The sequence below is a fragment of the Elgaria multicarinata genome, chromosome 3, assembly GCF_023053635.1.
Source record: "Elgaria multicarinata webbii isolate HBS135686 ecotype San Diego chromosome 3, rElgMul1.1.pri, whole genome shotgun sequence".
NCBI lineage: Eukaryota > Metazoa > Chordata > Lepidosauria > Squamata > Anguidae > Elgaria > Elgaria multicarinata.
Window position 1 is genome coordinate 80,898,462 of NC_086173.1, and position 121,905 is coordinate 81,020,366.

Sequence of the window (121,905 nt, forward strand, 5' to 3'; positions counted from 1 at the left end):
TGGAAATGACATAGTTGGATATGGGTTTTAAATCCTTTATTACTCCTCTGCAGAAAAGTATTTTGCTTCTTTAGTGATTGTTCTCTCAAAGCTACAAAATAAAACATTTCTTTAGTTGACTTGTTAAAAAAGAAAAGAGAATAAAATGGGAAATTGAGAAAATGGAACGGTAGGAAGAGGTTCAACAACATTTGGATTTTGTTAAATTTCAATGATATTTTTAAAGAAAGTTGTGGACAAATATATTTCAGGATATATGCATTCTAGCAGGAATAGTGTTCAGAACGTTTTAGCATGACTGTTGATTATTCTGGTTCATGTTTTATATATTCCTCTATTCTGTATTGCTGCTAAAAACCTGGTATTACTTTACATTTCCTTATGCTGTTGTCAAATATATATGGAGTATATTTCCAACTCTTGATAATTGTCAGGAAGACTTATTAGTATGATCCCAAAAACCCATTTAAATTGAAGTGCTTGGATTTAAGCCAATTTAGAACAATAGAATCTACTTTTAAATCCTAATACTTCACCTTAACTAAGCTTGTGAAACTAGGTTGAATGCGAGTATGGATTTGAAACATTAAGCTCTAATGCCTTTGTCCTGCGAACAACTATATGTAGAAAAACTAAACGGTTTTCTTTCAGTGTCATACTTCTAATAGAGCTGCTTACATTTTCATCAGTGACTTCCAAGATGATGTCTTAACCGTTAACATTTGACTTTATAGAGACTCAGTTCCTTCAACTGGTTTGAGGAAGTGGCCTTTGTGATCTGCATTTAAAACAAACAAACAAAAATGTGTTTAATGTGTAACTGCTTAACATATAAAAAAAATTGAAGGGTGGTGGGAACTAAAAACTGCTCAGGTTTTGTAATGAAAATGAGATCTGCGGCATTAATAAATGGAAAATGCAGGTAGAGATGCTTTGATTGCCTACTTTGGTTTAAAATGGGAGCTCATTTCCACCAATGTGTACCTGTCCTGCCTTGGCAACTGCCAGCCATCTCTGAGAACCAGAGGAAGACTAGATGGCCCAAAGCTAGTAACTGACTTTCACTTTTAATATAAAGGGAAAAGGTGGACATGAGGTCAAAATGGTGGGAAGTATCTCTCTGCCTGAGTTATATGTTTGATTCCAGCCTGAAATGCTAATAACTGCATCTACTTTCCCTCACTTATTTTCAGCTCTCATTTTGTAAGCTTCAGATCGTCAGCTTAATTCAGCTACTGTAGCAGTGGGGCTTGGATCCAGTATAAGCCTCCCATGGATGCAAGAGCTCCTTCTGTCTGTGGGAGGCTTCTGATCCGGTTGCTATTAAAGACACAGGGTTGGATCCAGCTATTGTTCCACCAGTGGGAACAGCCCCCCACCCCTTGTCCAGTGGAGTTCACTAAGTTCTTCTCCTTCCTGCTGGCAGAAGTGGAGGGAAGCCACCCTCCTTCTCTCTGCAGTCCCCTATGACCTCTTGAAAATCTGCTCTTGCAACTCGGGTGATCCTCTGGAATAGTGAGGGAGGTGCCGCTGGGGGTGGTGCATTGAGAGAGGAAGTCCGTGAGGATTGCTTCTCTAATGGGAGCATTTTGAGCACATTTAGAGGCTGATCCTACTAGCAGGATGAAAGCTAGATCCATCCCTGTGTCTTCAATAGCAGTTACGTTAACTCCAGGTGGGCAATCTTTTTCAGTACAAGGACCAAATTTCAATCTGGGAAAGGCCTTGGGGGCTGCACTCCCATCTATGCGCAGAATCAAAGGCAAAGTGGGAGGACTCAGGCTGTGTTTCCTATCAATTCTACACCTGCTGAGAAATAAGGAGAGTAAGTCTCTGCAAGTTTACTCAGAAGTAAGCAGGATTGAATCACTCAGCACCACTTTCAAATTGCACCCTAAATACCAAGCCTCTGCAAGTTTACTCAGAAGGGAGCATGAGCAGCATGTCTACTCAGAAGTAAGCAGGGCAAGCTCTGCCTGTTTACTCACAAGTAAACAGGACAAGCCTCAGAAGTAAGCAGGATCGACTCACTCAACAGCTTCTTCCCCTGGCCTTGCCTCCTCTCTTAGGCAAGGGAAGGTCCTTATTTCCAACCAACTGCTGGTGTACTGGATTGGGAACCATTTGCTGGGCATATTTCCCGTGCCTCCATTAACTGATTGTACAAAGTTTTTCCTGTTCAGTTCTGAACATCCACTGTTAAAGGCAGAAGACCAAGTGAAGCCATTTGGAGTCAGTTGGCAACCATAAGTAAACCTCCCCCTCCTTCAACAACTGAGGTTGGCTGACCTACTGCTTTCCTATCTTAACAGGGATTCCTGAACTTGGTGTGCAATAGTTAAAGATATGGATGTATGCATATATGTTTAGCCTGCCTTTCAACTAAAAAGTGCCACCTTGGCTTACAAGTCTTTTAAAAATAAAACAATGAGTACACTACAGCAATACAAAACAATCACAATTAAGAAGAGAGAGACTACAAGGTAAACACACCAACTAAGAAGCCAGGGATGTTAAAACTAACAGCTTGGCAATCCGATAGCTTGCTGAAAAAGAAAGTCTCTGCCAGGTGACAGAAGGTAAATCAGGGAATGGGAGAGAGCTGGGCCTCTCCTGGCAGAGAGTGTCAGAGTCTGGGCATAACTACAGCCAAGCCCCTCTCCTTGGTCCAGCCAAATGTTTGTAGGCTACAGATTAGAGCCCCTGTAAGCAGGTTTGTAGAAATGGAGATGGGATTCTTTTTTAATAACCAGCCAAAGTGCAAAGACTCATGACACCTTCTACTATGATGATTAATTTGACCACTACAGGAGAGAAATCAATTGTTGTGAATAAGTTAGTAATGACCCTGTTCTGACAACACACTAAACCATGGTGGTTAAGCATTTTGACTTAAACATTATGGCTTAGCGTGAACCATTCCTAACCATGGTGGGTACATAACCACAGTACATACCCACTAACCATTTGCTGCAGAAGGGTTAACAGCTTAACCATGGCTTAGCATGTTGTCTCAACAGGCCTAATGTTAGCCATTCATATCCAGAGAATTATTGTGATTAAAGAATAATTCATTTTTTTATCAAAATTCCCTGGGACATATACCCCATTGGCACTAATGTTCTTGTTACAGCAGCTTCTGTTACACAACTGAATTCAATAACAATTGCTATGAGTATGAACTATGGAAGTGTCATAAGTAGTCCCATTTATTTAACTGCTCTGTATCAGCTGTGTACAAGGCTCCTGGATGATTTGTAAACTTGAATCGGGATATGATTTCCACCTAAAATATGTGGTTGATGAGCAGAAGTGTGCTACTTGACACCAAAGACAGGGCCCTCTATGTACATTAATCCTGTGCTTCTTTGATTGTTATATTGCGCTATTGGCATATAATTGTGTTGAAAACTTGCTCAGGGGTAAAGTATCTTCATTCAATTGTTTTTTTGGAGTCAAGTTGTTAAAGCTCAATAAGTACTGGGAGAGGAATTCATTCTGCTTTTCCAAGGCTGAATTTACGAGCTATAATTCTTTTAAAAAGTAATAAAGAACATGGAGATGATCTTTCCTACTTTTGGGGTGCATTGCTTTTTAAGTACCCTTCAGTCACTGATATTATTGGAAAAGGAGGCTTAATACTCTGGGCAATTTCCTTGGTGTTGTTTTCCAAAACATCAAACAGGACAAGGTCACTGTATAATGAAGATTCGCCTCTGATGGAGGCCTTCAAACGCTGTTGACACAAACACAGCAACATACTTTGAATGACAACAAGCTTCTGATTCCAGCCAGGAACCATCTGCATGAGGTAGCTCTGCAGGGTGTCAGTTTAAACTTCACCTTACGTAAAATAAACCTGGCGGAAGGAAAAAAAATCTGTTCCTGATAAAAGCCCTTGCTTTCTGTTAACTGAAGGTGGGCCCCTTAGCTCTTACATGGATGTAAACTTGACTGGAAACAAATGCTTCCACAGACATATATTTGTGAGCATAGGATTGATTTGTCCAAGCCTATTCAGCACTTACCTCTTAAATTGTAACTTGCCTATATGAATGGGAACAACAGGGATTAAATACCACCAATAGAATTTACACCAGAAACCAGTGGTGCACAGAGCTGGACCGAAACCCAGGGGAGCTCGAAATGGCTATCCAGAGAGTGGCAAGCGATGAAGGCAACAGAAGCAAACTTAGTTTTATTCTTCGAGTCGTGATGGTGCTAAGGTTTAAACAAGTTTAAAATGAAAAAAATGCACATGCTCAGAGTGTATTTGTTGTTCTAACCTGTCAAGATGCAGAAGCTGTTTTAAAGCATGGACTAATGGTTGAAGGAGGGAAGAGAAATGGTAGTGGTGAGCTTCATGACTGAAACACTTGGCTATCTAAAGGGGCCCTTCATAAGACCAGTCCAGGGCCTCAAATTACCTAGCTGCACTACTGCCTGTAACACAAAACATTTCAATGGAGTCTTTTCACATTCAGCTGAGCTCCACTAAATCTTGACAGAACATGTCATGTGCAATGTTCATGTATGATGTGGTGGGTCCTGGACTTGGGGTTCAGTCCTGCCCAACCATTTGCCAGTATTTTACATATGTTTAAATCAATCTTGCAGAGTATGCAGTGCCTACTTTGTCTACATTGTACATTTTATTTAAAGATAGCTCTGTTCTGCCCTACATTTAACAACATGACCCTGTTCAGGCAACACACTAAGCCACAGTGGTTAAGCATTTGAGCTAAAATGTATGGCTTAGCATGTTGTGGGAACCATGATTTAGGGACAAGAATTTGAAATACAGTCAGGAGCAGGTACAGCCTTCCTTTGTTTTAGGTTCCTGCCTACTCACCCCCCTGCCATTCACAAAGTACTCCAAAACCAGAAATGAGACAAAAACAATGGGAGAGCAGCCATTACAACGTAAAAAGGACATATGGGTGAGGGTTCAGCAACCATCCGTGTTTAAGACCATGCCTCTCCCCACCTCACTTTTCCTTCCTAAAGGAATTCAGCACAACCCAGGTTGATGGTGCTACATCAGATCAGTTTGGTCCTTGGGACTAAGTTTTTTTGATCTCACAAAAACAGGAGTGGAAGAATCTGTGGCTCTTCAGATGTTATTGGACTTCCAACAAACCTGTCCATTTGCTATGCTGCCTTGGCTGATGGGAGCTGCAGTCCAACAACATCTAGAAGGCCAAGGACATTTCCAAGGAAACATGCTTGGGATCAGGCTGTCCATACCAGTGCATGAATCCTCATTAGTGGGACTATAAACAAAACACTGTCATTTGGAGCACTTCCTGTTTAGGATCCTAGCTGTGCTATTCCCCCCTCCCCAACAACCACTGGATGCAAGTCGTCATCATAGGACTGTTTCCTCTTAAAGCAGGTTTTTCCCCCTTAAAAAAAAGTACTTCTTCAAATGTTGGAGTTCGCCCAAGCTTGTTGATACCTACCTTTGGGGTGTTGATGGTGCTGTTTTGGCAAATTAAGCAATGGCTCTCAGCCTGAAAATCAGAAATAGAGGGAATTATGTTAGCTGACTCCAGGGTAGGACTCTTAAGCACTTCTTCTCATTCAATTTGTGGAGGAAGATAGTGGTTGCGCAGTTTTACTCATTTTGAGAATACAACAATACATCTTGTTCTAGTTTTTTTTAAAAAAATGTCATTGAATGAGGCATCTCCTGTTGTGCTTTCTACCCTGTTAAATTGTGCTTGAAATGGGAAATGGTTCCTCAGTATCAGACTCTTTGAAGGTTACAAGACACAATCTTAGGGTTGTACACAATATCCATCATAATAGCTTCTCTTTCCTGAAGTCAGTGGGAATGCTCCTTGAGAAACATGGGCCCAAAATAATCCTTTGAAGGATTTTAATGACTTCATCTCAGATGAGTCATGGGCCCTCTAATACGACTAGCTAGTGGAAAATGCGCAGTGGAGATTTATAGCCTGATCATGAACATAATAATGCAAACATTCTATGGCAGTATAAGTCAAGTGATTTAACGGGTCACACAGTTGTGCCTGCAGTTCATGGGTCAGTATTTGCAGAATCTAAGCTTCTCTATACATGGTATTTTACAAGTAGTTTAGAAGGAATGTGTACATGAGTGATTTCTTCTTCTGCTACTCAGCATCCCCAGGAAAAAGGAAAGGAAGAAATTATGCTCATTAATCAGAGTACTTTCGGGTTTGTGTAATAAATCTTTAACAGCATGTCAATGGACTTCTTTGTTGCTTCACAGTGATTGCTTGCTGAGGCTCAACTCAGTGGGGCAGAAGAAGAGAAGGGAACCTGATCTACACAGAAACCTACTGAAGTTTATGGATGGATCTCTGCTCAGCGATAAACCTCAGTGTGCTTTTACCCCAGTCCTTCATGGGCAACATGCACCACCATGCTCTAGTGTATTGAGATGCAATCCTATGCAAAGAAAGCCTACAACTCCCAGCACTCCCCATCCAGCCATTGCTAGCTGGGAAATGCTGGAAGTTGTGGGACTATTTCTCTGTCCAAACATGCATAGGATTGCACCCTTACAGAACTCAGTTGCACCAATACCTAAGGGACCTTTAGATCAAGAGGCACCTAGAGCACATGGCTAAATGATCAAGCCCTGCTGAAGACCACCCCCGTTAAGGCTCCTCCACCCTCAACCATCACCATCACCAGCCATTCCAGCGGGCTATAACAGAGGGAAATAAAAAGGGAATCACGAGGTGATTCCACTATCCCTACTAAATACTACTTCATTTTTTCCTTCCTCCCTTTTTCCTTGTGTCATTTTAGATTGTAAGCATACAGGCAGGGACCGTCTTACTTAACTGATTGATTGTAAGTTGCTTCTTGGCTGAGGAGTGAGATAAAACAACAACAACAGCAACCTTTAAATAAGGAATGCGTTGGAACCAAAACTATGCAGTGTGTCCCTCCCACGTGTATACTGAATGTGCAGAGGAGGGAGCAGGATTACAATCCGTACATGCAGAACCCATATGAAAGAAACCTATGCATATACATACATCTCATCCTTATGCTCAGGAACCCTGATTGTCCCAGGGTTCCTGATCACATGGGGCAGCCTTTTGCATATCTACACTGAACAAATGGATGTTGGTGACACAGCCAGCAAGCCTGGCTGTGTCACCATGTCCTGATTTGTTGGTCCCTGGCCAACGGCTGGTTGGCCACTGTGTGTACAGAGTGCTGGACTAGATGGGCCCTTGGTCTGATCCGGCAGGGCTCTTCTTATGTTCTTAAGCCTGTGGACCTCAGGGTGAGACCATTATTCTTGGCCTTGCTCCTCCCTTCATGTGTTCTGTGAATGCTGAGGGAGGATGTATGGAAACCCGGCAGTGTGTTTGGAGTCAACAACGTTTGGTTCATTTTTATGATCACGTTTAGGGCCTGTGAAGGAGGTTTTGTGTAGTAAGAAGACTCTGGGTGACTGTAGCAGCAGTTTTAATTGCTCCAACAGCTTCTTTCCAACCTCCTTTCAGCATTGTCCCTACTCACTCTCCCTTTGTCAATGCCTGGCTTCTTCAACCTTGAGCAACAAGGCTTCTTGCTGTTCTGCTGGCTGCCTCCAGGTTAAGAAGTGAGGCACAGAAGGCTGAACAAGTAGGACGGTTGGGTGGCACAGAAAGAGGTTGGAATGGGTCTCTGCAGGAGCAGCTTGAACTGTTAGCTTTTACAGTTATCCCAAGATTTCTCACTTGTGGAATTTTGTTCATGGATTCCTGTAAAATAGCATAGGAGATTCAGTCTGCTTATATAGAGGTAAGACCTACACGGCTGCTGTATAATAGTACTGAAGTGTACTGACAACTGTTGGGGCCCATTGACACAGACCATGTACCGTTTCCAACCGCTTTCAAAGTGTTATATCCTGCTTGGTGTAGATCTGGCCTATGTCAGTTGCCCTCAGGCCAGACATTAGCAAACATGCCAATGCTAAATGGAATTGGCGTACAGATAAAATCAGAACAATATAAAACAAATATACACAGCTAAAAACTTATTAAATTGTTAACAAATTAAAACCAGTAGAATTTTTTAAAAACAATAGAAACAAAAACAATTAAAACTATGTGCAACGATGGAGAATTTAGTCCTCAACGGCCTTGATAAAAAGCCATGTTTTAACTTGGTGCCAAAATGAAGTCAGTGTCAGTGCCAGTCAGGCCTCCAAAGGAAGGGTATTCCAAAACCAGGGGCCACAACAGAGAAAGACCTGTCCCTTGAAATCCTAGGCATGAAGGTTTTACCCTAACTGACAAGTCGCAGAGTTACTTATTCTCATTATCCAAAAATCTGAATTTGAGTAGGGAGAAAAACAAAGCAAAAACCCCAAAGGGAAAAATGGGCAATAATATATTTAATATTATTTTAAATCTGGTTGTAGTAAATACATTAGGGGAGGGTTTTTTTGTTGTTGTTGGGCTTTTTGTGTCCTATATTGTTCCTATTAGAACTGTGGGTCCGCAGCATTACCTTGTCTTAAAAATAGCCACTAGAACTTTAGGAATGGGGAATTTCAGGTGTTATTCATATACAAAATGCATGGAAAATTATTTATTTATTTTTTACATCATTTATATACCACTCAATTATCTAACACAGGTTCCAGAGTGGTGAACAGAAGTAAAAACAGTAAATTTAAAAATCAAATTAAAATTATTCAATTTAAAAACAAAGGAGCCAGAAAAACAGTGGCTAGTCCGTTGAGGAAGGCTTCTCGAAACAGATGTTTTCAGGAGGCGCCAGAAGCACCTAGTGTTGGTGCATGCCTGTCCTCCAGGGGCAGAGAGTTCCACAGGGAAGGGGCCACTGTGCTAAAGGCTCTTCTCCCAGTGGATTCCAGTCAGGCCATAGGTCCACATGGAACCACCAGGAACATGCACTCCGAGGACCTCAGTGATCAGGCAGGTTGGTAAGGGAGAAGGTGCTCTCTTAAGTTTCCTGGTCCCAAGTTATCTAGGGCTTTGTATACTGGTACCAAAACGTTAAACCTGGCCCAGTAGCCAGTGTAATTCCCTCAGCAAAATAGTTATGTGCTGAAAACAGGCAGCTCCTGACAGCAGCTGAGCTTCTGGAGCACTCTTAAGTACTCTCCTTTCCCGTTGAAGTCTTTGTGACTAATTTTGTGTGTGCTTAACATAGTAATCCTATGTAAGTCTACTCAGAAATAATCCCTACTGAGCTCAATGGCACTTACTCCCAAGTAAATCGGCTTTGATTCACAGCCTAAGGGGTTGAATGTGGTGAATGCGGGCCAACATTGGCGGAAGAAAGCCCCGGTCCAGCGCCTGCACTTTCCTCCGCACTCACCCTTCTCGCTCGCACCAAAACATCCCCAGCGCCGTTGCACAGCCAAGCCAAGCAGGGATCACTGTGTGCACCACGTGGGCTGGGCTTCTCAGCCAATCCTGCGCCGGGGAACCCGTGCGAAACCCCGCCCGCCCTTCTCCCTCCCTTCGCTTCGCTTCTGCCGTGGCTGCTCCAAGTGATTAATTTTTGTCATATGACTGTCACACACCGAATGGAGTCGAGATCGCGGAACTAGCTGGCCGTCCCAGCTGCGAGCAGAGCGCGCTGCCCTGGCTGGACGGAGCGGCACCCTCCCAAAATGCCCCCCACGCCCACCTTGTTGCAGAAGCTTTTCAACAAAAAGAGCGGCTTGATTTCGCCCTGCAAAGAGCTCAAGGAGGAGTGCGTCTTCAGGTAGGGGCGTGGGAAAGGCAGGGACGGGGGTGGGGGGGCGCGCTTGGATCGGAAAACACGGCTGGGTGGGGGCCCCGGAGCGCCTCCCCACGCACTTCGCTGTGGGGCCACGGCGGAGCCTTCCTTTCGCGCGGTGGGGTGCAGCTTGGCTTTCTCAGGGCTGCCTCTCCTCTGCCTGATCGTCTTCTAGCGCACCGTAATCATGTTGATCGTCGGTGATCGCCCTCCTCTCCTGATTCCCCATCTCGAAGTTGATGGAGACGGTTTTCCTCGCAACCTTCCCTTTCTCTGGAGGAGGCGGGCGGGCGGGCGGGGAGGTTCCTTGGCAGAGACTGCCTTGGCGGCTACACGGCCGATCTTCCTCCCAGGCGGAAATCACAGGATGTGTGTGTCTTCGCCATGCGCCAAAACTTCGTGCAACGTCGTTGCGTCCTTCTGCGGATCGATCTCTCCCACCCCCGCCATCTCCAAGTGTAAATTCGTGGATACTCTGAGGATCGGGGCCGTCACGTGCGTGCAGGGCTGCGCAGCGTCGAGTTTTTCATCACTTTCCCGAGTTGCAAAAAAGAAACGACCCCCCCCACACACACACTCCACCCCAGAGTGCCTCCCCCCTTCCTGGTCTCGGCCGCTCGTCGACCTCTTCTTTCAACCCGGCTGCTGAGGAGGCGGACACTCTTCCACTTTCCCCCCGTGATCAGTAGTAATTCCTGCCTTCTGTTCTGGGACGGTGCACTGAATCACGCACAATTAAACGTCTAACTTTTTTTTAAAATGCCTTTCCCCACTGGCTGCCGTGAAAGTGGTAGGAGAGGTTTACTGCCCGGCGAGAGTCGCCTTAAATGTTAAGGAGGGAGAGAAAAGGTGAGTTGCGTGGCTGCCAGTGACGTGTAGAGTTACCAGAGGAATCGGGCATGATTTTGCCACGGTGCAACCCTGCCCGGCCCAGCGAGGACACCCTCCAGACTAATAGCCGAGGATGTTTCTCCGGCAGACCTTTCTGCCTTTCATTTATCTTGCCTTTATAGCAGCAGCAATAATACACCTGGAGTTGATCTGTGTGATTATTAGAGAAAGTGTTACTGAACTCTCAAGATGATTCTGATCTTTTACCTGTTGATGGTCAGTTTTGTGCTGGGGTGACAAAAACGTGTGTCGCTGTTTAAGTGAAGCCCTGAGATCAGAAATTGACTGTTAAGCCTTCCCATGTTGTAGTAGCTTGTACAAATGCATCTGAATGTCAGCATACAACTCTGGATAGAAGTACTGCTAAGTTCAACTGGACTGACTTCTGGCACCTTGGCTGCAATCCTATGCACGCTTACTTGGGAGTGAAGCTGGATCAAACTCACTGGGACCTATTTCTGAGTGAAGAACCAGGGGACTGGGTTGCCCAAAGAGAGTTTAGGGGACTTCTGTAGAATTGCAGCTGAAGAATCATATACAGCTGAGTTCTCTCTATACCAACCAGACCCTGTTGCAGACTCTAGAACAGGAATCAGTTGCAAAGTTTGAATTTAGTTTAGAATACTGTTGTGAGTGGAACACACCTTCTCTGTGTTCAGTTGTGTATGTTACATAACAGATAGCATAGTCTCAAGGAGGCTGCTAGTTGTTTCTAGTAATTTGATTTTAACAAAGATTTTACTATCTCACACAATTTCTACTTGACATTCAGTTAAATTATATGTCCAAACATAAAATATATTGCCCTAAGGTGACTATGTGGGACGTTATTATTATTATTTTCTCTAAAGAGACCCAAGGTGTCTTACAGCAAGGGTTGAAACATGCTAAAACTGAAAACAATTGGAAACGGCTTAAAACGCTTTAAATGCCAAGACCCAATGCAAGAACTATAAGAAACCCCATCATATGCCAGGAAATGCCTGTAAAGGAAAGGTACCACAAAGATGAAAATGTTGGTGACAGGTGGGCCTCACTGTGGCCAGCAGTCCACAGCCAGCATTTGTCAGCTTTGCTTAATTTGACCACAACCATATTATTGCTTTTTTGGCACAGTGCATTGACATCATCTGGCTGGGGGATGCTGGGAGTTGTAGGACTTTTTTCCCCACCCAAGCATGCATAGGATTGCACCCTAAACCTACTATATTTTCTCAGTTGTACTATTTAAATGATTTTAAATTTTGGATGATTCAAAACCGATGTAAAAACATCTACCATCTCATCGTTTTCTTTAAATATTATGGGCCCCTTCTCATACGTGAGAATCCTAGCAATTAGTTTTCTTTCAAAAATATTTTAAATAAGTTTCTGTTCTTGGTAGCATGGCTTTAACATCTGTTTCCACCCCCAACCCCATTTGACAGTCACAGTTTCAGATTAACTCAAGAAACACCTTGAGTGTCATTGTTGTTGGAAAGCCAGGGTATAAACAATAAACAAACTAATAAATTTGTGGAATAAGCGCAACATAATCTGTCACCAAATGTAGTTTATCATCTAGCCTGTTTATGAAAATAATATGCAAATTTTGTGAATTAAAGGAATTGTACTGGCTGCCAATACATTTCCAGTAGGAATTCAAGGTGTTGGTAATGACATTTAAAGCCCTAAATGGCTTGGGAGCGCCTCTTCTTATATATGACTGCCCTAGACCTGAGATCTGTTGGAGGAGCCCTTCTCCGTGCCTCACCAATTAGGGTGACCATATGAAAAGGAGGACAGGGCTCCTGTATCTTTAACAGTTGCATAGAAAAGGGAATTTCAGCAGATGTGATTTATATATATGGAGAACCTGATGAAATTCTGTCTTCATCACAACAGTGAAAGCTGCAGGAGCTATACTAGAGTGACCAGATTTAAAAGAGGGCAGGGCACCTGCAGCTTTAACTGGTGTGATGAAGAGGAAATTTCACCAGTTCCCCCATATATACAAATGACACCTGCTGAAATTTCCTTTTCAATTCAACTATTAAAGATACAGGAGCCCTGTCCTCCTTTTCATACGGTCACCCTATCACCAATGCAAGATATACGCTATGGTGGGACATGGGAGAGGGCTTTTTCTGTTGTGGCACCCAGGCTGTGGAATGCCCTCCCCCTGGAGGCCTGACTGGTGCTGGTACTGCCTTTATTTTGGCGCCAGGTTAAGACATGGCTTTTTAACAAAGCCTTTGAGGGCTAAATCCACCAGTCTGCACACTGTCTTGTTTTAATTGGATTTTACTGTTTTAAAATTTCATATTGGTTTTAACATAGTAATAGTTTAATTTGTTTTAGAATTGTATATTTATTGTTCTATTTTATATGTATGGTTTTATCTGTATGCCGACCTGAGATCTTTGTGATATAGGGCAGGATACATATATTTCAATCAATAAATAAAATTATATGCACATAAAATAAACCCTTTTGCTCCTTGCACCTTTCCACGATTTGTCCTTGGTGCCTGTCCATTTCGCTATACCAGCCAGCCTTCAAGGACTCCTAAAAAGGCCCAAACCTCTAAGGTTACAATACTATACTCAGTTACCTGGGAGTAAGCCCCATTGAGTACTCCCGAGTAGACATTCATATGGTTGTGCTGTGTTTGGAATTAAACCTAATGCTTAACAATTAACTTTAAATATTCTAACTTGTTTTGTGTTACCACTTCTCTAATAAAGCTTTAACTAGAACTTGCTATGTAAGTCAATACTTGAAAGTCTATCCCCAGTGGGATAACACACAGGCAGTATGTCTGCTTTAAAGCAAGAAGATGACTAAGGGAAGAAGAAGTGCTTCTTTTTAGTGTGCCCCAATACAAAAACTTACAATGAAATGAAAACACTCATACTTATGATGCATCTTGCTGGCTATTTGTAGTATATAGTTGCGCCGTGTCTTGCTTTGTGGGTCCCTGGTCGACAGCTGGTTGGCCACAGTGTGAACAGTGTGCTGGACTAGATGGACCTTTGGTCTGATCCAGCAGGGCTCTTCTTATGTTCTTATTAGCATATCAATTTGCAATTGGGAATTGCTACCTGAATAAACTGTTCTGCAGAAGTCAAGGAAACTATTTTAGAGATTTACATATTAAAAGGAGTTAAGGGAGCAGTCCTATGGTTCCGGACAGCATCTGAGGAGTGATAGGATAGTTCCCCATTCAAGGACCCCTTCCTATTGAAGCCAGTGTGGAAAGAACCTCCGAGGACTAAACCTCCGTGAGGGGGAAAGTGACATTTGGTGGGCGGGAGGGGAGGAGATGGGAGAGGCCAGGATACAATCTATCCTGAGTCTCTGCCAGCCTCCTTCTCTCCTTGACTAAGGGCTCCATCACACTAGCGATTTAGTGCACTCTTGCCATGCTTGGTGGGTGGTTTTGCAGCACGGTACTCACATGATGCTGTGCCTGTCCTGCTTTGAATGGAGTTTTGCTGACGAAAGGGGAGGGGGCGGTTCTCCTCCTCCAGCACTCCATGTGGAATGTTCAAATGAATTGACTTTTTACTGCTCCAACCCCACCCTCCTTGCCCACAGCTCCCTCATTTTTAAAGATAAAGGGATGAAACTTCAGACCTTGAGAGCTCTTATGTAGAGCTTTTGGCATGCCTTGACTTTTAAGGATTTTTAAAATCCCCCCCTTAAACCATTTCCCTGTTAGTCTACCAATGCAAAATTCCACCTATTTGCATTTGTAGAGGATCTATTTTCCTTTACTTTCGTAATGCAAAGCTGTGCATCTCCAGTTCATAAAATAGAGACCTGCGGGTTCCCTTGCTCAAGAGTAAATCCCATTGATTTCAACTGCATTTACATCCAAGTCATACTAAAATCCTATGCATGCTTACCTTTGAGTAAACCCCATTGAACAGCGAGAGACTTACTTCTGAGTAAACACATATAGAACTGACTTTTAATAGTGTGGTCACTCAGAAGCTTTTTTTTTTTAAAAAAAGAAAAAGTCTAAAACAGCAAACTGGAAAGAAGTGCTCTGCAACTTCTGAGGTCTTCTGTTTACTCAGAAATAAGTCTTTCCACCCTTCTGATGGAACAACTTCAATCAGTGACCTGGGGCAGGGGACAACTCACTGCAGCACCCCACCTATGCACCTTCAAAATCTGTTCCAGATGATTAGGGGCCCCTCTCAAACAAATTTAGGGGTGGCACACAAGGCTGCAGGAGGGAGGAGAGGGGGAAAGTACCATTGCATGAATGGAAATTCACATGTGCAATATTAAGATTTTGCTGTATATATTCACACACACACACCACAGTTTTTTTAGTTAGGTATGTCATGGAGGATAGGTCTGTCATCAGCTATTTAACCATGACTGCTATGTTGCGGGCAAACTACAGTGCATCAGCTGCACTCCACAGTTTTCTGCCAGTATTCCCCAGCTGGCAGAACAGCTGGCTGGAGGTGCTGTGAATTGTCGAACACATTTGGAAGGCACCAGTTTTGGGAAGGCTGGAATAGATTATTTTTGGTCTGATCCGACGAAGCAGTTCTAGCGTCCATAGATTTCTGTGTTTCGTACAGTGTTTCGTAAACTCTTGATCCTGAGTAAACATTAAATTATTATTATTAATATTTATATAGCGCCATCAATTTTCATGGTGCTGTACAGAACAAAATAAAACAAAATACAAAACACCCTGCCATATGGCTTATATTCTAAAATCACAGTAACAAACAAACAAACAGGGAGGGGAAAGGCCAACCAGCATGGGGGATTATTGTTGTCTGATTCTTTCTACTCCATAAGAACCAGGATATTAAATAGTTCACAGAGCAGGTGAGCTCCCTGCCTTTCATTCTTCCAAAGCAAGGAGGAACAAGACGTCAGTTGTAGTAATTCCCCCTATGCATAGGTGGTTCCTTTATTTAGAAGGATCAGTTTCTTAAGAAAAACAGTTGTGCAGTGCCTGAGCTCAAGATAGTTCAGGCATCACGTTGTGGTTGGCATTTTGTCGTTGGCATTTGGACTTGGTGGGTGATTGCCAAAAGGTTGCGACTAACATTACGTCACCATCATTGGAGGCTTTTTCGTTGAACCAAAGACTGCAAGGTGTCCTGGATGTGCTCCGTTATTGAATCTGACCCCCATCAGAGCTGCTGTTTGTAGCATTGTGTGTAATAAACGGAGTGTTTTCTAAAACGTTCTGGCGCTGCCTGATGGATCCTAAGAAAATTGCTTCAAGCAAGCTCATGTTGAAGGTGATTCATTTCATGTGAAACGGCATTGGTTTTTAAGACTGTCCTGTGTTGCCATAGACGGAGGCTTCAGTTTAGACATAGTGCTGGTTTGCTAGTAACACTTCAGCCCTATTCAGGCAGTCTGTACCTGAATAGAGCAAACACACAACGAGAGGGAGCTCTCCAAGCCTATCCCTCTCTACCATTGCATTTGTCCCCTTCAACTCATATAGGGCAACTGACTGAAGAGGGGAGCCTCATGTATCTGTGGAAAATCACTCTCCGGCTTGCGTGGAGAGCCTCCATGGATACAGGAGGCTCTCCTCTTTAGATAGTCGCCCTCTATAAGCTCAGGGGACAAACGCAAGGATGGAAAGGAGTGGTGCTGGAGCGCTCCCTCTCAACACATTTGCTCTATTCAGGTACAGAATACTTGAATAGGGCTTTTCTCTCCTCATGCATTCCAGTTTCCTCCTTGAATTCCACTTTCATGGCAAACTGTAGTTTGCTGTTATATCCAAACTAAGCAAACTGTGATTTGCACAAAACGTAGTTTGCCCGTAAACCAGAATTGGAAACCATGTCCCAAGACTTCCTCTTGTTTGGTGTTAGGTACAAATCAGCTCTTTTCTTCCCATCTATCTTTCTCTCATCCTGGATGTGACATCACCAAGAAGATGGCCCTCTAGTTCTTGCTGTACTGTTACCCTGATGCAATACTCCTTTGGAAGGGAATGGGGAAAGCCCACATGAGCAATTGTTCTCGAGAGTGTTTTGTAATGCAAATATGGCTCTCGAATTGTGTTGAAATCATGAAAACAGGTTTGGAATTGTTAATTGATTGGGGGGCGGGGAATTGAATGCACAGAGGAAAACTGCCTTTCCCCTGTAAATTGGGGGCCAGTCCTGGTTGCCCTGGAGATCCCCATTTTTCCAGAGATCTCTGGGGTTTTCCAGGTCATCTGGTCACCCTAGCAAATTTGCATGGATGTGGGATAGCCAAAGGCATGTATCTAAGCTTCTCCATACACACCTGCTCACCATCCCACACTTACTGTACCTTGGCTCTGCTAAAAATATATATATGAATGATTTGCCCCCATTGTGTGGCAGCTGTGTGGCTATAGCAAATCCACTTTTCAACAGGAATGGAGTACAGTAAAATGTGAAAAAGAAACCACAGGAAGATTTGGTGTAGCTTCCTTTCTGTTTGCCATCTATACAAAACTAGTACATTGATGCTCAGCTAACTTCATAGCTGAAGTTAACAGCTATTATTAACAGTTCTTTAGTCATTTAAGCCTACAATCCTCTACCCACTTACCTGGGAGCAAGCATCACTGACTTAATGGCCTTACTTCTGAGTAGGCTGCTATAGAATTGCACTGTAACTGTATTTCCTTGGAGTAATTGCTAACCTAGATGTTATGTCTCTGTTCCGTTATCTGAAGAATTGCTTTGATTTCTCTTTAATTTTGCTCACCAGTTTTGTAGAAGTTCCTTTAAGGTGTCTTTCACTAATGGCCACCTCACCTTCTTATTTTTCTTTATTTGGCTGAATAACTTTTTATCGTTTGAATCCTCTCAGCTATTTCAAGTCAGGCTTCACCCTTGGGGGCACAAACATATAGTATATTAAGTCCAAATGTGTGTTCTGGCAGGTAGAAAAAAATGCTTACACTTCCTATGAAAATGGCAGCTGTTCTTCTTTATATAAGCTGTAACAGAAAGGAATTCTCAGTAGATCTGCCAGTACTTTCTGTTTTACCTATGATAAAAATTTGCAGTCAGTTTGCAGTCAGTTCAAACACACACACACACACACAAAATAATAGAAAACTTATTTTATTTTATTACTTTTTACAATATTCTGTGGATAGGTAGTATGCCCTGTCTATAGTAATCTTTAAATTATTTTACTAGGCTGAAAAAATGAAGTCAATTCATTGGCACAATTACTTGTAGTCATTCATCTTGGAATACTGCTGGATTTCATTGTCTCTTTTACACTTTGTAGTCTCCTTTTCCAGGAGCATTAACTACAGATCCTTCCAAACGTATGCCAAAGCTTTGTGCTAGTTCCACAAACTCTGAGTTTTGTGCCACAAACCATAATGGTGTGCTCACTTCTCGGTTGGGATTCCTAGTTAATATCCCCAAACCTAAGATTGTTGAATCCCTTCCAAACCTATGCCAAAGTTTTGTGCTGGTGTTGTTTTGTGCCACAAATCCTGCATTTTGTGTTGTCACCCCAACCTGATGTGGATGAGTAGACAATCTTCCTGGGCTAGTACTGAAGAATGAGTAGGTAGGCTAATGAGTAACGACTAGTATTTTCCCACCTTGCTTTAGACAGTCTCAAAAAAGTGTAGTGAAAAAAGAAGTAACTGGTGCTCTGACAGTGGGGATTCTTGGTTGAAGGACAGATATAAAAGTGAGGCATAAAAGGAGAGAAAGTAGCATCAAAACAAGAGGCTTTTCAACTTTTTTCTTCCAATCTGTTCCTTCACATGCTCAAACTCGTGTAAGCCTACTTCTACCCAGAATATGGAAATGGAGCAATGCACAGCCCCGTCTTCTGTCCCAGCATGCACCTTTCCTATACTTTCATCTTGGTCCATCTTGCTATTCAAAGCACTACAGTTTCCGTGAGCCAATCGCCATGCCCTTCCCATCCAGCCCTGGTGATCTTGTCCTCTGCTCCAGAGGGTTTTGGGCGCATGGGAGGTTCCTGTCCCTAAAGACTTGCAGAGCCAGAGAAGCAATTACTGAGGCAGAAGGTAACTTAAGGATCCTTTTAGGAGTTTACTTCAGCAGTATTAAGTTTTAAAAATGGACCCATCAATTAATATATCAATTAAGGCAGCACAATTAATTACGGTCGCTATTATCTGTGTACTTGGAAGTAAGTCCAATTGAACGGCGTATGGCTTGCTTGTGCAGCCCTGGGCAAGTGTATTCACCACTGCAAAGTGGTTTACAAAGTATGGTTAGTCTCTTGGTCTTGTCTCTGTAAGTCACTAAAGGCCTTAGGATTTTTCTCCCTCTCTGGGGGAATTCCTTGTCTTCCTTCCATTACTTCTGTCTCTCCCCCTCCCTTTTTTTGCATGTTTACAAAAGGAGAGAAATGACTCAATGCAGGCTTCTTATTGAGCTGCACCAGCCGTCTCCCCTTTTGGGGAATAATGTAACGCATTTCCTGCAGGAGTACAGCTCTGAGCAAGAGCAAAATAAATCACCCTTAATAAATGTTACGGCACAGCAAAGCCAAGAAAGCAGAACTGCTTCCAACATTTTTGAAAAAAGGAAAAAGAAGCTGAGTCCAAAACATGTGTTCTAACATATCGCCCTCCCTGCTCCCAGAAAAAGGGAATCCAGCTTCATGCTTTTAATCTTTATTGTGGCTGGATTCTCTGACTGGCAGTGTCAAGTATCAGGGCTAGAGTTCATCATCGTGATCATGAGTCTGTTCTTTCGTCAGAATGTGTCACTATTCCATGTCGTCTGTGTTATCACTTCTTTATCCTGCAAGCTAGCTGTGTGGTTTACTAAGATTGGACTGTGACATCTGACATATTTTGGCTCCACCCTCCCACCCACCCCAAGCATTCTGTCTCTGCCCTAAAGCTCTTTAAGTTTTCTCTCCTTCCTCTTTGGCATAAAGCACTTTCAAAAGAGACAGAGCTGAGAGAACAAATTCTTTTTTCTTCCTCTTTTGTACTCCTGGGACCTCTCAAATAGTTATAATGCGACTTGTGAGGCATCCATTTAACTGACACTGTTTCAGTATTTGGTTAACTGCTCTGCAGCTCCTCAATGCCTTCGCCTCGGAATCAGATACGTCTTCTGACCAATTGTCAACTTTTTGCACTTGTTTTCTTCAGCTTATGGCTTTGGGGGATTTTCCTTTCAGTTGTACAACTATACATTCCACTCCTCTGTTAGTTTCTGGTGAGGGAAGAAACCTAGCTTTTTCTTCAGCAGAAGTGGATTGTGGTTTCATGGTCAAAAAATAAAAAGGTGCACGATACATGCTAACATGACTCCTTTTCTTTTCTTTTCTTTTCAGAACCCATTTAGGGCTGACTGTGCACATAAGATAGAATTTTATTTTGAGACATTCTTACATACTGGAATACCAAGATCTTTCCTGGGGCAGTCTGAGGACATTGAAACCTTTTAGGTTGCAATCCTTTGTGCACTTTTTTGTGTGGAATTTGTTACTTAATTATTTATTTATTTGTATTTTATATGTATACACACACATATGTGTATAGGAAGAGGTTTCTACCTTTCAAGGCTTTCTTTGCGGTGGCACCCTGATTGTAAAATACTCTCCTTTGGAGGCCTGACTGGTGCTGATGCTGGCTTCATTTCGGCACCAAATTAAAACATGGCTTTTTATTAAAGCCTTTGAAGGCTAAAATTCTCCAAGGTTGCACATGGTTTTAATTCTTTTAATAGTTCTTATGGCTTTTAAACTTTTCTCCTGGTTTTAGTTTGTTAGTGATTTAATACATTTTTAGCTGTGTATATTTATTGTTTTACATTGTTCTGCTTTTATCTGTACACTGCCCTGAGATCCTAGTGATATAGGGCGGGATACAAATGTTTTAATAAATAAAGGTGAAGATCTGAAGCCATCCTGATCTAGGACCATCTTGGTCAGCTCCAGCCTCCTCTGAATAGCTTGTTTCCCCAGGGTCATCTGCTTCAGGGGTCTTCAGCTTGTCCTCTGAAGAGGATTCCTGTGTGTGTGTGTGTGTGTCAGAATGGCTCTGAGGCTCACATGTGGCCCAGGGACATTCATGGGAAATGAGACTGACACTTTGCTTTGAAGCGATCCCAGCTGCTGCTAAGAAAATTGCTTAATTAAAAGACATATGTAGGGGTGGTAGAGCATCTTGGTGGGGGCCAAGAAAGGTGCACCCCCACAGTAGTGCCTGTGGGCACTGCATTGCTTGCCCCGGACTAATCCCTTTCATGAAGTGATGCTCCTTGGTTTGCAAGGACTCTGCTTTTTATTAGTTCCAGTATGTAACTATAAGAGGGAACCAAGCACTCCTCAAGGACTGTGATACAGTTGCTTAAAAACACGATTATGCACAAAAATAGTATTCACACCTGAGGCTGAGAATTTCTGTGAATTCTCTTGGTCCTTGCCCTGAAAGGAAACTTGTACAATCCTTATAAAGAGATGTGTTTGGAAATCAAAATGAATAACCTTCCAAAATATCTAGGACAATTTCAAGAACCTTGAAATCCTTGCTACAGTAGGATGAGCCAGTGTACTAGGCTGCTGTAAACATTGTTAGCTACTATATCTACCTGGAGTTATTACTGTGAAATACTATTAATGTTTCTAAAATGCTGTAAACATGCTTCCTCTCTTTAGGATTGGCTGTTTTTCAGTTTTGCCTTATGCATAGTTACCTAGTCTGAAATGACTGCAAATGACCGAGAGATACTGGTGTTCTGGGTTGGAGTTCGAAGTGTGTGTGTGTGTGTGTGTGTGTGTGTGTGTGTGTCTCAGTTTGCTGGCCTGCCTCAGTAGTGGGAATGATTCAGTCCTTAGCAGAGGGAATGATCCAACTTTTGCTGTGTCTACCCTGCTTAACTGGAGCAGGGGCATATTTGCTCAATTTTGCAAGCCATTTTCCTCCTTGAATAGCTCACCCTGGATGACCTGGAGTCTTTATGCTTTTGTTTGGGTTGAGTTGTGTTTAAATAAATGCTGCTTCTGGATATAGGCAAATGAGGGGGAAATAAGCAGTAGGATGTTTCCTTCGTCACACAGGACCTTCTCCTGTTGCTTACATGGTAACAGTGTGCAGCCTCACATACTTGTGAGTAACTCAGGAAAGGCATTTTTGTTTGCTTACATCCACTAATTCAATTAGGATTACGCTGGATTCACACACTAATGTATTAGGGAAAAATACATCTTTGTTAAGTTGACCATGATCGATGTGAGTTAGGAAGGGTATATGCAGAGTTTTGTCAGTCAACAACAGGAAGCAACCTCTTTCATTTTGGGTGTGTTCCCAAGATCTCTTGATATGGATTAGTTGATCTTATCTCACATCAGTCTCTGTTTTGGCTGTTCATAGACACTAAAAGACTGGCATCGTTTTAATACATTTTAGGCTGCAATCCCGAACACCAGCCTCTCCCAGTCTGGTGCCCTCCAGATACTTTGGACTACAACCTCAATCCTCCCTGACCATTAGCCCTGCTGGCTGAGGATGGTGGGAGTTCTAATCTAAAACACCTGGAGGGCCCAAGATTGGGGGAAGGCCATTATGCCCAGTTCCCTGAGAGTAAGTTCCATGGAAGTCATAGGTAGATGCATGAATAGATGTGCCTAGGATGGCACTGTTAGTGAAGTGTGCTTCTGAACAGCGAGTGTGCCATCTTCTAAATTAGCCTTTAAAATGACTTCACTATATAGTATTAAAATGAATTCACTATATAGTCTTGATTAATTACATTTACTTACTTTTATGCCTAATAAATATGTCTCTGGAAATTTTCAAAAAGGGATCAGTGAAGCCAAAATGATCTGAGGAGCCCACACCATGGTTCCTTCTCCTGCAAGCATCAACCCTCAGGAAACTGGGTTAATACTAGCTTCAGTAGGAGCCCCCTGAAGTCCTGTCTCACATAGTTCTGGGCTTCTTTGGCGGCTGGGGAAGAAGTGGCTACTGTGGCTCCCATTCACTCCCATGCCACCAGAGCAGCTTGAACACTGAGTGACTGTTGAACTTTGGTTGGAGACTGTCCTAAATTTGCATGGGCACCCATGTGAAGTGCAACCATTCCATCTCCACTGGAACATAGATGTTCCATTCAGAAGGGACTTCCCCCTTATGAAGGCAGATCAGGGCTTTCTAAAAACAAGAGCAGATGACCAATTATTATTTGGCTTCTATGTTAACAGTCTTCATGAAGAACCCTGCATTTTTGTAGCTTACCATTTAGACTAAGGTTAGATCCAAACAGCTATATCCAAGGGACTGCAAATGTCCAGGATGATCCCCCCACACACAGCCCTCCCTTTTAATAGCCACTCCCACCCCCTGCTTCATCACATACATCTTTGAAAAGCCCCTGGAGTTTTCACAAGCGCTTTGCCATTAAATATGGAAGACTGCTTTTCAAGAAGCATAAACCTAAAGTCTAGCTGGGCATCTAGAAGTAGTCGCTAGGTGTTCTGGTCCTGGTCTGGGTTTCTGTATAGTTCTTAGTATGTCCAAATTATTTTAGTACCACTGTGTGTGTGTGTGTGTTTAACCATACAGCCAAACAATTTCACTACTGTAGAAGATAATGCTGTTAATCCACCTTAGCATGCCTTGTATAACTTTCTAAGTGATTATGACTCTTGGTTGCAGTAATACTTTATTATTGCTGCTACCATCATCATCAGTGTAGATCTCCTCATCTCTCATTCTCTCTTACTGTCAATGATATTACGCTTACTCCGGTCAAGGAAGCTCATAGTCTTGGCTTTATATTTGATTCCTCGCTCTCCTTTATTTCTCATATTGAGGCAGTAGCTAAATCCTGTCGTTTTTCCTGTATAATATTGCCAGGATTCGATCATTTTTGTCTGTCTCTTCTGCCAAAATGCTTGTTCATGCACTGGTTATTTCTCTGTTGGACTACTGCAACCTTCTTCTCTCTGGCCTTCCTTCCTTCTCACATCAGTCCGTTGGTTTCTGTCCACCACTCTGCCGCTAAGATCATCTTCTTGGCTCGCCGCTCTGACCATGTTACTCCACTTCTGAAATCTCTTCATTGGCTTCCAATTCACATCAGAATCCAATATAAACTTCTCCTGTTGACCTACAAAGCTTTTCACGGTCTAGCTCCTTCCTATCTCTCCTCTCTGACCTCACACTATTGCCCCGCTCGTGCTCTTCGCTCCTCTGATGCCATGCTTCTCGCCTGCCCAAGGGTCTCTACTTCCCTTGCTCGGCTTCGCCCATTTTCTTCTGCTGCCCCTTACGCCTGGAACGCTCTTCCAGAACATCTGAGATCCACAAGTTCAATCGCAGCTTTTAAAGCTCAGCTAAAAACTTTTCTTTTTCCTAAAGCTTTTACAACTTGATGCTGTTTGGACTTTATACTGTTAGACTGTTAGTTTTACCCTACCCAGTGCCTGTTTGCATTCTCTTCCCCTCCTTATCGCTCTACTATGATTTTAATAGAATGTAAGCCTATGCGGCAGGGTCTTGCTATTTACTGTTTTACGCTGTACAGCACCATGTACATAGATGGTGCTATATAAATAAATAATTATTATTATTAATAACAATAATAATAATAACAATAAAACATTCACTGCTTGACTAGAGCCTAAATACCTCCCCTCTCTGCTGGTCTGACCAACATTCATCATTCAGAGACCAATTCTTGCCTTCATCTGTCTTCCCCTCATGGTGCCGCCTGAGGTTGATTCACCCTGCTGAATGGCACGGCTGGCCCCGATCATCAGCATCACTTAAGGGTCATTGCATGCCAACAATGTGATGGAGGCATACGTAACAGAAGTTGTGGGAACACATGCATTAACAGAGGAGGTACTAATACTTCATGCAAGTGGCCATTTAACCTAAGGATTCGTGCACATTCAAGCTCAAAATAATTATACTTTCAGGAAGTGGATATCTTGGCCTGAACACACACACCAATCTTGCATTGGAATGGATTGTGGGGAGGTCATACTTTCTAAGCTTTTTCAGAAAATTCTTCCAAAGAGCTCAGAAGCAGAACATCTGTTTTGCATGCAGCCCCAGGTTCAATCCACGGCCCCTCTCATTGAAAGGACCAGGTAGCAGGTGATGGGTAAAGACTCCTGGTTGAGACCCTGGAGCTCTGCTGCCAGCCAAAATAAAGTGTACTAGTGGATGCAAAGCCTTACCAACTGGAGCTTCTCAGCGCAACCCTGGGCATGCTAGTTTACCAGGGCTTCCCAGTTAGTGAGTTGGCAATCCATTACATATTGCATTCATCTTTGATTTGTCTTTACATAATGGATAGGGCTGTGACAGAGGGCTCCTCCCTACTGCATCAAGCCTTGGCAGTGGGATAAGCAATGCCTCGTGATACTTCTATTTTATTTAGTGTTTTTTTTAAAAAAAAATTACACCACCTTTAAGGGTAGGGTACAAGATAAGAATCATACAAAGTGGGTACAATAAAAATATATATCAATAAGTATATATTCAGTACAAATTCATAAAAACAGAGAATTCTAGTTTTCAGAATTCTTATGTCTGATATTGAACGAGAAATACCATCTTGCTATCTGTTGCTCTGGAAAGTAATCCGCCATTTTCAAGTGGCTATTTTTAAGGAAAACACCTGCCACATTCTCCAAGTACTCTTCCCATGGCTAGAAGGCTGTGCTGCTGAATGTCTTCCTCGAACACTGCTTCCTAAGGAAGAGAGTATTTCAAAATTCGGCAAGTGGGCATTCCAGCCAGGGAGGGCAAATCGTCCATTGGAAAAATGCAGTGATCTCCAGTGCGTTGGGATCGTATAATTTATTCTGTGATTTCCTTATGGGTTTCCGTTGTATTTGCATGCAGCTCTTTGTGTTTTTGCCGTAACATGTCTTGTGTAGAGATATAGTGACGTGCAGCGAGCTACTTGCAGATCAGGACTGCCTCCTCCCATTTCCAAAGACAAGTTTGCAGCTAGAGAGTTCTTACAGGTGTTTAGCTCTGCCAGTTGTGAGATGTCATGACACTGCAATGTGCATTGTTGGTCTGAATTGCTGTGAGGAGCAGTCAGGACTTTAAAATGGCAGTTTTCAACTTGGAAGCTTCTAATAAGCAAGTCTAGAAAGGAAGTCCTTAGCTATCTGTTCCCTCATAGCAACTCGCTGTTTGCAGACTATGGCCAGAACTACACTAAGCAGGATATTGCACTATGAAAGCTGTATGAAAGCAGCATAGAAAAGGCAGGAGTCACACTACTGCTTTATAGCAGTATTGAAGTGCACTGACAACTGTCGCGGCCCATTGATACATACCATATACCGCTTTCATACCCTGCTTGGTGTGGCTCCTGCCTTTTATATACTGCTTTCATAGTGCTATATCCTGCTTGGTGTAGATCTGGCCTATGAGGTTTTTTCCTCTCTAAAAGGGTTAAGCAAATATATGGATGCCATCTATTATTATTAATATTATTATTATACTGTATTTGTATCCCACCTTTTGCCCAATATATATTTGATATAATCTATGTTCCTCTTATTCTAAACATGTCCACTCCAAATTTAAGAGCAGTCAACTCTTCGTAAAATAGGACCCAAGTAAACTGAAAAAGTAAGACCAGGTTCAAATGTGATGAAAAACTATGGTTTTCTACTATGATAACAAACTGTGGTGTGCCTCGGGCTCACATTCCCCCTTTTCCCCTTCATCCCTCCCTTTGAATCTCTGAATAAATGGATCTTCTGCTTCTGCTTTTAAACTAACCACAGTTCCCTGAGACATTCAGACCCTGAGAATGGTGGTTTGTTTAAACTATGATTTGAGGACAAGCCAGGATCTCAAACCTTAGTTTGATCTTGGCTTGTTCTCACTAAGGACAGTTCACCAGGTTCCACATCCAGGAAACAGTATTTAGTTAAATTAGAAGCAGAAGCTTCCAGTTCCTCCTTGTGGGTGCAAATGAAGAGTGCATGTTTCACCATGGCTTGTTCTCATATGGTGATTTTCTTCTATATCCTAACATAGCCAATGTATTTGAGTTTCCATTTACTTACCTTTAGTTTCTAATCTTTTCGTATATTTTACAAGATTATATGTGTATTTCCAATAACAGGAGGGCTAAAATGTTGGGATTCTGAGGATGGTAACAAGCCATATAAAGGGCCACAAACAGCTCATGGATTGTAAATAGCCTGTTGCTGCTTTAATGTCCTTTCTTTCATGGAAGGGGCCAACAAGCATATGAGTTTCTGTCAGCTCCATAGGCATTTAATGATGCCTTCATGCTTCATTATGAGACATTGAACCATCAACCTTCAATTTGATGCTGCCACAAGCACCCACACCTTTTGTTTTGCTCATCTGCAATTTAAACATTTGCTATGTAGCAGACAAGGGAGGGGAGCCACATGCCAGTGAGTGTCTACCTGTTTAAGTTGATCAATGAAGAAAGTGGGGCGGGTATAATAATACAAGGTTGGTTTTAGCCATAGCTTAACATTGTGGCCCTATGTCACTTTATGCCAGGGCTTCATTTGGCCATCTCCTGAGATCTTCCTGGATGAAATGGCTTCATTAAACTCTTCTTTTGAGTCAATGCCCAAAAGACAGCTTTAGAATTCTTTATTTTGCAATTCTTGTCTCTCTGGTTTTGTTAAAAATGGGTTGTATGGCTCCAGTGGGGGCATAAAAGAATGTCAAGATATTGGCCGATGAATATATTATCTCTTCTGGGTGCCAATGTTCTCACGCAGTGCTGAACTCCAGAGATTGAAGATCGTTACTTTGGGTCATGAATAGGTGTGATCTTTCAGTCTGGGATGTCAGAACTGGATGGAACTTAGTTCAAGTAGGACCACCTGGAATTACACTATGGTTAGTGTACATCAGCCTTCCCCAACCTGGTTCCCTTCAGATGTTTTGGACTACAACCCCCATAAACTTTGACCATTGGCCATGTTTGTTGGCTGGGAATGGTGGGAGGGCACCAGGTTAGGGAAGGCTGGTGTACATTATTGGATGAAAGGGCAATTTAAGAAGCACCCTGATACGATTTTATTTATTTATTTTATTACATTTATATACTGCCCCACAGCCGAAGCTCTCTGGGCGGTTTACAACAATTAAAAATGGTAAACATTAAAAGTATACAAAATTTAAAAACCATCAAAAACATAAAAAATAGTATAAAAACAATGGTATCCATTTAAAAACAACAATTCTGGGGTCCATTAAAAACAAACTTAACGTGTTGCTCATCTTGTTTTACATTGCTGTACTGCAATCTGGAGGACATGATTTGTGTGTAGAACGTGGCTACTGTGTGTGAATTGACTTCTGTCATACGAAGTCTGCACTGGGAATGGGCAAAGAGGCAAATCCAGAAACTATGAGAACCAGTATTGTGTAGAGTGATCTACTGAATGCCAGCATCATCTCAGCTATGTTCTGATAGTCATGCCCTAGAGGGATCCTGTGATTACTCATCCCTACATTGGTGGTGACAGGTGTTCTTGGGGAAGAAGGATCTAAATCTCTACAACGTTGAGCCAACTCCTGTGATCAGGATGGACTGAATGGTGTCTGATTAAGAAGTGGGTGAAGTCATATGTTGTTGGAGATTAAAACAATTGACTTTTATATGGCTGTCCAGGCAACCATATAAAACAGATGGAGGGCTGTGCCTGCACAAGAAATCTGGAGCCACCCTGCAGCCAAACGTACTTAACTCTCTGCAGACCTGAAGTCACAAAGGCCTGAAGAGGGGACACTGAGAGCAGGTCTGAAGAGGACATTGAGGGCAGGACTTTTGTGCATGCTCCCCCAAACACATTTAGCCCTCGTGTGTTAAGGATGATTGCTTTAAGTCAATCTAGGACTGTGCAAATTACATTATTATCGCATTCACCTTGGTACAGTCAACCTTCTTCCAGGTTCATCGATGTCTTTAAGAATCCACATCATGTCAAAAGTGAGCTGCAACTGCTACCAAATTGTTTCCATCTTATCTGAAACATAGACTCAGATGTAAATAAACAGAATGATTACTATAGCAGCCAAAGGGCAAACAGTAAGGTGTTCGCAAACTCATTGTCATCTGAACATACTGTGTATATTGTGTAAATGTACTGCTAGTTGGTATTTCTGTATAGAGCAACATAATACAACGTGCCTACATGTGGCACTTAAAGGAAATATGGCTCAAACATTAAATTTACAAACTAACTTTTGCCTTTGGAACCTGCCTCTGCAATAATAATTAAATAGACTCAATGTTTTGCTTAAGGCTGCAGTCCTACACACTTCCCTGGGAGTAGGCCCCACTGAACACAGTGGAACTTACTTCTGGGTAAACACACATGGGATTACCCTGTAAACTTTTTTTAATGAAACTGAGTTATTGGAAATGTCTTTACCAATGAATACAAGGAAGTTATGCCACTGAACAATCTGAAAACACTAGAATAAATATTGTGGGTCCTTAACCACCTAAATCTGTGGATTCTAAATCATTCATGACCTTTGAATATTTACTCTCCCAAAACAAAGTGCTCGAAACTGTTACTCAGGAGAGTTACCACTGGAATAGAAAGAAACTGCCAATGCTATGCATAATTAGTGTGAACTACACTATGTTTTATAGTCCTGAAACCACTAAAACTGGAGTGATTCCATTGCAGTTGATTTCAGTACTTAACTCTCACTGTGCAATTATGATGGATTTACTGAGTACTGTTCACACACAGGGTTTGATCCAGGTATGTGGGTGAAACTGGGCTGTCAGTTCCTCTCCACAGCAGCACCTCTAGTCCCCTAGAAAATACTACAGAGGGTCTGGAGACAATGCTCAATGGGGTGAGATGTGGCACGTGGGGGGAGAGAGGCTCCACCAAAATTGGGCAGAGGCACATTCCATAAGTGGAGCCTTTATTTAATGTATGTCCTGCCTTTATGCCAAAGAATGGTGTTCAAGGTGGCTCATAGTAAAATCCAGATTGAAATCAAAATTTGAATTAAAACATAACATAAAAACAAATACATTAAAAACACAACAGTAAAAGAACTAAGCAGCACCAACCAATATAAAAAACCTGCAATGACTGACTTATCAGCCAAAGTCCTCTCTCTCTATTTCACTGTCGGCAGAAGGACAGAGAAGTGGCCGACCGAACCCTTCCGTCCCAATCCAACCCAGCATTTAGTATCCTAGATGCAGGACACGGAAGCTCTTATGGCCAGATACACAGTCACAAGCAAATTGATCATTTGTCTTGAGTTTAAAGTAGGGATATCTGCATAGGGAGAGAACCACACATGCAGCCATAGCTTTGCTCTCTATTTCAACCACTGCAGTCTCACTGCTGAAGAGCCAAGACTTTTTAAAAAACGAAACAGTGGGTTGTCTCTGGCAGGGAATCTCCTGCATCAAAAATAGAAAGTCAAGGTCTGGCTGTATGTGAGGTTCTCTTCTATATGTTCATGCTCCGTCTTTGGATTCCTGCCAAAGCAACATGAGAACCAGATTAAAAGGAATAAGATGTGCATACAACACCGGCACACACACTGCTGAAGAGTTGCACAATCTGATACAGGCATGGTATGGGCAGGTATAATCTTAGACTTCCTTTCTCTTTGGCTCTATGCCAGTGAGGTATAGTCTTGGTTTATACAGTCACTTGGCTGTCAATTCCTTTCCCATGGCAGAAGAGCAGACAAACACCTTCTTCTCTACCCTGCGTCAAGATACAGGGGTTTTATTTATATAGCTAAATGTCTGACTCTCTCTTTCACTTAGAGCTGTGTGTGTGTGCAAAGCATTCATATCAAATGTTGTCTGAGGTGTGTGCTGATAGAGGTGTCTTCCTATCCACTTTCTCCGCATTTTGTACACCTGCATCATGGCTCTCCCTACTCTCCTTTCTCCTTACTTCTTTCTAAGCTAAACAGCCCCAGATGGTTTTAACCTTTGCTCATAGGGGAGTTGCTCCAGTCCCTTGATCATTTAGTTGCCATTTTTTGCACGTTTTCCAGGTGTCAGTACATGTACAGCTTCCGGGCGCTCTTATTTCCTTAAACCTCCTCTTGTCATTCTCTCCCTTTGAAGTAGATTTTAAATTTTTTTCACGTGCTTTGTAAAGTAACATCTGTTTAACTATCTATTTAATTAATTAAAATATTCAGAAGGCAGACCCCCTTCCTCCTAATTATTTTGTCCCCATGCTTCCCTGTAGCCTAAGGAACCCTTCCTTGGCCTATTCCCTCCTTTATGTTGTGCTTGGCACCCATATGATCAAACCAGTCCATACTCCAGGAAATAAAGCCAGACTTCTCACTTGAGGGAATGGTATTAAAGGCAAAACTGAAGTACTTTGGCCACATAATGAGAAGACAGGACACCCTGGAGAAGAGGCTGATGCTAGGGAAAGTGGAAGGCAAAAGGAAGAGAGGCCGACCAAGGGCAAGATGGATGGATGATATTCTGGAGGTGACGGACTGGACCTTGGGGGAGCTAGGGGTGGCGACGGCCGACAGAAAGCTCTGGCGTGGGCTGGTCCATGAAGTCACGAAGAGTCGTAAATGACTGAACAAATAAACAACAATATATATAATATATATATTCTGTTTGTGCCACATACTCTAGCTTGCTAGCATCTTTATTGTGAAATAATACTAAGTGACAGACTGAAGAGGCATGGAGGTTTAAACAGACTGAAGAGGCATGGAGTGATTATGCAGGGAAATCTTTTTTAAAAAAGAAAAGAAAAAAATTAAGCCATCCAGGGATAGTTGACAAATTAAATCAATCCTACCTACCTCTCTCCCCTCCCCCTACACCGTTCCCTGCCTTCCAATAACGCAATCCTATAAACGACTCCTTGTAGTGCCTTTGGTTTGCTTTTGGTAGTACAGTCTTGCCAACAGTTTCCTTGGGGTTTCCTGTCTGGCCTCAAATGGCCAGGAAAGCCCTGCTAACATTTCTGAACTGTGGTGACAGGAAAGCTGAATATCCTGCCTCTTTCTCTGACTAGTGAGTTATTTTTATGTGAACACCTTAACATTTGCTGAGAGCTGCTCCCAGCTGCACTAGAAATTGTTTATTCTATTGCTCGGGGAAGGGAGAGTGCAAGGAGTTGTCATCACCATGCCAAGCTTCTGGTGAAGCCAACAATTTTGGCCTGAAATGGCATTGGTTTGAGCAGGCTGTTACTGCTGTTACTGTGGTGGCTATCTTTTATATATGAGAATACATTCTTAAATCCCCCAAAATGGTAATTGTTCTACAAAGAAATACATTGTGGGAAGTGTAACTCTCGAAGTGCCTTGGTAATTGTGCCCCATAACAATGATAATTGGTTAGAACTGGGTCATTGTTGAAGGCACTTAGAAAGCCCTGGGAGTGTGTTGAAAGTGATGGTTGATCCATCCTTTGGCACCTCAACCCACTTAGGATTGCTCTCTAAGACCTCTCAAGAGTCATAGATCATCAGGTGGATTACTAAACAGCCTTTGTTGACAATCTGATTTTCTTTTTAAGGTCTCTCTTCAGTTGAAACTCGAAGATCACAAGAAAGCCATTAGGCAGATACCCTCCTTCTGTAGTCAAAATCATTATGGATAATTACAGCTTTGTAATATAAAAGCTCTGCTGGATCGGGATTGTTGGAATGTGGCAGGATTGACTGCATTTTGTTCTTGGCTATGTGCTCGTCTGTGTGATGTCACTTGTTCTTGGCTTGTCCTTAAGTTATATAATAGTAAAGTTAAACTAAGTACTTTCTTGGTGTGTTTGTTCTATATTAATCTTAACCTGAAATAGTTTCAGGTCACTTAAGATACCTTAAATTGGAAAAAAAGTTTGATGTCCTCTTTGGATAACAGAGTGGTTAAGTGTGACATGTGACACTATATTACTGGAGCTCAGGAAAGTTCGTTATTTTGTCTTCTCTGCAAGCCCATCTGTGCATCTACCTTTCTAAATAAGGATGCATCGAGATAAGCAGTTGTGTTTTTTGCAAAATCCATTACTGACCTATACATTTGCAAGAGGTCCAATCTGTACCACAATATCTGTACCTATTTATTTATTTATTTATTACATTTTTATACCGCCCAATAGCCGAAGCCCTCTGGGCAGTTCACAAAAATTAAAACCATAATAAAACAACCAACAGGTTAAAAACACAAATACAAAATACAGTATAAAAAGCACAACCAGGATAAAACCATGCAGCAAAAATTGATATAAGATTAAAATACAGAGTTAGAACAGTAAAATTTAAATTTAAGTTAAAATTAAGTGTTAAAATACTGGGAGAATAAAAAGGTCTTCAGCTGGCGATGAAAAGAGTACAGTGTAAGCGCCAGGCGGACCTCTCTGGGGAGCTCATTCCACAGCCTGGGTGCCACAGCGGAGAAAGCCCTCCTCCTAGTAGCCACCTGCCTCACTTCCTTTGGCAGGGGCTCACGGAGAAGGGCCCATGTAGATGATCTTAAGGTCCGGACAGGTACATATGGGAGGAGGCGTTCCTTCAAATAACCTGGCCCCAAACTGTTTAGGGCTTTGAATGTCAATACCAGCACTTTGAATCGGGCCGGACCTGGACTGGCAGCCAATGAAGTTGTAAAATGTCTGGCGTAATGTGGTTTCGTCGGCCAGTCCCTGTTAGTAAACGGGCTGCCCTGTTTTGTACCAGCTGAAGCTTCCGGACCGTTTTCAAAGGCAGCCCCACGTATAACGCATTGCAGTAATCCAAACGAGAGGTTATCAGAGCATGGATAACTGTAGCTAGGCTATCTCTGTCCAGATAAGGGCGTAGTTGGTATATCAGCCTAAGCTGATAAAAGGTGCTCTTTGCCACTGAGTTCACCTGTGCCTCAGGTGACAGTTCTGGATCCAAGAGCACCCCCAAACTACGGACCCGATCCTTCAGGGAGAGTGCACATCATGGGAGGTGATTAGGTTTTGTTTGTTTGTTTTGTTGTTGTTGTTGTTGTTGCTGCTGCTGCCACTACTGCCAGTCTGCTTTGGTAACTGGACCCCCTGGTAATGATGTCAGTGCACCTTGACCCCTTCCCCCTATATATGTATGTTCAGAGGAATGTCAGAACATTTGCAGCTAAAGTGCAGAGGGACAATTGTGGAGACTCCGCACTTCTTAAGAACCGCCACCCCCCCCCCCCAAGGAACGTAAGCCTGCATGTTGAGGAGACAAGGATGATGGATGAGACACGTGTATATATAAGAAAGATATCGGATTAGTACTGGGACTGTGAGGAAGAAAAGTGGAATTAAATGTAACCACAGTGCATCTTTGGATGGATCCTAAGTTAGAAGAATCAGATGCTGTGATAAGAAGCCCAAAATACTATACCAAGTTCTAGTAGTATGGAGTCATTAACGAAAGGTGGAACTAGGCATTAACCAAACCTCAGGTTTGCTACTGAAAACAGCAGCCCTGTGTCTAGTTCTTCCTTCTTTCCCCCATGCTGTTTTTCTAACATTGTGCATATCCCTACTCCACATTGGTGGCTGCCGTGGAATTGGAAAAGGCAAGGAAATGCATGCCATGATATTCTCAAAACATAGATTTTGTTACTATTTGTTACAATGGAAAGGAGGGGGAAATAGAGATTTGGTACTGTTTTTAGTGGCAGTCCTCTGTTTTTGAGTTATATTGTAACAGGAATATTATTGGGAGAACAGTTGTATGTTTATAATTCTGTGCTAAAATATTCCTATGGAAAGGCTGTAGCACAGTGGTAGAGCACCTGCCTTGCATGCAGAAGGTCCCAGGTTCAATCCCTGGCATCTCCACGTAGGGTGAGGAAAGAATCCTGCCTGAAACCCTGGAGAGATGTTGCCAGTCAGTGTTGACAATAATGGGCTTAGATGGACCAAAGGTCGGACTCAATATCAGGGCAGTTTTCTAGGTACATCAAAAACACTCTCATTCTGTAGACAGAATAAATATATGTGACCAAATCAGAATTTTTGAAATTAATAGTCCTGGATACATACAGTATATCACCCAAAGTCAAGCATTTTTTGCATTCTGATAATTTCGGTAGGAGGAGAGGTGAGCATGTTCTTAAACTGGGTTATGCCCTCGGTTTCTCTTTCCTTTTCTTACATAACGTCTGAAAAAATAATAATTGTTCCACATATTTCACCAAGGCCTGGAAAACGCTGCTTCAGCTCCTACAATATTGGTGTGTTGAAGTAGAGAATACTCAGTCGGATTGCACAAGCTGGCAATCATCTTTTGCTGGTGAAAGAATATGCAAACATTTGAGCCTTGGGTGAGCCTCCCTTTAGACAGGAAGGAAAAGTGAAAGGCCTAGTAAACCAGCAGTGCGATCCTGCGCATGAAAAATAAGTCCCACTGAATTCAATGGGGCTCATTCCCAGGAAAGTGCCTAGGATTGCAGCCAAAGTGATTAAGGGTCTGACTGCATGTTTCAACCTAACCCAATCCACACCTCCCATAATGCAATGGATCAAGGACCTAATAATATCAACTTTTGAACGGGTGTTATTTAGACGCAACTTGCAAGTGGATATCTGGTCTGCTTTTCGTGAAACCTTTGCGTCAATTCCCCTCTTTTTTAATGAACGGTACATATGATGGAAAATGACAATAATCTTATATACATAATGTATGGGTTCCCCCCCCCCCCCGTTTTCACAATGTATTTTCTGTTCTGTTTATATTTGCAATATATATAAAAAAATCTTTTAAAAAATGTTCCAACCAAATCAACTAACAAAGTAAGTCAGGAACGAAAGGCAAGAAAGGATTCTTGCTCTACCAGGGAATTGTTTGAAGCACCAACTGAAGTTACTTTTTGCAACACACTGAAAAATCCAGCAAAGTCTGTGCCCTTTACCTTTGGGGGACTGCGTTTCTGTCTTTTGCTTTGCTAATACAGCAAACTGGCAGAACAGGCATTACCATTCCTTTGAGGTTAGACCTTGCATCCTTGTTTGCTCACGTCTCACTTGTGTCTCATGACTGAATGAATCAACACCTAATGAAGCAGTCACATGAGGGACAGAGTCAAACAGGACTCTGATACAGTGATTGTTGTGAATCTTGGAGCGCCTTGCTTGCCGCTTGCTTCAGCCTCTTGCATGAAAGCCTGGGTCATAATAAAGGGGACCCTTTTTAAATTCTTCCTGCTTCACCTCTTCCAGTCCCCTTAATGATTAATTGTATCAGGGCACGGAAAAATAAACTTGAGTTTAATCTAGCAATGCCAGAGAAATCCAAATAATCAATGACACATATATGTTCAGGAATGGCTCTGAAATCCTTTTCAAGTCTAACATTTGATGCTTTACCTGACATTTGGGGTGGGGGGTGGGGCCCCACTGAGAGAATTAGCGGCAGAAAAGTAATATGGTTTGCCTGTTCCAACTAGGAAAAAAGGTATTCCAAATGGGCTTGGTCCCAAATGACCCCTACTGCAGACTGGAGCTGCAGTCCTTAAAATCCCCTGATGCAAGTCCCCATTTGTTCAAATCAGGTTGCACCAGCACAGTGCCCAAAAATCTTTTCCTAGCGGTGGCCCCTCCCTCCCCCAACTGCCACCAGAAGGGCATCTGAGGAAACATCTTGCCCCGAGGGGATGGGAGAAGAAACATATTAAGCTCGAACTCAAGAAAAAAGAAACTGCAAAATACAATAAAAGGAAAAGAGGGACAGGCCAACCCAGAAGGACAATAGATGCAATGCAAACCTGAGCTCGGTTGCTATATTTCTTACCATCGGGGCCACTGAATCACAGCTATGTTTTTCCTCCCTACCAATCCCTTTCCTTGTGTCTCATGTCTTTGAGAGTCTGAGGGACTGTCTAATTATTATTTCTTATAAGCCACTCTGGGAGCCTTTTGACTGAAGGATGGGATAAAAATGCTTTAAACAAACAATAAGTTTGTGTGCTTAGTCCAAATAAGATAAGCATATGCACACAGAGACCATACTCCCAACAATGGGATTATTTTCACGTTAGCTCCTTCCTAATGATACATTTTATTTATTTATTTATTTATTGCAGTTTTATACTGCCCAATAGTTGAAGCTCTCTGGGTGGTTCACAAAAGTTAAAACCATCAGACACGTGATGGGTTGGGCCTCGTAAAGTGTTGGTTTAGATTGCCTGTGATATGCACACAATCACTAGCTAAACTGCAGTAAACATGCTACGTGTTTTCATCGGTGCCCTATGGAATCCCTTTTTGTGGTTTTGCTGGCCATAGTTCTGGGAGTGCCGTCTATCTAGGATTAAGGAGGGTGGTACTAATGTATTTTTAAGGGCTCTATTGCAAAAAAATGCTGTGGTAGTGGGGTTGGTTTTCCATTCAGGATTCTGCCTGCCTGTCTGCCTGCCTGCCTGCAATAATGTGAGAGGAATGCAGCCACTTAAAAGTTTACTACGTGGCATCCGTAACTACTATGTGGGCAGGTAGCTGGCTGTAGCCTCTGACCATGTAATTAAACCTAGAGTTGTTATACTTCTGCTTTGCAATTTGGGGACAGAGAGAGGTAATTATATTGAGTTAAGCCATTTCATATTCCCAAATAGATTAATGGGTGAAAGATAGCCTTTGCTTCTAATAATAAATGATAACATATCCTATAGAACAAAAGAAAAGCTATCTAAAGGGGATAATGCCATTCCTTCAATACCCTTCAAAAGAAACTTATAATATGAAATATGAAAGTTATTTAAATTTCAGTCATTCACAGCACTATTTATACATGTCTAGTGAGAAGTAAATCCCATTGAATTCAATGGGACTGACTCCCTGGTAAGTGGGCACCGGTTTTCAGCCTTAATTCATCTTCTTATCACTTGAGACTAGTGGCCAGTGGATTAAAGACCTTGAAGCAGTTGAAAGTCCCAGTCATTTTGAAAATGGTGTGTTTTTAACACAATAGATGATATTATTATTATTATTATTATTATATTTGCAATACTCCTTCTTTTCTGGTGGTGCTGGGTGAAATGTAAGAACTAGTGTCATATTTTACATTTCTAATAGTATCAACTTCCCAATACTCTGTAACAGTCTCTTTCCAAATCTGACTGACAAATACTTGTCTAGAGATTGATTTGCTTCTCAATTATCACCCAGTCACAAGTACAGCCCCTTTAATCAATTATATGGGTACTGATTACAGCCAAGGATTGCTTGCAGATTTCTTTCAGCCATTTCGCTTTCACAGGCAAGGTCATTTCCCATATTCGATTTGACTAGTGAGTGCTGCACGGGTGTGTCAATTATTCCCTTTCTAAACGGGTTGCTTCCACCATTGTGGCAACAGCGGACTACTCTGGGGCTCTCCGAGCATATGGCTTTTATAATAATGTTTGTTAAAAAACAGTTATAGAAAAAAAATGCCAAAATCAAGAACCCCTGTTCATGCAAAGCACTATAAGGAAGATTTCACACCCTAGAAAATGGAGGAGGAAGTCCTAAATCTAGCCACAGGGTGATACTCCCTGGGAACTAAATCAACTGCATAATTTCCTCATACCTACATGTTTCTTTGTTTGTTTGTTTGTTAAACAAAAACTACTTCAAGTTATTTAATCTGGGGCCTTGATAACAGGGCTGGGACCGCAAAAGTCCCTGTCTTAAGCACATTGGCCCTGTTCAGAAGACACCTGAAACCATGGCTTTAACCATGGTGGTTAAGGCAGAAAGCCAGGCTGTGTTCAGAAGACACCTTAAACCATGGCTTTAACCACAATGAATAAAGCTAAAAGCCTTATTCAGCGTAGTTAAAGCCATGGTTGAAGGAGTCTTCTGAACGGGCCCAATGTGAGTTTGACATGCCTTTCAGTGGTTAATTTTTAAATGTTTTGCTCTCATGTAATCTTCCCAACCTGGTGCCCCTCCCGTTGTGGTTGACTACAATTCCCATGCTGTCTGGAATTATGGCAGTTGTAGTCCAACAGGCATCTGGAGAGTATCAGGTTGAGGAAGCCTGTGCCAGACTCATGTGATCTGTTAAATGTGCTTTCTTTTCCCTTTCCACCAAAAGACAGTATTGTGAACATTTAATGGGTTTGCTACAGCCCTGCTTAGTCTTTTATAGGACTCTAGTGGTGCTAATACCAAAGCGTCCAACTATACAGGCAGACTAGCCATTGGCAACCCCAGCCTGGATTTACTGCTCGTGCAAGTGTTACACTATGGGTCTTTTTTCTCGACCAGTCAGAAGACGGCGTGCAGCTATTCTGCCTTTTCTCCTTAGTGGATTTTTTTGTGGAAAGGAAAAAGACAGAAGCAGCATTTGGAAAACATAGGAGGCTTACAAGTGGGGTACCTCCTCGACTAGATCCCCCCCCCAAAGTCACATGAATGAGTCCCAGAGATTGCACCATAAAATCCTCATCTGCAGCACAAGGGAGCATATGCCGTGCATTACCTGCATTGGTGTGTGATTTAGGTCCAGGAAATCTGTATGATCAGCTGGAGACCGCAGCGCGTAGAAGTGAATCCACTATTTCTTGATCGGCCATTTTTCCGAATCCCTTGAATGAAGGGGTTGGGATACTTTATGGCTATGTGCTAATTTTAAATGGGCCCATGGCCTACCCACACAGCAACTGTGCAGGGTTGAATCTGTGCAGTCTTTCTCTGAAACACTCCCATGTGTTTCTGAAAGTGCAAACGTGGGCCCACTTCCACACCCACATGTGCATGCACACAGAGCTTCATACGCACTCTCATTTTCTACACAGACGCAAATGAACGTTTGCAGATCAAGGCACAAGGCGTTCTGGACACATGCTTGTACACAAAAGAGGCACAGCCTCACAATGATCTCAGCAGACTGAGCCAATAAAACAAAGACTGGGAGCAGGCATGTGGAAAACAAGAGTGCATTTCTTTTCCCTCTCCTTGTCCCAGGAACAGTAGTGATAGCTTTTTCCTCAGAGCAGGATGCGTGGAAAACCACTAGCAGCTACTTCAGTCAGCTGAGGTGACTTCCTTATGGCAACAATCTCATTCCAAAGTGTCTGGCTCATGTATCTTCCCAGCACTATCCTTTCCTCCCAGAATATAGAAGAACTGTATTTGAATGGTAGACTTCCCCTAGAAAGTCGCAGAGTTTAGTCTTTGCATCCCCAGCTAAACAACCTCAGGTTAAAGACAAACAACTTTTAGAGATGCATCTGATGAAGCGGACAGGGTCCGTAGGAGCTTATTTCAGAATAAATGGCTTCATTTTTAAGGTGCCCCAAGCACTCCTTGTTGTTTTTGCTGTAAGGAAGGCTCACACGGCTACCCCTGCGTAAACGTTTACAGAGCAGTGGGGCCGCTTTGGAAGCAGCTTCACAGTGTACATTTCAAACATACCAATTTCTCCACAAGGTTGAGCTCGGAGGGAGCGGGAGGGGATGTGTTTGCAAGATGCAGCAAGAGTCAGCTGAAAATTCCGTTGATTGGCTGGTGCCTCTGAAGTCACAGATCCTGCAGCAGTTTTGAAATTCTTTCAAACCGGGGACCACCTATTTGTTTGCCACACTCATGATGGCCAGACCCCCCATCCCACCCCCCACCCTCCAGTGGATGTGATGAATCCCACTCTTCTCCCAAATTTCGAGCTGGAGGGGAAGTGGGGGGAACTCTGAGTTTCTGCCCTCTTCCTGAGCTTAGGGCAGGGGAAGAGGAATCCTGCATGATCTTGGGTCCTGTTCAGAGACTTTCAAGCACACACACACACCCCAGTTGGGGAAGGATCAGGGTCAAGGCTACCTCAAATTTTGGCTGGATATCACGCTCCTCTGTTTCTGGACTCTAAATTTTAAACGTTTTAAAGTGTTCACATTATTGTTTCTAAATAAGTCAAAAACTTTTAAAAGAGCACTTTAAAAACGAAAAAAGGTGGGAAGCCACCTGAAGCATGAGGGAAGTGGCAAAACCTATGGCTGTACTAGAGTCCAGTTGCCTCACAGGGAGTTGGGAAGCCTCTTCCTGAAATCCTGGGCAGCTGATTTCGAAACAATAGCAGCCTCCATGAACTCCTGTTTTGACTAAGAGCTGGTGCAGTTGGCCATTCTCATCTGTGCAAATGGCTGCTCAAGGAAGCATTCTAATAATCACCATGTAAATAGCAGTTTGACTCTAAGGATCTATGTCTGAATCTTCACTTGGTCAGGTTTTGCCCTGATTCCTTCAAAATGTCATCTTCAGTCTCATTCCTCACTAGATCATCTGAAAGCATAGCAGGGTTGCAAGCATAGAAGCGGTCTATTTCAATGTTCATTGTTTAAACACCACTTTCTAAGCAACATGGCTTCATTGGGGGAAAATGTTGAAATCCATCTGCAGGACATGGTATAGTTTCCAGAAAATGCAAGACTATAGAGCCAGCCTCATAATTTGTTTATTCCCACCCCCATCCTCCACTGTCGGCATGACCATCATGTGTATCAGCTTGGGAAAAGGCGAGTGAAAACAGAAGAGCAAGGCGATAGACTTCATTGGCTAGTGTTTTGAAAGAGTTACCTGAATTGCACACCGAACCAACCTACAAAGAAAAGTGTGTGTACTATTTGAAAATGTGACATGACATGTCAAGGCATTTCTCCACATGTCATCTTGAGATATACAGATAGCAACTAGTATTTTTCCTTCCCCAAATCTTTCCATTAAATGTGCACACTGCACTATTCACACTTTCATTTTAATAGCTCTGGGGAAAGATTGGGTGCACAATAAAATAACTGTTTGGCTAGGGGGAAAATGCGCTGTTGTCTGGCAGTACCAGTTGGTATTATGTAGACTTGTTTGGTATCTATTTATAATAGATTGCAATGGGAACTGGATACAAAACAAACACTGGTGTTCCAGTATAGCTTAACCATGCATCGGATTCTTTCTTGGCTAGTTTATTTTTACTCAGCTATCTTTAACATTCATTCAGCATCAGGCTCTTTTACAGAAAGCGGTATCTTCTCTAGTATCGATCGATGATAACTCATGTACTATGTGGATAGGAAGAGAGCTTTTTGTAAAATGTTTTTTGAACTTTTGAGGCTTGGAGAATGAAACTTTTATCTAAACCTTTGCTTGCACCCAACATCCATTGATTTGATGATAGGACATTTTATTTATGATTGTTTTTACAGGATCAAGCTACTAGTTGATCCTGCAAAAACAGAAGATAACGTTTTTAATAATCTTGCAAGAATCTGTCAATATTGTTCATCTGTGCATTGAACCAGTTTTGTTTTTGCTTGTCCTCTTTTGGGATCACAGTAATGTATATAAGAGATAGCGTTTTTGTAACAACCTGAGTGTCATCTGCATCTTTCCTGTTGTTAGTTACACTGTTTGTATTTTCTGAGGCTGGTCTTCATTTCTTAGAGCTTTAGTGGAAATCCATTCGCATATTTTCCTGGTCATTTGCTACACAGCAGTTGTGTCTCCTTTTTAAAACCTCTTTTATGTGCATGCATATTAGAGTGAGGTAATATGGAAACTTAGTCCTGTAAATAAATATTTACATAATAGATTGAGCTCACTAACTTCTCACCATTACATTGCTCAAGAGAGAAAAGGTCACTTTTGACATCACTAGTCTTTTGACAGCAAGTTATGCACTTGCAGATAACATGGATTCATTTTGGGAATTTGGGTGTCACTGAATATACGTAGGTTTGCGTTCTTTACTAGCAAAATATTAGACAGAGTTAAGCACTTTAATGTGCCATTGATTTAAATGGAACCTAAAAGTTTTTAACTTTGGCAGGATTGTGCCCATTAGAGATAACTACTAGCCCAATCCATTGGGGCTGGGGCAGATCCATTCTGAGGATTTAGGATACTTCAGACAACTAGAAGTTGGAGCACTTTGAAGATCTAAATCCTATAAACCTGTACTAATCCAGGTATAGTTCACTGTAATGAAATTAAACAAATGCAGAAGTGATTGAATTCACAATGCTTTGGGCTTTATTTTAAAAACTGAATTATTCAGTACACTGCAAAGAAACACTTTGGTCAAGAATCAAAGAATCTAAAAACATTTTGGATTTGGGTGTATCAAATAGCAGCCTACAACACTGACGAATACTGGTGGAAGAACACTGGTGTTCTTCAGTGGAACCCATCAAAGCGGTTATAAAATCTTTTAGATAGAATCTTAAAACTTCAAAACTCTGTGGTTGGCATAATCCAGCTACACTGAATTTACAAATAGAAAATTACTGGTGAACATAGACATGCACAAAGGGTGTGCCCAGGCACACCCTAATTTCCTGGGGTCACCTCTGCTTTCCCGCACCCCCACTGCTTGAATTGGGGCTTTTAAGGAGGATGGGAAAGTGCCGCCACTATTAGCATCCCCGGGTGAACTATACACTTTCCAGAGGCTCCGGAAAGCATGCTTGCTTGCCCTTCTCTGCGCCAATTGCGGCCTTTAAGGTGCACACCCTAATGAAATGAGCTGTGCATGCCTATGCTGGTGATGTGAGGTTTCTAACAAAGACTAGTTTGCACATAATGCTAACCCATGTTTATTTTGTTGAATTCTGGGTTGTTGTGATGTGCAAATCCAGCCATGCTAACAGCTACAAACAACACAAAAAGAGAAGTCATTTTTTTGGTCAGCTTGTGAACTCTGGGTTGTTTAAACCATGGATTGTCATTACATGTAAACCCAGAACCATGGATTGTTCATGGGTTGTTTTACCAGGCTATAGAGGTAACGAACAAGAGTGGTTTTTTTAAAAAAAAACCCATAGCTGCTCTTCATCCCAGCACAATAGTGTTGAAAAGGCATTTGAGATACTGGGAGGGAGTAGATGAAGGAAGAGGGAAACAAATAATCCAGGGATTGAGAAAACAAGCCATGGTTTGTTAGATTGTCTGCCGGACAAACCCTGGGCAGGGCAACAAACCATGGATTAAATAAACCATGGGTTACTGTTATGTGCAAACTAGGTCAAACACTGTCATATACTGTATAAAATTGAGAAAGACTTCTCACAGAAAATTTTGACATTTTACAAAATATATTTATGCAAAAAAGATTGCCATTTAACATGTTTCCGTTCTGCCCCTGCCACATCCCCATATAATAAAGTAACTACATTTTAACAAATAACCAACTTGTACTTTATTGGATTGACAAGAGTTTAAAACTAAAGCAAAGTTAATTGTGTTTTGAACTCCCTCCTCCTGAGATTCTAGCACATCATTTTCATTTTTTGTGTGTGTTTTAAGGTGGCAAAGCAGTTAATTTTTCTCCCAAAAATGTAACTCTCCCCCTCTACTCTCTCTCTCCTTGGTGTTTTTTTTTTTTTTTTTTTTGAGAGAAATGGTGGTTTCAAGCTAATGGCTTGATTTTTCTTTCGCTTTTCCTCTTAGAATTTTGTCTTGGAATTAAATATCAGTAAGAGGTTTTGGGAAAGATAAACTATACCACCGTTGGGGCTGCAATCCTATACACAGTTGGGAATAAGTCCCATTGAACGCAGTAGGACTTGCTTCTGAGTAGATATTGCAAGATTTTAGGTCAAGCCCTCCAAGATTTGCTTTTAGAATCACATTCCAAGATTTGCTTTTATAATAAAATTCCTAGAACAGCCCTCCTTCCATATTTGCATGATGCCCCAAGAGCAGTTATGAAATCTTGTTTACAACCCAGGAGCCAGGCAGGGTCTCTAAGTGGGTCTTAAGCTGTACATTGCCATCCAATTGTCTCTGCAGTTTCTGGGGTTTCACTTGTAATATTAATGAGCCTTTGGAGAAGCAAACAGTGCTTCCTTTGTTCCTATAGAAGATCCAGGCTGGGCAGGGCTGGAGGGTGAAGATTTCAGGGTGGGGAAAAATAATCATCATCATCAAGCTATCTCTTCTTACTTTAAAATCAAACTTACTGGGCTTCTGTTCCAGTCTGTGCCAGAGCTGTACAAAGGGGGTGGGGGGAAAGCCATAAACGAGAAGCGTATCCCCCCCCCCACGCTTTGTGCTACATAATAAATCAGGCACCCAGTCAAGAGCCCCGCTCAGTTAAACGGTTAATGGCCTTATTTTCATGGCGAAATCTGCATGCATGTCTGCAAGGCGGAGCTGGGATTGGCTGGCAAGCTCATTGCTGATCCAGGTGGCATATACTGACAGCTCTGGGTCACATGATGGCTATTAGGGCTTGCTTTTCCACTCATCTGGCTGAGCTTGTCAGCAAGGGTTGAACAGAGGCATCCCGCAGCTTCCAAGAATGTAGAAAATGAGAGGAGGGGAAGGAGGGAGGTCGCCGGGAGAGGAGGCTGCATTGTTGTCGTTCTCCCTTGGATCTGTCTGGATTTCTGGCAAACATGGACCATGGAGGTGCGGGCTTGTGGCCGGGCGACCCTGGTCATAAGGCTCAGCCCAGATCGGCTTTGCTAAAGGAGGAGGATAGATGAAACTGGCATGTTCAGACTACAGTGGCTGCCAAGGGGGCACTTAGCTCGCTGATGAATTAGATTGATCTTCTGTCCTCTGCAGTAACCCACTCGAGAAGACAAAGGAACTGGGGGAAACAGACAATGTTTGCTGTAGTAAAAATTCTGGACCGAACAGCAGCGTGGAAAGGCAGGCTCCCTGTTATGAAACTATAGGGCAGCATCTATGCACAGATCCTGGTCTGGAAGCTCGGATTCTGCTTCAGGGATCTGCTTCTTTTCTTTAAGGGATCCCCCCCCGCCTTTTCTTTTTGAGGGTGGGGGGCTGGAGTAATCCTGCCTCTGAGATTAAGCTTCCCTTCTCCTCCTTGTTTCCCACCCCCTTTTTGTGCTACAGCATGGAACGTCTTTTGTTTCAGTTAAATTCAGACCTCTCGATCTGTCACCTGACAGTCTTGTGGTTCTGGATGAATGTGGTTCATTTCTATTATTAACCTGGGTTGGCAGCTGGTTTTCCTAACGGGAGTTTGTAGAGATTCTGAAAAGTGGAGCTCGCTTAAGGGACAAAAATGCTTCCCAGGTATGACGAAATACTAAGATCTGGGCATTCTTTTCAGTGGCACACTTGGTTAAAAAATATATGCATGTTTGAAGTTATCCGGCTTTATTTTGTAGAAATAATGAAGGTGCTTTTTTTTTTTGTTTCTAAAGAAAAATAGCGTTGTAGTATGTCTCTATGTTTTGAACAAATAATATACAGTGCAATTCAGTGCATGTCTACTAAGAAGTAAGCCCTACTGAGTTCAATGGCCTTACACCTGGATAAGTAGGTATAGGATTGCAGATATGACCTCCTACAGTTTTTGCTAAGAGATTTGCTGCTGTAGTGAAAGATTTTGAAAGGGTGCCTGAAATGCTACTGATTAATCCATCAGGGCTGCAATCTTGTTTAGGTGGGACTGCCTGCATAATAAGGATTATTTCCTAAAATAATCAACTGGTGAAAGTTTCTGAGTATAATAAAGCTTCTCGAAATTGAACAAGCACTTGGGTTGGGTTCATGGCGTACTTTAAAAGTACCCATACCTCATCATTGAATATGTAGGGCATGTTCTACTCAAATATAAGCATTTTTAAATCCCATGAATTTGCTACTGATATTAATGTGACTTAAAAAGTGCTTAACTTTGGCTGCATTATGCCCCCCCCCAAGTGCTTTCATTCAATATTATAGGAGTTAAATGGTGAAATCATCAGCATATGAATTTAATCTGTCCTACCCTGTCTGATTTAGTTGCTTTTAAAAAATATGGGCGTGGATGAGGAAAATGTGTGGCAGTAGTGATGAGGGGATGACTTGAGTAGGTCTCTTTATAGATACTAAAGCATATTAATAATCCTGAATACGGATCTGTCTTCAAGACAAATGGAGAAAAAGAGATTATAATCTAACAGGTGGGGGATAAAAGTGAAACTAATTCCAGTTAGTTGCATTTGGTCAGTCTACGTTGGCCATGCTGTCTGGTGATGATGGAGATTCTAGTCCAACACATTTGGAGGGCCGCAGATTGGTCTAGAGAAGAGCCAGGAGTGATGGCAGGTGGGAGCCCAGAGGCAGCATAAAACCTGGGTTTTATTGCTCTCCTTATTGCAGAATGTATTTTATTTATTTCCATGTGACAGTTGAATAGTGCAGGGTATGGTGTCTGTGTGCTATAAAACAATTCAAGATTGTTTGACAAAAATATGTGCAGCTACTTTCGCAAATCATTACTAAACTGCTACTGTGGGTGAACAGATCAGATTCCATCTTTGCACCTGAAGAAACTGGTTGCTACCCAATGCTGGCTCCAGGTTTTTGGGCAAGCCACCCTCAGTGGGGCCCCTTTCTCAATGACCCTGTTCAGATGACACGCTAAGCCACGGTGGTTTTGCATTTTGAGCTAAACCTTATGGCTTAGCGTGTCATGTGAGCCATGACTTAGCTTGTCATGTGAACCATTCCTAACCGTGGTTTCTATATAACCATGGTTTAAACATATCTACCAACCATTTTCTGCAGAAGAGTTAGCAACCTAACCATGGATTAGGTTGTCATATGAACAGGCCCGGTGAGTCTAACTTCTCACCACCATTGTCACCAGCTGGCATTAATTCTCATCCTTACTACCACTTGCTTGCTTGACAGGCAGAAAGCTGGTGAGCAAAAAAGCAGTGGCTCCTCCTCCTCCTTCTGATCACCAATGTTGCCTGGGTCAGAAAGAAAGCCAGCTGAACCACCAGATTGCTATAATGAAGTGGAGAAGCAAATCCATGGGGCTCTTTTCAGTGGGCTCCTGCTGAGGTTTGGGCCCTCGGCAGATGTCCAGCTATGCCTACGCTTGATCCTGACCCTATTGCTGGCTATACGAATTGCTACCTACAGAAGCTTGTGTGATGTTAAACATTAGTCTGAAAAGGTGCCACTGGATTTAGACTTTAGTCTATAGATGTGGCCCGCACAAAGTATGCTGTTCCTCACCATCACCTCTGCCCTACATAAAATAACTAAGCACTTTACAGGCCAGTTTGAACTTCTGGAATAAGACAGATTTATTTCTAGCCTTTAGAAATACTTTTAAGAAGTGTGGAAGAATCTCTACCAGTCAGGAATCGTAAGTCTCTCACTGCTTCTTCTCTCCTACCCCAGTATCATGACCTGTACACAGTTAACCAGGCCTTCCTATGGACTGTAAACATTGAAGTGGCTTCACTGGCTTCATAACTTTGATCCAGGCCCACTTCAATGTCAGAGTCATAAGGAAGGAGAGAGACCCCACCCTGCCTTGCTTCTGCTGGGGTGGGGAATGATTGTGAGGCTGGAGGCAGGTGGCACAGTCCATCAGCCTTCCCCCAGAGGTGCACGTGGATGGCCCAAAAAGGCAGTGAGGTCTTGCGATGTCTTGGAGGCTGTCCCTCCCTTGCATTTCTATAGTGGCATTTTTTGAAGTCCCTTTAGATCAGAATTTAGTTTTGTGTGTTGAACTTTAGAAGTCCAATGACTGAAAACCCTGGCTTTGACTTACTCTGTGTCTTTGTTTTGTGCAAGCAAAGTGAGGCATAATTTTGGAATATTTTGCAGTTTATTACAGGAAAGACAAGATGACTTTAGGAGCTGGTGCTTATAAACATCAGTTTCTAAACTTCAATTAAATTTCAGTTTCAGCCAGGTAAAGGAGGGTTATGGAACCTCAAGCCCAGAGGCTAAATCCAGCCCTCTAGGATTCCCCAGAAGACCATGCCCCTTGGCCCCACCCACTTTCCCAGAACAATCATTGGGTGGGTTCCTGGCAATGGTGTCATTCTCCCCCTCCCCCAATTATAAAAGGTTGAAATGCTGTTCAGTTACCAGCAGTAAGAGCTTTAAGCTAAAACAGGCTGGTCATTTTGGTATTTGGGGTATTTTGGCTCCACCCCATTTGCCTTTGGGCATACCCACCACTGGAACATGGCTCCTGAGAGTTTTTCTGAAATGGAATACATCCCTCAGGCTGAAAGAGGTTCTGCTATGTAACAGAATAGGACCGAAGTGCTGTGCCCTCACTTCTCATTCTTATTTATAAAAAAGAAGGGGTGGAGAAGAAGATCCTCATTTCAGATCACACATGATTCTTTCTCAGGAGCACTTATATTTCTGGATATTCTTTTGCTGTTTAAATGTTTTATTGTTTCAAAAACAATATTCTAAGATATGAAATAACCACAACAAATGGACTTGAATTATATGGGATGTGTATGTGTTTTTCATTTTGCTATTGAAGCATATAAGAGTAACCATTTGAAAATTTCCTCCCCTGAATGCCTCCCCTGTTACTCTCTAGCTCTGATTCTGCCTGTGTTTGACTTCTCCTTGCTGCTAGTATTTGGGGGTTCCCTCCAAATGCAGTCCTCCTTTCCCAAGTCTGTGAAAATTTTCTTTAATACCTCATCACCTTCATGAATATTGTATTGTGAGAATTGTATACAGACTTCCTGTCATCCATTTGTCTGTCTGTCCGTCTAGCTAGCTAGCTATCCATCCGTCTTCTGTCTATCTATCACCTGTCTAATTTCCCTCTCTCTTTCCCTCTGGTGATTTGAAAGCAGATTTTAGCATTACCCATGAAGTAGTTCAAGCTGAGAACGTATTTGGCCCCAGGCCACCTGCCAGGCTTCCCAGCTGTGTGATGATTTGAAAATATGGTTTCCCACATAGGGGAAGCCCAACACTGTCTATCAGGTTGCGTCACACTGGACCCAGTAGAGACGATGTGCTAGACGTAGCCTAGAAGTAGATTCAAGTAGAATTAAGATTCAAGTAGATTCAAGCGATACCCACTTACCTGGGAGCAAGCCAGTAGGTGTGCATAGGGTGCTGTCAGAGTTGGTTTTGAAGGGTTTATGGATTGCCCTGATGCCTGTTTATATGCCCAGTGCTTCTATAAAATACTTGTCCTCTATAAAATACTTTATTAAGGCATGTTATTGTGGGTGGACCTGAGAAGTAAAACCAGGTATAAGCTAACTGGTTGACAAATCTCCCTGTGTGAAAGAGGCAGAAACTTAAATTGACCAGTCATTAGGTGATAGTTATAGAGGAATGATTATGATGTGGGCGGGGGTCTTATCAGTAGGCACTGGGACTTTAAGATTTCGAGATGAGGATAAAATGTCATCGAGTGAGTCATAATAGAAACTGTTCCAAGTTAACACTGTAGTATGGAGGAAAGCAGTGGTGAGAACGCCATGTTACCTTGGCAAATGGGGGCACACAAAACCACATTTGATGAGGTAACAAGGACACAGAAGTAGGGTGATTCTTGCAGGGCAGTATCAGTGGATGGAAGGGGCAGGCACTTAGTCCTTACTTTGCTCTATGATTCTCCCCTGCAAGTCTTCCCCCAGGCTGTTTTTCCCTCAGGAGGGCTTTTTCGTCCTTCTGGGAGGAGGGAGGATTAATTAAAAGGAGGGGGATGGTGGGAATTTGCAGGGAAGGCTTGCCATGTGGGCAAAGTGTTACGCACTCCCTTTCTGCCACCAGTTCTCTCCCGCAAGTGCCCACTACCCCTCACATCAGTGTTATGAGGGAAACAAGCAGTTGGGAATGGCCAGGGTAAGACCTGCAAGCCTTAAGAACATAAGAGGAGCCATGCTGGATCAGACCAAGGGTCTATCTAGTCCAGCACTCTGTTCACACAGTGGCCAACCATCTGTCGGTCAGGGACCAACAAAGCAGGACATGGTGCAGCAGCACCCTCCCACCCATGTTTCCCACACTGGAGGCATTCAAGAGGCAGCTGGACAAGCATCTGTCAGAGATGCTTTAGGGTGGATTCCTGCACTGAGTGGGGGGTTGGACTCGATGGCCTTATAGGCCCCTTCCAACTCTACTATTCTATGATTCTATGATGCACACAGGCTTACTGCCTCGGATACTGGCGATAGCACACAGCCATCAGGGCTAGTAGCCATTGATAGCCTTTTCTTCCAGGAGGGCCACTTTAGAAGGGCCACTTCCAGCCTTTTAAGTGGCCCTCCTAAAGAAAGGCTTTATTTGCTTTCTGACCTGAAATGACGGGCCCATGGGCAAGTTGGCACATGGTGGCAATGCATACCTGGGGTGAAACGTAGCACATTGCGGCCTGCAGGCCCTTATTCTCCCCACCTTAGCTTATTTTTATTTTTTTAAATCAGTGCATATATTTTAAGCCATGCATTATCCATGCTGGGAGTGTTGAATTCATTACTAACACCAAAATGCTGAACACAGTGAGGCAATTTAAATCCCATTGAATAAATTCCTCATCTTTCCTCAGTCTCTGTCATGGATTCCCATCCCCTCCGGCATTCACACGTGCTGGCAAACTGACATGGGACACCCAATCAGTGAGACTTCTTTTATTCAGGGAAATTTCATGGTGAAAAGCTTAATGGTTTCATACTGCAAAAATACTTAAAGCTGATATACGGCCAAAAATTTTTAGGTTTCAAGGTAACGTGCAGTCAAAATGCTACTCACTACAATAACAACCTGGTTTCCCAATTGCCATCTCAGTGGTTCCAAACCTGACCAAGGGAGGGGAAAGATTCCTGATAATCACTTGCTTTTTTATGATGTATTATTGATGGTGAGTTTCTCTTTGCATTCATTTGTTAGATTTAAGACCACTGCCACTATTGGTCCTGTCTCCTCCTTTGTGGGGGATAAATCCTCCACACATTAGTCTGTCACCATCCACAGGCGGGTTCCAACTGACTATTTAGCAATCACTCAGCTCTTCCAGGTGCTATGGCATCTGTCTAATTGAGTCATTACTTTCATTTTGCACATTCCTCCTGTTACAAACCTTGCATGTAACATCACATCAGTAAGTGTATCGTAACACTCCCCCATGCACACCCATACGAGCAAGCGTGCTATATAGCTCCTTTAAAAATCTACAGTACTCCTAATTATTACCCCCAGACTGACCCTGATGTTAATCTAACCGTGCCCTGCGTGGTGTAAATCATTGCACGTACATCAGAATAACCCACATAATAAATGCTACAAACTGAAGTGTAAGTTGATCACTAGCTATTAGCAAGAGGATTTGATGTTTCCCTTTTTATACGTCACTATGTAGTTAGATGTGACTGAGTACTTCTATTTTTCACTGAGGTATTCAGCATTGGTCACTTTTGGAAGCAGTGAGAGAGGCAAGGGTACCAGATGAAATGGACCAGGAACCTATTTCAGGGCGTTTGTTCCTATCAATGTTCTAAAAAGGTGCTAACATGAAAGGCATGCAGAACAGATAAGCTGGCATACACTATAAATATCATTTGCGTAGATGTCCTTAAAAATAGTTTAAAGTGATTCATCGCCCAGCAGTTTTCATAACTTTAGTTAATATGATGTCGGAAATAAAATGTCTGGTAGCTGTAATGTTCTAGAGAATCAGCCTTCATTGTTGTGATGTTAGGACAATTATGGTTTTATCTGGTCTGTATTTCTTCTTAAACAATAACATCTCGTGACATTGAGAGTTTACATTTCATATAAATCATCATGTTCTTAAAAGTATTTGTATTGTGGGAAACCTTCAACAACTGTTCATTTTAGCTGCTTTGTAGTTGGGAAACCTGGTTGGATTGAATGGTTTGATGAAGTAATACATGTTTGTCCCGTTTCCCATCTGTAGAATGGGAACAGTAAGTCAAGAGTATGTATGGAGATATTCTGAGCAATGATCATAAAGTAGTACTTTGGTGTTACAAATGGAAAATAAGAGTATTGTGCCCTTTGTAAACAAATATAAATTTTGTTTACTCTGTAAATAAAAATAAACTTTGATGCTACAAATAGAAAACAGAATGGATTTATATTTTCCTCAAATTATGGTGAGAAACAACAGAGTTTTCCTAAGTGGGAATTTGTGTTTTGTTGTTATAAGTGAAAATGATAACGTAACAGGAAACATTGTTGGGCTTCTTTGCAGATGAAAACTTCTGGCGGTGTTAATACTTTGTATTTAGGATATGAAGGAGTGAATGTTTTCAGAGAGAACTCAAAATGCTGGAATGTAGCTTGTGTGATCTGGATACGTTGGAGCAAAGAGGCTTGAATGGGCCAGCAGACCATATAAAGTGTGGAACATCCATTATAGCGTCTTCCAAATTTAGAATTTCAGTTAATATTTACCCCTAACAAGCTGGATCTAATACAATGGATTCACCCATAAAGTATGTTGCAGTTTCAAAAACTTTTAACATGTCCAATTCTTACAATTTGTCATTTTCTCTGTTTTGCTATCTTCTGCCCCTCCTCCCCAATATGAAATGCTTAATGATTTTGATTTGACTTGGACATCCAAGATACCATACATGGTGGAGCGCTGAAGATCAGTGATCCACTCGGTCCCATTTATCATTTCTAATGATGGTCAGAATTAGATGCTTCAGGGTATTTTCAAGCAGGATGCCTTTGTAGGACTCCGTGAACTTTAGAAAGTGAAAAGAGTGGAAGAAAAGGTTTTAGTTGCTTAACAAATAGCTAGAGGTATTGGCTTCCCTGTCCCAACGCCCTGCTGTTGCCTATAGGCTGGGACCATAACAGCAATTAGGATGTACAATGTACAGAGGAGGGGCTGAGCAACAGAAGTTGGTCAAGTGCATGTAGTTGGTTGAAATGCAATAACTTGAAAAAGATATATATAAAATAAATCTGAAACGATGAATAAAATGCAGAATAACTGAGTGTGCTTCAATCTTTGTTCTGTCTTGGTGGCAGGCTGGCACACATTTTACAATGAGTTGTGTCCAGCTCATTATGCCCCGTGGACTTAAAAAGCTTGCAAGTACACAACCTGTTTATGCCTAAAACATCTTTCATATTCAGCTCGGGACCAGATGTGACCTTGATCTTTGACTGTTCAGTGCTCCAAATGATATACCAGTTTGTCCACAGACTGTAACACAGGCATGAGGAACCTCTTTCAGCCCGAGGGCCAAATTCAATTTCAGAGAAGCTCCTGGAGGCTGCATTCCATTGGTGGGTGGGTCCAAAGGCAAAAGGTGTTGGGACCAAACCACCACCACCAATTAGCTTAAAGCTTTTACTGCCAACTAAGCCTTAGGAGAGGCGTTCCAACCTTTCAGAATGCAAAAAAGCCAGGGAACCATCAAATGATTGATGGTTGGGGAAAATGGGGTGGAGCTAGAGGAAAGGTGTGGGGCCATATAGGGAACCCTTGAAGGCCGCATTGGGATCCCAGGAGGGCTGGATTTGGCTGTAACACCGCCCTCCAGAAAGAAATCAAATGTTTGCAGTCTGTACAGGTTTAATGTGTGCCCCTTTGGGGATAGTATAGTGATATGTCCTTTCTGTATTCTTCTACAACACTGGTTATATAGATTGTCATGCACTAAAGCATCTTTGTAATAAGAAGATAGGATGCATATAAGTAAATATAGGGGCTTTTAGGGTTGCAAACATTTTGACCTCATAATAACAAACCTTAGCAAGTTTTCCCCAATATTCCAAGGTGCCTAATATTCAGCTGCATCTGAAAAACCATCTTTGCTAGTTTCCTATATGAATGATGGGCAATTTCCTCATCCTGCCTCCATCATGTCCCCTCCCCCTCAAACATTTTGGCATCCTAGTGAGAAATGAGAAGATGCTGCAGTGGCCACTGTAACAATGCATCTGCTCTTTCCAACTTGGGAAGGAGAGAAGGAGCTGGTTAGAGTGTCAGACTTGAGTGCTTCGCCATGTAACTCCCTGGGTGACTTTTGGCCAATCACTAACTCTCACCCAAACCTACCTCACAGGATATTGCGAGGATAAAATGAGGGAGGATCTCGTATGCCACCTTGAGCTCTTTGGAAGAAACTTGGGATATAAATATTTTTTTCTTTTTAAAAATCTCTCTCCTGTATAATTACATTTGTTTACAGTCATAGACCTAGACTGAACACTTGGCAAAGACACGTTCCCCCACCCTCCGCCAAACGGGGGACTCATACTGTGAATGACACAAGGGAAAATAAGGGAAATTCTGGAATATGTCATGCTTCACATCTACCTCGTGGCTCGTTGGATTTGTTTATTGCTTTCCAAAATCCAGTTCCTTGCTGTGAACAAGTGTGTTTATTTTAAACTGTGAAATAGGAGGGGGGACGGACTTAAACCCATGACAATTTGATTAAATATTCAGCATGAATGGTGAATCAGTTTTCAGCAGTCTTGTGTACAGATAAAGTATGTAAACATACCCAGGACATACCTGAGTGTTACATAGTGATTTTACCTATCATATCACATACATATTTCCCAATTTTTTAAAAAAGGTGTAGATAGAAATAATTGCCTCTGAACCTTTATAACAAAATACCACTCATTTTGAGTTCTTTTTATTTGCTGTTGAGTTTTCAGGCAAACCAAGAGCATATCGTTAAGAAAGAGGAAAGCTTTTAAAGCAGGGGTGGGTGATTTGTGGCCTTGAAATGTTTTGGTCTACAGCTCCAATCCTTCACTGTTGGCTAGGATGGGCTAGGGCCTAGAAACTGAATACTTGGAGGGCCATAAGTTGCTTAGCCCTGATTAAAGGGAAGCTCACGATTAAAAGTAAGCTTTTAAAGGAAAGTCCATGGTTCTCACAAAGTTAGGATTTAGAATACAAACCACAACTTCAGTGCAACATGAACATTTGGGGTGATACTAATCTCTTGATCATCTCTTCACAAATGCCCGATTTGCTGAGAAACACTGCTTGCACCTGATGCAAATTTCACGTGAAGAATTTATTTTTCACACATCTCATGTTGCTGGATGGATTTGTGTGGGAATCCAGCTTGCCAGTGTCTTACGAATTGTGTTACTGGGACTCCTTCCCTGCGTTTGTCCTCTTCAGTTTCTGAGGACGTTTTGGTGCTGCCAAAGAATGTTTTTAGAGGCCATGTTATGTAACACTGATAACAGTTATCTGGGTCAGTTGTAAAATGTAATTTATAGCACCCGGATCCTTTCAAAGGTAGTTAAAATAACATGTGTGCAAGCAGAGGAGTAAGCAGGTTCATTTTACCTTGATTAAACAGGTTGTTGAATTCAGCAGGTGTTTTTTTAAAAAAGTATATTTAGCACACTCCTCTTTGCAGGTAATCTCTTCATGGATCTTTTTATAAGCGGACTTTCCTTAATGATCGGGAACACTTTCCTCTCTTCATTGCCAGCCACAGGTGTCAGAGGCAAATGTCAAAGTGCAAGGAAATGGAAGTCATGCTTTCATACAGAGCTGTGGATGGGGGTCACTGCAAGGAATTATTATATGAAAGGATTTGGGGTGTGTGTGTTTGGTGAACAGTTGTTGAATTACTAAAATTATGGGGGGACCCATTGGTTTAACAGAGTACAGTAAACCCACATTTATATGAGTGGCCTGAGCAATGCATAAAGATAAAATATTAATATACTTCAAATAAGGATCTAAACATATAATTTCCCTAAATATCTTAGCATTGCATTCTCTTGGTTCTCTGTAGCAATTTCAGCATTTGGCTATTACATTTCTTCCAAGCAAAGTGTCACTCTCTCTCCTCACAGAATGTGCCGCTATCACATGTGTCTGTCCACAGGTGCTCTTTAACCACGATTCAGGTTTTGCATTAGTGTGTTACACTTTGTAAGAGGCAATGAAGCAAGTCATAAAGCAGAGAGTATGGTATACGCCAGTGTTTTGCAATGAGCATCCTCGGTGGCCAGCCAAGAAAGGCCAGGAGAATTCATGGTATGCAGACTGCAAACTAAAGCCAGACTTGTACCCCTGCCTGTAAAATTTCCTTTTTGTAGGAATGATGATTTGAGCTACAGGAGTGAATGTTGGTGTTTCTTTTTTATTATATTCATTTTATGAATATATATTTATTTCTCTATTTTTATACAGGCTCAACATTGTATGTGTGTGCGTATGTATAATATTTCAGAATCCAAAATTTTCATTTTTTCCATTTTTTTGGTTGGGAATGAAAAAGGTCTTTGGAAAAAAGCATTTAAAAATAAATCCTCTCCCCTCCTCCCTGCCCGGGCCTTAACATCTCTAGATTTGCATGACTGAATACTCTTTCGCACAATACTTTTTTCCTCTTCCTTCCCTTCTTTGGGTACATCTTGATGAGGGGTTTGCCTCGAGGTAGATTCAGAGTGGTGATGGTGGCTACATCTATATGATGTAGCCACCATCGCAAAGCCATCCAGGGGCAAACCCCCAAAGCTCCGCTTTAAAAAAGTCGGGCACTTACCTTGATTTTTTTTGCTTGCAGCAAAGTGACGACGGCATCTGCCGTCTGTCGCCTTGCTTTGGAACTGCTGCGAGGTGTGCCACAGCCAATGGCGACCCCTGATTGGTCACCATCAGCTGGACAGGGAAGGGGGTGGACCAGCGAGTAGAACGGTCACTGGACCACCTCCGCACCTTTGCAGACCATCGTTTAAAATAAATAAATAAATAATAAATAAAAGGGGTGGATGTGCAGAGCTGGAGCACCTTGTTCCTCCCCCATTGTTTGTTACGTTTATCTGTAAATGTGAAGCTTTGCATTTACAGATTTTTAAAAAATGAACCAAAAAAGGCTGCCCCCTAGCACCCATGCAATATCCCTTTCCTCTCCCCCCTTGTTTTTTCCATTTATCTGTAAATGCGAAGCTTCACATTTACAGATTAAAAAAACAACTGAAAAAGGCAGCCCCCCCCCCCCGAGTGCCCGTGCAATGTCACGCGGTGTGCACAGGAATGGGCGGTGGCAGCGGCTCCTTCACACAAAACCTGCACTTGCGCTCCTTCCCGTGCAGATAACAGGAAAGAGCGCCAATGCAGGAGTTCAAGGCCTCGGGGCGCAAACGCGACACCATCAAGACACGGCCTAAGTTAGGGAGGAGTCAAGACATGGCCTAAGTTAGGGAGGAGTCAAGACACGGCCTAAGTTAGGGAGGAGAATTCTACAGTAGTCTTTTCCCTGACTTGCCAGCTTTCTATGTATTAGTTTTCTAACCCCTGGGGAAGAGAGGTAAGGAGTACAAAAGGCATGATTGATAGTGAAGTTAAATCCCAAGACTTTGCCTATGTCAGTAGTTATGCATGATTTGCTCCAGAAAATAATGCAAGGAGTCGGAAAAGTCCTACTTACACGTTACAAATTTGAGAATAGTGAACATGCAAGGACAGGAAGTACACTAACCCCTCTGTCACTTTTGTCGCCATCTACACATGGAGGGCTGTCTTGTGAAGAGGAGAGTCTTCTCTATCTGTGGGGACTTGCCACATGATCTGAATGCTGGAAAATCAGCATTCTGAATCGGGTGGAGAGGCCCCACGGAGAGAGGCAGCTCTCCTCTGCACGAAACAGCCCTCCATGTGTGGAGAGCTCTGAAAACAGCAGTGGTGGAGGGGGTGGACCTAGTGCATTCCCTGTTCCTTGCATGTTTATTGTTCTCAGCTTTGGAATCTCTGAATAAGGCTAGAGTCTTTTGTACCTTGGGATCTATCATTCTGGCTTGAGCTATGAGATTGGGAGTGAACCAAGGGCTGATACAGTTCTACCTTCTTCCTCCTTCTCTTATCACAAATTTCCCTTGTTAGCTTTAACCATGGTTCAGCATTGCATCTCCACTGACGTTAACCATGGTTAAGAGAGTAGCCGTCAGATCTGATCAAAAGGTCCTCTCCCTCATTAGCACACTGCAATTTATTGCATGGTTAATAGATGCAATTGTGTGATTCTTCTTCTTCTTCTTCTTCTTCTTCTTCTTCTTCTTCTTCTTCTTCTTCATCATCATCATCATCATCATCATCATCATCATCTTAGAGCATAGACCATATTCCTATGAGAAGGATATGCTTTGCTTTTCAATAGGGCTTATAGGAGAATTTCTCAGTGGACTATGCTGCTAGAGATGAAGTGTTAAATTAGGGTGACCATATTTTGGAAGCCAAAAAGGAGGACAAGATGGCCACCCAAGGGGGCATGCCCACAACATGCCCAGCCCCCAAGGAGGCGTGCCCACCCAAACATGGCCTTGGTCACAGGTCTGATTTCACAGCACACAATTAAGACAAACCTGTTCTACATAACATCTTAATGTTAAAATCACTGAAATAAAGAACAAGTGAGGGACTGCAGCCTCTTTACATCTGTTCACCTGACTCTAGCAAGTGCAAGCCTCTCCTGTCAAGGATAACTATGCACTCACAGAACCTGTCCTCATGGATCATGCAGCCAGCAGGTTTTCTCCAGAAAGATGCTTTCAGAGAGTATGAGATCCAGACACAGTAATACATCTCGGGTTTCTTTGAAACAGGAGTTGTTAACCAGGATGATCCCATGGTCATGATACATTCTTTTTAGGAAATTAACCATTCTTTGTGGTCTTAACTATAACAAAATCAAAGATAAGCCACAGCCTTCTCGAGCTCATCACCCCACTGAAATGTTGCATTGTTCTGATCTGATGTCTCTCTTCCCACTCATAACAGCGACCTCACTGCATATGCTTTTAATGCAAACATTCTAACCACACTCTGCATTATGTATTGGCAAGGGTAAGAATTACCTTTGATGAGAAATTGTTTTAACAGTGATTAATGTTTCCAGTGGAGTTACACCCATTTATACCGCTGTGCAATTTGGGCGAGGAGAAGTTCTATTTGGGTGTGTCTTTTACGCAAATTAAAATGTTATTATATTGTCCTTTTCTGATGTTGATTTTAAAAGATGCATCAGTTGTTAAAAAAACTATTATTTATTTCTTTTTTCACTGATTAAAGCTGGCCTTTGCCGGAGTTTGATCCAAGTCAGATCCGACTAATTGTATACCAGGACTGCGAAAGAAGAGGGCGAAATGTTTTGTTTGACTCCAGCGCCAAGAGAAAAACTGAAGAGGCATCAGTCTCGGTAAGCGATATTAATTTAAACTTGATTATATTATTTATGTGTTCTTTCAAATGAAACAAGCTTGATTCATGGAAGACTCAACAATAAATTCTTTGCATTGGTAGTCGCACTTCAAAGAGAGATGTTCATTTTGCTAAATTTAAAAAGAGATTGCATTGCAAAGCATCAGAGCTTCAATGATTCTTCTTAATGGCTAAACTATAATAGTTTAACCAAGCCATTTGCAACTTCATAATTCTTTCCCTGGATTTATTCTTTCCTGTTGTTTTACTAATCCTCTATGTGGCAAAAAGTCCATCTCCGTTTATTCCAGGCATGCAGAGCTTCAGGCCCCTGGGTTTCCCAGATGGCCACACCCCTAATATTGGTAATTATTGCTAATGACATTATTTCTTCAGACACAAGGCCCAAGAAGTGACCACTAACTCGATTTCTAAAACGCAAGCGTTTATCTCTTTAAAGAAAGTGAAAATATTCCACTCACATCTCTCAGCAAAGTGGCAAACGGTTGCCGTTCTTCACTTGACGGCATATATGAAGTGCTAGCTGCATCCCACGGCACTTTTGCCCTTTGCAGTAAAACATTGTGTGGGACAAATGTTTTCTTGCTGTGAAAAGAGCATCTGTTAGCTGCATTTGAGAATTGAATGCCTTCTGCTTGTTGACCCCCACATATCCTACTGTGATTGATAGATCCTTGCTTTCCCTCCCTTCAAATATAGTGTTTGCTGTATTGGCTTAGGAATATGCAAGGTTTGGTGTTGAACAAAGATGTTCATCAGGATAATCGGAGAATCAGTTAATTCCCATAGTGTGTATGTAATTCTTTTCCCCCTGACAGTGCTATGTCCTCTTCCCCACTCCTGCTGGAGTAATATTTCTTGCTTAGTGGGACTCATCGGTTCATGAGAAGGCACACCCTAGCCAAGATGAAAAAAAGAAAAAAAGGAAGGCTTGCAATGTATCTCCTGTCAACACTTCCTGATTACAAACAGTTCTCTAAAAGGAACACTTCCATGCCAGTGAAAGCATGCAGTGTACTTGTTAAATGTTTGACATGTTCTGCAGGAAGTCCCTTGTGGGTAGCATCAAGACGTCTTTTACGATCACAAATGTTTGCGTAGAGAAATGACTGGGATCAAGAACAGCTTCCGATTTCTTCTAGAGTGGCCACTCCTGCTCCAACCTCCTAGGGCCAGCGCAGGGCCAGTGCTGTTCGTTGCTTAGCCATGGCTTAACAATATCTCTTGCGTTCAGTAGCTGCTGACCACCTAGATCAGCGATGAGCAGAAGGTTGGCTCCTGATGGCTGCTGGAATTTATTTATTTATTTAGTTTATATATACAGCCCCATAGCCAAAGCTCTCTGGGCGGTTTACAAAAGTTAAAAACAGTGAACATTAAAAAGTATACAAAATTTTAAACCATCAAAAATATAAAAACAACAGTATCCATTTAAACAACAGTTCTGGGGTCCATTAAAAACAAAAAAACCCCCAAACTTAGCATATGTTGTTAAATGCTGTTAAATATCTGGGAGAAGAGAAAGGTCTTGACCTGGCGCCGAAAAGATACAAAGCTGGACAAAAGATACAATGCTGAACAAATCCTTGCCCAGCATTGCAAAGCATGCTGGACAAGGTGGACCTTGGTCAGATCCAGCTAGCAGGCCATTTGTGGTCTTAAGCATGGGTGTTGTTATTTATTGGTTTAGTGCCATTAGTGTGTATTGGGTTTTAAAATCTGGGGAAAGCAGCAGACGAAGCGGTGGAGTGGAGGCAGAGGCAAACAAGGATGGAATATGTGCTTGTATCAGTTATAAATGCCTAGGCTTCGTTACAGGCTTCGTTACAGCAGACCATGGGAACTAGAGGTTGAGTCAAAAGCTTCAGAGAAAAGATAAGTTTTCAGGAGGGTTTTGAAGGGAAGTGGTTTGACTCAGGAGTTCTGGCACGCAGTTCCAAGCCTACTCAGAATCACTAGATCCAGACCACTTACTTAATTATCAGGATATCTAGACTATGCACTTAAAAATAAATAAATAATAAGACTCAGCTTTGTACCACAAGGATTCTAGATTTGGGGTGTTTTTCTTTTAAAAGTGAAGTCAGCCCATCCTAGATCTAGACCATGAATTATGCATATCAGAAATGTTCGTAGGCAACCTGTCAATCATTAATAAACTCTTTAACTATTTATACAGTGTCACTGTAAAATAAGCCTTATAAAAATTGAACTCCTGCCTTACGTTCTCAGTAAAACTGGTTTAAATTAACATTTGTTTCTCCTTTTGCTATTGATTTTTGTCGGTTATAATTCAGCAATTACCCAAAGCAGCCTCAGAACCCATCTACCTAATGCCTCCAGGCAAAAGGAAAATCATGAGATCAGGAATGCTACTGGCTAAAGGAGCCAGATATAAGGGGGAAAGCATCTAAGTAACCATTTAGTTATTTGGAAAAGTCCTATCCTGCCTTTCTGTTTAAATATTCTCAAGGCAACATAGAAATATACCTGTCAAAGAATCTAAAAACATTGTGCACAATGCAATCGGGTGCTTACGCCTCTGCCGATTCTCTTGCTCCCTGCTGATCCTGTTGTGCAAGCGGTGGGTACTGCCGATTCAGTTGCTCAACCAGAGCCCACCGCTTGCGCAAAAGCAATTTAGTGCTTCCCAGAGGAAGCCCTGAAACGTCCGGAAATGCTCATTTCTCAATTGGGTTTGGTTGGTGGAGCTCCCTTATGTGAGCTCTGCTTACCTGCCCCATTCCTGAACCAAGCATTTTCACTCATTTCCAGTTGCCTGGAAGCGTTAAATCATCTTTCCGCAAGCAGTGGGTCCGACTTGCAGACAGGAATTGGCGGAGATGTAAGTGCCCCATTGGATTCCGCCCAAAAATAAACTATCGAACACATAAGCAGCAACCAAATAAAAGTACCTTAAGAACCATTAAAAGGATGGGCTTCAGTTGGGGTCTAAAAGATAATAGTGATGTCACCAGTGAATATGCCAGGAGATAAAGTTCTACAATTGGGACAAAATCACTAGAAGGGCCTTCTTTTCAGTAGCCACCTGCCTGTACTCTGAAGGTGAGGGCACACAGAGATGGGCAAGTACATATGGTGGAAGGTGGTCCTTTAGATACCCAAGCCTGTATAGAGTCTTAAAGATCCAAACCAGCCATTTGAATTGAGCCAGGAAACATACCCAAAGCCAGTGAAGGTGGCTTTAAATACTGGAGTCATGTGATTGTGGTAGTTAGAACCAGATAACAATTTAGCCACCATGTTCTCACCAACTGATGTTCCTAATTCAGGTGCTTTTTCAAAGGCATCCCTGTGTACAATGTGTTACAATCTAAGTGGAACGTAACCAGTGCCTCGATAACCATGGAAGGCCTTTGTGCACCTCTCCATATTTATTTTATTTTCATTTGGACATCTATATCCTACCTTTCTATGATAAAAGCAGGCTCCAGGTAGCTTAGAAATAAAAAAATGCAAATAAAATAAAATAGAAACCTACCTAATGATAAAAAAAACAGCAGTAGAAGCAGCTCCATAAATCATCATAATAAAATACCTATGAACAGCTACAGTCTGGCTCAGTTCAGACAACACATTAGTAAATGCACTCAAAGGTTGAGTGCATTTACTCCACTCAAAGGAAACTCCACTCAAAGGTTGAGTTCCTAGGGGGTACTCCCTACACAACGTGTTCTAACTCCACCGTTGTGTGACTGTGGGCTACCATGGAGTTGAATAAAATCCATCATGACATTTGATTGACAGTTCCTCTGCCTTCTCTTCTCCCCCGCTCCTCCCGATGGTAATCCCATCAGCCATTGTTGCAAAAAGCCAATCCTGACAGCTCTCCTAGAGTGGCACTCGCTCCTTTCACCGCTCTTGCCAGGGAACTCTGTAGCCAGTGGGAAAAGAAAACTCCACGGAGCCCTCCACACAACATGCAACACAACAGTTGTGCAGGAACTCTCCCCTGCACAGTGTTGATATTCTGCATGGAGTGTTTTCCCAAAAAGGACTCCACCGTTGCGTGGAGTTTTCCCAACAGACAACACATTTCTCAACGGTGGTGTAAAAACTCCACCGTGGAGTTATAAAACCAGCGTTGAGAAACGTGTTGTCCAAACTGAGCCACTGTGTCAAAGGCTCAACTAAAAAAAAAAGTGCTTCCTGAAAAGCATGGAGTAGTGATGACAAGTGTCTCTTGGGACCCGATTCCATCACCCTCTAGCTCTACTTTCAGTCAGGGAACATGAAGCAGTGTGTGTGTGTGCGCGCGTGTGCCTATGTCATGGCAAGGAGAGAAAAGCAAGGCTGCGTTAACCTCAACGGAGTTTCCCCCATGCATAGCCTCTGTGCCTGCAGTAGACTGGCTTGAACTGATATGGCTCCAACCCATTTACTTTCTTAATGACTCTGAAGTTATCTTTGAACTGTTGCTTCAGCTGTAGTTATAGTAACTGTATGGTGGTGAACAAGTTATTTTCTCGTTTACATAATTTCCCCTGTACGCAAAAGTGGAACATTGGTGGGAATAGGTAAGTCACTCTAAAGTGACTGGGTTCAGTGCAGTGGGTGTGTGGTACCCTACACTATGCATGTGCCTGCCACACTAATCTTGTGTAGTGCTATAAATTTGTATCTCCAAGTAACTAGAAGCATTGCTTTCTCATCCCAGAGGATCAAGAGCAGATAAATGGTATGGCTGATTTCTAAACAGTTGCTACTTCTTTGTAACTTACGCCATTGAAAGGGGACACAATACATTAAAACTACTTATGGATTTTCATAGCTTTAGATAATAATAATAATAAATTTATTTCTTGTCCGCCTCTCCATTTTGGTCGAGGCGTGGAACAACAATAAATGATAAAATACATAATACTCAATTAAAACATAATATACATTGTTAAAAACATCCTAAAAACATTTTTAAAACATCTTAAAATTCCACTGGATAGGCCTGCCAGAAGAGATCAGTCTTTATAGCTTTCTTGAATGCTAGTAGGCTGTTAAGTTGACGAGTCTCCTCCAGTGTTGAACCTTTTTTCAGCCTGTGGGCCAAATTCTATGTCAGAAAGGCTCTTGGGAGAACCACATTCTAGTGATAGGTGGGTCAGAGGCAAAAGGGGTGGGCCGTGATACCAAAAATACCAGCCTCTTTTAGTTTAAAGCTCTTTATGCCAGTGACTACGGCTTAGGAGGGACACGTCGACCTTTGAAGATGGGGAATAAACTGCACAAAAGCTGGGAAACCACCAAATGTTCAGTGATTGGAGGAAAAGGGGCAGGGCGAGTGGCTATCTGGTGATCCCTGGAAGGCCGGATTTGCTTTAGAATGATGCTAGAAGTTTCTTGTTCCTGGGCATTATATCATGATGGACTGGCCCAAGGCCATATTGGGAGCCACGTTTCTTTTGAAATCGAAGAATGTATTAGTCTGTGAACAACCCTGGTTAGAGGGCTTGATATGAAAGACACTGTCATGGTCTAGAGAAGTTGAAGATTTCGAAAGAGAATATTAAAATAGAAGGAAGGTGGGTAAGAAGCAAAGAAATTAGATGTAGCAAGCCTGCAGTAGAAAGGTATGTGCCAAAGGGCTGACACTGGTTATTGAATAGCAGTAGTGGATTCAATTTATAACATTATGCATGGGAAGGAAGAAAAGGGAGGGCCTCAAAAGAGAGGAGTGGCTGTAGCTCAGCAGTAGAGCACCTACTTTGCATGTAGAAGGTCCCAGGTTTGATCCCTGGCTTTTCCAATAGGGCATGAAAAGCTCTTGCTTGAAATCCTGGAGAGCCACTGTGGGTCAGTGTTGGAATGTAGGAAGCTGCCTTATACAGTCAGAACATTGGTCCATTCAGCCTTGTATTGCCGACACTGACTGGCCGATGTACAAATGGCTTGACTCAGTAGCGGGCAGGTTATTGTGTTCTTATGGAGGAGGAAATTCCCAAGATATAGGAGAGAAGGGTTGGACTTCTAGACAGTAGGATGTTTTCCTTTGGATGGGGCAACTTTTAAGAAGGCTTGAGCACAGATATTTAAACCTTATCTGCACCCTGTATATCCAAAAGTGGAGGTGTGGATCACAATTTAAGCAAGTCTGGTTTATTCAGACATTCTCTTGTCACGGTTGGGAGCACTTTACATTGAATGCTGAATTACTGATGGGGATTAGTAATGGGATCTGCTGAGCGAGTCCATTACCTTTAGGTCACCTGCATGAAACTGAGTCTGGTGCCTCTAAAGGTTGAGTTTCTGGAGAATAAGGGGCAGACGCTACAGCCAGTCTCTTTGGGATGCTGAATCGACACAAGGACGGGGTCATGTTCACAGGCTCTGCCTCCGAGTGGAAGCAGAGGTAGGACAACATCTCCATGTTGAGCTAGGAAGGGAATCATCTTCCGAACTCTGTGGCCGTGGAAACACTGCTAACGTTTCCCTTGTGCTGCTGGCTCGGATGGGCACAGCAGATGGTGCTAGCAGGACGTTGCCTGCGGTGTTGATTTTCTGCACATAACATGCTCTTCTCAGAGACAAGGATCCCAAGCTTCTTCTCTATGCAGTACTTATTCAGTAACCTCTTTGTAATTTTGGAAACAGGCCTGAGCTATGCCAGGCGCACGCACACGGCGGCCAGTTCCCTTTGTTGCATAATATCTGGCAAGTTGTTGCATCTTGTATTTCATTGACATTCAGATCTGAGCACCTCACAGAGGAGAAGGGGACACCTCAGATACTTGATCTAGGTATCCAGCAGGTTACTCCTGAGCATCTGCTTGCTTCTAAAATTGCATCGCCTAAAATTTGTCTGGCTTCTGCATTTTGCACATGATTTGCTCGCTGGCAAGTTATTGACAGATGGTATCCCAAAGATTGTGACCATTTGTCCTCTCCTTACCCATGGGATCCTTAGGTTCATTGCATTCCACTGTAAAGGCCAAAGGTATAATCTTTCCTAGTGTTTCAATCAGGAAACGACAACTTCAAGACATTGCGTTCAGTGGCAGCTTTGCAGAAAGCTACTGTGCAGGGCGGCTTTAAAGTGGCTCATGTATAGCACAGCCTAGTTAGGTCAAGCTTGGGAAACTGGTTACTTGGGAAATACATTTTACCATTATAGCAAATCTTTTATACTGGCATATGCCTACTTGCTACAGAATGTGATTAAGCAAACTTTCAACATCAGCTGCAAGCTGCAGTGTGACTTGCCTGTAAGAGATGCTGTAACCCTGCAGACTCAGTGTGGTTTTATCACATGATGCTGTGCCTAGCCCAAGACGCTGTTGTTTGTCAGAGATAAACTGCAATTCCAGTTCACGGGTTGCTAGTGAAGTCATATGATAGCCATTCACATGTTTTCAGCCATTGTATGGGACAAAAACATATTAAAAATATCCAGCCAGTAGCAATTCTAACAGTGCACGAGTTCAGCATTGTCTCTTTAACGATCAGACACTCATAATGGGAGGTTGTTCTAATGAGAAGAAGTGAATTCTTGAGTTGCAGCCATAAAAGAGAGAGAAGGGGTCTCTGTGTGGTTTTGCATAGATTTGGTTTGCTGCTTTTTGATGTTCACAGGTGGAAGCATTCATATAGACCCACCAATAGTCCTCCCCAAAGGCAGAGCTGCAATGAAAACCTTTCTGGGGATGGAAAAGCCACACATAAACAGCTGTATGTGTAGGGTGACCATATGGAAAGGAGGACAGGGCTCCTGTACCTTTAACAGTTGTATAGAAAAGGGAATTTCAGCAGGTGTTATTTGTATGCATGCAGCCCCTGGTGAAATTCCCTCTTCATCCCAACAGTTAAAGCTGCAGGAGCCCTACTAGAGTGAAAGGATATAAAAGAGGGCAGGGCTCCTGCAGCTTTCTCTCTGGTGAGGAAGAAGGAATTTCACCAGGGGTTGAATGCATACAAATGACACCTGCTGAAATTCCCTTTTCAACACAACTGTTAAAGATACAGGACCCCTGTCCTCCTTTCCATATGGTCACCCTATGTATGTGGGTTGTTCTCTCTCCTCCCCACTCCATCCTATAAACATGAATATACCCGGTCACTACGTTCAACATCTAAGGTCCTCCTCCGGGTGCCTACTCCGAGAGAGGCTTGGAGTGTGGCAACAAAGGATAGGGCCTTTTCAGTGGTGGCCCCCAGACTGTGGAATGATCTCCCTGATGAGGCTCGCCTGGCACCAACGCTGCTATCTTTCCGGCGCCAGGTTAAGACTTTCCTCTTTGCCCAGGCATATGGCGGCACATCCTAATTACCCACATGTTTAGTTTTTAATTGGTTTTTAATGCTTTATGTGTGTATATTCTGTGTTTTAGAGTTTTAAATTTTGTATACTTGTTTTTACCTCAATTTTAGAATTTCTGTAAGCAGCCCAGAGAGCCCTGGCTATGGGAGCGGTATATAAGTGTAATAAATAAAAGCGCTGTCATTAGGAGAATGACTGGTAAAGCTGTGTTGAAAAGCTGCACCTGGAATCCTTTGAAAGCTGTCTGATTTCCTGTGAATCCTTCTTGCACATGGACCTTTAGAAAATCAAACTCCAGTCCCAAACATGGAAGAAACATCAGGCCTTGCCAGAGTGGGAAGTCAATAATTCCACCCCCCTATTCTGCATATTTTATTCCTACTTTTTTCCTACCCATTGGAAGAAAAGAAGGATTGGCCTCCTTTTAACCCCCCACCACCACGCTTTCTCACCCGATCCAACTAAGGAGACCACAATACTTGAGGGAGCAGCTCCCCCTATATACGCCTACCCGAGACTTGAGATCTGTTGGATGAGCCCTCCTCAGCATCCCACCAATGCAAGACTTACGCTATGGTGGGAAGTGGGAGAGGGCGTCCTCTGTTGTGACACCCTGGCTATGGAATGCTCTCCTCCTGGAGGCCCGACTGGCACTGATGCTGGCTTCATTTCAGCGCCAAGTTAAAACATGGCTCTTTATCAAAGCCTTTGAGGGCTAAATTCTCCATGGTTACACATAGTTTTAATTGTTTTTTTTTTTTACTGTTTTTAAATTCTGTACTGGTTTTAGCTTAATTAATAGTTTAATTTATTATTATTATTATTTATTTGTATAGCACCATCAATGTACATGGTGCTGTACAGAGTAAAACAGTAAATAGCAAGACCCTGCCGCATAGGCTTACATTCTAATAAAATCATAATAAAACAATAAGGAAGGGAAGAGAATGCACCAAACAGGCACAGGGTAGGGTAAAACTAGCAGTATGATTTTACCTGTACAATGCCCTGAGATCCTGTGAAATAGGGCGGGATACAAATGTTTAAATAAATAAATAAATAAAATAAGGAGATCCACACATGGGAAGCAGCCTTCTTGGCTTGAATCATTTTCAAGATCGGGAACTACTGGCCTAAATTGAAGGAAGATACCCTTTGTCTGCCTGTCACTGAAGAGAATACATATTGGGATTGTGGACGGGGCTGTATCTCAGTGGTCGAGACCCTGCTTTGCATGTAGAAGATCCTAGGTTCAATTTCTAAGTAGGGCTGGGAAAACTCTTGATTAAAATCCTAGAGAGCTGTTGCTGCCAGTCAGTTTTGACAGTACTGGGCTAGATAGACTAATGTTCCGACTCAGGCCATAGCTAGATGGGGCGATATCTCGGGGCGATCCCTGGGATCATCCCTGTGCGTCCACATGATCCTTCCCTTTCCCTACGATCTTGCCCAAGCCTTTGATCCCGCTTTTTCTGTGGTCTTGGGCTGATCCCGAGACCACAGAACGTGTGTGCGGGCATCACGGATTGTCCCGGCTCCTTGCAGTTACTCGCAAGGAGCCGGGACCCACGCATGGGGCTCCTTAGGAGCTCTGCGCCCATCGGGGGTGGGGTGGGGTGAGCGGGGGAAATTGTTAAAAATAAAAAAACCTCTTACTTTTGTGCAAGAGCTCTTGTGTGCTCTTCTTCTCTAACAAAAAAACAAAATGGTGGGCCGATGTCCTCTCCCTCCGAGATCATCATGCGCTGTATGTAAACAGAGGGGGAGATCTCACGATAAAAATATTGCGAGATCCTCACCCCTCCGTCACGCTAGACCTGGTAGATCTAGCTGAGGCCTTTGTCCATCTAGTCCAGCACTCTGTTCACACAGTGACCAATCAGCCATCGGCCAAGATGAACAAGTAGGACATGGTGGAACAGCACCCTCACACCCATGTTCCCCAGCAATTGCTGCACACAGGCCTATTGCCTTGAATACTGGAGATAGCACACAACCATCAGGGCTAGTAGCCATTGATAGCCTTCGCCTCCAGGAATTTATCCAACCCCCCTTTTAAATCCATCCAGATTGGTGGCCAACACTACATCTGGGTGACTTTGGGCCAGTCACAGACTCTCAGTTCCATAATTTAACTATGAGCTGTGTGAAGAAGTAGTACCTTTTATTTGTCCTGGATCTCCCACCAATCAGTTTCATGGGATGACCACATTCATCCATACCATGCACTTGGATGGATGTTTGGATATGATTTGCCCCATAGTATTTTCAGTTGTTCAGTTTCACAGTGCCAAGGCTCCTTTAGCAGGGCGGAATGGGGATTGTTTCAGCCATGCATTCTCTGTGCCTCATCCCTCCCCTTTCTGTGCCCCAGCAAGGGAAGCCACGTGCTTCCCTTCAGTCTAACCACAAACTCTAGAGCAGCTTTTGCCAGCCTGGTACTTGATGGATGTGTTGGTCAAGTGCCCTGTTTTCTGGGTTTGATGGGCATTGTAGTCCAACACATCTATAGGACACGAGGTTGGGAAAGGCAGCCCTCTTAGTTGAAGGGTCAGAGTCAGTGTGTTGTAGTGGCTAGAGTGTTGGACTGGGAGTCAGAAGATCTGGGTCCTAGTCCCCACTCGGCCAAGGAAGCTCACTGGGTGATTTTGGGCCAGTCACAGAGTCTCAGCCCAACCTACCTCTCAGGGTAGTTGTTGTGAGGATAAAATAGAGTGGAGGAGGATTGTGTATGCTGTCTTGGGTTCCTTGGAGGAAAGAAGGCAGGATATAAATGTGATAAATAAATAAAATAAATAACTGCACACAATTCTCTGCTGACAACATTTGCTGGCATTGTAAGGGGGTGGCGGCGCAGTTCTTCTTCGTATTTAAAGCAATATTTTTCTGAATGTCTTGGGGTACCTCCTATCTGTAAGGACCCTCTGAAACCCTGTCCTTTCCAGCAGTAGTAGCACTCAGTACATCCACATGCAGGACATACAGAGGAAGTCATAGGCCAGTCTGGTATCTGTGAAGGCACGTAGGATAAATTAACACAGAATTCTTCATTTGGCACAGCTTTTCTCTTACAGTTCATTGATGATGATGACGATGACAATGATGGAATCAGATTTTGAATGTGGTATTTGAGAACTGCAAACTGATCCCAACTTTGCAGCAAACAGATAATATCTACTAAAGTGACTAGGACTCCGCAGGATGCTCAGCTTGGCGCGTGATCTCCTTTCTTTCATTGGTGTCAAAATGCTTGTATCAAAGTAAAGCTCCCTAGTTTCTTTTCCTGCACTCTGCCTTCAATAGATGTGACCTCCCAGAACACTGTTTTGGGGTTTGCTAAACAGACTGAAAACAATTGTGCCCTTTTCTCCACCAGAAACTCTGCAGTGAGGTGCAGGTGAAAGTCTTTGGGAAATGTTGCCAGCTCAAACCCGGAGGAGACAGTTCCTCCTCTTTGGACAGTTCAATAAATTCCTCCTCCTCTTCTTCTGAAACAAAAGAACAGTGTCCAAAATTTCAGGTGAGAGTTCCTCTTCTTAATTGCATCATACTGGCATCGTGACTTCAGTTACATGTTTGAAAACATTGCCTTATTAGGAAGTGCTTGGGGCTCTATGGAGAGGAGTAAGGCCGGAAGCTATTCTTTGGTGATTGTCCAGCAAAACAGATGGCTGATGTTGTCTGGGGTTGGAATAGGAAATCCTCAGAATATTAGCAGCAGGATGAATGTTACTACAGGTGGCTCAGCTGATCTGAAAATCAGTCATGAGGAGTAGTGAGTGGCCAGTGAGCTACTAAGAGGCCCCAGGACATGAGCATATGAAACATATGTAGTGTTAGGGTGACCATATGAAAAGGAGGACAGGGCTCCTGTATCTTTAACAGTTGTATTGAAAAGGAAATTTCAGCAGGTGTCATTTGTATATATGGAGAACCTGGTGAAATTTACTCTTCATCACAACAGTTAAAGCCGCAGGTGCCCTGCCCTCTTTTAAATCTGGTCACTCTAGGATAGCTCCTGCACCTTAACTGTTGTGATGAAGCGGGAATTTCAACAGGTTCTCTATATATACAAATGACAACTGCTGAAATTCCCTTTTCTATGCAACTGTTAAAGATACAGGAGCCCTGTCCTTCTTTTCATGAGGTCACCCTATGTAGGGTGTACACCTGCTCCTTCCTCCTCTCCCCGTCCACCAGCAGGATACGAGAGAAGGGGGTTGCATTGGAAGAAGGAAGAGGCAAAGGGGGAATCGTGTCCTCTGATTTTAGCCAGGGAGCTCCTGAGAATGCAGCACCTGAGCCTGAAGCCCTGGAAATGGTTTACCTGCACTTCAAGATTTGGTGTTGCAAGGAGTTGGTCCACCTCTCACCCTTGTACTGGAAATGTGCAACATAATTTTTTAAAAAATTCAATTTCATTTCAGGTGTTTGTAATCAATGCTTCTGAGAAAGTTTTAGCTTGCTCCTAAGTTTGGGAAATAACGGACAGTATCCAAGTCGAATGCTAATATATATTATGTTGTGCTAGTGTAAGAGATCTCTAGCACAACTGTGATAGGATGCCCTGGGAAGCCCATCATATGCCAGCTAACACTATTGGCATTGCACTATTGCAAAGTCAGTTATATTAGTGCTTGTGTCACCTTGAATATTGCCCATTCAAGATTTCCATCAGAAATTTCCTGTCTATCCATAATATCCTTGAAAGTTAAATCAGAACCCCTCTCAGATCAATTTTTGCCAATGATACAGAAATAGGTTTTTCAGAATTTGAACGGTAAACCTTTTATTGCAAGATTGAATGGTCTCTCCCCGCGCCCCGCCCCCCGGAAATCTATATTTCAAATGTCTATAATGTTTGATTTACATATTTGTGAAGACTTATGCTATAGGACAATACTTTAAGCATTTATTTTTGCCTGGAAAGCAGTTTGAAAATGTTCAAGCACACTGTTTTGCTTACTGACCACTTAAAAGGTTTTTGACACTGGCACCATTGAACTTGAGATACACTTTACATAAGAGGAGAGTTTTTGGCCACCAGTGCAGCCAGAGTCATCTGACTGGATATATTTCTGTCGTCTCACCTTGCACCGATCACAAGTGTTTTCTATTCAGCCTTCCTAAAATAGAGCTGAGCTTTTATACCCTTTGTAGTGAAGTAATTCTCTGTTTTAGGGGTGCGTGATCCTAACATAACATATTCTGGAATAATGCTTTAACGATGAATACATATATGTAAGCTGGGTTAACAAGCTTTACTAACACACAGTAGTTGCTGGATTTAACCAATTCCTGGATTTAATCTCCCTCCCTCTCTCTCTCTCTCTCTCTCTCTCTCAGACACACACACACACACACCACTTGCATATCTCTCTCTCTCTCTCTCTCAGCCTCTCTCTCTCTCTCTCTCTCTCTCTCTCTCTCTCTCACACACACACACACACACACACACACACACACACACACGTAACTCAGTTTCATACGGTGCTATTAAGCCTGAGAGTGAATTTATTTTTATCTCTTTCCTCATCATGGAAGAGTACTTACTGTGGTTTGGACAGGAAGAGACATGGGTTTCTTTGAACTCCTTTCCTCATACACAATGAAAATAGTGTATTGCTGCCCGGAATTGAGGTTGCTACCTCATTTATCTTCCATGTCGGGCAGACTTTACTCACAAACTCTACCACAATTAGCATTGTCTTACGACTGAGCCTATGTCTGTAAGTACCCCCGCATGCAATGTTGAAGAGGCAGAGCACATGTCCTTGACAATATTCTCTTAAGAATGCGGAGGGAAAATTAAATATATCTGAAAGTAATGTCAATGAATGAAAATGTCTGATGCAAAGGATGGGATGCAGTTCCTCCCTTGAATAATTTAAGTGTCTCACAAAGTATTAATTTCAATGCAGTAAGGTACAATTGTGGGTTTTCAGCTGTCAAAAGCTGAAGGAATTTCGTTTGTTATTAAGTGCCTGCCACAAACTTACAAGAAAATCAGGAGAGCCTTGCTGGATCAGACCAAGGTCCATTTAATTCCACAACTTGTTTCCAGTAGTGGCAAGCCCCCAAGAAAGGGATGAAGCGTGCCTGCAAGTGATACTCTGCTCATAGTGTGCCTACTGTCTTTTTCATGCCATCTACACTGGTGGCCATTGCTATATCTTGTGGCAGTGAACTCCATAAAATAGTGGCATGTTATGTGAAGTCCTCTTCTCTGTTCTCAATCTTCAGTGACATTGGATGACACTGAGTTCTGAGGGAGAGGAAGATCCTCTGCATCATGCATAGTTCTATAAACTTCATTCACCTGTACCTTGCCACTTTTCTTTCTTAATTGAAAAGCTGCCAATGCATTTTAATTTGTTGATAAGCCCTAGGATGTTATCTCTTGTCATCTCTGTTCCATCTTCAGACACAAACTCCATTCAGGCATGTCCAATGTGTTCTAGGGCAGCCTTTCTCAACCTGGACGGGCACCATCACAACAGACAGGTGTTTGAGATAATAGTGGACTTTTACAAATAACACTCCAGGAGATCAGTTAAGTCTCATCACATGATACATGGCGTCCTCACACAGGGGGAAATCGCGTTTGCTTACCATCGCTTCTCTGCCCACGCGTTTGCTTACCATCACTTCCTCTTTTTCAAGAGAAATTAAACAACTTGCACGTGGCCCATTCAATGGGCTATTTTCACCCCGCTGCTTCTCCTGCACACAACAAGGGATAGCGGCAACTTCAAACTTTAAAATTAAATTGGACTTACTGGGGTGTTTTTTTGTCACACAAAGAAGACTAGAAGGGGTGGGAGGCACACATCAACGTCGTGAGAAATACCCACAAAAATGCTTGAGTGCCCAATAATGAGTGTGCAATAAAACATTCATCTGATGGAGCTCACAGTGCATTTCCAGAACAGTTTCTGGAAGGAGAATTTTGTACTAGCACTTGTAAGATTATTTTTTCCAGTTTCCTATGTTTTGTTCCAGAAGGGAAAAAGGTCTAGCAAGATTTCTTTGTTGCTTGATACATAATAGACCAGGTTTGTAGGATCAAATTAAATAAGTCACTGTGGCCCAATCCATAACCCAGCCTCCAATCCCATAGGTTGCTGTGTCATGCAAACCTGGCATGGGTGGGTTTTTGGTGTGATTAACAAACCACCCAGAACCCATGGTCTGTTTTAGGGTTGTGGGTGGTTTGTCAATCACAGCAACAACCCAACTTCACCTGGTTCGCATGAGATTACAAGCTACAAGGGGTGGGTGGGGAGTTGAATTACAGAACAGCTGCCCATGGCTGCCCAGAGACTGTGGTGGCTTATTTAAGCCACCATGGTTCAATTTGTGTGAACCTGGTTGTTTCCTGCCAGAAAAGACTTTCCAAGCTCAAGAACTTCCCTTAAGATTTATAAACCGATAGCTCCTGTTGGATTGTATAGCTGTAATCATGAACAAATATTCCTAGAAACTCAGTTATTAGAAACTCAACTATATAGGACATTCATGCAAGAATATGTTTCGGTTGAGGCCTTTGGCAGTATCATATTAATAATTAAATTTGTCTTCATAATATGAAGTACTGAATAGCATAGTTTGATCATAACTGGTTTTAGATACTACTTCTGTGCCTTGCTTTGTTTCATTAAATACCATTTTTTGTAAATCAAAATATGTATCAGTTTATGGTGGAAACAATGCCCTGTGCAGTATAATCCCTCCCAATAACTCTATTTCCCCCTTAGCTGATATGTCACTAGCTGAGAACTTTTCTGTTTTAATGTCAGAAAATGCCAGTTTCTGTTGTAGAAAGTATATGTTGGCTTGGATCCAAATTTAGTCAGAGTAGACCTATTAAAATCAATGGGAGCTAAATTATTCATGAGTAGCTTAAATCTGAATTCAACCCATTATCTATAGTTTTGACACATTTGAATGGTGCCAAATAATTGTAAGTGTTCTTTACCCAAGTGTTAAATATGTGTGAAATTATACGACCTACTACTTTAATGCAGAAACTGCCAATTAATGATGAAAAGCAGATGGAATGCAGTGAATGTAGGCATTCAAACATTTTAATATTATTTTGCATAAATCCTTCACATGTTTTACAATATATCTGGAGAATATTACTTTACAGGGGATTTATTATGTTACTTGGGGATTTGCTTAAGGTTCCAATAGGTTCTTTCTGTTCTTCCATCAAATCAAATAATTTCCTCTGTGGCAGGATGGTTGAGTACCGACCGGGTGGAGGACATGTCTAAGAGTCAAACTTCATGTGCTTCAGTAGCTGTTCATGGTGAGGGGCAAGAGGGTGCACAAGTTGAGATCCCACCTCAGGGGCCTCTGAGGCATGTGGGTCTGCCCAAGCCAAAATGCAAGATCAGCAACAGTGGATGTGTGAAAATCAGATCCAGGAGTATTAGATATTTGTAGAAAGTTTATTATTGGTGTGACGGGCAGCAGCCAGTGACTAGGGCCTCAGCTAGACCTAAGGTTTATCCCGGGATCGTCCCTGCCTGCTCCTGGGATATCCTGTGTGTCATTTACATGAACAGGGACGATCCCAGGATAAACTGTAGGTCTAGCTAAGGCCTAGGTTCACACAACACACTAACCCCAATTCAGTGGTTGAATGTGGATTGTTGAACCGTGGGTTGTTTATTGAACTGTGGGTGGCCTGTTAACCATGCAGTGCGGCTTTTTTTTTCTTCAAACAAGCCATGTTGAGAACCCATGATTTGTTGTTGGGTTGTTGATGGTGGTTAACAAGCCACACTGCATGGCTAACAAGCCACCCTGCGGAAAATGTCCTGGGTTCAGAAAACACTCTAACCCACAGTTGAACAACAACCCACACTCAATAACTGTGTTATGTGTGAAAAGCCCCAGAGGGTGGTAAATTCTGAACCACTATGTAGGACTGAGATTTAAGAGTTCAAAAGGTGTAGTTCCACAAACAGGTAGGCACTTATTGATAGTGTTATATTTCAGAGATTCTTGATTAGATGTGCTCACTAGGCCAAAATGATGTTTTGCCCCATTATACAGTTCCTTAATTAAGAGTGCTCAAAAAGTGATCAATTATGCAGCTTAATTATTAACAGCATATTTTGCAGGGCTCCCGGTGTTCTTCAGATGCCAATATGCTTGGAGAGATGATGTTTGGTTCTGTGGCCATGAGCTACAAGGGCTCAACCTTAAAAATCCATCAAATCCGGTAAGGCTTTTTCTTCAGAGCTTTTTCTCAGGATCTCATTTTGTTAAGATTAAAGAAATGGCCAGTGTTGTCTCTAGCCCTGTGAAGACAGCCAAAGGGTATAGAAATGAGAACATGGAGAAAGGGAAGGGGATCTCTCTTGCTTGCTGGTCTTGCTCCCATTTCCCATGGCTTGTTTGCAGCCAATCGGGTCCTTTGCATATATGCTACGATGGATAGAGATGCAGAAGCATGGCATGTACTCTTCAGTTCTTGCCAGGTTCAGATTGTGAATTCAGCACTAGGACGCTTCGGGAAGTACAGATGTTGGCACTGGCTTACATGTTCTGATCCATGCAGGAGCTATGGGCTGAGCTAAAGATGCCGGAGAAATCTGCTACAGGTTCAAATTATTTGGATTTCTATGAATCCAACCTGTGGATTCTGCAGTCGACTGACTTTTTCTGAGTTGAACGGATTCTGCAGATTGGGTTTTTTGCTTTGTGCAGGGGAGGCGTTGTATAATTTTGTTCCTATCCAAATATGCAGTTGTGCTAATGTGCATTTTCAAACAAACAAAATTCTTGCACAAAAAAATCTGATTCCGTCAATGAACGGAGAATGGAGCAAGACTCTTGACAATCCATGAAACACTGAACGAATGGATTTAATTAATATGTACATTCCTGAAAGCCCTGGCTGAATTCGCAGTGTATTTTCAATCTCTGATTGGGGATACAAAGAGATTCGCTGTTGTGCCGTAAAGGCAAGGCTGGGGAGGGCAGGTGGTGGAACCCACAGCATCTGGTCAACTCTGTGTGGGCCAGCTTGGGCTCCAGTGTGGCTTCCTCTTTATATTGTAAATTGAAAGGATGTTTTCAATGGTTAAATTTTTGTTTTGTTATCATTGTTGTAGTCCAACTTGAACTCCTAGGAGAAAAGCCAGGGTGCAAATGCTTTGAAATAAACATAAATCCAGTACATTTCTGAGCTTTTAAGGGACCATAGAACTCTTTTGTTCTTACTACAACAACCTGAAAAAAAAGGGTTACTCTTCTGGAAAATGTCAGACTCCTTGCCTAGCAGTGAAGGACGCCTGAGATGTTCAAGACTCCAGTGTTCTGCTTTATAGAGTGGCCCAACCTGATGCCCTCCAGGGGTGTTGGAGTGCAACTCCCGTAATTATGGAAGTGATGCCAAATTATGCAGAGAGAAATCAAGATGCACTGTTCCATGGTAACATCTTCACTCTTTCGCTCTCTTCGTTTCACAGCTCCCCTCCACAGCTTATGCTAAGCAAAGTTTTTACAGCTCGAACTGGAAGCAGCATCTATGGAAGTTTAAACACGTGAGTTTATTAGAAACAGTGTGTGATCTGGGTGAATTGTGGGTGTGAAGAGGAGGGGGTGGGGGCTTTGCCTCAGATCACATTGGCTTCAGCTGGAAGAAAAGTTATCATGACCTTGTCCCTTTTTCTTCGAGTTTCCTAGTTTGCAATCATAGGTCATAAGAGAGAAAAAACGTATGTGCAGAGCACAAACAATAAAAAATAATAATGATGATGATGATGATGATGATGATGATGATGATATAACAACAAATGATTGGTTTTTTGTTTTATTTGTTTTTCGGTATAGGCTTCAAGACAGTCTTGAGTTCATTAATCAGGACAGCAATACTCTAAAGCCAGATCACAGTACAATTATGAATGGACTGCTTGGGAACATAGGTAAGTAGAAGCTGACTTCCTCAGGATATTTGTATCACAAGGTTTTTGAAGACTGATAAATTCAGACACATTTCCACAAATTGTGAAGTCACATTTTAAAGAACTGGTATGCCATGGATCATGTGGCTCAGACTATTCCAGTCCGCAAATAGCCACAGCTGGCAAAAGGCACTCCAGGCCACCAAGACCACCTAAGCCTGTAGTACAGGGGTATTGAACCTCAGGCCCAGGGGCCAAATCTGTCCCACCTGGAATCTCAGTCCGGCCCTCCGAGGTTCGCCAGATGGCCACACGCCCTGTCCCCAACTGCTGATCATTGGTGGTTTCTTGAAATGCCTCTTTTAAGGCTTAGTTACTGACAGTAAGAGCTTTAAGCTAAAACATGCTGCGATCTTTCATATTTTGACCTGTCCCCATTTGCCTTTGGCTCTGCTCTCCACTGTACTGCGGTCCCCGAGAAGTTTTTTTTTAAATGGAATTTTGCCCTTTAGTTGAAAGAAATTCAACACCTCTGCTCTAGTAACAAAGCTAGAAATAGAGTGTCCCCAAACTGCGCATATGTGATTTCAGGGGATGTACAAGTCTGTCCCAAACAGGAGACAATGCATGTGAAGTACTCTTCATCTATACAGATATTCTCATCATCATCATCATCACTATAACTACTACTACTATTGCCTTGTTAGATTATGCTAATTCAGTTGCTCTCAGGGAACAAGACTGGCTTGGTTCTTCCTAATATTTTATGAGTTGGATTCAGAGATAAAGGAGCAGAACTTTGCTTGCACAATGGGTCTTTCCTGGCCCTACCACAGCCTCCATCACTCCTCCAACAGCTGCTCCGGAGGGCTCAGGGGTTCTCTATAAGGAGCGTGTGATGGAACATTAGGGGCTGCAGTGGGGCAGGGAAATCAGGAGAAATTGGTAGCATTGACATGCACCAGTGGAAGTGTGCCTTTCTGCTCCTGCAGGTCTCCTCTGGATCCAAACATATGATTTTTCCTTGCCAGTTGTTTTAAGTATTACTTAATAAATGTGAAGAATGAGCTTTATTAATCATGATTATTTTCACTGGTGTTTTTTATGTTTCTTTGTTTTTGCTGCAGTTAGGTGCCCTTAACCATGCAGGTGTTCCCTAGCAGTCTAATTAATCTTCCATAATTGCATTGTGACAAAAAATAGAACAATACGATGATCTTGTCAAAACCCTCTCCTTTCCCACAGGCTATATTATTTACGTTTTCCTGCTCTCTCTGCCATCTGTTTGGGCGGAATCTTTTAGAATGGCGTATTTGGCTTTCTATTTTATTTATTTATTTATTTAAGTATTTTTATGCCGCCATTCAGCCAAAAAAGGCTCTCATGGCGGCTTACAAAAGTATTTCTTGACAGTCCCTGCCCACAGGCTTACAATCTAAAAGCCGATCAACCTGGCTGGCTAAAAGGTCAATCCATAGTGAACCTATATATAGCACCAGTGGGATTGCTCCATATACGTAAATGAACCATGTGTTCAAATACCCTTTTAAGCTATCTCTTTAATCAATATCGTCCAGCTTTTAGAAACAGACAAGCTTTTAATAGGTGGCTGAAGATCAAGAGTATAAAACTAAAGTGATTTCTTTACACCTGTGGCACACTGTACCATTTGCTGCTTCCACACAATCAACATGACTGTGCTGGTGTTCCGTGGTATTTAGACAAGTTCTTCACTTTGCTTAAGATACTCATGGAGCGGTTTCAGGTGGTTCCTATCTGCCACATGCTAATTGTTTTAGAATGCATCTCAAGGAAAGGTTTGAATAACTTTAGACATAATGGCCTGGAATTAGGAGTGAGCAGTGAAGTGGCCAAGCTTGCCCACGACACCAAATTATTTAAGGTGGTTAAAACAAAAGAGGGATTGTGAGGAGCTGCAAAAGGATCTGAACTGATGTTTTCAGGAAGGGGGTCTGAGGAACTGAGGCAAATAGTGGTTTACTTGGACTTCCAAAAGGCTTTTGATAAAGTCCCCCACCAAAGACTCCTGAACAAACTTAGTAGTCATGGAATAAGAGGAGAGGTCCTCTTATGGATCAGTAACTGGCTAGAGAACAGAAAACAGCGAGTAGGAATAAATGGTCAATTCTCCTGATGGAGGGAAGTAAATAGTGGGGTCCCACAGGGATCAGTACTGGGACAATTCTTTTCAACTTATTCATAAATGATCTGGAATTAGGAGTGAGCAATGAAGTGGCCAAGTTTGCCGACGACACCAAATTATTTAAGGTTGTTAAAACACAAAGGGATTGTGAAGAGCTCCAAAGGGATCTCTCCAAACTGGGACTGTGGGCATCCAAATGGCAGATGCAGTTCAATGTAAGCAAGTGTAAAGTGATGCACATTGGGGCAAAAAACCCAACTTCAAGTATAACCTAATGGGATCTGAGCTGGCAGTGACCAAACAAGAAAGAGATCTTGGGATTGTGGTGGACAGCATGATGAAAATCTCCACTCGGTGTGCGGCCGCTGTAAAGAAGGCAAACTCCATTTAGGCATTATAAGAAAAGAAATTGAGAATAAAACAGCCAGTATCATACTGCCTTTATACAAATCTATAGTGTGACCACGCTTAGTATACTGTTTACAGTTTTGGTCACCACACCTAAAAAAAGGTTGTAGAGCTGGGAAAAGTGCAGAAAAGGGAAGGTTACAACAGCTGGGATTGTTCAGCTTGGAAAAAGGAGGCTGAATGGAGACATGATAGAGTTGTACAAAGTTATGTATGGTGTGGAGAATGTATATAGGGAGACCCTTTTCTCCTTCACCCATAATACTAGAACCCGGGGTCATCCCATGAAGCTCATAGGTGGGAGATTCAGCACATATAAAAGGAAGTACTTCTTCACACAGCGCATAGTTAAATTCTGGAATTCACTACCACAAGATGTGGTGATGGCCACCAATTTGAATGGCTTTAAAGGGGGTTAGATAAATTCCTGGCAGAGTAGGCTATCATTGACTACTAGCCCTGATGGCTAAGTGCAGCCTCCAGTATCAGAAGCAGTAAGCCTGCATACACTGGTTGTTGGGGAACATGGGTAGGAGGGTGCTGTTGCACCATGTCCTGCTTTTTTGGTCCCTGGTTGACAGCTGGTTAGCTACTGTGTGAACAGAGTGCTGGACAAGATAGACCCTTGGTCTGATCCAGCATGGCTCTTCTTATGTTCTTATGATTTTATGTTCCTGACTCTCCAAACTCTGGTTTACTGGATCGGGAACATGCCAGATGCTTTCATGCTGCTTTCTCTTACTTTATTCATATGCTCAGATTAAATATGTGAAAGCCTGGGTAAAAATCAGAAAAGAGGGGGGGGGGGCTGGAAAAATTCAGGGACCGCCCCTCATTTTTTCCATTTTGGGGGGAAATTAGGGGGGGGAATAATTCTTCCCCTCCTCAAATTCTCCATTTCATTCCCAAGCCTTGTACTTATTTCCCATCATTTGCTGTTACATTCAAACTGACAAACGGTGACTTATGCTGGACCTCCAAATGAAAATTGCAAACCAGTTTTATACAGCTAATTTGTTTTAAACTGTGACCCTTGAAGGGCAGTACTGCACCCCTCTAAGGTCTGTGCTCTAGGCAGCTGCCCAGTTGGCCTAATGGTAGCGCCAGCCCTGACTGTAGGCAGGGGCATAGTAAGGCCAGCACATTCTGCTTGGTAAGGCACTATGCACAAGTGGTTTTCCACGTGAAGCAGTCTCTATACGGTTGGATTTACGGTGATCTCTTGTTGCTTTTAGTACAGCCTTTAAGAATGAGTTTCAAAGGGTATCTAATTAATATTTCTGTCATTTACATAAATGTGAAAGTAGCACAGATCACTATAGCTGCTGTGTACAGCATACATAAACGGCTTTTATTCGTTTATGCCATCTTAAGAGGATATTGAATTGTACAGGCCTTGTTTTCCCCCCACTCTTAACTCCTGGTGTGACATCAAAGATATAATGTGAATGGAAATGACTGGTGAATCAGTTTTTTAGTGCAAAACAGCCAAGTGAATTATGTGCATGTGGATAGTCCAAATATCCTGATAAGAGTGGTAGTCTTCCAGTATGCATAAAGATGATTTTGACAGGGAAAATCTCTGATGGGTATTACTAGAGCAGCCTTCTGCAACCTGGGGCCTTCCAGATGTATTGGAGTACAACTCCAAGCATGCCCCATCCAACTGAGAGTTGTAGGTTAGGGGAGGCTGTACTAGACACTTGCTACCTTGTGAGATGAAGTTACAGTCCCTTGTTTGCACTGTGAAGAGCCTAGGGAAAATGTCACTGGTTCCAACTCTTTACCTTACTTGGCACAATGTGGTGGTACTTTTTATGTCAGGAGGTATGAGTATTTTGCTATGATGTCAGTGTGGCATGATATGACCAGTGATAAAATGTTCAGAAGAGGAAACTGTACTTATAATGAACTTGCACCAAAGTATGAGCCGCTCAGCAGTGCTGGCTTACAGTTTCACGTTTTAAAGCAGAGGAAACGAAGAGTCAGGCAGAGCAAAAAAGAGTTAATCGGTAACCAGAACATTTCTAGAAACTAAATTTAATAAAAAAAGAATACTCATGACCCATTGATCCTTGCCAGCTCTTGGTCTTCAAAAGATTACTGTGTGCTTTAGTAGGATACTGTGTACAAGCCAACTTTTTCCAGCCCACCCGCTTTTGGGTGGAACAGTTAGTCCTTACGCTTACCTTCCTTTGAAGACAACTGATGAACAGAAAGAAAAGAAAGGAAACAAGCCTTGTAGGACAATGCAGCCTTTTGAATATTAAAGTCCACCCACACAGTTGGATGTCCTTGGTGAACCAGGTCCCAGCAAATCTGTTGTTGATGCTGCTGGTGATCAAAACTTGAAGGCCACGATCAAAGGATCCACTTCCCATGTTTCTCCTATCAGAAGAGAAAACACAGGAATGTTCCTCTTTCCTTCAACTCAGACCTGAGGTTTTTCTTCTCATGGAAGAGAAAAAGGGAAACATCTATCTGTCACAGGCACGTGAATGCTTTTGTTAAAGCAGGTGGGAGCTGATTGGAAGGTGCTTCCATTTGCTTTAGTGAAAATATGACGCCTTGAAGAACTGCTCAGAGAGCAGGACTCTTTTGCCATTCCGTTTGCCTGCAGTCAGTCAGCCATTTGAGGAGGTGGGTTGGGCTCAGAGAAAGTCCCCCCTGCCAGTTTATCCTCACAACAATCCTGTGATGTAAGTTAGGGTGAGAGTTGGTGACTGGCTCAAGACCACCCAGTGAGCTTCATGGCTATGGTGGCATTAGAACCTGGAATATCCTAGGCCAAGACTTTGACCACTACACCACACTGGCTGTCTTTCATCCTTAAAGCAGCTGTTGTGGGGAGGGAACCAAATTGAACTAAACTGCCAAAGTGCTTTGCTGCCTCTGAGCTCAGTGTTTCTCATACACGTAGGTCTTAATGTGAAGGCCCTGGGGTGAAGATGGGGGAGGGGAATGAAAAAAATGGCAGAAACCCTCCTGTTTCTCCCCAATTTTTCTCCATTGTTTTTGCAAGCTGTGCATATGCATACACACACTGGTCCATCTGAAATATTTATTTATTTATTTATTTATTTACATTTTTATACCACCCAATAGCCGAAGCTCTCTGGGCGGGTCACAAAAATATTTAAATCTTCAAGCCAGTTTAGAAATAGATACATTTTGAATTATGTCAATACAACGAATTGTGGATTGAGATAATTGGAGTGAATGAGAGTGCTACTGTTTTTGAAATAATTTGAAATTTCCCCTCCTCTATGTATTGATTTATTGTGAAGTAAGGAAATGCCTACATAAAAAGTGCTATCTCAACCTGAAAAAGACTGTGTTAACCAGCTTGAACTCCTATTTTCAAGTGTAAAAGGTGTAGTTTTTGCTGTGTCTGTGGGTCTGCGTTTGTGTTGGCTTGTATCTCTCCCTCCCCCATCCCTAAATCCGTTCTGCTTTACTAACCTCATTCTTTCATATGTATTTTACGTTTTGCCATGTAGGTTTTTCACAGCTTTGCAGCCCTAGGCGGGCATTCTCTGAACAAGGTCCGCTCCGCCTGATCCGGAGCGCCTCTTTCTTTGCAGGTTTGCTATGTGCTGTGTGGATAGTTTAGCTGGTGTGACAAAGCTGAATGGATTTTGTAGTTTGGCCCTGGAAATAAAATTTGCTTTTAAAAAACCAAACCCTCAGGCATCAGTTACACACGCAGAAAAAGCTATGCTAAGGTGCTAAAATTTGAAGAAACCATAACCCCTAGGAAATCATTTGGATGGGGCTTGCAAATTCCTAACGAGGGGTGTTTGTCATTAGCTGGTTTAATTTGAACCCCATCATAAAAAATATAATATTTCACTATTTACCTATAAACCTGAAATAAATAGGGTGATTTTGTTGTTTTTGCTGCTTTCTATTAACCAAGTTTTATTTCCATGGCTGATTTAGATATATTTTTTCATGGATCTGACAAATTTATGACTTCTAAAATAATTGCAATCAAGAGGCTTTTGATCTGGTAGATGAAATCCTAGCTTGTGACTAAGATTTCACTTCTCTGTTTAATAAGAACTGGCTGCAAATGCAGATAGCTTCATGCTTAGTTGAAGAAGCAATAGAAGTCTAAATCCGAAACCCATTTGTCCTAGAGCACCCATTGTGCAGCTGTTTGCTAAAAATTTCTTCTTTAGTATCCTGCTTACTGCTTGCATGGAGTGCTTTTGTTCTATGGCTAACTTCCCGTTCGTTACATTATTATTTCATTTGCTTTGAAATAAAGAGGCAGGCTTGAGCAGGTGCTGCCTGTCCACTCGTACAAGCAACTGTTTGGGCTTGACCAGCTTTGCAGCCTTTCTTGGTGATGGGTGCGTGTGTATTTGTGTGTGTGCTGTGCTGTTATTTTTGAAGTCCTAAATGAATGCAGCCAATCAGCATGATTTGGATAATTAAACCAAGCACTATGAAACGGAAGAGACTTTTCATATTCTTATGTTAACTGGTGTCCTTATCTGCATAGTTCACAGCAACCCTATGGACATGCCTGGGCGGGAGCTGAATGAAGACAGAGACAGTGGAATTGCAAGATCTGGTAACGTATTTGTCAGAGAAATAAAAACATTATATCAGTACTATATATTCATTTACTCTGTAAATACAGTATGATCTGTTTCTGCTTTTGGACATCTGAAATTAGAAGTCCTTAAGATGACTTCAACTTTCCCTTCAACTTTCCCTTCAACATGTACCAGCATGGTCAGTGCTTTGGGGAGCAATCCCAGACATAGTGCCTTGGGGGACATAGGTTTGTTCAACTTTTGGGCTCCGAGGTTGGAAACAGGGCCCAGAAACCATGCTCACTGGTCCCACCCCTTCCCCCTTGTAACCAGTGAAGTTCTGGCTATGTCTCTGTGTTTGGAAATGGAGGGTGAAGACTGGGAAAGGGGGCTTTCTGGGAGAGGAGAGGAGACTGGGGCGTTAGCCCTACAACGTTTCCTATGGCCACCCCAGCCTCCTTCCCTCCTGCTCTGTAATACCTCTGCCAGATGAGTGAAATTGCTCATTTAGCAAAAATGCAGGGTGGCTGGAGAGCAAAGTTTGGAGGCTGCCAACTATCTTCATAGGATTGCGCCCTTACATTATTTCAGTGTATCTGATATATGTTCATTAGGTTAATAGGTAATGACAAAAATCTGCAACACGCAGGGATTTTTTTAATCACATTAAATTAATACCTTATTCAGCACTTTATGAAGTGCAAAGTGCTTTATCATTGAGATTTCTTGAAATTGGCTTGTTAATACTGAAGATCTTGTACATGAAGCACTAAGGGTGAAAGATAGTGGAGGAGGCCACCAATCAGAGAGTGCTTACTGTGCACACTTAAAAGGTGTAATTGCACAGCCAGGAATCTCCCTTGCCACCCTGTCAGATCAGCAAGTCATGTCCTAAATTTCTAGATCCTGACACATCAAGGCTGACTAATAACAGAAGCAAGTTTCCATGTGCTGATAACATAAAAATAGATGCTGCTGCGGAGTGAATCCCATATCCAGCACCCAGGGCATTTACCTGTTCACCTAACATCAGCTCTAATTAGTGTAGTCACTTGACATTGCTGATCACCTATTATCCCTTGCAGCAGAGGGAGATGGAAGAAAAGCACACATTGGCATGCTTGTGATCCCAGTTGCTGGGGTTCCAAGCACGAGGTACTATTGCATTCGTGTCCAGTTGTGGACTTCCCATAGGCATTTTGCTGGCCGCTCTGTGTATAGAAGGACTTTGGGCTGACCCAGAACAGCTGTTCTTATGCTATGTTTGATACAAATCATGGTTGGATTCAGGTTATAATAATTTGTGTAAAGTGAGGACAAATTGGGGACAAAATCTAAGCAAAATTGTTGTCAGGAAGCTGCGTGCATGAATCTGCTTCTCCCAGATTCATGTTCATGAGTTGGCAGGGAATTAAACCCAGGTAGATGACTGGTGCTCTGCCCACAGGACCACACTGTTAACATTAGAACACTATTCACAAAATACTGTTTCTTTTCACGGATTAGTTTTAAAAGAAATAATGTCCTTCTCTCTCTTTCTCATGGTCACAGCATCCCTTAGCAGCCTGCTTATCACTCCATTTCCTTCTCCGGGCTCTTCACTAAACAGAAGCTGTGCTAGCAGTTACCAACGGCGCTGGCGTCGCAGTCAGACAACAAGCTTGGAGAATGGGGTCTTCCCTAGGTGGTGAGTTACGGCTGATAGAAAATGCTTTCCAAACTTCCGTATGGAACTTATGTATGTAGTTATTTGGAAAGGTACCCAAAACCCAATGTTTTGATGTATTTTCTGAAAGTCCTCCAAAATCTTTTTTCATATGGTAACAAGGGTAGATTTTGTAAGACAGTAGAATTGGCCCGATTCAAGGTGCTGGCTTTAGCCTTACATGGCTTGGGACCACAATACCGGAAGGAACGCCTCTCCCGACATGAACCTACCCATACACTATGCTCAACATCTCTGAGTGTCTACTCTGAGGGAAGCTTGGAGGATGGCAACAAAGGAGGGGCCTTTTCAGTGGTGGCCCCCCGATTATGGAACGATCTTGATGAGACTCGCCTGGCGCCAACATTGTTATCTCTTTGGCGCCAGGGCAAGTATTTTCTCTTCTGCCAGGCATTTAACAGCATATGTTGAGTTTTTAACAGATGCAAAATAGTTGTTTTAAATGGATATTGTATCTAATCTGTTTATTTATTTATTTATTTATTTCACTTATATACCACTCCCATAGCCGGGGCTCTTTGGGCGGTTTACAGAAATAATGCTTTTTAGGTTTTAGATTTTGTATATTGGTTTTTAATGTTCAGTTTTTTAATCTTTGTAAGCTGCCCAGAGAGCTTCGGCTATGGGGCGGTATATAAATGTAAATAATAATAATAATAATAATAATAATAATAATAATAATAATAATAGTTGTATCCAATAGTAACGTTCTGCTAAGAGAAGCAGTTCCGTCAGTGGAAACAGGAAAGGATGATTCTCCCCTTCGCCCTGCATGCCCTCAAAATCTGCTCCAGAGTACAATAAAACCCTTTGGAGCAGATTTTTGTGGGGCCTGGAGGGCTGCAGTGGGGAGTAGAGAGGGAGAAAATCCCATCGTGCTAGCGGACATCTGCCAGTGCAACATTGGATTTAACCCAAAATGTTTTACCCTGATCTTATTCAATGTTACTTTTATGACGTAAAAGTAACATTGCATTTTACTCAAATCCCCTATGCATTTGAGATGGGATACCTAAACATTTAAATAGGTCTACCCATCCAAAATTCATCCTCTCTACTGTATCTTTCAATTTTATTTGCATTCTCTATTTACATTCAGTGGAGCTTTCTCTTTTTTCTCCATCTCATGTTAATTCAAAAGTGTGAGGGCAGCTACAACAGCACATCCTACATATCTGTTGCTATTCACGTACAAACAATTCCTTAATATGGCGAAGGACTGAGACTGCTGGACTGAGAGAAGAAGACTCTCAGGCCATGTTGCTGTGTTTAGAATAATGTCCAAGATCAGCTATAGCAGAGATTACTATCTTTTTTTTTTCTATAACAGAGAAAAGAGGCTCACCTTAATATGTTGAAGCTCTAATTAGAAAATAGTTTGCAGTTTCTTTGAAGTAATTTACTATGCAACCTTTTGGTCCCCCCTCAAAAGGTCGGTGGAAGAAAGCTTTAATTTGTCAGATGACAGCGCCAGCCCGAGCCCAGGAATTGTCAGGAAAAAGAAGATAGCGATTGGGGTGATATTCTCACTTTCAAAGGATGAAGAAGAAAATAGCAAATTTAATGAGTTCTTTTTCTCACACTTCCCTCTATTTGAGAGCCATATAAACAAACTGAAGAGTGCAATAGAGCAGGTAAATATCACCACCACCTATTTCTTTTGCTTATTCCAATCAAAATCCCCGTTTAAATATTTAATTTCACGTAATTGATGATGATGATGATGATTTCTATACTGCCCATTTTGCCAAAAGGAAAAAGCCATCGAGGCAGCGAACAACCAATGTAAAGTAAAATCATAAAATCTAATCTGGTTTTGCCAGATTAATAATGACAATATTGGGGGCTATACTAGTATTGAATTAGAAGTGCTAGGCCATATTGTGAAAGAGGTATTGGGCGAGTGTGTAGATAGGCTCAGTAACACTGAATTTTGATGGGTCATAGCTCAGTGGTAAAGCACATGTCTAGCATGCGTAAGAGCCCAAGTTCAGCTCTGATGTCTCTAGTTAATGATCTCAGTTTGGGGCAGCAGATGGGATTGTCCTCTGCCTCTGGTCTTGGAAAGCAGCTGCTTCTCAGAGTAGACCAACCATTTCCAACCTGGTCTAGTCTGGGATGTTTTGGACCACAACTCCCAGGTTTCCTGACTGTTGGCTATGCTGCGTGGGCCTGATGGGAGTAGAAGTCCCAAAAATATGGAGCACACCAGGTTAGAAAAGTCTGGAGTGGACACTATTGAGCTAGATAAAGGTATAGGTCTGATTCTGTATCAGCCATAATCATATGGTTTCTTTGCCTAAAGGGCCTCAACAGCCTCCCAGTGTTACACCCTACTTCTGCAAAAGCTAGCACCAGCACGTGTCTGAACATTTGATAACCGAAAGGGGAGTGTGGAGGAGTGAGTTTGAACAAGACAGCAGAGCCTGTAAAGTCACACAGTGTATAACAGAATGGTTTTAACTAGAGGAGAGTACAAAAAAACGGGTATCGTTCCAATGACAGGGGAATATGTCCCCCGTAGGAGGAAACATAAACACAAACAATCCAAGATAACCAGCTTTTTTCCAGTTAACTCAGAGGGAATTAAAACAACAAATAAAGACACTAGACACTCCCACACCACCACAGCAAATGAGATCTTGGACTGGTCATTGGGTCCAAACATGTTAATGATGCCACCAGAACCCGAATTCCCAAAAGAAAGCAGACGTAGTTTGGCGTCCGAATTTTCTACAGTTGGGGAGGGTCTAATGGGTAATAGACAACCCCATTGTATATCTCAAGACAACACAGTATAGATAACGGCTATACTTCCTATGAATGAACAAATATCAGTGGGTAGTAGTCTATCCCCTTCGCAACCCAACTTATCTTTCCCCCAATTAGATGGCTATACAAATTCTCCATCGAACAGGAATAGCGATCCCCAGGTATGGTCCAGCCTGCTTAGATCCCAGCACGAGATGATTAAAGCTCTATTTGGATGCTGGGCAGAGGATATAACATTAATAAAGAACTACTTATCTGAAAGTAAGGACCTACTAATCACCCTCACTAACTTTGTATTGGCCAAAAACATAAAGGAAGTCAAGAGTGGTCAAGCAAAAGAGGACAAGCTGGAACATAAACGAATTAAACCAAATTATAAAGCCAGTGATTTGAACACAACCGTGACAGATATATCAGAGACAGCCTACCCCAGCAGAGAGGAGATCAACCAAGTTAACAGGAGAAAGAAAGACAACATCCCACCTTCCAATCATAGGGGCCTGAAATCAAAAAAATTAAAGGCTATAAACCATGAAGGGAGAAAGAAAACAGAAAATACGAGACAACCATCCAAGTGTAAAAACAAGCCTAAAATGAATTATAATAAACTATTCCAAATACTGGATGCCCAAGACAAGAACAGAGCAGCACAGCCATTGATCCCAAAGAAGGAAAGGACCATGCAGATAACCAATCCGGGAGAGAGGAAACTGATACTTGAAAACCAGGGTATCTACTCCAACATAGTAAATATAACTGAAATTCAGGACCCGTGGGCATTACTTGGCCATGAAGCCCCCCCCCCCCAAAAAAAGCCTTTGGTTGAGAAGGAAAGAACATCAGCACCAACGCTCCTACCTGGGGGGAAATCCTCATGGAATTTGCAGTTAATGAACTGTACCTTGGTATTTTCCAACTACCCCAAACCAAGGGGCATTCTAACGCAACAAGAGCGAAAATTGCATTTCCTACAGTTGATATCAATCTGGGATGCAAACCCACTTGGGCAAAATATGGAAACAATCAAAAAAATTGAATATCTCTACTATAACTACAAAACAGCACGAGCCCTGGTTACCTTCGCTTCTTTGCCTAAAGCGGTGGCATGGAGAATAGAGTTGAACTCCATTCCCCACCATCCTGAGGTTGCCCAGATGTTCCTGCAGCTATTATGCAACATGTGTTTTAATTGCATTCATGCAATGAACATTGTGTCTAGTTGGGTCCAGGGACGATACTTCTGCTGAGCAAAGACTGCTTATGCTGATCTAGGCCAGTGTCTTTGTGGGTTGAAGGAGTGGGTGTGCCACCTCCTCTCCCTTGCACAGATAGCATCACATCTGACGTGAATGCTCCACCAGGACCCCTATCACGCAGATACAAGTCATGCAGTGCCTTCCCTTAAAAGGGCAGGATGAAGATTGTGTAGATGAATGGTGTGGAGTGTGTACAGCAGGGGAAGGGTGCATATGCTCTTACACCAGCCTTCCCCAGATGTTTTTGACTGGCTAGTGGCCAGGCTGGCTGGGAATGCTGGGGCTTCTGGAGGACACCAGGTTGGACAAGGCTATCCTATACCACGTGACGCTTCTTGCTTACCCAGTAAGTCTTTGAATTGGGTCCTGGTCATTTGTTTCTAGATGACAGCAGAAGTGAGAATAGTGTTCCTAATTATCTAAGGATTGTAGCTCACTTCCACTTCAGTTTTAACCCTTACTCTTGGAACAAATCCTATCACTGAAACAATGAATTACATTTACTACTGGCTGCAAGTAGAGTAATTCAAAGGATTGTTTAAATCTGTTCCTCACTGCTCCGCAATGAGGGAGTTGGTATGGGAAACTTTGGACCCCTTTATAGCCCTTTGCAAGCAAACGTGTGGAACAGAAAGACAATGCAAATATGTGTGCAGCACACAACTCTACCTTGATATGAAACTTGGCAAGGAGCCAACCTTTATCCTGGTACAAAAAAACAAACCCTGTTTGCCTGTCCGGGTACACTTTAGATAGAGGATAGCACATGACTTGTTTTTCATTCTTTGTTGCCATACCTGATGTTGATTATATGTTTAACGATTCTTTTCAAGGCTATGAAAATGAGCCGTCGATCAGCTGATGCCAGCCAGCGGAGTTTGGCATATAACAGGATTGTGGATGCCTTAAATGAATTCAGGTGAGTCTGGTTTCCCAACTTTTGTATGATGTTGCCAAGCATTTGACTGCTTCTTTCTCAAACAATGGCAGGGTTCCTAAATCTGGATAGAAAATGTTCAAGTGAAGCCCCTCATCTCCCAGCTGAGGTCTATAGATACTGTTCACCGCAGAAAAATAAGATAGCCAGTGTGTGACTCAGAGGTTAGAGGATTGCGCCTGGATGTGGAAAACCCAATATTCAAATCTTTTCTCTGCTATAAACCTCTCTAAATAACCTGGGGCAAGTTTCTACTGTGTAGCCAACCTCTCTGGTTGTGAATCTGTATGGATGAGCTCCTTGGAAAAAAGGTGGGCTGCAAATGTAAACAGATAAATAAATATAATAATCATAGAGCCAGAGAGTGGGTGGGATGAACTACTTTCATGACTTGTGTGTGACCTGTATATAATTGCAAACTATAGTTGTTGCACTTTTGGAGGAAACCATGTTGCCTATTCCTAAGGATATTTGAATGATCCTAACTTCACTGAGAGGAGATGGTGTGAGCAGAATGCCTGCTGAAATAGCTGTCAATAACCTGTCACACACAGAAAGCCACATCAGGAATAGATTTGGGCTGAAGGGCTCCACCTTGTTTGCATATCTAGCTATCTGTAATTACCATAACTTTGCTATGCTCGTTTTCATGAGTTTAGCTGATAATATGATACGATGGTCTAATTCTATAGTATTTCTCCTGTAGTAAAATTTGAGTCAGCCATTGACATTTCCCCCTGAAAAGAATGACAGGTGAAATAGAAGGTGTGTTGGATTCTTTCCACTTTCTTCATGGTTCTGAATGCTAATGTTCCCTCATACCCCTCACCCCTCTGCCCAAATATAACCTCTATAACAATGAGAGGTGGAAAAATAGTTTTCCTTTCCTTTCAGGAAACTAACAGACAGATGTATGGATGGGTTGATGGATTGATTTTGTTCTGACTTTTATACTGCCTGTTTGGTGCATTCTCTTCCCCTCCTTATTGTTTTATTATGATTTTATTAGAATGTAAGCCTATGCGGCAGGGTCTTGCTATTTATTGTTTTACTCTGTACAGCACCATGTACATTGATGGTGCTATATAAATAAATAAATAAATAAATAAATAAATAATAAATTGTACTTTGAGGTCCTGAAGAGTCACCAGTGCTTTGAGGTTGGCTCTGAGGACAGGAGCCATCAGCCTCAGTTTCCATCTTCTCTTAGTCAAAGGCAGAAGGATATGATGAACATAATTTAGTGGTAGAGCACAAAGCATGTCCCTGACATCTCCATGTTCAAGGATCCTAGATGCCAGAGCTGGGAAGAACCTTTGCCAGAGAGCTTGGAGAACTGATGCCAGTCAGAGTAGAAATTGCTGGGCTTGGTGGATCCATGATCTAACTCAGTACAAGCACAGAAAGTTGGGTTTGCACTGTCAAGTTCAGGACTTCCCTTGAAGTAGCAGTTGCCACCTCATGTCTGCTCAAGCTCATGTCTGACCAGCATCCTAGCAAAGATAGTTTTGTTCAAAGACTGCTGCAGAGATGCCCTTGAGTGGGTTTCACTGGCAGTCTCTTTCAACCTCCTTGCCCAACACCTAGCAATTGGATACAAGCAATATTTGCAAATGTGGCAGCACAGTTTAAGAGCTGCCTTTTCCTCTTGGAATGCTTGAAGCCCATTCCAAATCCATCTTCTCATGACCTAACCTTAGCAACACTGCAAGGAACTTAGTTCAGAGTGCATGTTGTAGTCAGGATTAAGGGAAGGAGGGAGGGATTAAGGAGAGGAAGTGCTTACATGGAGGGCATTGCACTTATTAATATTATCAGTTTTGCTTCTAGAAAAGCATGTGCAGCCAAGGCAAACAGTTGTTAGTCTGGATGGCTCTGCACTAGTGTTTGACATGGGATGACCCCGCTTTTTGTGCCTCTGGAAGGAACAGTACTCACTTTATCTCTGATCGTGTTTCCTTTTTGCTTCTGTTCCATAACTAATTTGGGAATGGTTCTGTTCCTTTTGAGCCATGAAGCACATCCAAAGAAATGGATCACTTACCAGCATGATAATAGGTGCAAATGGAGTGAAAATGTTGGGAAATGTGAAAGGCACTCAGCTTTATAGTGTACCAGGGAGAGATGTCTTAACTTAGCCTTTAAACACATTGTAAAACGTGGCAATTCACTTGGCATGTTGATTGCATAATTTGTTGGGAGTGTATGTGTGTGCAGTGTACTTCCAGTTTTATGCCCAGGTTTCCATGGTGTAGTAAATATTGTTCCATAGCAGTACAACTGGATGCACAAAATCTCGAATATGTTCATGGAAATGAAACTACCTTTGGATGATTTTACTTTTTAACTGAGCATGTTAATGTGTAGAAGGACTACTGTAGCCAGGATGTTTTCTATGTTAAGTGTCCCCGCCCCCTTTTGAGTGCTATAAATTGTGCAGTGTACAAAATATTTATGTGAGGTAGTAGGATGGCTGGAGTGGTTTCCTTTCAACCCCCTTTGTCAAGAAATAGATCAAATGCTGAAATCAAATGAAGACTAAAATACCAGCTAGTTTGGGAGATTTACCATCCTACTGGGGAGATAGAAATGATGAGCCTATTTTTATGCTATGCAAGAGCGAGCATTTAAAGAAGGAAAGGAAAACAACTCATTTATTTACAGTACTGATGCCATTTGTAATATCACCTGTTACTAAGATACCCCGACCTAGGAACGTAGGTCTTCAAGTGACTTGCCAAAAATCAGTGGGCAATGCCAACTAGTTGGCAGATGACCTTAGGATGCAGGTGAATTGATGATGGCCCACACAGATGTAGGTACTAGCTGCAAGATTTGTTAGAATAGATCTGAATCATTACCCTGCCTCCCTTTTGTGGGGAACATAGTCCTTTGCACTATTACCTAGCTATGCATACAACCCGTACAGGAAGACTTAATATATGTGTGGAGCTGTCATTCCCTTGCAAAGCTACAGGACTTTCACTGATTCTGTTGACTGAATGTCTCATATATTCTTTTCTCCATCTTTCTTCTCCACCTTTGCAAGTTACAGATGTCCTGCTTGTAATAATAATAATAATAATGTCTCATTTTATGCTAGCATAATGCCACGATGAGGACTAGGATGCTGACATTGGGCTGAAAGCACACCTATCTAATTGCTCTCATTGCATTGCAGCATTCTTCCTTTGCAGTGTGTATATCATTTTTTAATGAATAGATTTTTTTAAAAAAAGAATCTGTCTCCAAGGTTTAAAACATGTTTATGTGAGGGGGTGTTGTAGATTGTCCTTTCTTTTTAAAATTTGTATACCCCCCCAAACCCTTGCCTTTTAAGGAAAGCAGCCATTGGATTAAGACATAGACTATTTTTAGTACATATGAATGTATGTATTTAGATTGAAGCAAATTAGTGGGTGGGGTTGATTTGGCGAAGTTACCCACAAAAATCTGAAAAATGCATGCTTGTACCAAACCACTTCACATACAGAAGGGACACCAAGGGGAATACTGCTCCTGGGAATACAAACTGCTATAGTTCGGTCAAATACTGTAGCACATCAAAATGCTCTAAGGAGAATGTGCCTCCTTAAGTTCTCTATGTACCCCTGCTTATACCTTTGCCTGCTTTTGTTTCTCCCAAATTCAAAAGAGGGTCCTATTTTCCATCACAGTTCCAACCTCACAGTATTTCTTGCGAGGAAGTGTTGAAATTGATAAATATCTTGCCATGGCGTTCTAGTCCAGACACACTCTGCATATTTATTAGTTTAAAAGGCACAAAACATTTTCATTCTTTTTTTAAATAGTAATGCAGTCAACTGTTAGTACTCAAGAGACCATGCAGGCTTCTGCTACACAGCAGCATGCTCTATAAGACAAGCAACTTTGCTTGCACATACATTTGGTTGCCCTTAAGCCCCTGAGAGCCGGCTGAGTGCTTGAATGCTGATTATGTCTCTGAATAACATCCGGATAGCATTCATTTTAGGGAGGAAAATATGCAGAAAGAGGAGGAAACATTGCAAATCGGGCAAAACACCTCCTGAGCCTTGGCATTCCTTGTGGGCAGGGATTTAAAACACAATGCAGTACTGCTTTGAGAGAGTGTTACTTAAAAACAATCAATTGTGTGATGTGACACATCCTGGCATTTTAAAGGTCCATTCCAAAAGAACACAGGTGGGAAGGTGCTGTTGCACCATGTCCTGCGTTGTTGGTCCCTGGCTGATGGCTGGTTGGCCACTGTGTGAACAGAGTGCTGGACTAGATGGACCCTTGGTTTGATCCAGCATGGCTCCTCTTATGTTCTTATGTTCTTAACCTGGGTATTTATATTTTTAAAAAGAGTGGTGGTGAGAGAAGGAGTCTATGGAATAATAATTAAATTCCACTAAATACAAAACAAATTAGAGTATTAACTAAACAAATGGGTCATCTCTTTGGAGTCTCCAGTTTCAAAGTGATTGTTTTTCATTAGAAAAGGGGCTTTCATACCTGTATTGGCTATGGGAGAATTCCTTTAAGTTAATGAAGCCTCCTTTCAGAGCTCTCCTGATTAGGATGATGGCCCATTATTCATGGAGTCGTTATCCTAATCAGTCAAGAGCAATGAAAATGAAAAGATTTTGAAGTCAATGTCTTACTCTGTACAGCACCATGTACATTGATGGTGCTATATAAATAAATAATAATAATAATAATAATAATAATAATACAGTGTTACTGTGATTCAATAGGGTGCTATGGAACATCCCCACTGTCTCCTATGCTCTGAGCTCCTCAAATTTCCAGAGCAGATTTGGGGAGGGGAGCTTGGAACTGTGGTGGAATTCTGCTCTGCTGGAGGATACTGTTCTGTTGGTGGATGGACAAAATTGGATGTCACCCTTACTCTTGTACCCAGATTCAGAGCCTGTTCATCTATAAATGCGTTAACCACAGTCCAGAGATGGGTGAGAGAGGGAGTCAGGTGGGTGTTTGATCCAGTAATCCCCCACAAATCCATATATTCTGTTGCCAAAATGAAGTGAGGCCAATCTATGAGTGGAAACAGGTGGATTCCACTTGTGGATCTTCATCATTCTCCATGAGCAACTAAGGGCGCAATCCAATCTGATCCGCTCTGAGTACGCATAAGCCTCTGAATTCGCATTTGTGAGCTTGTAGCAGCAGCCAGTATGGTGCTCTCTGAGCTGGCTATGAGGAGGCAAGGGAGGAGGTGGGGAGCACAGTTTCCTGGCTCTGAGGTCCGAGTCCTGTCTCTGAGCTTAGAGCCAGGAAACGGAATTATCCTGTGTCCTTCAGACACTGTCTAGGGGGCATAGGATTGCTCTCTTAAGTGCTCTTCAATACTGAAACAGAGGGTTACAGTGTACTTAATTTTATTTTAAATGATTTTAAATATGAGCAACATATTTCAATGAAATTTGAACTTAAAGAATAGTAGTTTGGATTTTATCACACGAAAACCAGTTTTCAACTGTGAAAGCCCTGTTTTAGCTGCCCTCCCATTTCCCAAGGATGTTGTGCAATGGGATGTGATAAGAAGGAATAAAACCAAGATCTTATTTCAGCAATTTAAATAACTGATAGGATTTTGTCTACAAAGTGTGAGTCTGGTGCATTGTGGATATTCATATTCCACAGGAACTACATAGTCCGGTATGTAGTTAATGAGCAGTGTGGAAAGCACATGGCCCTACTCTCAAACATCTTCACATGCATTCTTGTTGTCGTTGTTTTACTAATTCTATAGGTGAACAATACCCTATAGTATTTTCTTTAATACTGATGCCAATATCCTGCTTTCTCAGGGATTAGACTTGCTTTCTGTGCCACTGGGAAGATATGTGACTGAAAGTCTTTCGACAAAGTTCAGTCTCGCGTCAATAGGTTATTGATGTGTCATACTTCACAGAGGACAGTCATCTATTTGAGGGGCTGTCCAGTCCAGTTTAAAGATAAAGAGCTATAAGAAGGAAGAACAGGAGTCCTGAAGTTGCCCATCAACACTTAGTACCTGACCAGTAAATTGAGTGAGCACAGAGGTCACCTGGTCACTGTCTTCCCCACTATAGTGTACTTCTTTCTAAATTACAGTAATTATTTCTAAATGTGCGTCTATTCCTATAAACCAGCACATGCACATTTTATTCAAATCCGTGTTCTCTTTTCTCCTCACCCCCCCCCCCCCAACATTTCTAAACATAGGCCCATTTCATTTTACTGGAACTTTCTCAGGAAAAGAAGCTTCTTATGTAAGATTTCCTAGACCCCATTAAGATGCTGATATAGATAAAGAATTAAGGAAGTTAAAAAGCCTAAACAAGGGTGATGCTTCTGTTAAATGTGGGGCTTGTTTCAGACCTTGAATACTGGCTGGCTACAACAGTGTGGCGCCTTAAAGGGGGCGTGCGAAATATGCATGTGTAGTTTGTATATGGAAGGGAGAAATGAAAGACAGGCCTTTCCACCGTTTGCCAAGCTGAAAGGCAGTTAATCCTCACCCTAGTTTTCTGTGCAATTACTTATATGTCTGGCATGGAGGGTTCCCTTTGCTGCAGTCACATGCCTGCTGGCAGGCTGCCAGTGGAATCTGATCTCTCTCTGAGGAAACACTATCAGTTGCAGATGCAGCCACGGTTACCAGAATAGTAAATAACAAGTCACAAGACTCGAGCTAGCCTTTCAGTGAAAACAAATAGTTTAATATCTTGGTATTAGAACAGAAACTGTTTCCTACACACACACACACACACACACTCCCTCAACCCACACAACACGTTACTCAAAGTGAGTAAGCTTTCCGAGAGGTTTTCCTTTGTTCTAAAAACAGAACCCAGAAGGCTTGTTTTGTTTTGAGCTTTCGATTTTACCTCAGGCTTATAAAATTGGCTGAACCTCAATGATTCAAACGTGGGCTTCGGTTTTCAGTTCTTTTAGAGCGCTTTCCAATAAATGGTATCTCTGTATCCAGCCCAAGGGACAGAAAGCTAACCCCATGGGAAACTTGCTTGTGTCTGGTTTTTGTCTTATTTATTTATTTATTACATTTTTATACCGCCCAATAGCCGATCTGGGTGGTTCACAAAAATTAAAACCATAATAAACAACCAACAGGTTAAAAACACAAATACAAAATACAGTATAAAAAACACAACCAGGATAAAACCATGCAACAAAATTGATATAAGATTAAAATACAGAGTTAGAACAGTAAAATTTAAATTTAAGTTAAAATTAAGGGTTAAAATACTGAGAGAATAAAAAGGTCTTCAGCTGGCGATGAAAAGAGTACAGTGTAGGCGCGAGGCGGACCTCTCTGGGGAGCTCATTCCACAGCCGGGGTGCCACAGCAGAGAAAGCCCTCCTCCTAGTAGCCACCTGCCTCACTTCCTTTGGCAGGGGCTCACAGAGAAGGGCCCATGTAGATGATCTTAAGGTCCAGGCAGGTTCCTTCAAATAACCTGGCCCCAAGCTGTTTAGGGCTTTGAATGACAATACCAGTCTTCAGTCTGAATTGTGGATATCGTAATGGAGTCAGCAGTTATAAAGAGGAAACTGCACACTTTCTGTGACACTGCAGGCTATGTTCCTTCTACCTCATTCCAATATAGCCTCTCATTTATGGGCCTTTTTATACAAAGTTGTGTGTGTGTGTTTTTACTCCGGGAATGTGCAGATGACACACGTGATCCCCTGTGTGTCATTTGGATGCACAGGGATGATCCTGGGATAATCCCCGGATATAGGCCTGGTCTAGCCATGGCCTGAGTCACCTGAAGACACCTCTTAAAAGTAAGTTTTAAAGAGGAGGTTATCGTAGTATAAGGAGTAAAACAATTAGCTAAATTACTCTACATCTAAAGTAATGACATTTCACCTAAATATAAATGACAAATAGATGAACGCATAGTAGATCTAGAGTGTGCAGAAGGTAGATCTCCAGATGTTTTGGACTTCAGCTCCCACATATACGTGCCAACATGTCCAGTGGTCAGGAATGCTGGGAGATGAAGTATCTGAGGATCTACTTTCTGCCTGTCCAAGGAGAGGAGGAAAGATGAGAAGTTCAGTCTTGAACATATTGAAGTTTTGAGGGCAATTAAGTATCTGGACAGAAATAATAAACACTTGAAGATGTGGGATTGTACAGAGGTGGAAGGTTCTGAGGCAGAGAAGTAGAGTGGAGTGTCATTATGTGATCTCAACGTACAGGTGGTATTGAAAGCTATGGGATATGATGAGGCTACCCACAAATGGTGTCTTCTGTAGTTGTAATAAAATGGCAACTTACTTTGGCATAAAATGCCCCCTGGAGCTACATGTTGTAACAGATTTGTTACTGAGATGACTTAATCTTTTCCATCTTTTTAATTTAGAACAACAATTTGTAATCTCTACACCATGCCACGAATTGCAGAGCCTGTTTGGCTTACCATGATGTCAGGGATGCCTGAGAAAAACCAGCTCTGCCATCGCTTTATGAAGGAATTTACTTTCTTAATGGAACAAGCCTCCAAGAACCAGTAAAGCATTCATTTTTGCCTTTTGCTTTTTTCAATGTTGTAATATTAAAGATCAACAGGGTAGATGAGTTGGAGAACAAATACTTTAAAAAAGCCTTGCCCAACCTGGTGCCTTCTAGATGTTTTAGACAACAATTCCCAGTAGTCCTGACCATTGGTCATTCTGGCTGGAGCTGATGGGAATTGAAGTCCAAAACATCTGGAGGGCATCAACATGGGGAAGGCTGATATACGGTGAAGAAGGGGAATATGTGCAGTGAAAAGGGCATGTGGCAATATGTGGAAAGCTACTGTTCAAAGAAATAAAGGAAGCTATTACTAATTAAGCAGAATTTCAGTAAGGACAACATGTGTAACAATGTCTTGTTCCTATAAAAAGAGAATCATGGAAAGAGAAAATGGCATCCATCAGGTTCCAGAGATGTATTGTCAGCAACATCAAAGGATGAAAGCATAGATGAAGTATATACTACTTTTCTCATTTTCTTTGATTGCTTGAATTCAGAGTTCACACAACACACTAATCCACAGTCAGTGGTTGAAGCCACAGTTCATGGTTAACAAGCCACCCTGCGGAAAAAGCACTATGTTCAGACACATGATAACCCATAGTTCAGTAATAACCCATGGTTCAACAATAACCCACACTCAACCACTGAGTGTAGGTTAGCATGTGTGAACCCAGCCTTACTCTGCTTCAGTGCAATCTTATACTGTACATATCTATGCAGAAGTAATCCCTTAGGTAAGTGTGTATCAGATGCCAGTTAGTTAGCATCTATTTTTTTATTAAACCTAGATATAGTTTTACAAAACAAAGCACTGCTGTTTTTTTTAAACAATATAACACACATTTTGTTTTTTCAGAGGTTTTAATAGGCAACATTAATGGACTGAAACTAATTGTCTGATATTCAACACATATCCTTGATAGTTTAAAATTTTATTTTCAGTAAATAACTCAGCTTTTTGACCTTGCTAAGTGAAAATCATACAGTGTTCTTAACTACTATTTTAATGCATAATTAAACAAAACAAAAAACAAACATCTGAAATTGTGGCCTCCTTTTAAGAGGTTGAGCCAATGAGACCTGATGGCTGCCTGATAGGACAAAGATGTGCTTGGACAGAAAAAAAATTGTAAGACAAAATGCCAAAACATATAACCTCCAAACAGCACTGAAACCAGATGCTACATCTGACCATCACCAGATGTTAACTATGTTTTCTCATCTATTAAAGACTGAACCATAATAAACCCAAACAGTGCAATACTATGGCCAGAGTTAAAAAAAAACAAAACTATTTCAGGGTGCTACTTAATAGTAGAGCACAATAATGCCTAGCTGCTAAAGCACTATAAAAAATTCTGATCTATCTTCCTTTCTTCTTGTCCAAAACAGTGGCATATTTAAAATTCTAATTACGCAGAGTGCATGGCCTTTAAAAGTTGTTGGCATCACAGGTTTTGAAATATTTCAGAAAGGCAACATTGTAGAATTAAAATAAGTTCTGCAGTTCATAGCAATGATGTTCAAAGGTCCCAATGCAGGAAATCCAGGGTGTATGTGGAGGTTCTGAACAAGCTATGGCTTTTCTGTTTACATCATATAAGTGACAAGTCTGCAAGCACATTTCCAAATGAGGAAAACGAGCACACACATAACTCTTTCCAAATGAGGAAAACAGTGTTACTATGCATGGGAGTTGTGGAGATGCATTAGACTGTATCCCTTGACCCAGTGCAACTAATTCAAGCTGTTCCTTCCCTTAGACAAGAAGCAAAATGCTTAGTGCATAATGGGCTTCTGTTCATAGAAATGAATTTTTAAAAAATCCTGAGTGTGGAATTTTGGATTATGTCTAAAGTATAGGCCTTTTTTTCCCTTTTAGATTTTTACCAGCTCTTCTGACTGCAATTTTGACAAACCATCTGGCCTGGGTCCCAACGGTCATGCCAAATGGACAGCCACCCATCAGAATCTTTCTTGAAAAGCATTCCTCACAGAGTGTGGACATGTTGGCCAAGTCTCATCCATACAATCCATTGTGGGCACAGTTAGGTATGTCCAAAATGGTATTTATTCCATGCTCAAGATATCGTTCTCGTTAAGCTACTTCATATAATAGGAAAAACATTTGTGTAGAAGTAGGTGGAAGAGTGGGAGCAGGGAGGAGGAAATGACACAACGAATTATTGTGTCGACATTCTTCTGCTGAATTGGGTTAAACAAAATAAGCAAGAACTAAGAACTCATCTACACCAAGCAGGATATTCCACTATGAAAGTGGTATGAAAGCAGTATATAAAAGGCAGGAGCCACACTACAGTTTTATAGCAGTACTGAAGTGCACTGCAAGATTTACACTACTGCTTTATAGTGGTACTGAAGTGCACTAACTGTAGGGGCCCATGACATATCTACACCAAGCAGGATATAACACTATGAAAGTGATATAAAAGTGGTATATGGTATGTGTCATGGGCCCCAACAGTTGTCAGTGCACTTCAGTACCACTACAAAGCAGTAGTGTGGCTCCTGCCTTTTATATACCACTTTCATAGTGGAGTATCCTGCTTGGTGTAGATGAGCCATAAAACTAGCCTTTTCATTAAGCAGTTGTATTTCTCCCTGTCTACCCTATCGCTCCACTTGTTCCTCCTGCCTCTTCCTTTATTTTATTTGTTTTGTTTTATTCCTGTCACTTGCTTTATTTTATTTAAAATATTTATATACTACCCTTCATTTCTCAATTCCAGGATTGTTTACAATTAATTAAAGCACAAGAAGAAAATACAATATTGTAAACCACAAAGTAAAACAGCAGATTAAGCAGGAACAGAAGTAATCCAAAACATCACAAGCAGGATGTTTAATTCTGAAAGACCTCTGCCTGACATACTGGGCAGCTCTTGCCAGTCAGAGTAGGCTAGTTGGGCAGTGGTCTAGATCAGTATTTGGTTTTTTTTATTCTCAGATCCATAATCGTTCCCTGTGCAAACCCTTCATTCATACTTTGGAAGGGAAGCATTTAATCCTGAAGTATTTTTCTTTTCTGATAAAAGTTACATTCTTAAAGACTTGAGTTAAGACTCTTAACAATCTGATTGTAGGCAAGTGTTTTCAGACACAGTGGTGTAGTAGAGCAGGCCCGCAGTGAAGCAGAGCAGGCACTTTTTTCAGCTGATCCTAATAAATTGGATATTGTGTTTTATACTGCTGCTGTTTGGGATTTATATATACAATGGCACAACACAGATACTTGCCTTTCTAGGTGGTCCTTAGGGTGTGGTTATGGGGGCCTATCATGATAAGCTGCTAAATTTAAAACTACACCAGTGTTTAGAAGTAAGTGCTATTATGGTCAAAGAGATTTACTCCCAAGAAAGTGAACATGGGATTGCAACCTTTATTACACACTAACTTTTATTTATTTATTTATTACATTTCTATACCGCCCAATAGCTGGAGCTCTCTGGGCGGTTCACAAAAATTAAAACCATTCATAGTATAAAACAGTATAAAACCATAATATAAAATACAATATAAAAGCTCAACCAGATAAAAACAGCAGCAATGCAAAATTACAAATTTAAAACACCATGTTAAAGTGTATTTATAGATTGTTAAAATGTTGGGAGAATAAAAAGGTCTTCACCTGGCGTCTGAAAGCATATAATGTAGGTGCCAAGCGAACCTCCTTAGGGAGCTCATTCCACAGCCGGGGTGCCACAGCAGAGAAGGCCCTCCTCCTGGCAAAGATTCAAATGGGCAGGCTAAGTCCCACACTTGGAATTAACTCTAATTGGGTATTGTTTTTTAAATAGAACAGGGCTGCAGAATGTTTGTGCAGGTAAGGTTTTAATCCCATAGCTATCCCAACAAAATCATTTACAAACTTATATACGGAAGATCTCTATTAAGCCTATTATCCATGTTTTCGAAATTTCAAGATACTGGATTTTCAGCCATGACACTGTATTTTCTATTGTAATATGGCTATTAGCATGTTTCTTTTAAATTCTTTTCCATAGGAGACCTGTATGGAGCTATTGGGTCACCTGTGAGACTATCAAAAACAATCGTGGTTGGCAAAAGGCAAGATCTTGTGCAACGTTTGCTTTATTTCCTCACTTACTTCATACGATGCTCTGAACTGCAAGAGACTCATCTTCTGGAAAATGGAGAGGATGAAGCCATAGTGATGCCTGGCACAGTTATCACCACCACACTAGAGAAAGGGGAAGTAGAAGAGTCTGAATATGTGCTGGTCACAATGCACAAGAACCGAGTCAATTTACCCCTTCAGGAGTCTGAAGAAGTCAGGCCTTCTAGTTGCAGCTGCAAATATTGCAAATGCCCTCTTAACTCTAGTCAAAATCCAGACAGTATTTCAGGACAGGAGAGAGAAGAGTCACAGAATGCTACAAAGGTGGAGATAGAAGCGTCCTCAAGTGAAAGCAGATCAGCATCTACTGACTGCGAAGAAGGGCCTGATGATGTTAAGCAATGCAAAGAGACGTTGACCTCTTGCCTAGATGTAAAGTTGGAGAGAGTGGCTTTTACAGGATCAGCCTCGGTGGAAACATGCGTCTTGGCAGAGTCCAGGTTGGAACCAACAGGTGGATCGTGGAAGAGTGCAGAATCATTGGATTCTGACAATCAGTCTGTTGAAGTCATAAGATCAACAAGTACAACAGTAGAGAAGAAGCCACCTGATAAAATCTCATCTGATGCAATTCCTTGCAGCACGGCTGAGGCTCAAACAAAGGTGACTTTCCTCATTGGCGATTCCATGTCACCTGATTCAGATATTGAGGTTCGAAGTCAATTGGCAGCAGAACAAATGGCCAAATGCACCAACGAAATGAAGACTGAAGAAAGAGTAACTGCTGATCAGAGCTGTGAAGCAAGACAACCCTTGGAGGACCAAAAAAGAGAACAGAATATGCCTGAAGAGTTCCCTCCCATTGCCGTTGAGCTCCAGAATTGGAATCCTTACAGTGCAGAAAGTACCAGTCTGCTTGATGAATATTTTACTGAAGAAGGTTCAATTGAAACCAGGACTATTGATGATATTCCAGTGAAAGCAACAACAGACATTGTAGATCCTGGCAGTAGCTTAGAATTTCCCTCCAAAATGTGTACAAAGAACAACAAATCCTCCAGTGAGTTTTGTAAGTTTATGGAATCTGTCCGTCAAGAGACTTGCAAAAATTGTTTTGCAGAGCAGGACCAAAGAGACAAGGTCTCTATGTTTATCCCCCATGGGGACAGAGAGAACTTAGAAAAAAAGGCTGACCCAGGTGTGGATTGGGACATTCCAAGAAATGAGAGTTCTGATAGTGCCCTTGGTGACAGTGAAAGTGAAGATGCAGGTCATGATGTGGCCAGAACTAGCAGTAACTATTATGGGGCAGAGCAAGAAGAATGGGCAGAAGAAGAGGACATACCTTTTCCTGGGTAGGTATTTCTTATGGAAATTAGCACTTGGTCAAATCTTTGAAAGTCACTACATTCCTACAAAATGGTGGCCTTGGATATAGTCACCTAATTTGGCATCTATAGGTAGAATATATGTGTGCATTGTGTGTGTGTGTGTGTGTGTGTGTGTGTGTATATACATACACATGCACGTACACACACACGTACACACAAACATCCTATGCTTAGTGTTTGCAAAATTAATATTAGCAGACAGGTTGTATAGAGATATATTGATTATTTCAGCTGGGCTTTCAAGGCACTAATTTAAATTATGCAGCAATGTAAGAGATGCTTATTTCGCTGAGGCTGCAATTTAAAAGAGGCTCTAATTACTTTTCACACTTTGTGGGGTATACTGCTAATTTAGGAAAGGCTATTAAAAGAAACGTTCTTGACCAAGAAAAAAAGGTTTTACAATTATTAATTTCAGGAATGATTCATATGCTTTTCCTTACATGTGTGTAGTTTATATTATCCATGAACTGGTAGTTTGTTTTACCCATTTTTTAACATTGGATCAAGAATGAAGATGAGATCATTTGGACTAAGACTGAAATCCATCAAACAGTTGCACATGACTAAGTCCCACTGGAGTCAGTGGGGCTGAAGTGTACATTAACTCTGCAATAGATTGCACACTATAGTGTCTCACTGAAGGAGAGAGAAATCAGTGCTAGTTGTAGTATACATGCCGATGTTATACCTTTCTTTCAGGTCAAAATTAATTGAAGTGAACTCTGTCCAGCCCAGTATTGCCAATTTTGGAAGGTCCTTGCTAGGTGGCTACTGTTCATCTTACGTACCAGACTTTGTTTTGCAAGGAGTAGGAAATGATGAGAAACTGAGGCACTGTTTGATGTCAGATTTGTCGCATGCTGTGCAGGTAATTTAAACTATATGCAACAGATGAAATCTATCTTTGACAGTCAACGAAAGGGAATATTTCAGAAGCCTGCTAAAATGGGAATGGAAGCTATGACTCTGTTAAATATTTCTAGTTTCCATGATGTCGTTCAGCCAAGATACTTATCAATAACAGCGATATGGAACACTTCTCTAGTCTAGAAAGGCAGCTTTTGAGACCTTGAGTCAGAGAGTCACAGCTAATTTGTGCGTTTGGGCTACGTTTTTGGTACGGAAGATTCACAATTAACATTTTGATAAATGTTGACAGACTGATTACTAATTTTCCAGCCAGTCGCAGTAAACAAAATCAGTCAATGGCAGATTAGATAAAGTTGCCAATATTAAAGTATTTTAAAACACAATGGAACAGATACAGAGAAAGCTAGTTCTGCTTAAGTGCCATTGAAATCAACAGGACAGATTAGTTCTGATTTACTTGAAATCTGAATAATCTGAAATATGAATTGGGGCAAATGCATTTGGGATGCCTTTTACCCCCTTTGCATTCAGATGTTCTTCAGAAACAAAGTTCCCTTGCCTAGTGAGCCACCTGTAATTCTTAGGAGTGAGACTTGTCATCTGGGCCAAGCAGGCTATGACACTTTGAAAACGGTTTGAAAGCTGTCTATGGAGTGTGTCCTGGGCCCCAACAGTTGTCACTACTGTTATAAACTGTTTTAAAGCAATAGTGTAGATCCTGCCCTGGTCTTATTTAGCATCTTGTGTTATTTGTTTAGCCATGGGCTAAATGCATGGATAGCAGATACTGATGGCAAGAAAGAAGATGGCCAATTGCCATCATGTCCTGGGTGGCCATAATTATAAACTGGAACAGCTGGGCTTTTAATCTGATCCACAGAGGGAATTTTTATGTTCTTATTAAATCATTAAAAATATATGGTTCCTACTGGCACTAAAGACTTGAGATTGTGATATTATTGTCATTACAGGCACATTGAAATAATAATGAACAATGAAGAAGGCTAAAAATCCTATTTGAAATGTCTTCTTAAATGAGCGGTGGCCTTTTAATACCAGCAGATGTTTTAAACTCCTGTCTCAACCATTTCCTATGTCACAGTGTCTTTTAGATCAAAATTATCTACGATATAGAAACCAACATTTTGTTTCTGGACATACTGTGGCTTTTCACTTGAATTGAATGCTTTCCCTTTACATAGGGCGACCATATGAAAAGGAGGACAGGGCTCCTATATTTTTAACAGTTGTATTGAAAAGGAAATTTCAGCAGGTGTCATTTGTATATATGGGGAACCTGGTGAAATTTCCTCGTCATCACAACAGTTAAAGCTGCAGGTGCCCTGCCCTCTTTTAAATCTGGTCACTCTAGTACAACTCCTGCAGCTTTAACTGGAAGGAAGAAGGAATTCCACCAGGTTCTCCATATATACAAATGACACCTGCTGAAATTCTCTACACAACTGTTGAAGATACAGGAGCCTGTCCTCCTTTTCATATGGTCACCCTACTTTACACACACACACACAGAGATTATAGATTATAATTTAACTTTAAATATCAATAATAGCCAGGAGTGATACATATGAGGGAATATTCAACACTGGCTGTGAAAATTAAAATTACACTTGTTCAATGACATCATTTTGATGATATTAAGCATTAAGTCGTTATCTGGGTGGTTGAGGATCAAGTCAAATGATTCAAACACATTTAATCTTTTTTTTTTAAAGAGAATACAGTTAAAAATATTTCAAACTCTTTATTTTAAAAGTACTAGTTCTTTGCTCCCTCTGCTGGTATTTTTGCAGAAGGCATCATTAGTTTAACGGTTGATTATATTCAATGGAAGCTAAGTACAAAGCTAATTTAAACTGATCATGATGATTTCCTGGACAAGGCAGAACACACAAAATTAGTGATGGCAAATTTGCAAAGAGAGAAAACAAGCAAAGCAGTTTTAAGCTGCTGGAGCTATATCAACATAGTTCTTATTTGCACCTCAGGCAAAAGTCGTAGTGTTTTTTTCTTAAAAAGAATGATTTTTAATTAGAATTAGAAATGTCTATCTAACAGAGACACATATGCATATGCACATGAATATACGTACATGAAGAAATCTTGGCTTGGATTCAAAAATACTTGGCATATCTATGGCCTTGTTCGTGTTCATGAGAGTCTTTACTGTTTTCTTTAAACACCAGGCTCTATGCCATATCGCAAACTACTTTTGAGATTCTCATCAGTTTAAGAAATGGGTTGCCATGTGGCATCTGGGACTGTTGTTCCATAACACAAATTCAAAGCTTGTCTGGGCACGCAGACTAGTTATACATTTATACAGTTCTTTGGATTCTGGCCCTTGCCTACAGTGAATGAAGTAAGAATTTACTCTCATGGAACTACTACTTTGCCTGAAGCACTGAATAATTATATATGACAAAGCTTATACATAGGTGCTAAATTCTTCCAAGTTTTCATGCTAAACACACATTTGCAAGGAGCGCTCAGAAATAACATATTTAGTTCTCAAAAGTGTTATAGTGTTACACCCACATGTTTCTGTTTGCCTTCTAGCACCCTGTTCTTGATGAACCAATTGCAGAAGCCGTCTGCATTATCGCAGACACGGATAAATGGACAGTGCAAGTGGCCAGTAGTCAGAGGCGAATCATTGATAATAAACTTGGGAAAGATGTGCTAGTCTCTAACCTTATCTCCAACCTGCTTCATTCCACTCTTCAGCTTTATCGGCATAATTTATCTCCCAATTTTGTAAGTACCTGGAGTTAGTCTAAAACATATCCAGTCTCAGTATGAATGGATGTCAGCAATTTCCTTGACCCTGACTTCCATCTGCAAACAAAAAATGTTATTGTACTGTGTGATCTAGTTCCCTTGGATTCTAGTTTAACTTATTTCCATCTGAAATGTCCTTATGCTCACAACCTTTCATACCCTCTAGCAAGGGTCTTAGCTCAACAGTAGAACACATGTTTTTCATGCAGAAGGTCCCAGATTTCATCCCTGGCATTTCCAGGTAGTACTGAGCACTACTAAGTTAATAGCTGAAAATACCTCTTCAGCTTTCAAATATTAATGTACTCAGTCTGACAGATTTATAAAATTCATCAATGGTGTGCTGTAGATAAACAATTCATAACTAGTTAACATTCACAATTAATCATATGAATAGTATTGTGAGGCGTGTTAATACTGTTGTGGTTTCATTCATCATCACTTTTATATGGACAAAATTGATCTCAGGTCTGCACAACATGGGTGTGTTTATACCTAGCCACTCTGGTTTACTTTTCCTTATTTCATGGCTACCAAATTTTCACCCGTGAAAAAATGTCAAAACAAAATTGAAGTTTGAAGGAAAAGCAATAGATTTCTAGAAATCCCTCCTTTCTTACCTTTATCACTTACCTGTTCTTGATGACCTGTTCACAGGTGTCATCCCCCCCCCCGAAACAATTGTCACATTGCCAATCAAAGACTTCTTCCAGAGGCATTCAAATGTCACGTAGGGAGATGTCATGCCCAAAGCTAAATCGGAATGAGGGCAATGTTTCTTGGTCTCACTCTGATTGGGCAAATATTTTTGCTTCATTTTTCTGGGTTCCCCAAAGAGTTGATGAAATGGGATGGACTGGGATGTAAACATTTTCACAAAACATCCCCCATTTTTGTTTCATCTGATTGCTAGTTATATACAACAATGTAGTCATCTGATGAAAGCACAAGCAACAGGTTGCATTAAGTATCAACTGTTAATTGATTAGCAGCTAATTTATTGTTAACATCTAATCATGGCCATCTAAACAATTTGTTTTTAATAAAATTAGATGTGCTTTCACACAAATTCAACCAAATCCTCCTGATTACAGTGAGTTGTTTCCTGTACATACATACTAGTTTATTTTCATGAAAGAAACTCAAACATATTTACTACAAAGCATAAGCATATTCAAATATTTATCCTGACATACCTAAAAATGCAACATAGATGTGTGGGTTATAATGTTTTATCCTTTGACTTTGGTTGAAGTAGGTGGCTGATTTATAACATCATTGTTTTTATGTTCATTTGACCCTAGTGTGTGATGCACCTGGAAGATCGGTTGCAAGAGCTGTATTTCAAGAGCAAAATGTTGTCAGAATATCTCAAAGGACAGATGCGAGTTCATGTGAAGGAGCTGGGAGTGGTCCTAGGGTATGGTCCCCATCAATATAGCTTCCTTGTCTTCTTTTCATGTGCCTTTAGGAGTTTTCTGAATAGCCAGCCTGTAGTAGTAGATGTTGCTGCAGGGCATTTTGTGTCAGATGTTGTCCATACAGGCACACTAAGCTAATCTAGTGATGCTGTCAATAAGGAACTATTGCGAAAGGTAACCTTTTGATTTGAGCATATGATACTCTTTCCATAAGGTCCAAGGCACACTGCAGAAACCTTGAAAAGTTTTAAATTCAAGCCATGATGTTTGCTAGGAAGCATCTCAGTTGTTTAGGATCAGCGACTAGGGTTGCAATCCTATTCTCATTCACTTGCACAATAAACTTGCTACCAAGAACACATAGGATTAAGCTGTAAATCTCAAATTACAACTAATCCCTCCATTCCCAGCCTACTCCAGTCCACTAGGAGCAGCAAAAGTCAGGATTCCAAAATCATCTGCTGCTTGCTTAGTGAAAGGTAGACACTACCTCCTTCTAGAAGGAACAAGTCTTTCTATAAATTTTATGCTATGAGGTTCTGTATTCTAACAGTAGCATCTGGCTTGTTAGTTAATTGGAGGGAAAACTTCTGGAAAAGTAAATTCTCTCTTCCCCCTTTTACATTGACATACACTTAGCTTTATTAATGCAGTACTATTGGATGTCTGCTCCAATATACTGTTTCTAATGCTTGCCAGTCCCTAAAGCAATATATAAGCAGCATATAAAATTCAGAGCTATGAAAAGCACATTCTTTCCTAGTTTTCCTTTTCTATTTGTACCTAATTTATTCACTTCTAGTTTTAAGAATGCATTCTACATTTAAGCGCAAAGATTTAAATGTAAAATTCATTGGGGTCTATGGGCATTTTTTTTTCCAGTTGTAATCCATCAACTTTAGTTCCCAAGACAGCTGGAAACAATTAAACCTTCAGTAATGCCGACTTGTCGCCAGACTTGTCCAGGGGGAATGCTTCCTGTAACAAACAACCCAGTCATATGTGTTTATGAAATAAATGAGTGTGCTCTTTAATTACAGAAATGTATGTAGGTTACTGCAATATATTTAGAGTAGGTCTCACAGTTCAAAGGGTCTATTTTTTTTAAAAAAAATATGTGCTAATGTTTTAATAATCTAAGTGCAGGTATCTTGACATGAGAAAGATATTACGCCATATTAATGCACTTCAGAACATTTGCAATTGGGAATTTGGATTGAAAATGTCTGTCTGTCTTTCTTTTAGGATTGAATCGAGTGACCTCCCTTTGCTGGCAGCTGTAGCAAGCACCCACTCTCCGTATGTTGCCCAGATTCTACTCTAAAATACCAAAGGGCAAAGACAATAACTTTCTTTTTATAAAGTACAAGGAATCAGACATGAACCACTCTTGTACGGGCTCTTCTTTGCCTGCAGGCAAATGAACTGAACAGCTTGCTGACTAGACTGTGTGCCTCTGCAACTGAATACATAACGTGCAAACAAATGGGGTTGTTTCCCCTTCTTTCCTTGCCCATTCATTAAAAATATAAAATTAGACCAGAGACTCAGATCACTAAAGAAGACACTAGAGCTTGGAGGACTGTAAATGACGTGGTCAATTATTGCCAAAATGGATATTACTACAAACTGTTAAATTACAGGAGAGAGATCTGCTTCATCACCCTACTCAGTGCTGTTACTGTTTATACAAGTGAACGAAACAAGCTGGCTACTTGGTACCAATTAGGAGAGCATTCAAAACACATAATTATAAAGATACAGCTATTTGTAACAATTTTGAGCATCTTTAAAAGTTAAATGCTGGAGATCTCTATTTTGTCTGGGCAGAGGAGGGGAAGCCATTTAAAGGCAGGTAGGAGGTTGAGAATGTAGCCTACTGAAAATACTCTGCTTTGTTGAAAGGCATTTATAGGCACTTTCCATGGAGAGAAGACCTGGGTGTATAAGCCAAGAGACATACATGTATAAATTCTCCTTAATTTGGGTATGTTACTAATACTATGGTTTGGATGTTGATGGTATCATCTAAGGACTCCAGCAACATTTGGGCTAGAAAAGAGGATTCAAAATGCAATTTCTTTGCAATGCCTTCAAAGAGTCTGGTGGCACCTTAAAGACTTACAGATATATTCTGGCATAAGCTTTTGCAGACACTTTCCACTTCATCAGATGCATGTAATATCTTGTTAGTGTTGATCCCCCCACCTCCACAAATGGAAAACAAAATCATAAGGCTTTCTTCACCTTGATGTTGTCCCGCTTGGGATGCAATAAAGAAAAATGCATGCCCCTTTAGTCCCTTTAAAATCCAGGGGATTTAAGTACTTAATTACGTCCCATTGGTTTCAGTAGGGCTTAAGGTTGCACACATTTTACAGATTTCAAACACCTAGTATGACGTAAAGTGAATTCATACCATAAGAATCATGATTGGATGAAGGATGGGAGTATTGAAAATGTTGGCCGTTAATACTCAGGTAAATTACAGCATTTTGAAGCTGGGTCTGTTTTTATTCCATTGTTTAACAGTTGCATCAGCAACATTTTGAACAAGGTACTTGATGATACCACTTTTTCTAACCTGATTATTAATAATTGGCTTATAGCGCAATCCTATGCATATCTACCTGGAGGTAAGTTCAATGGGACTTACTCCCAGGTATGTGTGGGTAGAACTGCAGCCCTGAATACAAAAAAACCCAGAAGCTGTAGTTACTAATGTGCAGTCTGTCTACACTTCCTGTGCCCTTTCACTGTTCTGTCCTTTAGTCAATAATAGAGATTTCTGATGAGGGACCCATCAGTTATAAGAAATATATACAGTAGTTGGATAGATGATATTCTGAACAGGCTTTACTACCTCAGGTAAAATAATGGGATGTTGCATTAAAAGGTTTTGCTAATTTCCCCTAGCATCTAGTCAGGCATCACTAATAATAATATGTTTGTGATTAATTATGTTAATTTTTATTTCTTAATTTCATATGTCACCACATAATGAAAATCAAAGGTATATTTATCCCGAATTTATTAAAATAACACCTACCATGCTGGATATTTCTCAGGGCTTATATAGACATTTCATATTTTTTATTTTTTTATTTTTTTGAGAGACAGAATGAAAGAGAGAGAGAGAGAGAGATCACAGCGCACTTGAAACTCTTTCATTCTTTTCCTGGAGTTGGAGGGACTACAGAATTTCTTTCCTCCCTGCCTTTGCCGGTTACCATCATCAATAGTTTTGAACTCTTATGTACTACTGTCACACCCATTGGATTATGCTTGATACATTACTGACAACAGAAGGATCTCCTTCCCTATGCATTTTAGGCCTTTTAAAATGTTTCATTTTTTCTTACCCCCCCCCCCCCTTTTTTTAGTATTTTCATGAATAATAACACCTATTTTATTGCGTAAGTCCATATGCAGATTTTTAAAATCATAATTCGAGAACTTAACCAAGACCACCTTCATCTTCTGTAGCAGTGCCCTATCATTTCAGACCATTTTCTTTATGTATTTTTCTTTTCTTTGAATGACGTGTGCTTACTGGCTCACCCTTTCTAGTATCGGAGTAACTTGTCTTCCATTTGTTTTTGGTTTGTGTAAAAACCTGGGCAGGCTTTTCCACAAGCAGCAAGACTGCCTCCCCAACCCAACTGCACCAGAAAGACTCCTCCCATTCCCACCCCTTTCTCCATTATAACTGGACCATTGTTATGCTATCATTGCAGGACTAGGGCTGTTTCTACACCTGCCTTTTTTCCAGGGATCATCCCTGTGCATGCAAATGACACACAGGGGATCCCGGGAGCAGGCAGGGACAATCCCTTCATTTTCCTGGGATAATCCTTAGGTGTAGAAAGGGCCTAAGGCTAATAATATGGTGGTGATATCAGGGCAACTACTGCTCATTCTCCTAATTATTTTCTTTTTGGTATCTCTACAAGCCCTAAGGTTAAGAGGAATTAGCAGGCTGTCTGATGTGTCTTTCACTGTTGCAAATGCAGCTCTGTGCTTCTGCTGTCTTGTTCAATAAGAATTGTGTCGGTAAAGGCCTTTGAAAATCAGGCCATTTCCCCAACTAGCATACCTGAAAACATTGGACTTGAAGTACTCTAGTTGATTTCACTGCAGATTGCATTTGCCAACAGCTGCACTCCCTCTTGCAGTTATATGGATGCAAAGCCTGATAGTTGCAATGGAATCTAATTGGGCTTTGGGGTTTGCAGCAAACAAGCCTTGATCAAGAGCCCCCTATGTGCATGGGACTCCTGCTGCCAACTATGGCAGAGAGCACTTTGTGTGCACATGTGCCTCTTTCTGTTTCCAGAGCTGTCAATAGAGGTAGCCCTGCTGGGTTTTAGACATTGGCTTGGCTGGACTAACACTTTTTTTCAAATTTTAAACTTAAATAAGAGGCTATTTTCATAAAGGGAAATATATTGTCAGATTTTTACTCATGTGGTTATTTTTCTCAAGTGACCAGAGTTTATATTTTTAACTGAGCTAAAATATGAATTTGAGCAATGTGTTCTAGAGGCATATATGTAAACAAAAGCTGATGTTGACTGCTAAAGAAAACAGGCTTTTTCTGTGGTGTAAGGGTACCTGCTTCATGCAATTTTCAGTCGTTGCATACCTTCTTCCCCCACAAAAAGAATACGTAAATGCATAGTCATTCCTGTTTGGACCTAAAATAGGAATGTACACTTACTCTTCCTTCCCACCTCCCAAATAACAATCATCCTGGACATTTGGGCTGGAGATTACTGTAACAGAAGGCTCCAAGCATCCCCATGTTCATCTAACAAAATTCTTAACAATTTGCTCTGTATGCAGGTGGAGGTTGCAGTCCTGAATATGATTGCATGACCTGCTGACTTTGGTTTGACTTAAGTGCCACAAATGGTTTTGAGATTGCATCCCCATGCCACCTTCAAGGAGACTACTGCATTTGCCCAATGGGACAGCCTAGACCAACCAACCTACCTACCTACCACCATGTGTCATTTCGGTTTTGAAGTATTCATTCAGACTAATGTCTACGTTTTAAGAAGAAAGGAAAGAAGGACAGACAGATGGACCAAACAGAAGACTTCATCTCCTAAAGTCTAAGTCAACCTTCCCCAATCTGGCATAGTCTAGATGTGTTGTGCTGCAATGCCTATCATCCCCAGTGGGATTTGTAGATCAATACATCTGGAGGACACCAGGTTGGGGAAGGTTGGTTTAGATCTTAGGAGATGAAGTCTTCTGTTTGGTCCATCCGTCCGTCCTTATTTCTTCCTTGCTTCCTTCTTAAATTGTAGATGTTATTCTGAATGAGTACTTCAAGACCCAAACGATACAAGCGATAAGTAGGAGAGCCACGTCTAAAACTCTATGGTCCAAAGCATACATCTTCCATAGTCATTTTCCTACTATGGTTTTGAGAGAGTGAGTTGTAGATTGCATCTGTACACCCTGATCTTACAAATGCAGCATACAGACAGGGGTATCCTATCCTATACCCTGCTATGTTGTCTCAGTGCTGTAAATTTAAGGAACTACCCTGTATTGAGTCAAACCATTGGTCCATTTAGCCTTATAGTGTATTCTCTGACTGGAAGTGGCTCCCCTAAGCTCTCAGAGACAAGTCCTCCTGAGCCCTGTTATTTGAGAAGGTAGAAATGCCAATGATTGAATCTGGGACCTTCTATATGCAAAACATGTGGTCTATTACTGAGCAATGGCTCTAACCCTTTAAAGGGCCTACTTCATAACCCCTGGGTTTTGCATGGATGTTGCTTGGTTCCATGGTGGCTTATGAAGGCATGTAGGTGACTTGTTTCGAGGTTTCATTCATCCCACCTATGCCCTAGGTTTGTGTGAGGTGCAATGCTGCATCCGGTGGCCACTGGTGTCTCAGAACCATTAAGCTGCTTCCTTGAGTGAGCTCACAACCCCTGTGTAACACCTGGAGGTGTGATGTTGCAGTGCACCAGTCCTTCTGCCCTAACCTACACTCTTATTGGCAATTGTAGGATCAAAGCAAGGCAGCTTGATATGATCCGTTATTCAAGCAGTACTAAGCATTGCCATAGATTTAGGCCATAGCTAGACGGGGGCCATATCCTGGGGCTATCCCCGGGATCGTCCCTGTTCATTCACATGACGCACAGGGGATCCCAGGAGCAGGGAGGGATGATCCCTCCCTTTCCATGGGATATGGCCCTACCCTTTCAGCCTGCTTTTTCCTCGGTCTTGGGCTGATCCCGAGACCGCGGAACATGTGGGTGGGCATCGTGGTTTGTCCCGGCTCCTCATGGTTACTCGCGAGGAGCCAGGAACCGTGCAAAGGGTGCAGAGCTCCTGAGGTGGGGTGGGGGAAGCGGGGGAAATGTTTAAGAATAAAAAAACCTTACCTTTTGCGCACGAGCGCTTGTGTGCTCGTCTTCTTTAAGGAAAAACAAAACGAAATGGTAGGCGCGACATCCTCTCCCTCCGAGGTTGCCGCCTGCCATGTGTAAACAGAGGGGGAGATCTTGTGATAAAAATATTGCGAGATCCTCACCCCTCTGTCATGCTAGACCCATAGGTCTAGCTGAGGCCATAGTTTCTTGAATGTCTCCAAAGGCATTAGATAACCTGATGCTAGCCATCTACTCCCAGCATCCAATTAATTTGAGGGTGTTTTTTTTTAAAAAAAAGGGTTTTAATGCTCATTCTAATGAAGTTGCTGGAATGTTTACTGTAGCATGAAGGCATGCTTTCCTGTGATTGATAACTTTTATGGTACATGCAGAATCAAGGTACTACATACACCTGTTTGTTTGGATTTTAAATTTTTTTTTTAAAGGGAACTATAACAGCACTGTAGTGTTGGACCTCTTAATGTATCATGCTTCTCAGAACAATGTATATACAAAACTAATCTTTTTGATTTTTGCAATACTCCCCATGTTCATTAATATGTCTTAATTTTAAGGCTGAAAATATTTAAGTGTATTGCACATACATACTAAAAGGTATTTTCCCACTGCAGCTTGCAAATGCAGGGCTGCTAAAAACAACACAAAAGGGGGATCCATAGCAGGATTTTAAATCTTGCTTTTTAAAATCCCTGTTAGTTAAGTTAGTTGTTTCAAGAGGGTTTTGTTTGTTTTGTTTTCAGTCTTCTCTAAATTATGTAGATGGTGGTATGTGTAATATGCTGGGCAAAATGTACATACTTATTATCTTTTGTGTTTTTGTATATATATATATATATATTTCCCAAGATGTGCACTTGTATTATAATAACCATTCCCAATTTTAGGGGAACTTTGTGCAATAAATTCAACATCATCCATTTAATTGCTAGTTTTCTTTGTATCATTTGCTCAGGCTGGCATATGGTTGGTGGAAAAATTCATAACCTCGAGAGATGCAGGTGCACCTAAGGGTCTCCGAGCATTGTGTGTAATGTATAGGGTGTTGTTGTTGTTTTCATTTGGAAAACAGCTCTCCCCCTGACCCCCATACCAGCAGACCTCCATGCAACTTCACTGATTCTCAGAAGCAATTGCCATAAAGCAGGGGACACTGTTGCTTGAGGTCCAATGTTCCACTATCACCTGGACTTGTAGTGGCCATACTGATCATAAGACACCTGCATCTGTTTTGCCCATGCTTCAAAGTGCCACAGGTTTCCATTGTGCACTAACGAACAATCCACCCATCTTTTCCACTTCCTGTTGGCATTTTAGAGTGTCATCAGATGAGCATTTTATCGCATGCTTGTTACTGCCCTCTTACAGTTTTTCGTGGGTCCTTTTGATGATGCCGTCTGCCTCCTGCCCATCTCCCGCTCCTTTTCATCTTTTTTCTGCAACAAATAAGACCCTGGTAAATCTGATTTACTTATTTTTTGGAAGTGAAGTGTGCCACCATTTTCTACTGTGTGCAGCAAAAGCAGCGTGATAAAAATGTGCACTGGGTGGGCCATGTGGTCATCATTTACTTCTTCTTTCTTCCCCCGTGTGAAGAAAGAAAAATATTGCAGGATGGAAGAAAGGGAAAAGCAATTGTAAGGAAACGTGATTCTCCCCCCCCCCCCCCGCTCTGATGACACTCTTTATCTCTGTGTTTGATTGGAATTATGTGTACTTTTGGAGTTGTGGGTGGAGTTTATTCAAGTTGCCCTTTTGGATGATGGGTGTTATATGAATCCATTTTAGATGATGGGTGTTATATCAATATTTTTAAATCAATAGGCCCTCTGTGATAGGGTGACCATATTTTGGAAACCAAAAAAGGAGGACAATATGGCTGGCCCTCAAAGAGGCGTGCCCAGCCCCCAAGGCGGGCCCATCTTGACATGACTGCCCCCAAGGGTGTGTGGCCTTGGTCACATGTCTGATTCTACATCTCACAATTAAGACAAACCATATGGAAAGGAGGACAGGGCTCCTGCATCTTTAGCAGTTGTATAGAAAAGCGCATTTCAGCAGGTGTCATTTGTACAAATGCAGCACCTGGTGGAAGTCCCTCTTCATCACAACAGTTAAAGCTCAGGAGCCCTGCCCCCTTGACTAGACACAAAAGAGGGCAGAGCTCCTGCAGCTTTAACTGACACCTGCTGAAATTCTCTTTTCAATACTTGAAAAGAGAATACAGGAGCGCTATCTTCTTTTTCATATGGTTAGCAATAGAGTCTATTGCCAACAATAGCTGTCCCCAACCTGGTGCTCTCCAGATGTTTTGGATTTCAACCCCTCTTAGCCCCAATGGTGAGGAATGCTAGAAATTGAAATCCAACATATATGAAGGGCACCAGGCTGGCCTATAATAATCTGGCAATTTCTGTCTCTCCTATCCCATCCCCAAATCAAGATCCATTTACACAGAAATAAATTTCATTTGATTCAAGAATATGTGCTTAGGACTGCAATTTTCAATAAGCCCAAGGTCTGCCCCCAGCTGGTGTGACTCCAAACTAATAACTCCTACTTTGGAAGTGTATAATGCTCTGTTACTTCTGGGCAGAATTCCTCCAGATTTTTGGCCTACAAGGCCCATCATCTCTCATCATTGGCTGAGCTGGCTAGGTCTGAGGAAAGTTGTAGGCCAAAGCATCTGGAAGGCCACAAGCAGCCTACTTCTGCTCTATAGTAATGATGGGTGATCCTGCACTAATTTGTCCACCCCTTTAAAACTGCTTAAACCAGGGCCATCCTGATAACTTATGGACATTTAAAGAACTGGTTCACTGATGAAATTCCACCCTCACTATCCACCCCCTTCCCCACACACCTATCGGGGTCTGAAAGTAGTTGCATTGATCTATAAATATACAGGTTGAGCATAATGTGGAGGTTCACAACATTAACACTCCCAACAAATACTGCCCCCCATTACATTTCCAGAGGAACCAGCAGGGCCAAAGAATTCTTCCTGAGAGTAAGTCAGCTCTCTGTATAGTACTATGCAGGCATTTAAGAACATCAGAAGAGCCGTGCTGAATCAGACCAAGGATCCATTTCATCTAACATTCTGTTCACACAGTGGACAACCAGCTGTTGACCAGGAACCCACAAGCAGGACATGAGTCCAGCAGCACCCTCCCACCCATGTTCCCCAGCAACCGCTGTACATAGGCTTTCCACCTCCACTACTGAAGGTAGCATATAGCCATCAGGACTAGTAACCACAACTAGTAACCACATCAAACTACATCTTGTGGAAGAGAATTCCATAGTTGAGCTATGTGCTGCTGTGTGATTAAGTACTTTCTTTTATCTGTCCTGAATCTCCCATGGGTAAGAGTAAATACCTAAAAGCTGGATGAAGAAAAGGCTTCCTCTGAGCATGTGCAAAGTTTCTTACCCTGACTTCCAAGCAACCACCAGCAGGACCCATACATTTGGGCTCGTGTTCTAGCAGCCTTCTTGGCACAAAGGTAACGGGTACAATGCCACATAGCTTTTGATAAGCAATTATCAGAATTGCTGCTTCATCTCTTTATTTTGCTCATATTATAAAACATTAGCACAGGGCTTTATAGCTTAACAATGTTCACTCTTTATAAACTGTTAACCCCATAATGCCCATTATTTTGCATCAGTATAATCACAGAATTAACATTACTTTGCATCAGTATAATCACAGAAAAGTTACTCCTACCTGGACATTTTTTCCAATCTCTACTCTGATGCAAATAAAATAAAATCCAAATAATTAATTCTGTACATATTTATATTGTATATACACAGGATGATGATTATAATATCAAAATATAACTTCTCTCCTTAGAGTTGTCT

General features: G+C 41.8%; 1 protein-coding gene across 4 annotated transcripts; it reads left to right on the plus strand.

Moving 5' to 3' along the window:
- Positions 1-9,553: 9,553 nt before the first annotated feature.
- FNIP1 (folliculin interacting protein 1) lies at positions 9,554-113,146 on the plus strand. 4 transcript variants are annotated; one of them, XM_063120727.1, is made up of 18 exons: positions 9,554-9,735; positions 59,341-59,467; positions 71,136-71,279; positions 76,894-76,994; positions 78,247-78,321; positions 78,611-78,702; positions 84,754-84,837; positions 85,764-85,835; positions 87,352-87,487; positions 88,959-89,160; positions 92,388-92,473; positions 100,879-101,025; positions 102,919-103,088; positions 105,062-106,490; positions 107,229-107,397; positions 109,977-110,174; positions 111,503-111,618; positions 112,865-113,146. In XM_063120727.1, the coding sequence occupies exons 1-18, from the start codon at positions 9,641-9,643 to the stop codon at positions 112,941-112,943; spliced, it is 3,522 nt and encodes a 1,173-aa protein (XP_062976797.1). In that variant the 5' UTR covers positions 9,554-9,640; the 3' UTR covers positions 112,944-113,146. The 4 variants fall into 4 exon arrangements, with proteins under 4 accessions (XP_062976797.1, XP_062976796.1, XP_062976798.1 ...); XM_063120726.1 differs by lacking the exon at positions 9,554-9,735 and adding an exon at positions 44,772-44,963; XM_063120729.1 differs by lacking the exon at positions 9,554-9,735 and adding an exon at positions 45,354-45,599.
- Positions 113,147-121,905: the final 8,759 nt, after the last annotated feature.

What these genes read in the sequence shown, in the direction of transcription:
- FNIP1 (XM_063120726.1), top strand. Translation starts at nt 44,863, where the DNA reads ATGAGAGGAGGGGAAGGAGGGAGGTCGCCGGGAGAGGAGGCTGCATTG. An exon ending in AACAGTGTCCAAAATTTCAG is followed by an intron (nt 71,280 to 76,893) that starts GTGAGAGTTCCT and finishes CATATTTTGCAG; the next exon opens with GGCTCCCGGTGTTCTTCAGA. An exon ending in AATGGGGTCTTCCCTAGGTG is followed by an intron (nt 87,488 to 88,958) that starts GTGAGTTACGGC and finishes CCCCCTCAAAAG; the next exon opens with GTCGGTGGAAGAAAGCTTTA.